Source organism: Vulpes vulpes, chromosome 6 (assembly GCF_048418805.1).
Source record: "Vulpes vulpes isolate BD-2025 chromosome 6, VulVul3, whole genome shotgun sequence".
NCBI classification, from domain to species: Eukaryota; Metazoa; Chordata; class Mammalia; order Carnivora; family Canidae; genus Vulpes; species Vulpes vulpes.
The window spans coordinates 74,586,543-74,730,721 of NC_132785.1; the positions used below are offsets into that span (position 1 = coordinate 74,586,543).

Genomic DNA, 144,179 nt, shown 5'->3' on the forward strand with positions numbered 1-144,179 from the left:
CGCGTTGGAAGAATGGGAGGGATCATCTTACAGACATCAGAAAAAGGAAAGTCAGGGGTATGCGCCTTAACTGCTCTCACATGCCTGCCTCCTGCTCCTGCATTGCTTCACCCTGGGTCAAGCTGTAGGGGAGCCAGAGCCTTATTTTGATCCTTCTGGGTCTCCAGCAGGCCCTTAGAATTAAATGGACAAAAAACAGAATAACAGGAGGAAAGCACACGGGGTTTTACGTGTACATAGAGGACCACATAGTAAAATGAAGACCCAAAGAAGTGGCTGGGTGGTTCTCCAAGGAGCCCTGGTCCCTTTTGCTTTTTATTTTATTTGTTTGAAGACCAAGATCTGGTGCTTAATGTTCACTGATAACTGGTGTGTCATTGCATCGCCAGTTTAACAAGGCTCCGCGCCTATGTTACATCCATTGTTATCATTGTCTTATCTTGCCTTGGCCGGTGGGAAGCCTTTCAAACTGGCTCTGGTGTGCTTGACACGCCCACATCAGTCATTGTACATTTCTTTACTTTTTGACACAGCTACACGTTCCGGGCTTGACGAGGCCCATCGAGACCCAGCCGTGGGGGCCCTTCTGGTGGCTTGGCTCCTTTGCCCCTCCTTTGGCCACCGACCTGGATTCCTTTGACAGAGGTGGCCACCACCTGGAATAGGTCAAGATTCTTTGGATCTCCTGGAGAGGCCCTGGACTCAAAGGAAGAAGAAGAGAACACCAGTGCCCAGATGGGACTCCTTGCCCCGCTCCATGTGTTTTAACACACGGTTCAGATCCCATCTAGTGTGTGCCACCCAAGACCACTCACCCACCCGACGCAGGTCCCACAGAGGCACAGCAGGCCGCATCTGCATAGCCTTCCCTTGACTGAGTGTGTTGCCACCCCTGCACCCTCAAGGACGGTGCGGGGGAGGGAGTACCTTGGAAGCCACCCACTGCTCTCCATGACTGCCAGACAGGAAGGACCGGCCATGCTTGGGGCCCACACCTGCAATGGCTGGTCACCAAAACCCGCCGGCCCCCCCCCCACACACACCTCTCATCCTACTTCCCCAAAGCACCAAAGCTAGGTCCCCGGGGCATTCCACACCTCTGCATCTCATCGGAGATGATGGGGGCCCCGTCCCACGAAGGTCTTAAGGTTTCCTCTTCGGTCCCTGTCTGCTGGTCTCTGTAGACGGTGACATTAGAGGCTGGGGTCTCTGGGCGACTTCCAAGCCGTACCATCTTCCTGAAGGTCCCCTGTTGGACTTCCGCGGCAGGGCCTCCTGAACCCGCAGAGGGTCCCCTTCAGTCCTTCTTGGTGAGCAGTGGGACTGGGACTGGGTTGGGGAGAGAACCAGGAGGAGCCTTCCGGGAGAGGAAGGCGTGTGGGGAAACGCAGTGTCCCGGCGGAGAGACAGAACCCAAACCAAAAAGGAGCCTGTGGGCTCAGAGGCCGGGGATGGCGGCGGCTGGGTCCCCGAGGCCTCAAGAGCCACATTCCCACTGCGGTTCCGCTGCCAGTCCCCCCCCTCCCCCCGGGCATGCACCCCAGCTGCACTGGAGCCTCTGGAGTTTCCTTCCCACAGGCAGGAAGAGAACACTCCCCCCACCACCCCCAACAGCCTGGCTCCGTCTGTCTCCACAGCGAACGAGGCCCACGTTCTCCCCGGGGCTCTCCGGCTGGGCCTCAGTGTCCTCCTCCTCAGGCCTTGTCAGTACAGCCTGAAGGGTCTGGCTCCAGGTCAGCCAGCTGGTCAGGGCCCAGCCGCCGGCGGCCCGTGCAAGGGGGTGAATTTGCGTGCGGGTCCAAGAGGGCAGCCGTCCAACCCGCACCCACCGCCACCCCCGCTCTCTGCGCCCTGCCTCCAGCCCCCATTGCCCGACTCCCCGGCTCTCCCTCAGCTCTAAGTCTGCGCTCTGGGGGCCAATCTCGCCTTCCTTCCCCCCTGCCCCTTTCTGCAGGTGGAGACCCCAGCGGTCGGAGGCCGGAGAGCGGACAAGGTGCAAGTATTGCGTCTGTCTTACCTCCCCGGGCCACACGCACACGTGCAGCGGGGGAATCGGCGCCCCGGCTGACTACCGAGGTGCGGGTGTGGCGCGGCGTGCGAGCCGTCCCTGCTCCCTCGGCGGGAACACTGCCCCCCCGCGGCTGCAGGGACAGGTGCAACGGCACGGGAAGCCTCGAGGGTCCTCGGGCCACCCCCGGGCCTCGCGTCGCCCAGAGACCTGAAGGCGCCTCCGAGGTTCTCGCTCATCACCACGGCCCGGCCCGTGGGGGCCCCCGCGGCATCTCGCTTCGGCCAACGTCCGCCTCGACGCGAGCGCGCGGTGGGCAATGGCTTGGGAACTAGCACCCTGAGGTGCTAGTCGCGTCCCACCAAGTAGATCAGACGGTCTTCTGTCTCCGTAAGTCTGTATCTTTCGGGACCATACGAGGGGCAGGAAAGAGGGCGACAGAGCCTGCAGCCGGGAGGGACGGAAGCAGGGACCGCCCCAGGAGGTGGGGCAGGAGGCCGAGACCGAGACCGAGACCGAGACCCAGGTGGAGAGGGGCAGTTTTCACGAACGCCCAGACGCCGGGCCGCCTCGGGGGCTGGCCGAGGGCACAAGCCCTTTGCCCACTGCTGTCTGTCTGGGGCGGGGGCGGGGGCGGGGGCGGGAAAGGAGTGGAAAGGGCGCGGGGACGCGCGTGTAGGTAGGCTGCGGGAAGAAGGCGCAGGCGTGTGCCCCTGGCGACGGCACGCGCGCGGCTGAGTAGGGGGCTGTCCCCTAAAGGTTTCCCCGACTTGGGCCTGGGGGAAGACGACGACGCAGGCTGCCAGGGCCGGCGCTGCGGGGCCGTGGCTTCCCGGAGGGCGCAAAAGCGTCAGGCACCTCCTTCGAGCCGGAATCGAACCAGCGACCTAAGGATGTCCGTGCCTAGCCAGCCTACAGTCCTCCGCTCTACCAGCTGAGCTACCGAAGGGTGCGCGCTCACACGCCTGGGTCGTTACTCCAAGTAACGTTTCTGCAAGTGACGGAGGCCACCGCCCTGGCGTGCCGCCGCCCCCGCCTGCCTCGGCGGCGCGGTGGGAACCGCCGCGGAAGGAGCGGAGCCCGCGCCGCCCGCCGCGCCGCTTTCCCCGCGGGGCGGCGAGTGCCTGCGCTCGGCAGCTGCCCGGCCGGGGCCGGCCTCCCGGGTCGACGACTGTCCGCGGCCTGGGCTCGGGCTCGGGCTCGGGCTCTCGCCCGCTGCCTCAGTCCCCCTCCCGTCCCCGGGTGGGGACGACCCGGTTCCGGGGGTGGGGGGGCGCGCTGGCGAGCCGGCGAGCTGGCGAGCCCCACGCGTGCGGTGGGGGAGGGAGGCCCCCCTCCCCGGACCCCACAAGGCGCGCACCAGGTAGGCGGCTGCGACCGCCTCACTACCTGCTGAGTGTTTAAATGCCTTTAGTTCAAAATGATCCTTAGGCCAAAACGACATTTCCTGGCTATGCCGCCCGCCCTTCAAAGCCAATAGCATCCTTTAAAAAAAAAAAAAAAAAAAAAAAAAAAGATTTTATTTACTTATCCATAGAGACACAGAGAGAGAGGGGCAGAGGCACAAGCCGGCTCCGTGCAGGGAGTCCGACGTGGGACTTGATCCACGGTCCCCAGGATCAGACTCTGGGCTGCAGGCGGCGCTAAACCGCTGCGCCACCGGGGCCGCCCGGCCAATAGCATCCTTGATTGATTTCTTTGCTTTCGCCCCTGCGGCGAGATTTCTTATTTTTATTTTATGTATTTACTATTCCTATTGTTTAAAAAATAATAATGGGGAGTGGGAAGTGGAGGATTCAGATCAAGCCACTCCTCTGCTCAAAACCTATCAGTTCAGGGGTGCCTGGCTGGATCAGTCTCTAGAGCAGGTAACTCTTGATCTTGGGGCGGTGAGATCGCCACTCCCCGCCCCCCACCCCCACTCCGCCCATTGGGTGTGGAGCTTACTTTTTTGGTGTGATTTTTATTTATAAGTAGTCTCTGCACCCTACATGGGGCTCTAACTCACCACCCGAGATCAAGATTCCATATTCAGGGGGATCCCTCGGTGGCTCAGCGGTTTGGCGCCTGCCCTTGGCCCAGGGCGCGATCCTGGAGTCCCGGGATCGGGTCCCACGTTGGGTTCCCTGCATGGAGCCTGCTTCTCCCTCCTCCTGTGTCTCTGCCTCTCTCTCTCTCTCTCTCTCTCTCTCTCTCTCTCTCTCTGTCTATCATAAATAAATAAATCTTAAAAAAAAACAAAGTCCCATATTCAGGTGACTGAGCAAGCCAGGCACCCCCATCTAGAGCTTACTTAAACAAAATAAACACATAAACCTTTTTGATTCACTCAGAAATAAAGTCTTAACAATGGCCTGCAAAGAGTGGAGAGGGCGCTTGAGATGCCTGATGGTCCGTTCTGGGGAAAGGCCAGGGGACCCCTTACACGGGGCTGGACTCCCGAAGGGCACTACCAGAGGTGGAAGTCCAAATCAAGAGTGTCCGCAGTCGGTGCCCAAGGGGATCTCCGCAGCAGCGAGCACCTGCGGTGGATTTCCAGGCGGAACTGAGAGACCAAGAGGTGAGGGGGTAATAAAAACACTATCCACGAAGGGGTGCCTGAGTGGCCCAGTGGGTAAAGCGTCCGACTCGATTTCGGCTTATGTTATGAGCTGAGAGTCATGAGATCGAGCCCTGTGACGGGCTCTGCGCTGAGCATGGAACTGCTTACGCTTCTCTCTCCTCCCTCTGCCCCTGCCCTTCCCCATTCTCTTTCCTGCTCACTCTCGCTCTCTCGCACTCTCTCAAAGAAGAAGGAAGGAAGGAAGGAAGGAAGGAAGGCCATAAGAAAACAGTCTGACGATGATCTACAAGACCCTCATGATCTTACCCCCACCTAGTCCCCTCTCTGACTTAATTTTGTACAATTCTTCAAGGCTGCTCTGGACCCGAGGCCTCCTTGCTAGTCACACACACTCCTACCCGGGCCTTTGCTCTAGCCCATCTCTGCGCTCTGGGTGCTTCTCCCCAGGGAGCCATGACGGATTGCCTCACCCCCTTCAAGCCTTTGCTCATACAGCACCGTCTCACTGTAACCTCTTCTGACCACCCCGCTTTTCCACAGCAACCTGCCCCCCACTCAACTCCTGATGCCCTCTCCCTCCTCAGCGTTGGCTTTTCACAGCTCCTAACCCCTCACAACGCCACTGAATTACCTAGTGTGTCCACTGGCGGTTTTCTCCCGCTCCCCCTGCCCCTTCTACAAAATATGAGCACCAAGAGGCCCTTCTGGCACCAATTCCCGAAGCATCTGGCACAGCCTATATACTCAACAGACAGTTGTCAAGTGGACAAACTCTCAGTGTCATCAAAGAGGAGATGAGAATGTAAAAGAGGGGGGAAAAGAGAGAGAATATAAAAGAGGGGGCCGGGGCCAAGAGCCAGGGTTCAGCCAGGGGGAGGTGTGGAGTTATCTTGTTGGATCACGAAGCAGGATCTCTTAGGTTGAGAACTGCAGAACTCTCTCAGCACAGAACAACCCCTCCAGACTGTGTCCTTCGCTGAGATTTGACCAGACTCCTTGTAGCAGCACAAGGTTCTGTCCCTAAGATGGACCGCCAGCCGGAGAGATTCGTGACACAGCTGACACAGGCCCCCAACCCCTCTTTCTGAGGGCATCTGGGGGGTGGTGGGGGAAGGACAGGGCCCATCTCCGTGTCCCCGAGGGAGGAGAGCATCCCCACTTCCGTAGCTGCCAGCTCACTGACACAGCCGCCTACCAGCAGTTATACTGACCTCCCCCATCGGGAGCTTTTCACTTCTCCGACTGGCCTGAGCCCCCTTTCCCGCGTTCTTGCTGCCAAACGGCCACATCACCTCTGCACGATTGGGAACGGAGCTCAGCTCTTTCCCCTCCTGTCACTTTAACTATTGTCTGCTGCGATTATCTTTGACAGGGTCCAAGTCAGAAAGCGCCAGAGGGCACCGGGTGGGGCCGCCCCGAGTGGGTGCTGGGGGGCAGGAGGAGGCTGAAGGGCGCCAGCCCCCGACTGCCCGCTGGGGCTCCCGGGAGACACGCCACCCGCCGCGGTGGAAGGGCACCGTTTAACGCTTGCCTTCCTTTTCTTGCTTGCAAACTTAGCATCGTGGCTTTCCTTCCAGCGTTTACTAGATCAGGCCACTACCGGGCGTTCTGAAGAAGCACTTTCACTCAGAGCCACGCCGTAAATGAACATCGCCGGGGATTCTCATTCGGGCGGCTTAGCACTGCGGGTGAGCCGGCGGAAAGGCCTTTCCTGAGTTTTCGATTGTATTTGCAAATGAGTTTCGAACACGCGAGGACACAAATGGGCTGAGACGTTCTTCGTGCCGAAAGGAAGGCGAGACCGAACCCCAGCCCTGAGCCGCCACCACCACTCCCGCGGGGCTCCAGCGGACCCCGCCTTCTCGGGTCTCCGATCCGGGTGCCGCCTCCCGGCCGCCCGACCCCCACCCCGGCCCCCTGCCCTCCAGGCGTCCGCCGCCGCCGCGGCCAAAGACTGGGACGTCCGCCGGCGTCCCAGAGCGGGGGACCGGACCGGGGGGGGAGGGGGGGGGATGGGAACGCCACGACGGGGGCGTGGCGTATGCAGATGAGCAGGCGCGCAGAGGCCGCTGGTCCGGCAGCGCCGGGGCCCGCGGGGCCCGCGTGGGGCGAGATAAAGGCGCCGGAGGCGGTGCGTGGGGTGGGCGCAGGTGTCAGCGGGGGTGGCGCGGGGAGGCGGGGTGCGGAGGCGGCGGGCGTGAAGTGACCGTGTGTAAGGAGTGGGGCGAGCGCGAGGGTGTGTGCGTCGGGGCGGGGAGCAACTCATACTTACCTGGCAGGGGAGATACCATGATCACGAAGGTGGTTTTCCCAGGGCGAGGCTTATCCATTGCACTCCGGATGTGCTGACCCCTGCGATTTCCCCAAATGTGGGAAACTCGACTGCATAATTTGTGGTAGTGGGGGACTGCGTTCGCGCTTTCCCCTGGCTTATTCCTGGTGGAAAGAAAGAGTTCCAGGTTTCTTGCGCGCTTCTCGCTGCCTGCCCGGCTTCCCCTCCACGGGGCTGTGCTATGTGTTCTTCTCGTTCGGTCGCGTTTCTCGTTCGCGGCAAGGCGTGGGCTTGGTCGCACGACGGCGCCTCCTTTCGCCGTTCTCCCGAGTAGCTCTTTCTTTTCGGGCTAAGCTGAGGACCGTGCTGCCGACGTGCGTACGTCGAGCTTGCGGGCTTCCGAGCGAGTGCCCAAGAGTTGCGAGGGCTTTGTGGGGTGGCGGGCGGTCACGCCTACTCCAGAGAAGGTGGTTCCTACGCCGGATCCGACAGCCAAGCTGGCCGGGTAACCGGTTGCTGGAGAAGAGTTGGAGTCCCTTGGCACGGAGGTCAATTTGCATTGCACGTGAGTCGCGGGGCTTTCTTTAAAGCGGTGGGAAGGGGGGCCCGGCGCCACACCGGGGGGACATACCCTGGGTTCCGGAATTGCATGCAGAATTAACAAATTTTTCCCAGTGGCTTTAGGAGGACCCGTGGGCCTGAGCCCCTCCACCGGAGGCCGCCGTAGAGTCAATCTCTACCGAGCTTTCCGGGAAGGTCTGGAACTCTGTCATTCTGCTCACTCCCAAGTGCGTCTATATGTGTGGAGGCAGCGTAGGCCCGTCGGATGGACGGGAGACCGGGCAAGACCAGCCGGCCATCTCAAAAAGACCTTTCAGGGACGCCCGGGTGGCTCAGCGCTTGAGCGCCTGCCTTCGGCCCAGGGCGCGATCCTGGAGACCGGGGATCGAGTCCCGCATCGGGCCCCCTGCCTGGAGCCTGCTTCGGTCTCCGCCTGTGTGTGTGTGCCTCTCGGCGTCTCTCCTGAACAAATAGCACAGCACATATACTGTGTCTCATGAATGAATAAATAAAAATCTTTTTAAAAGAATACCTGGGGGATAGATCCCAGGGTACGAATTGCATGCCTCGCCTGTCAAAAAGCCTAAAGTGTATTGTATCATCACGGGTTGTGCTGTAACTTTGCCATTATTATCTTTGCAGCAATTAATAGTTATATTGACTCAAACCAGTACCATTGTGAAGGTGAGAGGAAAAACTCACCAATGCGTTTACTTATTCCTAAGGTTCTTATAGTTAACGGGGATTCCTTTCTTTTATTCAAACCCCTCCAATCAAGTCGGTTTACAAAACATTTTTGGATCAAATGTAGGGCTGGAGTATCTCTGATACATACTAGTTTTACTTTAGTATTAAAAAAAAAAAAGGTTATCAAGGAAGATGACCCACATGTAACCTACCAGTAATCACTAATAGTTGAAGTGTTGAAGTTAAATCTGACCATACCTATATACTGTGTGGAGGCCGAGAAAATTAAGGCCATTCCACCTCAAGTTTAGCGTTAGCACAAGTACAGCCATCTCGGGCCCCTGTGAATAAGAGCTGAACTCTACAGGAAAAAACGCAGAATGCCCTTGACAGAGACGGAAAGTCCCATGTTGGAATGAAAACAGAAATTCCTCCAGCCCTTCTGAAAATCCCCTAGACCAGCCCATAAAAACCCAGCTGTAACCCACCTCGGGGTCCAAGTCCCTGCCCCACTGTGTCCGGTATACTTGGACCCAAGCTCGAGCTTGCTAATAAACCCTCGTGTACTTGCATAGGTGTCGGCTACTTGGTGGTTTTCTCGGATTCGCAGTCTTGGGCACAACAACTGAGAGTGGGGAGTGGGATTAGTTGGAAATCTGTAACTGTAGGGAATCAGTACCTTCTCAGTTGCATTCAGTAGCAATATGTTATTCTAGGAAACTCAGGTGTCAAGTCCTTGTGAAAACCATTGTCCAGTCCTCCTGAAGTCAGTGCTGGCTGTACTTGGAAAACTTGAATCCAACTGTTGTTTCCTTTCACTTTGACAGCAAATAAGTGACCTCGGTGAACCTTTTCAAAAAGTGTAGCGGCCACTGCCACAGCTTTCGAAGCACTAGCCCAGGAACCGGCATCCAGAACTGAGAAATAGACTATTGCTTTATAGCCGAATTCAATTTTTGAGCTGACTCCACTAGCAGCATCTTTTTTTTTTTATTTAATTTTTATTTTTAAAAAGATTTTATTTATTCATTCACAAGAGACACACACAGAGAGGCAGAGACACAGGCAGAGGGAGAAGCAGAGGTTCCCTGCAGGGAACCCGACGCGGGACTCGATCCCGGGACTCCAGGATCACGCCCTGGGCTGAGGGCAGGCGCCAAACGGCTGAGCCGCCCAGGCGTCCTAGCATCTTTATTTTTATGACAAAATAAGTGGAAAGGTTTTTCAAATTTTGGAAAAAGTGGAGGGAATGACTATAGCTGATTTCATTTCTTCAAAATATTTTTCTCGGGCAGCCCGGGTGGCTCAGCAGTTTGGCGCCGCCTTCAAGCCCGGGGTGTGATTCTGGAGTCCCGGGACCGAGTCCCACGTCGGGCTCCCTGCATGGAGCCTGCTTCTCCCTCCCTGCCTCTCTCTCTCTGTGTGTCTCATGAATAAATGAGTAAAAGCTTTAAAAAAAAATTTTTTTTTTTTCTCCTAAGGAACCCAACCACAGGATCTTGGGAATTTTCATGCAGTGTTTTCAGTGGTTTTGCCTGTTCTGTAAAACCTGAAGCCTACTGTCTGTCTATAAGACCCTAGTAGTCCACCAATTTTTAATTTTTTTTATTGTTTTGGTAGCATACCAAACTTTGAGTTTGGTGACTTTGAGACTGTAACTTTGTAACGCTTTGCAGGCCTTAGCTGACATGTCCTAGATGTTATACTTCAGTTTCACAGTTCTTGCAATGTGGAGGCCCTATGTCCCTTTGAAGCAAGGGATTGTAACAAAGCCCAAATGCCCATTTCACATTGGCTCACCCAGGGATTCCCCTAAATAAATAAAATCTTTACTTTTTTTTTTTTATTTATTTATGATAGTCACACACAGAGAGAGAGGGAGGCAGAGACATAGGCAGAGGGAGAAGCAGGCTCCATGCACCGGGAGCCCGACGTGGGATTCGATCCCGGGTCTCCAGGATCGCGCCCTGGGCCAAAGGCAGGCGCTAAACCGCTGCGCCACCCAGGGATCCCTAAATAAAATCTTTAAAAAAAGAATGAGCTACTTACAACTAGGCACAGTTACAAAAAAAAAGAAAAAAGAAAAGAAAAAAAGGAATTCCATACATTGCCAATACCTCCTCACTCTCCCTCTTTACGAACAGCTCCCACCCACTGCCCCCTTGCAGACAGCCTCTCCTCTGCTATCCTGCCGCTACTCCCTTGTGCTGTATTCCATAAACTTCTGTCTCCTTTGTTCTGTCTCAGGTGGATTCTATCACTGCCTGAGCCTCCTGTTTCCACCAAAATGCCACCCCATATTTGTGGGCCCCCATCTGATCTGAACAGACACCACAAGGGATGCTGTGAGTTATGCGGGTGGAGAAATATAGGAAGCCAGAAACATTGCAGGTGAGAGGCCTTTTTCTTCAATAACCTCTGTCTCATTTGGAATGGGTAAGTCTATGAGAATTCAGATGTGTAGACTGAAGAGGGTTCCTTTGACTTGAATAAGTTAATGCATTTGTAGAAGTCCTTAGAAGAGCCTCATCCCAAGTGAATGCATTATTGCATGTGTAGGATTAGTATCATTCTAAGAGGAAAGTTAAAAATTATTTGAATAGGGATGTCTGGGTGGCTCAGGGCGTGATCCCAGGATCCAGGATCGAGTCCCATATTGGGCTTCTTGCAGGGAGCCTACTTCTCCCTCTACCTATGTCTCTGCCTCTCTCTGTGTGTCTCTCATAAATAAATAAATAAATAAATAAATAAATAAATAAATAAATAAATAAAATCTCTTAAAAATTATTTGAATAGACAGAAAGAAAAATTGAGAACAATGGAAAAGGAACTGTGAGGATGGCAGTTTCTCTCTCACAAAACCATCTTCCTCTTTCCTCTGTTGCCCCTGCTCCCTCTGGTCCTCCAGCATCCCTTTATCCCTTACAGCTTCAAATCAACTCCTGGGGAGGGAGAAAAAGATGAAGGCACACTTCTTTACTGGTAATAAGTCACCTGCTCTGTTTGAGGGCACAGATTCGTGTGCCTCCAGTCCTAGCCATGTCATGTCGGATCCCAGAGTCCCAGAATCAAGTCCCACATCAGGTTCCCTGCACGGAGCCTGCTTCTCCCTCTCCCTGTGTTTTTGTCTCTCTCTCCGTGTCTCGCATGTATAAATAAATAGAATCGTTTGAAAAAAAAAAGAGCAAAGCTAAAAAGCATTGAGAAACAACTCAGCCTTCACCATCTCATCCTTCACATGCCCTTCTGACCAGCTAGTTATCATTCAAAAGCTGCTTTTTCTGTATCCCAGGAAGGCTGCCAAAGTTTACAGTGTGTTTCCACTTAACAGCTCCACTGGTGGGGATGTGCACGGGCTGCTCTCTGTGGAATTCTGCAACCAGGAGACTTGGCTCCTTGGATGGAGCAAGCACACTGGGGACTATGTGACTTACCAAACCAAGGAGTATTCAAGACCAAGGGAAGCCAACTCTCTGCCACGTCCCCTCCCACCCCCCAATGTGGAAGAACTGAGAGCTTTAGAGAACTATCCAGAAGCAAATTGAAGCCTTTACTGCTACAGGTAAGCTAGCAGAAATTACAGTAGTGTGCCACAAGACCTCAAGTTCCATACTAATTTCCATCAGCAATTTGCTGATTGAAAATTTTCAGAATGGGGCACCCCCGGTGGCTCAGCAGTTTAGCGCTGCCTTGGGCCCCCAGGGTGTGATGCTGGAGACCTGGGATCGAGTCCCACATCCGGCTCCCTGCATGGAGCCTGCTTCTCCCTCTGCCTGTCTGTGCCTCTCTCTCTCTGTGTCTCTCGTGAATGAATAACAATCTTTAAAAAAAAAAATTCTCAGAATATACAGGGGCAAGGATCCAGGTGCAAATCAGAAGTGCTATCAATCTAATCACCTTTCTCTCAGCTCTCATACTGACTATCCAAACTCAAGTCAGGGTGGTGGCAGGATGGCAAGGGCACACTGTTGTTCAGATCTCCTCAGCAGCTGTACAGTTTGGGGACAATTTTTTTAAGATTTTATTATTTATTCATGAGAGATACAAATAGAGAGACAGAGACATAGGCAGAGGGAGAAGCGGGAAGCCTGATCTGGGACTTGATCCTAGGACCCTGAGATCCCAACTTGAGCCTAAGGCAGATGCTCAAACACTGAGCCACTCAGGTGCCCATTTTGGGAACATCTAAAGGAAGAATGAAGGGCAGCCCAGGTGGCTCAGTGGTTTAGCGCTGCCTTCAGCCCAGGGCGTGATCCTGGAGACCCAAGATCGAGGCCCACGTCCAGCTCCCTGCGTTGAGCCTGCTTCTCCGTCTGCCTCTCTCTCTGTGCTGCTCATGAATAAATAAATAAAATATTTAAAAAAAATAAAGTAAGAATGAAGGAAGGGCTCCTGGTTGGCTCAGTGACTTGATTTCAGCTCAGGTCATGATCTCAGGGTTGTGGGAATTGAGCCCTGTGTCAGGCTCCATGATGAGAATGGAGCCTAGTTAAGATTCTCTCCCTCTCTCTCTGCTCCTCCAGCTTTAAAATAAACAAATAAATCTTAAAAAAGAAGAAGAAGAAGAAGAAGAAGAAGAAGAAGAAGAAGAAGAAGAAGAAGAAATAATGAAGGAATTTAAAACTGTTGTGGGATGCCTCGGTGGCTCAGCAGTTGAGTGTCTGCCTTCAGCTCAGGGCATGATCCTGGGGTCCAGGGATAGAGTCCCACATCAGGCTTCCTGTGGGAGCCTGCTTCTTCCTCGACCTATGTCTCTCATGAATAAATAAATAAAATTATTTAAATGAATGAATTTAAAAACTGCTGTTGTTACCTGCTCAGAAGAATAAGAGATTAATCCCTACTCTGGAAAACCTATGAAGAGAGCAAAAGAAGGAAAAGCTATATGTATGTTATTAGTGGGACAGGATGGACATAGGAAGAAGGATTGTAGAAAGAAACTCCAGAGGGACGCCTGGGTGGCTCAGCGGGTGAGCATCTGCCTTCAGCTCAGGGTGTGATCCCAGACCTGGGATTGAGTCTCTCATCAGGTTCCCTGCATTGAACCTGTTTTTCCCTCTGCCTGTGTCTCTGCCTCTGTGTGTGTGTGTGTGTCTCTCATGAATAAAACCTTTAAAAAAAATAGTAAATGGTTCAAAGTTGACTGAGAAAATCTCTGAGGTAGGAATGGTTAGCCAACTACATGCACCAAAAACTTTTCTTGGGGGTGCCTGGGTGGCTCAGTCGGTTGAGCCTCGGACTTTTGATTTTGGCTCAGTTCATGATCTCAGAACTGGTAGAATCGAGTCCCAAGACAGGTTCCATGCTGAGCATGGAGCCTGCTGAAGGTACTTTCCCCCTCTCTCTGCTCCCCCCAACTTCTTCTCTCTTGCTCTCTCTCTATAAATTAATTAATTAATTAATAATAAATAAAGTAAAAAATAAAAAAAGAAACAACTTTTCCTTGGCCTAATAGAGCCTTACCTTTTCTGCTAGATACTGGTACTACATATTCTGTAGTTTCCTGGAAATGTCTTACTTTCCAGCTGGTGAGAGATCAATATAGGTTGTTGGTTTTTCAGGTCACCTTTCTAGTTGTTCTTTCCTCTGCAGTTCCTATATAGATAGACCTTCTGAGGAACGTGTTTTTACTTTGTTCTGATTCTCCTGTTAACCTGTTGGGGAAGACTTGCTGTGCAAACTAAAGGCTACCATACCCTATATTACAGATGAAATATTTGTGAAGCTCCCTGGAGAAAAAAGTCCCTAATTTGCTATGTGCCTTCTGAAAGAAAAGAGGTATGGCAGAGAATGATAATTCAAGAGCACTGGAAAGGAACTCAGAGTTGAAAGAAACTGGTGTACAGAGTTGGGTTTAGGGAATAATGGTACTGATTTAATTAAAGATATAGACTAAATGAAAATAACTGAGGGATCCCTGGGTGGCGCAGCGGTTTAGCGCCTGCCTTTGGCCCAGGGCGCGATCCTGGAGACCCGGGATCGAATCCCACGTCGGGCTCCCGGTGCATGGAGCCTGCTTCTCCCTCTGCCTATGTCTCTGCCTCCCTCTCTCTCTGTGTGTGACTATCATAAATAAATAAAAAAAAAAAAGTAAAGATTTTATTTATTTAGGGGAATCCCTGGGTGAGCCAATGTGAAATGGGCATTTGGGCTTTGTTACAATCCCTTGCTTCAAAGGGACATAGGGCCTCCACATTGCAATAACTGTGAAACTGAAGTATGACATCTAGGACATGTCAGCTAAGGCCTGCAAAGCGTTACAAAGTTACAGTCTCAAAGTCACCAAACTCAAAGTTTGGTATGCTACCAAAACAATAAAAAAAATTAAAAATTGGTGGACTACTAGGGTCTTATAGACAGACAGTAGGCTTCAGGTTTTACAGAACAGGCAAAACCACTGAAAACACTGCATGAAAATTCCCAAGATCCTGTGGTTGGGTTCCTTAGGAGAAAAAAAAAAATTTTTTTTTTTAAAGCTTTTACTCATTTATTCATGAGACACACAGAGAGAGAGAGGCAGGGAGGGAGAAGCAGGCTCCATGCAGGGAGCCCGACGTGGGACTCGGTCCCGGGACTCCAGAATCACACCCCGGGCTTGAAGGCGGCGCCAAACTGCTGAGCCACCCGGGCTGCCCGAGAAAAATATTTTGAAGAAATGAAATCAGCTATAGTCATTCCCTCCACTTTTTCCAAAATTTGAAAAACCTTTCCACTTATTTTGTCATAAAAATAAAGATGCTAGGACGCCTGGGCGGCTCAGCCGTTTGGCGCCTGCCCTCAGCCCAGGGCCTGATCCTGGAGTCCCGGGATCGAGTCCCGCGTCGGGTTCCCTGCAGGGAACCTCTGCTTCTCCCTCTGCCTGTGTCTCTGCCTCTCTGTGTGTGTCTCTTGTGAATGAATAAAATCTTTTTAAAAATAAAAATTAAATAAAAAAAAAAAGATGCTGCTAGTGGAGTCAGCTCAAAAATTGAATTCGGCTATAAAGCAATAGTCTATTTCTCAGTTCTGGATGCCGGTTCCTGGGCTAGTGCTTCGAAAGCTGTGGCAGTGGCCGCTACACTTTTTGAAAAGGTTCACCGAGGTCACTTATTTGCTGTCAAAGTGAAAGGAAACAACAGTTGGATTCAAGTTTTCCAAGTACAGCCAGCACTGACTTCAGGAGGACTGGACAATGGTTTTCACAAGGACTTGACACCTGAGTTTCCTAGAATAACATATTGCTACTGAATGCAACTGAGAAGGTACTGATTCCCTCCAGTTACAGATTTCCAACTAATCCCACTCCCCACTCTCAGTTGTTGTGCCCAAGACTGCGAATCCGAGAAAACCACCAAGTAGCCGACACCTATGCAAGTACACGAGGGTTTATTAGCAAGCTCGAGCTTGGGTCCAAGTATACCGGACACAGTGGGGCAGGGACTTGGACCCCGAGGTGGGTTACAGCTGGGTTTTTATGGGCTGGTCTAGGGGATTTTCAGAAGGGCTGGAGGAATTTCTGTTTTCATTCCAACATGGGACTTTCCGTCTCTGTCAAGGGCATTCTGCGTTTTTTCCTGTAGAGTTCAGCTCTTATTCACAGGGGCCCGAGATGGCTGTACTTGTGCTAACGCTAAACTTGAGGTGGAATGGCCTTAATTTTCTCGGCCTCCACACAGTATATAGGTATGGTCAGATTTAACTTCAACACTTCAACTATTAGTGATTACTGGTAGGTTACATGTGGGTCATCTTCCTTGATAACCTTTTTTTTTTTTTAATACTAAAGTAAAACTAGTATGTATCAGAGATACTCCAGCCCTACATTTGATCCAAAAATGTTTTGTAAACCGACTTGATTGGAGGGGTTTGAATAAAAGAAAGGAATCCCCGTTAACTATAAGAACCTTAGGAATAAGTAAACGCATTGGTGAGTTTTTCCTCTCACCTTCACAATGGTACTGGTTTGAGTCAATATAACTATTAATTGCTGCAAAGATAATAATGGCAAAGTTACAGCACAACCCGTGATGATACAATACACTTTAGGCTTTTTGACAGGCGAGGCATGCAATTCGTACCCTGGGATCTATCCCCCAGGTATTCTTTTAAAAAGATTTTTATTTATTCATTCATGAGACACAGTATATGTGCTGTGCTATTTGTTCAGGAGAGACGCCGAGAGGCACACACACACAGGCGGAGACCGAAGCAGGCTCCAGGCAGGGGGCCCGATGCGGGACTCGATCCCCGGTCTCCAGGATCGCGCCCTGGGCCGAAGGCAGGCGCTCAAGCGCTGAGCCACCCGGGCGTCCCTGAAAGGTCTTTTTGAGATGGCCGGCTGGTCTTGCCCGGTCTCCCGTCCATCCGACGGGCCTACGCTGCCTCCACACATATAGACGTACTTGGGAGTGAGCAGAATGACAGAGTTCCAGACCTTCCCGGAAAGCTCGGTAGAGATTGACTCTACGGCGGCCTCCGGTGGAGGGGCTCAGGCCCACGGGTCCTCCTAAAGCCACTGGGAAAAATTTGTTAATTCTGCATGCAATTCCGGAACCCAGGGTATGTCCCCCCGGTGTGGCGCCGGGCCCCCCTTCCCACCGCTTTAAAGAAAGCCCCGCGACTCACGTGCAATGCAAATTGACCTCCGTGCCAAGGGACTCCAACTCTTCTCCAGCAACCGGTTACCCGGCCAGCTTGGCTGTCGGATCCGGCGTAGGAACCACCTTCTCTGGAGTAGGCGTGACCGCCCGCCACCCCACAAAGCCCTCGCAACTCTTGGGCACTCGCTCGGAAGCCCGCAAGCTCGACGTACGCACGTCGGCAGCACGGTCCTCAGCTTAGCCCGAAAAGAAAGAGCTACTCGGGAGAACAGCGAAAGGAGGCGCCGTCGTGCGACCAAGCCCACGCCTTGCCGCGAACGAGAAACGCGACCGAACGAGAAGAACATATAGCACAGCCCGGTGGAGGGGAAGCCGGGCAGGTAGCGAGAAGCGCGCAAGAAACCTGGAACTCTTTCTTTCCACCAGGAATAAGCCAGGGGAAAGCGCGAACGCAGTCCCCCACTACCACAAATTATGCAGTCGAGTTTCCCACATTTGGGGAAATCGCAGGGGTCAGCACATCCGGAGTGCAATGGATAAGCCTCGCCCTGGGAAAACCACCTTCGTGATCATGGTATCTCCCCTGCCAGGTAAGTATGAGTTGCTCCCCGCCCCGACGCACACACCCTCGCGCTCGCCCCACTCCTTACACACGGTCACTTCACGCCCGCCGCCTCCGCACCCCGCCTCCCCGCGCCACCCCCGCTGACACCTGCGCCCACCCCACGCACCGCCTCCGGCGCCTTTATCTCGCCCCACGCGGGCCCCGCGGGCCCCGGCGCTGCCGGACCAGCGGCCTCTGCGCGCCTGCTCATCTGCATACGCCACGCCCCCGTCGTGGCGTTCCCATCCCCCCCCCTCCCCCCCGGTCCGGTCCCCCGCTCTGGGACGCCGGCGGACGTCCCAGTCTTTGGCCGCGGCGGCGGCGGACGCCTGGAGGGCAGGGGGCCGGGGTGGGGGTCGGGCGGCCGGGAGGCGGCACCCGGATCGGAGACCCGAGAAGGCGGGGTCCGCTGGAGCCCCGCGGGAGTGGTGGTGGCGGCTCAGGGCTGGGGTTCGGTCTCGCCTTCCTTTCGGCACGAAGAACGTCTCAGCCCATTTGTGTCCTCGCGTGTTCGAAACTCATTTGCAAATACAATCGAAAACTCAGGAAAGGCCTTTCCGCCGGCTCACCCGCAGTGCTAAGCCGCCCGAATGAGAATCCCCGGCGATGTTCATTTACGGCGTGGCTCTGAGTGAAAGTGCTTCTTCAGAACGCCCGGTAGTGGCCTGATCTAGTAAACGCTGGAAGGAAAGCCACGATGCTAAGTTTGCAAGCAAGAAAAGGAAGGCAAGCGTTAAACGGTGCCCTTCCACCGCGGCGGGTGGCGTGTCTCCCGGGAGCCCCAGCGGGCAGTCGGGGGCTGGCGCCCTTCAGCCTCCTCCTGCCCCCCAGCACCCACTCGGGGCGGCCCCACCCGGTGCCCTCTGGCGCTTTCTGACTTGGACCCTGTCAAAGATAATCGCAGCAGACAATAGTTAAAGTGACAGGAGGGGAAAGAGCTGAGCTCCGTTCCCAATCGTGCAGAGGTGATGTGGCCGTTTGGCAGCAAGAACGCGGGAAAGGGGGCTCAGGCCAGTCGGAGAAGTGAAAAGCTCCCGATGGGGGAGGTCAGTATAACTGCTGGTAGGCGGCTGTGTCAGTGAGCTGGCAGCTACGGAAGTGGGGATGCTCTCCTCCCTCGGGGACACGGAGATGGGCCCTGTCCTTCCCCCACCACCCCCCAGATGCCCTCAGAAAGAGGGGTTGGGGGCCTGTGTCAGCTGTGTCACGAATCTCTCCGGCTGGCGGTCCATCTTAGGGACAGAACCTTGTGCTGCTACAAGGAGTCTGGTCAAATCTCAGCGAAGGACACAGTCTGGAGGGGTTGTTCTGTGCTGAGAGAGTTCTGCAGTTCTCAACCTAAGAGATCCTGCTTGGTGATCCAACAAGATAACTCCACACCTCCCCCTGGCTGAACCCTGGCTCTTGGCCCCGGCCCCCTCTTTTATATTCTCTCTCTTTTCCCCCCTCTTTTACATTCTCATCTCCTCTTTGATGACACTGAGAGTTTGTCCACTTGACAACTGTCTGTTGAGTATATAGGCTGTGCCAGATGCTTCGGGAATTGGTGCCAGAAGGGCCTCTTGGTGCTCATATTTTGTAGAAGGGGCAGGGGGAGCGGGAGAAAACCGCCAGTGGACACACTAGGTAATTCAGTGGCGTTGTGAGGGGTTAGGAGCTGTGAAAAGCCAACGCTGAGGAGGGAGAGGGCATCAGGAGTTGAGTGGGGGGCAGGTTGCTGTGGAAAAGCGGGGTGGTCAGAAGAGGTTACAGTGAGACGGTGCTGTATGAGCAAAGGCTTGAAGGGGGTGAGGCAATCCGTCATGGCTCCCTGGGGAGAAGCACCCAGAGCGCAGAGATGGGCTAGAGCAAAGGCCCGGGTAGGAGTGTGTGTGACTAGCAAGGAGGCCTCGGGTCCAGAGCAGCCTTGAAGAATTGTACAAAATTAAGTCAGAGAGGGGACTAGGTGGGGGTAAGATCATGAGGGTCTTGTAGATCATCGTCAGACTGTTTTCTTATGGCCTTCCTTCCTTCCTTCCTTCCTTCCTTCTTCTTTGAGAGAGTGCGAGAGAGCGAGAGTGAGCAAGAAAGAATGGGGAAGGGCAGGGGCAGAGGGAGGAGAGAGAAGCGTAAGCAGTTCCATGCTCAGCGCAGAGCCCGTCACAGGGCTCGATCTCATGACTCTCAGCTCATAACATAAGCCGAAATCGAGTCGGACGCTTTACCCACTGGGCCACTCAGGCACCCCTTCGTGGATAGTGTTTTTATTACCCCCTCACCTCTTGGGTCTCTCAGTTCCGCCTGGAAATCCACCGCAGGTGCTCGCTGCTGCGGAGATCCCCTTGGGCACCGACTGCGGACACTCTTGATTTGGACTTCCACCTCTGGTAGTGCCCTTCGGGAGTCCAGCCCCGTGTAAGGGGTCCCCTGGCCTTTCCCCAGAACGGACCATCAGGCATCTCAAGCGCCCTCTCCACTCTTTGCAGGCCATTGTTAAGACTTTATTTCTGAGTGAATCAAAAAGGTTTATGTGTTTATTTTGTTTAAGTAAGCTCTAGATGGGGGTGCCTGGCTTGCTCAGTCACCTGAATATGGGACTTTGTTTTTTTTTAAGATTTATTTATTTATGATAGACAGAGAGAGAGAGAGAGAGAGAGAGAGAGAGAGAGAGAGGCAGAGACACAGGAGGAGGGAGAAGCAGGCTCCATGCAGGGAACCCAACGTGGGACCCGATCCCGGGACTCCAGGATCGCGCCCTGGGCCAAGGGCAGGCGCCAAACCGCTGAGCCACCGAGGGATCCCCCTGAATATGGAATCTTGATCTCGGGTGGTGAGTTAGAGCCCCATGTAGGGTGCAGAGACTACTTATAAATAAAAATCACACCAAAAAAGTAAGCTCCACACCCAATGGGCGGAGTGGGGGTGGGGGGCGGGGAGTGGCGATCTCACCGCCCCAAGATCAAGAGTTACCTGCTCTAGAGACTGATCCAGCCAGGCACCCCTGAACTGATAGGTTTTGAGCAGAGGAGTGGCTTGATCTGAATCCTCCACTTCCCACTCCCCATTATTATTTTTTAAACAATAGGAATAGTAAATACATAAAATAAAAATAAGAAATCTCGCCGCAGGGGCGAAAGCAAAGAAATCAATCAAGGATGCTATTGGCCGGGCGGCCCCGGTGGCGCAGCGGTTTAGCGCCGCCTGCAGCCCAGGGTCTGATCCTGGGGACCGTGGATCAAGTCCCACGTCGGACTCCCTGCACGGAGCCGGCTTGTGCCTCTGCCCCTCTCTCTCTGTGTCTCTATGGATAAGTAAATAAAATCTTTTTTTTTTTTTTTTTTAAAGGATGCTATTGGCTTTGAAGGGCGGGCGGCATAGCCAGGAAATGTCGTTTTGGCCTAAGGATCATTTTGAACTAAAGGCATTTAAACACTCAGCAGGTAGTGAGGCGGTCGCAGCCGCCTACCTGGTGCGCGCCTTGTGGGGTCCGGGGAGGGGGGCCTCCCTCCCCCACCGCACGCGTGGGGCTCGCCAGCTCGCCGGCTCGCCAGCGCGCCCCCCCACCCCCGGAACCGGGTCGTCCCCACCCGTAGAAAGCGGAGCCGGGAGGGGGACTGAGGCAGCGGGCGATAGCCCGAGCCCGAGCCCGAGCCCAGGCCGCGGACAGTCGTCGACCCGGGAGGCCGGCCCCGGCCGGGCAGCTGCCGAGCGCAGGCACTCGCCGCCCCGCGGGGAAAGCGGCGCGGCGGGCGGCGCGGGCTCCGCTCCTTCCGCGGCGGTTCCCACCGGGCCGCCGAGGCAGGCGGGGGCGGCGGCACGCCAGGGCGGTGGCCTCCGTCACTTGCAGAAACGTTACTTGGAGTAACGACCCAGGCGTGTGAGCGCGCACCCTTCGGTAGCTCAGCTGGTAGAGCGGAGGACTGTAGGCTGGCTAGGCGCGGACATCCTTAGGTCGCTGGTTCGATTCCGGCTCGAAGGAGGTGCCTGACGCTTTTGCGCCCTCCGGGAAGCCACGGCCCCGCAGCGCCCGCCCGGCCTCTGCCCCGCGCCGGCCCTGGCAGCCTGCGTCGTCGTCTTCCCCCAGGCCCAAGTCGGGGAAACCTTTAGGGGACAGCCCCCTACTCAGCCGCGCGCGTGCCGTCGCCAGGGGCACACGCCTGCGCCTTCTTCCCGCAGCCTACCTACACGCGCGTCCCCGCGCCCTTTCCACTCCTTTCCCGCCCCCGCCCCCGCCCCCGCCCCAGACAGACAGCAGTGGGCAAAGGGCTTGTGCCCTCGGCCAGCCCCCGAGGCGGCCCGGCGTCTGGGCGTTCGTGAAAACTGCCCCTCTCCACCTGGGTCTCGGTCTCGGTCTCGGTCTCGGCCTCCTGCCCCACCTCCTGGGGCGGTCCCTGCTTCCGTCCCTCCCGGCTGCAGGCTCTGTCGCCCTCTTTCCTGCCCCTCGTATGGTCCCGAAAGATACAGACTTACGGAGACAGAAGACCGTCTGATCTACTTGGTGGGACGCGACTAGCACCTCAGGGTGCTAGTTCCCAAGCCATTGCCCACCGCGCGCTCGCGTCGAGGCGGACGTTGGCCGAAGCGAGATGCCGCGGGGGCCCCCACGGGCCGGGCCGTGGTGATGAGCGAGAACCTCGGAGGCGCCTTCAGGTCTCTGGGCGACGCGAGGCCCGGGGGTGGCCCGAGGACCCTCGAGGCTTCCCGTGCCGTTGCACCTGTCCCTGCAGCCGCGGGGGGGCAGTGTTCCCGCCGAGGGAGCAGGGACGGCTCGCACGCCGCGCCACACCCGCACCTCGGTAGTCAGCCGGGGCGCCGATTCCCCCGCTGCACGTGTGCGTGTGGCCCGGGGAGGTAAGACAGACGCAATACTTGCACCTTGTCCGCTCTCCGGCCTCCGACCGCTGGGGTCTCCACCTGCAGAAAGGGGCAGGGGGGAAGGAAGGCGAGACTGGCCCCCAGAGCGCAGACTTAGAGCTGAGGGAGAGCCGGGGAGTCGGGCAATGGGGGCTGGAGGCAGGGCGCAGAGAGCGGGGGTGGCGGTGGGTGCGGGTTGGACGGCTGCCCTCTTGGACCCGCACGCAAATTCACCCCCTTGCACGGGCCGCCGGCGGCTGGGCCCTGACCAGCTGGCTGACCTGGAGCCAGACCCTTCAGGCTGTACTGACAAGGCCTGAGGAGGAGGACACTGAGGCCCAGCCGGAGAGCCCCGGGGAGAACGTGGGCCTCGTTCGCTGTGGAGACAGACGGAGCCAGGCTGTTGGGGGTGGTGGGGGGAGTGTTCTCTTCCTGCCTGTGGGAAGGAAACTCCAGAGGCTCCAGTGCAGCTGGGGTGCATGCCCGGGGGGAGGGGGGGGACTGGCAGCGGAACCGCAGTGGGAATGTGGCTCTTGAGGCCTCGGGGACCCAGCCGCCGCCATCCCCGGCCTCTGAGCCCACAGGCTCCTTTTTGGTTTGGGTTCTGTCTCTCCGCCGGGACACTGCGTTTCCCCACACGCCTTCCTCTCCCGGAAGGCTCCTCCTGGTTCTCTCCCCAACCCAGTCCCAGTCCCACTGCTCACCAAGAAGGACTGAAGGGGACCCTCTGCGGGTTCAGGAGGCCCTGCCGCGGAAGTCCAACAGGGGACCTTCAGGAAGATGGTACGGCTTGGAAGTCGCCCAGAGACCCCAGCCTCTAATGTCACCGTCTACAGAGACCAGCAGACAGGGACCGAAGAGGAAACCTTAAGACCTTCGTGGGACGGGGCCCCCATCATCTCCGATGAGATGCAGAGGTGTGGAATGCCCCGGGGACCTAGCTTTGGTGCTTTGGGGAAGTAGGATGAGAGGTGTGTGTGGGGGGGGGGCCGGCGGGTTTTGGTGACCAGCCATTGCAGGTGTGGGCCCCAAGCATGGCCGGTCCTTCCTGTCTGGCAGTCATGGAGAGCAGTGGGTGGCTTCCAAGGTACTCCCTCCCCCGCACCGTCCTTGAGGGTGCAGGGGTGGCAACACACTCAGTCAAGGGAAGGCTATGCAGATGCGGCCTGCTGTGCCTCTGTGGGACCTGCGTCGGGTGGGTGAGTGGTCTTGGGTGGCACACACTAGATGGGATCTGAACCGTGTGTTAAAACACATGGAGCGGGGCAAGGAGTCCCATCTGGGCACTGGTGTTCTCTTCTTCTTCCTTTGAGTCCAGGGCCTCTCCAGGAGATCCAAAGAATCTTGACCTATTCCAGGTGGTGGCCACCTCTGTCAAAGGAATCCAGGTCGGTGGCCAAAGGAGGGGCAAAGGAGCCAAGCCACCAGAAGGGCCCCCACGGCTGGGTCTCGATGGGCCTCGTCAAGCCCGGAACGTGTAGCTGTGTCAAAAAGTAAAGAAATGTACAATGACTGATGTGGGCGTGTCAAGCACACCAGAGCCAGTTTGAAAGGCTTCCCACCGGCCAAGGCAAGATAAGACAATGATAACAATGGATGTAACATAGGCGCGGAGCCTTGTTAAACTGGCGATGCAATGACACACCAGTTATCAGTGAACATTAAGCACCAGATCTTGGTCTTCAAACAAATAAAATAAAAAGCAAAAGGGACCAGGGCTCCTTGGAGAACCACCCAGCCACTTCTTTGGGTCTTCATTTTACTATGTGGTCCTCTATGTACACGTAAAACCCCGTGTGCTTTCCTCCTGTTATTCTGTTTTTTGTCCATTTAATTCTAAGGGCCTGCTGGAGACCCAGAAGGATCAAAATAAGGCTCTGGCTCCCCTACAGCTTGACCCAGGGTGAAGCAATGCAGGAGCAGGAGGCAGGCATGTGAGAGCAGTTAAGGCGCATACCCCTGACTTTCCTTTTTCTGATGTCTGTAAGATGATCCCTCCCATTCTTCCAACGCGAGAAGGGGCTGAAGGAGACTAGGTTGGGGGCTCATGGTGTAGACCAGCGGATCCTCCCCCTGAGCTCATGGACTGTTTTTTCACAGCTCTCACGGAGGGGCCCAAGCGCCCAAGCAAATGACCTTCAGAGACACTACTGTTGAAAATGACCAAGGAGAGAGTGTTTCCAACTCTGTGATTTCTCTGTAGGAAGGATACAGTGTTAATAATCTTACCTGGACTCAGAGCTAGAATCTGGAACATGGTTGGAATCTACTTTTTTAAGCCTGAGATCAGTAAGTGAATTCATGAATTATATTAAAAGCCTATTACATAGCCATGCGCTATTCCAGCCAAGTATGAATGGAAGAGTCAACAAAATAAGCAAGAATGCCTGCCCTCAGGGAAGTTAGGTCCCAGTGGGTAAAGTTAGAAAACCCAAATATACACCGTGTTAGATCCGTGCTTCTCACACATCAATGTGTATAGAATCAACTGGGACTCTTGTTAAACTGGCGAGTATGATTTGGTAAGTTGTGCAAAGGGGAAGCCTAAGATGCCTCATCCTTTGGGGCAGAGGGAGCGGCAGAGGGTGAGGGAGAGGGAGAGGGAGAAAGTTACGCAGGTTCCACTGAGACCCTGAGATCACGACCTGAGCTGGTATCAAGAGTCTGAGGCTTAACCCAGCGTGACAGCTAGGAGTCCCTAAGATGCTGCATTCTTAAGCATGCCCCCAGGGTGGCAGGTGACGCTTCTGAGACTGCTGGTCACTGGACCACACTAATGAAGGTTTTGATAAAGCCTTGATAATAATTCTGCAGGAAAGAAGATGGGCAGGAAGAAGTGTTGAGTTGAAAAAGGGTTCTCAAATAAAAATCTTCAAAAAAGAAGAAGAAGAAAAGAAAGAAAGGAGGAGGAGGAGGAGGAGAAAAGAGGAAAAGAAAAGAAGAAAAGAGAAAAGAAGAGAAGAGAAGAAAAGAAAAGAAAGAAAAGAAAAGAAAAGGAAAGAAAAGAAAAAAAAAAAAAAAAAAAAAGAAAAGGTAGCTCGGGTGACTCAGTGGCTTAGCGCCTGCCTTCTGCCCAGGCGAGATCCTGGAGTCCCGGGATCGAGTCCCAAATCGGGCTCCCTGCACGGCGCCTGCTCCTTCCATTGCCTGTGTCTCTGTCTCTGTCTCTGAAGAATAAAAAAAAATCTTAGAAAGAAAACGCGTTCTCCTGGTTTGGGCAGCCCAGGTGGCTCAGGGCTCAGCGGTTTAGCGCCGCCTTCAGCCCATGGCTTGATCCAGGAGTCCTGGGATCGAGTCCCGCGTGGGGCTCCCGCCCGGCATGGAGCCCGCATTTCCCTCTGCCTGTGTCTCTGCCCTCTCTCTCTCATGAATAAGTAAGATCCTAACAAAGCAAACAAACCCACAGGAGATTTGCTGAAAGCGACTTGCGCCTCTCTAGGTGAGTCTTTTCAAAGATACCGAAAACACTGAAACAAAGGATACTACCTCTCCATTACTGAGGGATCCGGCCACCGCTCAACGTAAAGAAGTTGTTCCTCGCCACATAGAGACAACCGAAAGCGAGCACTTTCCGGGATGGTCACAAGGACAACAAGAAGAGAGAGAGGAGCGACCGAGGAGCCTCCCGGTGCGCCCTCGTGCAGAAGCGAGATCTGATCTTAGCCACCAAGACTGTCAGGGGAAAGCGCGAACGCAGTCCCCCACTACCACAAATTATGCAGTCGAGTTTCCCACATTTGGGGAAATCGCAGGGGTCAGCACATCCGGAGTGCAATGGATAAGCCTCGCCCTGGGAAAACCACCTTCGTGATCATGGTATCTCCCCTGCCAGGTAAGTATGAGTTGCTCCCCGCCCCGACGCACACACCCTCGCGCTCGCCCCACTCCTTACACACGGTCACTTCACGCCCGCCGCCTCCGCACCCCGTCTCCCCGCGCCACCCCCGCTGACACCTGCGCCCACCCCACGCACCGCCTCCGGCGCCTTTATCTCGCCCCACGCGGGCCCCGCGGGCCCCGGCGCTGCCGGACCAGCGGCCTCTGCGCGCCTGCTCATCTGCATACGCCACGCCCCCGTCGTGGCGTCCCCATTCCCCCCCGCCCCCCGTCCGGTCCCCGGCTCTGGGACGCCGCCGGACGTCCCAGTCTTTGGCCGCGGCGGCCGCGGACGCCTGGAGGGCAGGGGGCCGGGGTGGGGGTCGGGCGGCCGGGAGGCGGCACCCGGATCGGAGACCCGAGAAGGCGGGGTCCGCTGGAGCCCCGCGGGAGTGGTGGTGGCTCAGGGCTGGGGTTCGGTCTCGCCTTCCTTTCCGCAAAGATTACACGCAATACGCAACAGACAGTGGTCTAAACGTTACATACCAAGATGAGAGTTTTGTCACCGATTTAACATGACATTTTGTTTACCCGGGATGCCCGGTTGGCTCAGCAGTTTAGCGCCTGCCCTGGGCTCAGGGCGTGATCTCGGGGTCCCAGAATCTAGTCCAGCATCGGACTCCTCGTGGGGAGCCTGCTTCTGCCTCTGCCTCTGCGTCTCTGGTGAATGAGCAAATAAAATCTTTAAAAAAAAAAAAAAAATTCTTTTAACCCTGATTATGACCTTTCAGATTATGGAGTAACCTAATCTTGCAACAAGGAAAGGAACCTTTGAACAGGACCCCGGGCAGGGCAAGGAGTCCCTTCACAGAGTAGATGGTGGGCTGGGGAGGAGTGTTGAATGCTCTCCCGAAATCAAATGAACAGAAATGTCCCACTTCCATCCCGCCGGGTTAGGTTACCTCTCACGCTGCCCACACTTGTCCTTTCCTCTTGTATACAAGAAGATCCTTTCTGGGTATCCAGTGGAGGTAAATATGAAGATCCTCTCCCGATATGAGCAAGATCATTGAATTGTTTGTGTCCCTGGATAATTGCTGCTCCGGAGCAGAGCAAGGCAAGAGACGGTCAGCAAAGGCTTCCCTGAGGTTCTAGCAGCTTAAAGATCCGAGGAAATGTAGCATAGCATCCTGTTTGGTTGAAAAAAGGGAACATTTTCAAAATGAAGGAATTCACGTTGATACAATATTATTCCTCTACAGGCATGATTCCATTTCCATCAATTGTCCCAATAATGTCCTTTACAGCAGAGGAAAATTCAAAATCGTGCGTTGCATTCAGTTGTCACCTCTCTCTCTCTCTCTCTCTCTCTCTCTCTCTCTCAAGATTTTATTGATTTGAGGGGTGGCTCAGTCAGTTTAACATTTATTTGTATTCGGATCAGGTCATGGTCCCAGAGTCCTAGGATGGAGCCCCACATAGGGCTCCCTGCTCTGCAGGGAGTCTGCTTCTTCCTCCCTCCCTCTCCTCTCTCTCTCTCTCTGTCAAATAAATACTATCTAGTGCACATGCACAAGCGGGGATGGGGTAGGGGTGGGGGTGGGGGGGAGGAGCAGGGGGAGGGGGAGGAGTAGACTCCCTGCTGAGCAGGGAGCCCAGTTGTCAGGTCTCTTTAAGCGACTTTACTATGAGATGGCTCCCAGGTAATTCTTTACGTTTCATTTTGCAGGCATTTCTGAAGACTACAGGCCAGTTATTTTGTAGAATATCCTTCAATTTTTGAGTCGTCCTATGTTTCCTCCTAAGTATATCCGGGTATGTATTTTTGATACCCAGACTACATAAATGATGTTGTGTCTGTTATGGGTTGGCTCACGTCCTTCCCCCAAAAATGTTGAAGTCCTAAGACCCGGTACCTATGAATGTGACCTTATTTGGAAAAAGGATCTTTGCAAGCACCGTCAGGTTAAGGCGAGGTCACTAGAGTAGGCCCTAATCCAGTGTGACTGTTTTCCTTATGAGAGGAAAATGCCTGGTAAAGATACTTGCAAACGGAACACGATGTGATGACAGAAGCAGGGATTGTAGTGATGTAGCTGCAAGCCGAGGATTGACCGTGACCGCCAGAAGCTAGGGAGTAGCAAGGAAAGACTCTACTCAAAGACTCAGAGAGCATGGTCCTACTGGCACCTTGCCTTTGGACCTGTAGCTTCCAGAACCGTAGGAGGACACAGCTGTGTTCTTTGAAGCTACCCGCTTTGTGGTACTTTATGATGGCAGATCTAGCAAATTAATACGGGGTGTTCCTCTGGGCACCACCTTTGGAGGCCCAGGAAGCGAGTTTGTTCAATTATTGGTGGTATTAACGTTGATCACTTAGGGGCGTCTGGGTGGCTCCATGGGTTAAGTGTCTGTCTGACTCTTGGTTTCAGCTCAGGTCAGGATCTCACCGGTCCTAGGATCTGGCCCCCCATCAGACTCCGCACTCCGGCAGTCTGCTAGGGGGGGCCCAAGCAAGTGGAGGGAGGGGCAGAGAAAAAGCATCTTCAAGCCAACTTCCCTCTGAGTGACTGAGCCAGTGAGGGCGGGGGGGCTTGATCTCAGGACCCCCGAAATCATGACCTGAGCCGAAACAGAGTGGGAACGTTGAACCGACCAAGCCACCCAGGCACCCCTAACACAATAGCGTCCTTTGAGGACTCTTGCGTTCTAATTGACAAATGTTGATCTTCTAATTCCATCATTCATTCTCCATTTATTAGTTGGCGTTGTAGTGTACGGAGGAACTTTGCCTCCTTCCCTGTGTACCATCCATATGAACTCATGGTGGTTATTTTATTCAGTTGTTTGTAACCAATAACTGTTTTTAAATTTATTTTGATGTTCAGATGTTATCAGGTTGGGCCTATGAAAGTCGGTTCAGGGTGGCTACTGTGAATCACTTCTCCGCCTCTTGGCTAAGATCAAGTGCAGGGTGGCTGCTGCTGTCCTTTGACACGTCCATACGATTATTGGAGCATTTCTTTGTCTTCTGGCACGAGATGTTCCTGGGTCACTTTGTGCCTTTCTTGACTCCTGAAAAAAATCTACTTTTCCAAGAGGCCTGGTTCTTTTAATTTTTTATATACTTTTTTATTTTTTTTAAGATTTTATTTATTTATTCTTGAGACACACACACACACACATACACACACACCCAGAGAGGCAGAGACCCAGGCAGAGGGGGAAGCAGGCTCGTGCAGGGAGCCCGATGAGGGACTCGATCCCGGGACTCCAGATTCACGCCCTGGGCCGAAGGCAGGCGCTAAACCGCTGAGCCACCCAGGCTGCCCGGCCTGGTTCTTTTTAGTGGAGAACGGCATTTAGAAAGCAAGATCCTGGCAGGAGGTAAGCTGAATGCTGTCTTTCCTTCTAGTCCCCTTTGGTGGATAGAGGTAAAAAAGAAAGAAAGAAAAAAAAAAATATATATATATGTATGTATGTATGTATACGTATCCGTACCTGTTATATTAATTCTATTAAAAGTAATGAGCCCATCCCAATACCGTCAATTTCCACTTTCAGTTTTACACACATGGATTCCCCTTGCCTTCCACCACCTCCTATTTGTATCTGTTTTCTCTGGCAGTGAGAACCTTGACTCCCCAATCTCCATTTACTCATTAGCTTAAGCCTACCATACATGCAACATTGTTACAGAATCGTTCCACAGACATAGCTATGAACTACAAACCTACTATGGGACAGTTCAGAGTTTGTCCGCAGTTCTTGTCTTTGGACAAGGTGTTTATGAGATGTTTATAGTCAGTGTACTGTGTCCAAAAGTCATTTCACTAGGTTATTTTTTATTTTTTTCCTATTTCAGTGGGGTTTATACTACTCATCTGAGACAGTTTGTTTCAGCCGTGCTTATATGCAATTTTAGGGATTTCCCCCCTGCAGTTTAAAAATACAGGTAAAGCATTGATAGAGTTCCCAAAATCAGAATTACAAAGAAGGTACACTCAGTAAAGTATCACTCACTCATCACTCTTTCTATTCACCCCGCCCCAACTGTCATCAGTTCTGGTTTATTATTGTCTTTTTGAAAGACTGTATACTTTTCTTGTTTTCACATTTTCCCTAGACAAACGGTAGAATACTATATATGTTTTTGGAGTTTATATGTATATATATAATATATTTAAGATTTTATTTATTTATTCGTGAGAGGCAGAGACACAGGCAGAAGGAGAAGCAGTCTCCATGCAGGAAGCCGGATGAGGGATTTGATCCCAGGACTTGATCCCAGGACTCCAGGATCACGTCCTGGGCCGAAGGCAGGCGCCAAACCGCTGAGCCACCCAGGGATCCCGACATTTATTTATTTATTTATTTATTTATTTATTTATTTATTTATTACCTAACATAGTTAGCGTGTCATCCCCAGAGAAACTTACAGGTCAAGGAAACCTGCCCTCACCTGCTGGAAGCCGCAGGTCAGCCAAAGAAAAAGTAGACACCCATGGAGGGATGACTGTCCAAAAGACTATTTCTCAGTGGCAAAAGGTTAGAAAAAGATAAGGAGAGTGTCAAACGCCTCAGTCTGGCCTTAAACTACAACCTAGCGTGTGGGGAGCCTGGCTGGCTCAGAGTACAGCAGGCGACTAGGAGGCGGAGCTCAAGCCCCCACACTGGGAGTGGAGGTTACTTCAAAACAAAACAAAACAAACAAAACAAAACAAAACAAAACAAAACAAAACACCAAAAATCAAAAACCGGAACTATAAACTAACGCTTATTTTCGCTTAAAAAAAAAAAAAAATCAGAGCAGATCCCGCCTGGTCGTCTATTTTTATCTGCAGGGCGCGGAACACAAGCCGGAGAACGGCGGGACGGGGCGTGGCGTATGCAGATGAGCAGGCGCGCAGAGGCCGCTGGTCCGGCAGCGCCGGGGCCCGCGGAGCCCGCGTGGGGCGAGATAAAGGCGCCGGAGGCGGTGCGTGGGGTGGGCGCAGGTGTCAGCGGGGGTGGCGCGGGGAGGCGGGGTGCGGAGGCGGCGGGCGTGAAGTGACCGTGTGTAAGGAGTGGGGCGAGCGCGAGGGTGTGTGCGTCGGGGCGGGGAGCAACTCATACTTACCTGGCAGGGGAGATACCATGATCACGAAGGTGGTTTTCCCAGGGCGAGGCTTATCCATTGCACTCCGGATGTGCTGACCCCTGCGATTTCCCCAAATGTGGGAAACTCGACTGCATAATTTGTGGTAGTGGGGGACTGCGTTCGCGCTTTCCCCTGACATCTGGGTGTTTAACAGCAGTTTCAGTTATGCTTTTTGCGGGTCCAGCGTTCCTGTGGCTTCGTGGTTGGGGGCGCTTCGCGTTCTTATCTCGAGGCTGGCAGCGTCACTGCGGTTTATATTTGCGACTTCCCGCTGTGCGCACGGCCGGGACGCCGCGAGCCTGCGTCCGGTTTCAACGGCCTGCTTGCCCACGGCTGAACGCTGGAGTTTTCCTGTTTGGTCGGGCTTCCACAGTTCCCCCTCCTCTGCAGTTTCTTTATTTTTCCTTTCCCGCTCTCACCCGCGAACTGCGTTCCCCTGCTTCCCATCCCACCGTTCCCATCCCGGATTATTCCCAGTGCCTAGGTCGATCTTTTCCTCTCAGAGGGTCAGCAGTCACCCGCCGGAAACTCTATACTACCCGTGCAGGGTGGCCACCGGGCATCCTCCTGTTTCTCCTTCGTGTCCCCCAGGGGCACGGGGGCCAACAAACGTGTAATGAATGCCACGGCACGAGAGCCGTGAAACCTTGGTTTTCTGAAGTCAGCAACTAGCAGTGAAGTATGGAATGCTTCGGTCGTTCTGGAGGTACCAAGTAGAATCTTTCCTTAAGTAGGCCCTTGAGGGAGTAACCTTTGTTCTTATTTGTGTTTTGTGAGAAGGCCCTGGGACAGTGTGGTCAACTCATTTATATGTATTCATCAAGCCCCCCCCCCCCCCCCCCCGCCCCATGCTCTAATACGTACGTACTGCTGCTTCCAGTCTAACCCACCCCAACAAACACTGTAAAAATGTAACCCAGGGACCAAAGGATGTATGTTAACACTCTCCTACGCCTTTCCCCCAAAAAGACCTCCTTGGTACAGAGTAGCTGAGGGCTACGTGGAACGTCGTACGTTGCTTTCTGCCCTGTACTTGCTATTTCTTAGCATTTACACAGCATCTTCACATTTCCAAAGCACTGTACCAATGTTTATTCATCCTCACAACACCCCTGTGAGGTAGGTCAGTACGTCCTTTGTGGTAGAGAAAATGAGGCAGACACGGGTCAAGCCAACCCGCCTCAGGCCACAAGGGCAGCCGGTGAAAGGACCGCACCCGAATCCGGAGGCCAGGGCTCTCTGTCCCATGTTCACCCACCGGAGAGCATCGCAGGGGCCTATTTTCACCAGTGAAGGAGACGTGGGGGAGGAGAAAACACAGAGATTTCTCAGGCAACAGAAAAATCAGGCTCAAACGGCATCAGGGAACCACCTCAGTGAAAGAAACATTAAATGGCACACCAGTAAGGCAAGAGAACACGCGAGGCTGGAATCATGGTGACTACCCTTAAGACCCACAGACGGGGTCTGGGAAAATGTAAACGAGGAACCCACCCACCATACCTGTGGCTTCCAACTGGAGGAAAACTTAGACAGTGAAAAAGAAAAAAAAAAAAAAAACCATACAACCTAATTTTAAAGGAGAAATGACAGGATGTTAATTTACATCCAAAAGGCCAATAATATTCGTAATTACTGACAATTAGTATCCTTTTTATTCCAACTGTTCCCCCACCGACAAGTGCTGTTCCCTAGAGCACTCTTCCTCTCTACCTGCAGATTTACGCACCAGTATGACTATCAAGTGGCTCAATGGCACGTCGCATGGTTCCTTAGTTGAACTAGATGGAGACTGAATTCAGGAAACCGTAACAGACCATTTATTTTGTCTGCTCCCGTAGTTTAGAAATGGCTGTTTCTAACCTGCCTCTGCCCGATTCCATCTTCTATGAAATGCAAAAAAGCGCACACAGGAAAGCAGCTCATCCTTTTGTAGAGGGACTGGTGAACTTGGTTCAATATGCCATTTTAAGAAAAAGAAAAAAAGAAAACGTAGGACCTGTACTGTAAAGCATAACAAAGGAGTAGACGGGTTATAGCTACTCCAAATTTTAGAGTGATACAATGACCACAGAGTTAAAAAAAAAACTATCACTGTTATCACTTTTTATTTGATAATAGTTGGTTTAGTCTACAGTTTAAGGCAAACATACTAATGCATTTGCTTTTCATCAGAAATCATACTTATAAAGATTACATAAAGTCTGTCCCAAAACTTCTAAGAAATGTTCATTAATTAAAAAATAAGTCTGATTACGATGCTTTACCAGGATACATGAATGAACTAAGGTGGTACACAATGTCTTTTGAAAACAAAATTCAAAAGAAGGTGACGGCCGGCAATCTTTACCTTGTTTGAACAATGTATTTTGAAAAGGGTTAAACTTCAGAAAGTACTTAAACGTAAATGAGGCTGGCAGCCATAAGGAACACTACGCGTAAAATAAACACAGCTACGGAGGCTACTGAAGGAAAAGACTGAACTTTGGGCTTTGGAAGGGGAGGAGCGCGAGGTGACCCACGGCTGTCCCAGGGAGCGTTCGGGTACAGGAGGGCAGTGTCCCCCCACAGATCGGCAGAACCCACGGACGGCTCCGCTCCATTGTTTCTCAGAAAAAAGGAGAGTAGATGCACTTTGTCAGCTGTTTCTTTTCTTCCCGGTGAGCAGTAGATGCTTTAATATCATTCAGAAAACAAAAATAAAATCTGAAGGAAGGCAGCCCTTTTTAGCCGAAGGTGGAGTGCGGCTTATGTGTCTCCATTTAACACTGCCAAGCAGTTCTGCAGCAACTGTAGGTTACCCTAAACAGGAAAGGAGAGTAAGTTACGAAGCCCAGAAGAACCGGACCGGAAAGTCACAGCACGTGGAAAACAACTGCTTCCTTATACGGAAGTAACTGTTTAAAGACCTAAAACTATTCAACCTGTTTCACGTACAATATTTTCCACATAACCAGATGCTTCAGTAAATGTCCATGTACACCAATATTCCTGTTTTGGATTACCTGGCATGATCTACTGAGAGAGAAGAGGTGCTCTTTGTGTCCAAGTTAAACTACTGAACATTCTTTTCTTTTTTTCTTTTCTTTCTTTCTTTTCTTTTCCTTTTCTTTCTTTCTTTCTCTCTCTCTCTCTCTCTTCTCTCTCTCCCTCTCTCTCTCCCTTTTTCTTTCTTCTTTCTTTCTTTCTTTCTTTCTTTCTTTCCTTTCTTTCCTTCCTTCCTTCCTTCCTTCTTTCTTCTTTCTTTCTTTCTTTCTTTCTTTCTTTCTTTCTTTCTTTCTTTCTCTTTCTTTCTTTCTTTCTTTCTTTCTTTCTTTCTTTCTTTCTTTCTTTCTTTCTTTCTTTCTTTCTTTCTTTCTTTCTTTCTTTCTTTCTTTCTTTCTTTCTTTCTTTCTTTCTTTCTTTCTTTCTTTCTTTCTTTCTTTCTTTCTTTCTTTCTTTCTTTCTTTCTTTCTTTCTTTCTTTCTTTCTTTCTTTCTTTCTTTCTTTCTTTCTTTCTTTCCTCTTTCAGATTTATTGACTGGGGCCCCTGGATGGACAGTGGTTGAGCACCTGTCTTTGGCTCAGGTCGTGGTCCCGGGGTCCTGGGCTAGCGTCCCAGACCAGGAGCGTGCTTCTCCCTCTGCCTATGTCTCTGCCTCTCTGTGTCTCTCATGAATAAATAAATAAAATCTTTAAAAAAAAAAAAGTGATTTTTTTTTTAGCTAATCAAAACACGATACTGGTTTCCGTCCTAGGTACTAGAGTCTCGCAGAGCTGACCGTTTGGAGAAACTGTAGATATTCTTGTTTGAATTAGGTGCTCTGTAAAATCCCTCTCAATTTTCTCTCTCTGGCTCTTTTAAAAATTTTATTTATTTATTCACGAGAGACAGAGAGTAGGCAGGGACACAGGCAGAGGGAGAAGCAGGCTCCCCGTTGGGAGCCCGATATAGGACTCGATCCAAGGGCCCCGGGATGACGACCTGAGCCAAAGGCAGACGCTCGACCACTGAGCCACTCCGGCGCCCACATCCCTCTCAATTCTAAGATTCTTTAGTTTTAAAATCACTATAAGGTTTGGGCCAAACTTTATCCTTTTTAAAAAAATGGTTATTTGAGGGATCCCTGGGTGGTGCAGCGGTTTGGCACCTGCCTTTGGCCCAGGGCGCGATCCTGGAGACCCAGGAGTGAATCCCACATCAGGCTCCCGGTGCATGGAGCCTGCTTCTCCCTCTGCCTATGTCTCTGCCTCTCTCTCTCTCTCTCTCTCTCTCTCTCTCTCTCTGTGTGACTATCATAAATAAATAAAAATTAAAAAAAATGGTTATTTGAGAGAGAGAGAGAAAACGAGTGGGAGCGGTAGGAGGAGAGGGAGAAAGAATCTCAGGTGGACTCCATGCTGAGCCTGGAACCCACAACTCCAAGACCACCACCTGACCCCAAAGCAAGAGTTGGACGCTCAACCAACTGAACCACCCAGGTGTCCCCGAAGCTGTATCTTTATATTAACTACAAGAAAGGGCTTGATGTGAAGGAAGCAAACGCTACAGAAAAACCCCAGAAGAAGGATGTTTATTTTCTAAATCAGAATTATTTTGAAGTAGTAAAATAATCTTCAAAAAGTATAATTCCAATTATTATGAATTCTAATTCAGAAATACTTCTTTGTGTATGCCTGTAGGAAGAAGGAAAAGGTCATTAAAGAATTATTATCAATTCCACAATGAATTTCTTTCTTTCTTTCTTTCTTTCTTTCTTTCTTTCTTTCTTTCTTTCTTTCTTTCTCTTTCTTTCTTTCTTTCTTTGTTCCTTCTTTCTTCCTTTGTTCCTTCTTTCTTCCTTTCTTTCTTCCTTTCTTCCTAAAGTAACCTTTACACCCAACATGGGGCTCAAACTCAGGAGCCCAATGAGCTGGCCAGGCACCCTGTAACTGACTCATTCCTAAATTAGAAGTCATTTAAATTATTAAGCCTTCAATGTGACACTAACCTTTGCATGCTTCAGTTCTAACTCTGCCAATTCCACTAAGTTTTTTCTGAACGCAGCAACTCTTCTTGTCTTAAAATCTATAAGTTCTGTGAACAAAAGAAATGAGATTAATTTTATAGAATAGCTTGAAGTATACTTCAGGATCAAACGGTAAGCTAACAGTACCTTGTTTTGCAGATTCAGATATTTTTTCAAATTTCTGACAACATAACTGTTGGGATGTTTCAGCCTGCAGGACATCTTTATTTTTTGCTCTTGCTTTATCCAGTGCTTTATTCGCATTTTCATAATCCACTAGTGACCTAGATCTTCGATACAGGAGATCCTATAAAACAGAATGCTTCCTGGTAATACACGCTGCATGTTTCTTTTCTTTCTTTTTTTTTTTTTAAATATATTTTTTTAAAATTTTTCTTTATTTATGATAGTCACACACACACACAGAGAGAGAGAGAGAGAGAGAGAGAGAGAGAGAGGCAGAGACATAGGCCGAGGGAGAAGCAGGCTCCATGCACCGGGAGCCCGACGTGGGATTCGATCCGGGTCTCCAGGATGGTGCCCTGGGCCAAAGGCAGGCGCCAAACCGCTGCGCCACCCAGGGACCCCACGCTGCATGTTTCTAATAGTTACGCCGCCACCCCATCATCAGCAGAGGGAATACTTCAACTATGGATACAGCACATGCCAGTTACTCTTCTAGATGGTTTTTATAACAGCTTTACCGAGAGAAATTCACCTATGAGGCACCTGGGTGGCTCAGTGGTTGAGCGTCTTCCTTAGGCTCAGGTGGTGATCCCGGGATCGAGTCCCGCATGGGGCTCCCTCCACGGAGCCTGCTTCTCCCTTTGCCTATGTCTTTGCCCGCAGCGACCCCCCCGCCCCTGCCCCATCTCTCATGAATAAATAAAATTTGAAAATCTTTTAAAAAATATTTTATTTATGTATTCATGAGAGACACACAGGCAGAGGGACAAGCGGGCTCCATGCGGGGAGCCCGATGCGGGACTCGATCCCGGGACTCCAGGATCACGTCCTGGGCCGAGGCAGACGCTTAACCGCTCAGCCACCCAGGCGTCTCGTTATTTTTGAAATTTGAACATTTTATTTATTTGCGGAAGAGAATCCCGCATGAGCGCGCGTGGGGCCGGGAGCGCAGAGGGAGAAGGAGAAACAGACTCTACTGAGCAGGGAGCAACAAGTGGGGCTTGATCCCGGGTCTCTGGGATCATGACCCGAGCTAAAGGCAAACGCTTAACCGAATGAGCCACCCAGGCACCGCTCAACAGTTTTTAGTTGCACAACCAGAATTGCACATCCAACACTGCAATCAGTTTTAGAACAATTCTGTAACCCAAAGGGAAACCTATCCATCAGTAGTCATTCTTCATTTCCTCTCACACCACCGTCCCCCCCCACCCCACCGCCCCCCACAACCACTAATCTGCTTTCTTTGATTTGCCTATTGTGGACAGTTCATAAAAAAAAAAAAAAAAAAAAGGGAATCCTATAATATGGGGCCTTTTATGCCTGGCTTTCTTTACTTAGCATAAAGTTTCAAATTCGTTCACGTTATTGTGTGAACCAGTACTTCCTCCCTTTTTATTGCGAAATAATATTTCATTATATGGAAATACCACATTGATTTATCCACTTATGAGTTGACAGACATTTGGTTTGTTACCATGTTTTGCCTATTATGAATAATACTGTTATGAATACTTGCGCAAGTTTTTTGTGTGAACATGTTTTCCTTTCTCTTTCATATCTCATTACTTAGGAGTGGAATTGCTGGGTCATTTGGTAACTCTATGTTGAACCTCTTGAGAAGCTGCCAGACTGTTTTCTAAAGCAGCTGTACCATTTTATGGTGCACTCTTGCTTGCTTTGCTTGTTTTTTTTATAACATTTTATTTATTCATTTGAGGGGGGCGGGGAGAGAGCGAGCAAGCATGAGCGGGGGCAGGGGCGGAGAGGGGCAGAGGGAGAGGGAGAAGCAGACTATCCACGGAGCAGAGAGCCCAACACAGGCCTCCATCCCAGGATCCTGAGATCTGCCTTGAGCCAAAGGCAGACGCTTAACCCACTGAGCCAACCAGGCACTCCCCATTTTCTATTTCCACTGACCGCTGTATGAGGGTTCTAATTTCTCCACATCCTTGGCAACCCTTATCTGTCTTTTCGATTAAAGCCACCTAGTGGGTGTGAAGTGGTATCTTGCTGTGGTTTGGTTTTGTTTTTAAAGATTATATTTGTTAAGCGATCTGATCTCTAGAACTGACAATTCCAAGATCAAGAGTCGCATGCTCTACCCACTGACCCAGCAACCCTTGCCATGGTTTTGACTTGCATTTCCCTGACGAAGAAGCGTCTTTTAATGTATTCATTAGCCATTTGTATATTTTCTTTGGAGAGAGGTTGATTCAAGTCCTTTGCCTATTTGGTAACTGGGCTATTTGTCTTTTTATCGAGAAGATAAAATTAGTTCTCTACATTCTCTGGATCTCAGCTGCTTATTAGGGACTCGTATGACTTGTAAATATTTTCTCCCAGTCTACGGGTTGGCTTTCCACTTCTCTTCATAGTGTACCGTGACACACAGACGTTTTTAATTTTAATAAGGTTTGTCCAATTTATTTTTTTTTCCTTTGGTTACTGTGTTCCGGGTGTATCTGAGAAACCAACATCTAATCAAAGGTCACAAAGATTTACATTTGTTTTCTTCTAAAAATGTTAAAGTTTTAGCCGTTACAGTTAGGTCTTCGATTAATCTTGAGCAAATTTTTATGCACAGTGTGAGGAAGGGGTCTAACTTTATTTTCATGTGACTATGCAGCTGACACAGTACTACCATTTGTTGAAAAGTCTATTCCCCACTAAATTGTCTTAGCACTTTTGTTAAGAATCAACTGACTGGGGGGGCCTTGGTGGCTCAGTTGGTCTGCCTTCCGCTTAGGTCATGAACCTGGGGTCCTGCGATTAAGCCCCACATGGGGGGGGGGTCCCCTGCTCAGCAGGGGGTCTGCTTTTCCCCCCTTCCTCTGTTCCTTCCCCAGCTCGAACTCGTGCCTGAGCTCTCTCAAATAAATAAATAAATAAATAAATAAAATCTTTTTTTTTTTTTTTTTTTTAATGATAGTCACAGAGAGAGAGAGAGAGGCAGAGACACAGGCGGAGGAAGAAGCAGGCTCCATGCACCGGGAGCCCGATGTGGGATTCGATCCCGGGTCTCCAGGATCGCGCCCTGGGCCAAAGGCAGGCGCCAAACCGCTGCGCCACCCAGGGATCCCAATAAATAAAATCTTTTTTTTTTTTTTCCAATAAATAAAATCTTTTTTTTTTTTTTTTTTAATTTTTATTTATTTATGATAATCACAGAGAGAGAGAGAGAGAGAGGCAGAGACATAGGCAGAGGGAGAAGCAGGCTCCATGCACCGGGAGCCCGACGTGGGACTCGATCCCGTGTCTCCAGGATCGCGCCCTGGGCTAAAGGCAGGCGCCAAACCGCTGCGCCACCCAGGGATCCCTCCAATAAATAAAATCTTAATAAAAAAAAAAAAATCAATTGACAGCTGTCCTAAAAAAAAAAAAAAAAAAAAAAAGTTTCTGTCCTTTAAAGAAAAGCAACTGTTTCAGCGCACAAGGAATATAAAGTGTTTCCTCGACTGGATAAGGAACATCTACCAAAAACCCTATAGCTACCATCACACTGAATGGTGAGAAACTGGAGGCTTGCCCACTAATATCAGTAATAATGCATGTTCCCTCTCATCACTCCTTCTCAACATCATACTGGAAGCCCTAGCTAATGTGATAAGGAAATAGGAAGTATATAGATCGGGAAGGAAGAAATAAGACTGCATTTATTCACAGATAACATGACTTGTTTACGTAGAAATTTGTAAAAGGCAACAAAAAACCCTGGAACTAAGGAAGGAGTATGATAAGGTTGTAGAATACAACATTAATACACAAAAATCCATGGTTTTCTTATATACCACCAACGAACAAGTGGAATTTGAAATTAAAAACATGTTTACATTAGCACCCCAGAAATGAAACTCCTAGGGATTAATCTAACAAAAGAAATACAAAGTCAACTTGAGGAAAACTACAAAACTCAAGTGTAGGGGCAGGACCCATGGACAGAAGGAGTTGCATCTTCTGCTGCCTGCTGCCAAAACGACAAAACCCTGATAAAAGAAATCAAGGAAGAGCTAATAAGTAAGCAGAGAGCTATTCCATGATCATGAATATGCAGACTCAACACTGTCAACATCAGTTCTTCCCAACTTGATCTATTCCTTCTTCCCCCCTAGGGGATAGGTTTAACTAATCCCAATCAAAATCCCAGCAAATTATTTTGAGGATCTTGGCGAACAGATTCTCAAGTGTAGGGAGGCAAAAGGCAAACAATAATCATCAACATATTGAAGGAGAACAACAAAGTCAGAGGACCGACGTATGTACTTGAAGCCCGACTATACAGCTACCGTCTAGGCAGTGTGGGACTGGTGACAGAACAGACACGTAAGTCAACAGACAGGACGGAGAGCCCAGAACCAGATACAGTTACCTATTTGTTCTTTGGCAAAGGAACAGGAGCAATACCATGCAGATAATACAGTCTTCAACAAATGGTGCTGGGCAAGCTGGACATCCGCACACGGAGAAATGAATTTACACACAGACCTTACGCCCTTTACAAAAATTAACTCAAAACGGATTATAGCTCTAAATGTAAACCTATAAAACCCCTAAAAGGTAACATAAGAGAACATGTTGGGTTTGGTGAAGACTTTTTAGATATAATACTAAAGGCATGATGTATGAAAGAAATAATTATAAGGTAAGCTTCATTAAAATAAAAAACGTCTCCTCTACCAAAGACACTATCAAGATAATGAGAAGACAAGTCACAGACCAAGACAAAGTATTTACAAGAGATGTATCTGAGAAAGGACCGCTATCCCAAAAATAGAAAAAAAAAAAAAAAAAAAAAACCAGGGATCCCTGGGTGGCGCAGAGGTTTGGCGCCTGCCTTTGGCCCAGGGCGCGATCCTGGAGACCCGGGATTGAGTCCCACGTCGGGCTCCCGGTGCATGGAGCCTGCTTCTCCCTCTGCCTGTGTCTCTGCATCTCTCTCTCTCTCTCTATGTGTGACTATCATAAATAAATAAAAATAAAAAAAAAAGGAAAGGAATACAATAAATTCAATAGTAGGAAAATGAACAACCCAATTTAAAATGGGCCAGGGACAATTTATTTTATTTATTTTATTTTATTCTTATTTTTTAAGATTTTATTTATTGACTTGGGAGACAGAGAGCAGCGACAGAGCATGAGCAGGGGAGGGGGGAGAGGGGGAGGGACAGGGAGAAGCAGAGTCCTTGCTGAGCAGGGACCCTGATGTGGGGCTCAATCCCAGGACCCCGGGACCATGACCTGAGCCAAAGGCAGATGCTTAACCAACTAAGCCAACCCAGGCGCCCCTGAGCTGAGCCATTTTTAATTTTTATTTATTTTTCAAGATTCTCAAACTCTCAACTCTGAGATCAAGAGCTGCATGCTCCACTGACTGAACCAGCCAGGTGCCCTTATCTTTCTTTTCCCCACTAAAGACTCTTATTTGTTTGTTTAAGATTTATTTATTTGAGAGAAATAAGAGTGCATGAGGGGCGACGGCAGAGGGAGAGGGAGAGAGGATCTCAAGCAGACTCCACGTTGAGCTTGGAGCCCGAGGCAGGGCTCGATTTCATTATCCCGAGATCATGACCTAAGCTGAAACCATGAGTTACATACTTAACTTACTGCACCACCCATGCACCCCTAAAGACCCATTTTAATTTTTATTAGTTTTTAAAGATTTTATTTATTCATTTGACAGAGTGAGAGAAAGCACAAGTGGGAGGGAGGAGCAGGCTCCCCAGTGAGCAGAGAGCCCAATGCAGGGCTGGATCCCAGGACTGCAGCACCACATCCCAAGCCAAAGGCAGACACCCAACCAACCGAGTCACCCAGGTGCCCCTAAAGAGAGGGAGAAGCAGACTCCCCACCGAGCAGGGAGCCCGGCGTGGGGCTTGAACTCATGGACCCTGAGATCAAGAGTCGCATGCTCTATCAACCGTGACCTGAGCTGAAGGCAGACAGTCAGCTGACTGAGCCACGCAGGTGCCCCCTGAGGTGCCTTTTAAAAATGGGTCTTTAGAGTCTCTGTGCTCAGCATGGAATATGCTTGAGATTTTATTCACTCACTCATGTTCAAGTAGAGCTGACACGCAGTATTACATTAGTTTCAGGTGTGCAACAGTGATCTGACAACTCTGTATGTTATGCTATGCTCACCACAAGTACAGCTACCATCTGACACCATACAATGCTATCACAGTGCCATCGATTCCTATACTCTCTCTGCTGTACGTAGTTTTAATTTTTTTTTTAAGATTTTATTTGTTTATTCATGAGACACACAGAGAGGGGCAGAGACATAGAGCAAGAAGCAGTCTCCTCGCAGCGACCTGATGCGGGACTCGATCCCCCGACTGGGATCACACCCTGCTCTGAAGGCAGATGCCCAACTGCTGAGCCACCTAGGCGATGCTGTAGTTTTAATTATTGCAATTAAATTTCAATTATTTCTTGTGGTCACTAATAATTTGGATTTACTTTTATTTTTATTTTTAAAGATTTTATTTATTAATATCGTGAGAGAAACTGAGAGAGAGGGAGGCAGATGCTTAACTGCTGAGCCACCCTGGCGTCCCTGCATTTACGTCTAATTAGTCAATTAATTAATTAATCTTTATTTAAAAGATTTTATTTATTCATCACACACACACACACACACACACACACACACACAGGCAGAGACACAGGCAGAGAGAGAAGTAGGCTCCATGCAGGGAGCCCGATCGGGGACTGGATCCCGTGTCTTCGGGATTGTGCCCTGGGCTGAAGGCGCTAAACCGCTGAGCCACCAGGGCTGCCCTGCATTTATTTTTAAAGCCATGTTCTAAAAAGTATGCCTTAGCAACTGCGTACTATAATAAAATAATGAATTTAAAGTCCTCAAAGTAAGTAATTCATTTTATCCCTGCCCACACATGTGAATGGTTTTTTTTTTTTTTTTTATTTAATTTATTTATGATAGTCACAGAGAGACAGAGAGAGAGGCAGAGACACAGGCAGAGGGAGAAACAGGCTCTATGCACCGGGAGCCTGATGTGGGATTCGATCCCGGGTCTCCAGGATCGCGCCCTGGGCCAAAGGCAAGCGCCAAACCACTGCGCCACCCAGGGATCCCCCTGTGAATGGTTTATAATCTGATATGGACAGTATTTTTGCAAGTACCTAAGTCCTCAAAGTTGAAAGAGTTTTCAGGGACACCCGGGTGGCTCAGTGGTTGAGTGTCTGCCTTCAGCTCAGGGCGTGAAACTCGAGTCCCAGGATCGAGTCCTGCATTGGGCTCCCCACGGGGAGCCTGCTTCTCCCTCTGCCTGTGTGTCTGCCTGTCTCTGTGTTTCTCATGAACAGACACAATCTTAATAAACAAAAGGGTTATTTATCCTTTATGGTTATTTATTTAAGTAATCTCTACACTCAACATAGGGATTGAACTCATGACCCTGACATCAAGAATCATATGCTCTTCTGATTGAGCCAGCCTGGCACCCCTATAATATATATATATATTTTTAATAAGCTCTGTGGAGGCACCTGGTGGCTCACTGGTTTAGCATCTGCCTTTGGCTCTGGGTGTGATTCTGGCTGGGATGGAATCCTGTAGTAGGCTCCCTGCAGGGAGTCTGCTTCTCCCTCTGCCTATGTCTCTGTCTCTCACAAATAAATAAATAAAATCTTAAAAAAAAATAAAGTAAGCTCTGTGTTCAATGTGGGGCTTGAACTGAGGGATCCTGAGATCCCTCAAGAGTTGCATGCTCTACCAACTAAGCCAGCCAGGTCCCCAAGGGTTATTTATAATTTGATAAGGAATGAAAAACCGGTATAAAGCACCACTGATCACATGGGAATTTTCTGTACAATATATCGATTCATAAATTAACAATGAGTTTAGAATATCTTTTTTTTTTTTCCCCTAAAGATTTTATTTATTTATTTGTGAGAGAGCACAAGCTGGGGGAGAGGCAGAGGGAGAGGGAGAAGCAGGCTTCCCACTGAGCAGGGAGGGAGCCTGACATGTGGTTTGATCCAAGGACCTGGAATCATGACCTGAGCCAAAGGCAGACGCTTAATGGACTGAGCCACCCAGGTGCCCTGAACTTAGAATATCTGGGCCACTACATTTTCAGCGCTTTAAAGATGCTTCTGTGTAACATTGTTTTGATTAGTAAGAGTTTTAATCTTGCTCACAGACTTCCAAAGGGAAATGTGACTTGCCTTAAAATAAAACATATCCTGGTTTCATAGCTCTCTCACCTTCAATAGAGAGCTTAGGAATCCTTCAGCTATATAGACTGTTATTTGGAGGTTTACTTTTTGTTTTGTCGGCATTTTAACTGAATGAATATACCAAGTTAACAAAAACGAAAAAGTTCTAGATTATACCATGTGATAAGTTTATAGAGGAGACTTATGTGGGGTTCAATGACCAACAATTTATAAAAGGAGAACAAAAATTCACACTTGAAAATAAAATTTAAAAGATAATCATTAATAATCTTAAGTCTAACAACCTCTAAAGAGATGGATTTTTGTAAAACAATGAAGAATCAAATTACCTTAGCAGCTTGAGATTCTCTTAAGTAATATTTTAAAAGGTCGGAAAGCTTGAGGTCCTCATCGGCAGACACTCGTGCTTCTATTTTCTGACAAAGGGGGAAAAATTAGGCATTTAATTAGCACATGTTCTACAGCCAATGTTTTCTTTAACTACCATAAAAAATTTAAAGTAATAAATAACCAGAGTATCCATTCTTATTCCACCTGAGGTTCCCTGCCTTCCCCTTTCCGCTAGCCTATTCCTTTTCTTTGTGACTCTGACAAAAAATGAACAGAAAAAAGAACGAGATCAGATAAGATGACTGAAATTACGGAAGGACTCTATATTTGACTCAAGTTCTTGGCTATGACTTCTAATATCTTTCGGTATGACTTGTATTTCTCTCTTGTTACACTATTTCAATGATGTGGACACATGATTTTAAAGTGATGAAGGCTGGGACGCCTGGGTGGCTCAGTAGGTTAAACGTCCAACTCGATTTCAGCTCAGGTCATGATCTCAGGATTGTGAGATCAAGCCCGAGTTGGGCTCCATGCTGCGTGTGTAGCCCGCCTAAGATTCTCTCTACCCCTCCCTTTACCACTCCCCCTGCCCTTAAAAAAAATAAAGTGATAAAGGCTGACAATGGAAGACTAGGTCATTCAAAGCAGCCTTCCTACTGAGAACAACCAGAAACATAGTCAAAACATTAACAAAATGTGCCAGCAGCCACCAAGGAGTAATAAAAAGATGTGGATAGTTTGAGGCAGACTGAAATGATGAAACTAGTCAATTTAGTGTGGAGAGACAGACAAAAAAAAAAAAAAAAAAGTACTGTGTCAATCAAATACAATATAGGGACCTTGTTTGAATCCTAACTCAAACGAATTCCACTGTAAAAAGCCATCCTAGGCAACTGGGATCGTCTACATACTGAATATTTGATGATATTAAAGGGAATCATAGATAATTGTATTGAGTATATTAAAATTAATTCTTTTTAAAAATTCTTATCTTTTTAAAAAAGAGATATGCACAAAGGGCAGAAGAAATGAATATGGGCCTTTTGGGGGAAAAGTACTTTTTATTTTATTTTTTTGATTTTTTTAAAAACTTCTTTTTTTTTTTTTTTTTTATGATAGTAACAGAGAGAGAGAGAGAGAGGGGCAGAGACACAGGCAGAGGGAGAAGCAGGCTCCATGCACTGGGAGCCCGATATGGGATTTGATCCCGGGTCTCCAGGATCACGCCCTGGGCCAAAGACAGGCGCTAAACCACTGCACCACCCAGGGATCCCCGAGAAGTACTTTTTAAAAGAAATATTTTATTTACTTATTTTAGAGAGAGAGAGAGCTTGAGAAGGGGGAGAGGCAGAGAGAGAAAAAAATCTTAGGCAGACTCCATATTGAGTGCGGACCCAGACTCGGGCTCCAACTCACGACCCTGAGATCATGCCCTGAGCTGAAATCGGGAATCAGACGTTAAATGGCTGAGGTACCTAGTTGCCCCTTTGGGAAAAAGTACTTTAAGCAATGTAGAAAATGTTAACATTCAGGAAATCTGGGTGACACATAAACAGGGTTTCTTTGTACTTTTTTTTTTTTTTTTTTTAAGATTTTCTTCATTTGTGTGTGTGTGAGAGAGAAAGAGAGCATGGGAGTACAGGCAGAGGGGAGAAGCAGATTCCCCACGCAGCAGGGAGCCTGACATGGGGCTTGATCCCAGGACCCTGAGATATAATAGGAGTCGAAGGCAGATGCTTTACCACCTGAGCCACCCAGGCTCCCGTCTTTGTACTATTCTTGCAACTTTTTTGTAAGTCTGAAATTACTGTTGCAATAAAGTTATAATTTAAAAACCCTACGCATCCTGCAGAATAACTAAAACAAAAAAGATAGGGCAGCCCCCGTGGCACAGTGGTTTAGCGCCGCCTGCAGCTCAGGGCGTGATCCTGGAGACCCTGGATCGAGTCCTATGTCAGGCTCTCTGTATGATGCCTGCTTCTCCCACTGCCTGTGTCTCTGCCTCTCTGTCTCTATGAATAAATAAATAAAATCTTAAAAAAAAACTTAAAAAAATAAAACAAGAAAATAACAAATATTACAAGCCTGTTCAACAACCCAATGCTCACATTTCTTCTGGTGGGAATGTAAATTAGTAGAATCACTTTGGGAAACAGGGAAACGGTTTGGCACTATCTATGAAGGCTTTTCACATAGAGACTCTATGGCTCCTAGTTCTCCTGATTATACACACCCAACAGAAATACATATTTATTTTCAGCTGAAGATATGCAAGAATGGTCTTTGAGGAACTATTTTTTTAAAAAGATGTATTTATTTTTCATGACACACACACACACACACACACACACACACACACACACACACACAGAGGCAGAGACACAGGGAGAGGGAGAAGCAGGCTCCCCACGTGGAGCCCGATTGGGAACTTGATCCTAGATCCCAGGATCATGCCCTGAGCCAAAGGCAGAGGCTCAAGGGCTGAGCCACCCAGGCTTCCCAGAAGTACTATTTGTAAACAGCCACAAACTAGAAAGTATCCAAAATGCCTACCAACAGTAAAACAGAAGAATAAATTTACGTATGTTTTTGCAAAGGAAAGCTACATAGGAAGAATGAAGGAACTATATACACATGCAACAACATTGACGAATCTTATATAGGTAATGCTGAGTAATGAAATCAGACATAAAAGAATATATACCAGATAAAATACTTATATAAGATAGTGGTTACCCTTGCAGGAGGTGCTGACTCAGAAAGCAGCTCAAGGGATCCCTGGGTGGCCTGCCTTTGGCCCAGGGCGCGATCCTGGAGACCCAGGATCGAATCCCACATCAGGCTCCCGGTGCATGGAGCCTGCTTCTCCCTCTGCCTATGTCTCTGCCTCTCTCTCTCTCTCTCTGTGACTATCATAAATAAATAAAAAAAATTAAAAAAAAATAGAAAGCAGCTCAAGAGGAGCAAGGCATGTGAGTTGCTGGTAAATATTCTATTTTTTGATCTGAGTATTCATGATATGGGTGTGTTAAAATTTGTAAAATTTCACTGAGTTGTGTACTAGTACTACTTTTTTTTTAAAGATTTTATTTTTCATGAGAAATACACAGAGAGAGGCAGAGACATAGAGAGAGGGAGAAGCAGGCTCCTCACAGGGAGCCCGATGCGGTACTCAATCCCCAAACCTAGGATCACGCCCTGAACCCAAGACAGATCTCAATGCTGAGCCACTGAGGCGGTCCCGAGTTGTATACTTCTGATGTGTGCTCTTTCCTATATGTATAACATACTTCAATAAAAAGAAAAAACCTTGAAGCTTAAATTCCTTTATTTTTATTTTTTATGAAACATTCCTTTATAATACAGAAAAAACTTATTAAACTTCTTAATCTAACAGATAAATGCACAGACACAAAGTATATTCAAAACTGACTTAGATAAATCTAGGTAACATGTTAGATGGATGTTGTGTGCTTTAAATATGGTTCCTCTCCTTCCAATAAGATATGGGGTATATCTCCTTGAATCTGGGCTCTAAGATTGACCAATAAAGAAGTGATGCTGTCCCAGTTTCTAGGCCTTAATGAAAATAGCAATTTCTGCTTCCCATCTTTTGGGATGCTTGCTTTTGGAACCTACCCACCATATTGTGAGGAAACCTAAGCAGCAGTGTGGAAAGGCAACATGCAAATGTTGCAGCTAAGAGCCCTGGCTGAAGTCTCAGCTGATGGCCAGTATCACCCCCAACATCGGAGTAAAAGTCTTCAGAGGATCCCAGCCCCTGGCCTTCATATGTTCCCTGTTGAGGCCCCAAATATCATGCAGCAGAGGCAAGCCATCTTTGTTCTGTCTTTTCTGAATTCTTGACCCAAAGAACTCATTACCATAATAAAATGTTTTAAGCTACTGATTTTAGGATGGTTTGTTACACAGCAAATAAGACCACCACAAAAACACTAAAAAAGAAATGAAGATTGTGGTGGGTATGGCAATGTGCCACCTAGATATCCTTCAAGAGAAACTGCTTGCTGCAAGGAGCATAGATGGTTCAGAGTCCCAACCGCAATCTCTCTAGATTCAGAACAATATTCATTCCAAGGTTATGATGCATCCTCCCCTACCCACCTCAGCTGCAACCATGACAGAGCACAGGGGCAGTAATGTCAGCCCATTCTTGCCTGATGCAGTACTCCCTGTAATGATCAACTCTGGGTGACTTGGACAAAACTTTCTTGGGACTACGCTACAGTCTGAAACTCTTCCTACCCAGTCCCCTCTTCCTCTGCTCTCTCCTTTCACAATATAGACCTGCATTATGTATGGTCTGAAGGCTCTTCCTATCTATCTTGCTCCTTCCTCTTTGTTATTCTCAAGAAGTCTCTTGCACATCTAATTCCATTTGGTATCTGCTTGCACATCTACTGACATATAAAGCTATTTTGTGATAAATCCCTGTTCTTTTGATGTAAATGCATAGAAAAACAACTATATCTTCCCAGAAAATGCTCACTGGTACAAATACCAAAAGCAGAATAATGGACCCCAGTATAACAACATTTATGTATTTAATGACTCTTTCCTTTGTGAGAAAATATCTCCTTTCCTTTCCTTGTCTTCACCACACATTACTCAACTGACAAAGTCATGCTGAAATCTGATTTATACAATGGACTAGCCACCTCCACCTCAGTTTCGTACGCTTAAACATTTTCATTATTCCATCAACTTTATCAAAAGTGTTTAAATATTACTGTGTCTAAGACTGATCCCTGAAAAAATATGTCAACATTAAATTATTATTACTATGAATTAAACTTTTCTGCAGTTGTGTATTTGTCTTGTATTGGTACAACTCATTCTTATTTCTTAAAAGATTTTATTTAGGGCAGCCCGGGTGGCTCAGCGGTTTAGCGCCACCTTCAGCCCAGGGCGTGATCCTGGAGACCCAGGATCGAGTCCCACGTCTGGCTCCCTGCATGGAGCCTGTTTCTCCCTCTGCCTGTGTCTCTGCCTCCCTCTCTCTCTGTCATGAATAAATAAAATCTTAAAAAAAAAAAAAAAAAGATTTTATTTATTTGAGAGAGAGCGAGAGATTGAGAGGCAGAAGAGGAAGCAGGCTTCCTGATGAGTCCAAAGCTACAAGGAGCTGGATCCTGAGACTCTAGGATTGTGACCTGAGTTGAAGGCAGATGCTTAACTGACTGAGCCACCCAGGTGCCCCAATACAACTAATTTTTCAAAAAAGATTTATTTATTTGAGAGAGAGAGAGAGAGAGAGAGAGAGAGAACGAGTGGGGTGAGGGGCAGAGGAAGAAGTAGACTCCCACTGAGTAGGGAGCCTGATGCAGAACTTGATCCTGGAACTCTGGGATCATGACCTAAGCTGAAGGCAGACACTCAACCGACTGAGCCATCCAGGCATCCAATACAACTCATTTTTAAACCAGTGTCATGGGGAATCAAAAGCAGTATCATCTTGGTAAAATTAAAATGAATCTAAGACTTTCTTCTAGCTTACAAAGCCCCAGGAAAAGATCATTCTTCATAAAACTAAACACAGCTATAAAATGAACATGTTCTCTGATCAAGGATATGAATTTTTATACAAATACCAAAAGGCCGTAACAAAAAAAGAAATTGAAAGAAAAAAAAAGTCAAATTTTCAAATCTAAATCTGTCTCTTCATCCTTCTGAAGTATATCACTCATCTTTCTCAATAAAGTTAAACGCAACCACAACAGGTTACACACATGACTGTATGCAAAGATTTAGACTCTCAAAGGTTACTGATAGTACTTACTCTTGTTTTATCAAACAGTTCTGAAACTTTGAGAAAAAACCTGGAAGGGAAAAATATTTCATCAGAAGTCACCTTTGAAATGATTTTTCATTTCAAATGTTCAGAGCAATATGCCTCTAAAACCGTATTAATAATGAACTTTCTTATTTCATTATAGTATTATTTGATGATCTTGTTTACTGCAGACTTCATTTTAGTTCAACATCTCTGTACTTCCACCTAATGGGAAAATCTTCTCATTTCAGGTAACAGTCTAAACCATTTATTTATTTATTTAATATACATTAAAAAAAAAAAAATACATTTTCAAAGTAATCTCTACACCCAGCATGGGGCTCAAACTCACAACCTCGAGATCAAGAGTCACAGGATCCCCTGACTGAGCCAGCCAGGTACCCCTAAGCCATGCATTAAAATTAAAAAAAATTTTTCTTATATTCTTCAGCAGTATGCCACATAATACTAAATAAAGCCTGTATCTTCAAAATTACTACAGAAGTAAAGAACAATCAGATCCAAAGAGGCTGATATTCACTTTTAACTAAATAGCCTATCTCTCAAAGGCTGACACCAACTAAAAAATGTCCCAATGTAGAACTATTAAGAGGGTATTGTGTAAATTAATACATAATTTATTGGTGACTGGATTAGGGCAAGTACTACTGAAAGTTAAAATACTATTTTATTAACTTTGTTTTACTAAAAAGAACTTGCTCTGACAGGTTTATGTCCAATAACTCATGGCAACGTTGACTTTTTTCTCTTATCAAAGACTTAAGAACTAACTCTTTGGGAAGGTAGCATGTTAATCAATGTAAGCTACATATAGAATCTTGTTTTGCTGAAAAACTTGGATCTTACATATCTGCTAAGACAGAATATACCAGAAAAAAGTTCAAGGATGTGGTTTAGAAAAAGGCATAAACTATGAGAATAGTTTTGCCACTTAAAATTGAAAAAAAAAAAAAAAGTTTGGATTATTTTTCAGTGAAGAGTTGGGTTTAAACAATATTATAGGAACTAAAATTAACTGGTTAGATTAATATGAAAAACTAGTATAAAATAAATAAAGGACAGCTGCGTAAGCAAATATCCAAAGAGTGTTTCTATACTAACATGTGTAATACCTTCCCATCAGGTTACTCTAGGACTGCCCTAAGATTCATTAAACTTATTTATTTATTTTTTCATTAAACTTATAAACTAGAATAACCAGCCTCTTTAAAAAGTATAAACTGATAGCATATTTTACTTTAAAAGTCAATTTGGCCTCCAAAGAAATACATACATATATATCCTGTATATTCCAATTCTAAAACATTTATTTATAATAAACTTCAAAACCTAAGAACATTTTGATATGAATTCCCTTCCTGTTCCTTATACACATGTATCAGCAAATTTTCATCAAATAAAACTTTGTAAATGTTAAAATTACATATATTAAAGTCAATTTTTACTTTTCAGATTTAAAATAAAAGAAAGAAATGGTAGAGAAAAAAAAGACACTGATCCAAGTTTATAAGAAGCTCCTTATTACTGATGTATTTTGAAGAAGATATTCTAAATGCCTCTTGGGTCAAATATTGTGTGCCCAGGCTGCCAACAAAATTTTCACTTAATGTTTTAAATCAAAATCCTTACTTGCATATATCTGTAGAATCCTGAGTTCCTAAAGCATATAATGAAGAACCAATTCTATTGTAATCATCTGCAGCACCTATGGAAAAAAATTTTTAGACCGATTTATTCGATGATTCAAAAATACTTATTGAGCACCTACCTGCCAAAAAATGTGTATGTAGTATGAGATACCTCAAGTCTGGTGAAGGAAATGACAATAGCTATAATAAAATTTGATGAGTATTATTTATTTTAATTAAAGATTTTTATTTATTCATTTGACAGAGAGAGTGAGTACAAGCAAGGGGAGAAGCAGGTAGAGGGAGAGGGAGAAGCAGGCTCCTTACTGAGCAGGGAGCCCAATGTGGTGCTTGATTCCAGGACCCTGGGATCATGACCTGAGCTGAAGGCAGACTAAGCCACCCAGGTGCCCCAGATGAATATTATATTAGAAGTAGGAACAAACTACTTTGGGAGCAGGGGAAACAGATTCCACCTAAGTTAGGGAAAGATTTATAGACATTATTGAGTGAGTCAGAAATTATAGGAGAAGCAAATCTTTGCAGGCAAAAGGGAAGGGGAGAGCATGGACAAAGGCCAATGAGATATAAAAGAGCACAGTATATTTAGACAGCCTTCTAAGAAGAAGGCATTAGAGGGTACAAAGGGGAAAGGATAGAGTTGAAGATGGAAAAATAGGGATGCCTGGGTGGCTCGGCAGTTGAGTGTCTGTCTTTGGCTCAGGGCATGTTTCCGGGGTCCTGGGATCAAGTCCCACGTCGGGCTCCCTGCATGGAGCCTGCTTCTCCCTGTGCCTGTATCTCTGCCTCTCATGAATGAATAAATAAAATCTTAAAAAAAAAAAAGATGGAAAAATAAACGAATTGTCTTAGGGGGAGGAAAACGGGTTTTTGTAAGACACGATAAAGTTTGGATTTGATCTTATAGGAATGGGTGTCATTAAACATTTAAAAATAACAGTAGTGGTAAAATCAACTTGTTAAGGATTTTAGATAAAAAATTCTGCCGTCTGGAATAAAGTCTAGAAATGGAGGGACACAGAAGGCAACTGGAAATGTGTTGTGTCAGACACTGATGGTCAGGATCAAGATAGCAAAAACAGTGACAGCAGAGAGAAACAACAAATAGGTAGGATTTACAAACAGGAAACCTGAGGTAGGAAGGAAAATTATGGAGCTTGAAAAGCTAGATGAATGGTGGCAGCACCATTATCCTTGGGTACTAGGAAACAAAGTATTCAACTTCAGCACAATACTTTTCCTAGAGCTCACCCCAGAGGACAACTTGTTGAGAAAACAGCACTCATTTCAGAAAAAGGATAGGATAGTTCAATGGTTAAGAGCATGGACCTGGAACAAAACTGTTTAGGGTTCAATTCCAATTTACCGCAGTTCAATCCCAATCTACGCAACCTTGAGCTTTTCACTTAACCTGCATATGCCTCACTTTCCTCATCTGGAAATGGGGATAATGGTACCAGGTCCATGTAATTACTTGGACTAAATGAGTTAATAAATGTTACTATATACCTGGCACATAGCAAGTATAGTGTTATACAAATGTTGGCTATTTTTTTTTTTAAAGATTTTATTCATTTATTTACTCATGAGAGACAGAGAGAGAGAGGTAGACATAGGCAGAGGAAGAAGCAGGCTCCATGCAGGAAGCCCAGTGTGGGACTCGATCCCAGGACTCTGGGATCACGCCCTGATCCAAAGGCAGACACTCAACCGCTGAGCCACCCAGGCGTCCAATGTTTGCTATTATTAATGAAATCTGAGACATGTCTACTTTGTATGGAAATTTCCATTTATGCCAGTAGTATCTTTACAGGATTTTAATGTGTTTATTCTCTAACAAAACAGTAATCTTATGCTGTACAAAGTTACATTCAACAAATAAAGCTGAAATTTGGTGACTCTATTTACTCTTTTTAATTATTCAAAAACAGATCTATCTTGATATTTTTCAAAGAAAAAAAAATTTAAAGTAGGCGCTATACCCAAAACAGGGCTCAAACTCGCAACCCTGAGATCAAGAGTTTCATGCTCTACCCAAGTAAGCCAGCCAGTGCCTCAATAAAGAAACTGAATACAGGGATCCCTGGGTGGCGCAGCTGTTTAGCGCCTGCCTTTGGCCCAGGGCGCGATCCTGGAGACCCGGGATCAAATCCCACGTCGGGCTCCCGGTGCATGGAGCCTGCTTCTCCCTCTGCCTATGTCTCTGCCTCTCTCTCTCACTGTGTGCCTATCATAAATTAAAAAAAAAAAAAAAAAACTGAATACAAACTTCAGATCTGATTGGTAAACTGTATATGTAAGACTGTTCACTATAATCCTAAAAGTTAAAAAAAAACACTTAAAAAATCTCACAAAGGGTGAAAATTAATAAGACAGGAAACAACAAATGTTGGAGAGGATGTGGAGAAAGGGGAATCCTCTTGCACTGTTGGTGGGAATGTGAACTGGTACAGCCACCCTGGAAAACTGTGTGGAGGTTCCTCAAAGAGTTAAAAATAGAACTGACCTACAACCCAGCAATTGCACTGCTGGGGATTTATGCCAAAGATACAGAGGCAGTGAAAGGGCAGGACACCTGCACCCCAATGTTTACAGCAGCAATATCTACAATAGCCAAACTGTGGAAGGAGCTTCAGTGTCCATTGAAAGATGAATGGATAAAGATGTGGTGTACGTATACAATGGAATATTACTCAGCCATTAGAAATGACAAATACCCATCATTTGCTTCAATGTGGATGGAACTGGAGGGTATTATGCTGAGTGAAGTCAATCGGAGGAAGACAAACATTATATGGTCTCATTCATTTGGGGAATATAAAAAGTAGTGAAAGGGATTATAGGGGAAAGGAGAGAAAATGAGTGGGAAATATCAGTGAGGGTGAAAGAACATGAGAGACTCCTAACTCTGGGAAAGGAACAAGGGGTGGTGGAAAGGGAGTTGGGCAGAGGGTTGGGGTGACTGGGTGACGGGCACTGAGGGGGGCACTTGATGGGATGAGCACTGGGTGTTATGCTATATGTTAGCAAATTGAACTCCAATAAAAATTATACAAAAAAAGTATGCTAATAACCAGACTACCTAATAAATAGCCTAACAATATTTGCTAAAAAAAAAAAAAAAATCTCACAAAGGTTGGTTGAAGCAGCAATCAACAATGATTTGTGTTTCACATCAAATACATTAATATTTTATACTTAAACTGACCCTGAAATTATTTTTTAAAGCAAGAAATTAAAAAAAAAATAATAAAGCAAGAAATTCCTGGATCCTAATGCTATCTGGCTCTGGCCCTAGTACTATATAACCTCCTTAGCTGTTTCAGCACGTGATTACAGAAAATAAGCAAATTGCCCTGATTTTATACATCACAGTGATGCTGAAGGCTTAATTTTTCATAGTTCAGATAGCAAGTTCATGCATCATAAAGAAATAAATTACTTTATAACTTTGTAAAATTGTATGTAATGTACTTGTATGTAGTAATTATAATTTTCTAAATAGGTTCATAATAGTCTTTCTTAAAAGCATTGTTCCATTTGGCCAAATAAATAAAGAAGAATTACTAATATTTTCTTCAGTTTCTTTTTCTTTTTCTTTTTTTTTTTTTAAAGATTTTATTTTTTTATTCATAGAGATGCGGGGGGGGGGGGGGGCAGAGACACAGGCAGAGGGAGAAGCAGGCTCCTTGCAGAGAGCCCGACGTGGGACTCGATCCCGCGGCTCCAGGATCACGCCCTGGGCTGCAGGCGGCGCTAAACCGCTGCGCCACTGGGGCTGCCCTCTTCAGTTTCTTAACAGATGATTCTCCACCTTTACAGTTCTCTATGTTTCCATGACATGAATATACACCTCTATTACAGGACTGATTACTGTATACCGTAGTTTTTTGCTTATCATGATTATTTCATCTGCAAAACTGGTGAACAGTTAAAAAACTGGTTATTTTTAAGACTTTATTTATTTGAGCGAAAGAGAATGAGCAGGGGAAGGTGCAGAGGGAGCAGACTCTTCACCAAGCAGGGAGCCTGACACAGGGCTTGATCCCAGGATCCCGGGATTATGACCTGAGCTGAAAGCAGATGCTTAACTGATTTGATTGAGCTACCCAAGTGCCCCTTTCACCTGCAAAATTATTATTTAATTTAAATTCAATTAATTAACAAATAGTATATTATTAGTTTCAGAGTAGAGTTCAGTGCTTCATCAGCTTTATTTAATACCCAGTGCTCATTACATTATATGCCCTCCTTAATGTCCATCACACAATTAACCCCATCCTCCACCCCTCTCCCCTCTAGCAACCCTCAGCTTGTTTCCTATGATTGAAGAGTCTCTTATGGTTTGTCTCCCTCTCTGATTTAGTCTTACTTTTCCCCTTCTCCCCTATGATCCTGTTTTATTTCTTTTATTTTTTTTGTTTTCTTAAATTCCACATGTGAGATCATATAATTGCCTTTCTCTGATTGACTTATTTTGCTTAGAATACGCTCTAGTTATATCCACATCATTGCAAATGGCAATATTTCATTTTTTGAAGGCTGAGTAGTATTCCATTGTATATGTTACCATACTTTTTTTTTTTTTAAGATCTTATTTATTCAGAGACACAGAGAGAGAGGCAGAGACACAGGCAGAGGGAGAAGCAGGCTCCCCATGGGGAGCCCGATGTGGGACTCAATCCAGAAACTCCAGGATCACAACCTGAGCTGAAGGCAGAAGCTCAACCGCTGAGCCACCTAGGCACCCAATTACCACACCTTCTTAATCCATTTATCTGTCAATGGACATCTGGGCTCATTCCATAGTTTGGCTATTGTGGGCACTGCTGCTATAAACATTGGGGTGCACGTGCCCCTCCAGATCACTACATTTGTATTCTTTGGGTAAATATTTAGTAGCGCAACTGCTGGGTCATTTGGTACCTCTATTTTCAATTTTTTGAGGACCCTCCACATAGTGTGTTACTGACTGCACCAGTTAGCATTCCCACCAACCGTGTAAGACGGTTCCCCTTTCTCAGCATCCTCACCAACATCTGTTGTTTCCTGTCTTGTTAATTTTAGCCATTCTGACCTCAATGCAAAATTATTAACTCCTTAAGGGCAAAGACTGTACTTTCTTCATCTTGAAATTTGAGATATGCCAAAGTTTATGAGCTAAATAACTTTAAAGAATTTTTAAATTTTTTTTTTAATTTTATTTATTTATGATAGGCACACAGTGAGAGAGAGAGAGAGAGGCAGAGACACAGGCAGAGGGAGAAGCAGGCTCCATGCACCGGGAGCCTGATGTGGGATTCGATCCCGGGTCTCCAGGATCGCGCCCTGGGCCAAAGGCAGGCGCTAAACCGCTGCGCCACCCAGGGATCCCAAGAATTTTAATTTTTTTTTTTAAATTTTTTTTTAAATTTTTTATTTATTTATGATAGTCACAGAGAGAGAGAGAGGCAGAGACACAGGCGGAGGGAGAAGCAGGCTCCATGCACCGGGAGTCTGATGTGGGATTCGATCCCGGGTCTCCAGGATCGCGCCCTGGGCTAAAGGCAGGCGCTAAACCGCTGCGCCACCCAGGGATCCCAAGAATTTTAATTTTTTTTTAAAATTTTTTTTTTAAATTTTTTATTTATTTATGATAGTCACAGAGAGAGAGAGAGGCAGAGACACAGGCGGAGGGAGAAGCAGGCTCCATGCACCGGGAGCCTGATGTGGGATTCGATCCCGGGTCTCCAGGATCGCGCCCTGGGCCAAAGGCAGGCGCCAAACCGCTGCGCCACCCAGGGATCCCTCAAGAATTTTTAAATAATCAAATCTAAACTTGAGAATATTCCTAATTATTACAACTTACATTGTATATACCATTTCATATTTAGAAAGTTTTTCTTTCTTGAGAGGGTACAGGGGAGGCCTGTGGGCTTGGGCCTGGTCCAGCTGCTACAGTGTGGAGTTCTCCAGGAAGGTAAAGAGGATACAGCTGGAACCCTGCAGGGTACTACTCAGTGTGACTGGGTGTGTAGGGGACAAAGTGCAGGTCTTGATGGAGGGGCATGGAGATGATGGGCTGGGACAAAGTAGCTCTTAAGAGAGGAGTAAAAGTATGAGATACTTTATCCTTAATGTCATTTTATTTTTTTATTATTATTTAAATTATTTATTTATTTATTTGAGAAAGAGGAAGGAATTCAAGCTTCCCACACCTTTATAGTTCTTGATTACTGAACATGCAAGTATACATAACTAATTTATTAAAAGAAATCTGCAAAGTGCAAAGATATAAAAAAAACTCTGGGTGGCTCAATTGGTTCTGTGTCTGACTCTTGATTTTGGCTTGGGTCTTGATCCCGGGTTGTGAGATCAAGCCCTGTGACTAGCTCTGCACTGGGCAAGGAACTTGCTTAAGATTCTCTCTTTCCTAGAGACGCCTGGGTGGCTCAGTGGTTGAGCATCTGTCTTTGGCTCGGGGCATGATCTCCGGGTCCCGGGATCAAGTTCCACATTGGGCTCCCGGCATGGAGCCTGCTTCTCCCTGTCTGTGTCTTTGCCTCTCTGTGTCTTTCACGAATAAATAAATAAAAATCCCTAAAAAAAAAAAAGACTATCTCTTTCCCTTCCCCTTGCCCCTCCCCTTCTAAGATAAATAAATCTTTAAAATACTAATAAATCTTAATCCTCCCAAAAGAATGACACAAGAACAAAAGTTACCAAGCCAGAGGCTTTATTTCCTCCTTTCTGTGATAGCATGTAACAATACTCCAAGATGGAGGTTCTTACTTCTAGGTACCAACTGAATTGTCTCTGCATCAGAGGTTCTGAAACTTATATAGGGACGCCTGGGTGGCTCAGCAGTTGAGTGTCTATCTTCGGCTCAGCGTGTGATCCCGGGATCCAGGATCGAGTCCCACATCGGGCTCCTTGAAGGGATCCTGCTTCTTCCTCTCTCTGCCTATGTCTTTGCGTCTCTCTCTCTCTGTGTCTCTCATGAATAAATAAATAAAATCTCTTAGGGAGAGAGAGAAGCAGGCTCCACGCAAGGGGCCCAATGTGGGACTTGATCCTCAGACTGGGATCATGCCCTGAGCTGAACTCAACCACTGAGCCACCCAGGTGTCCCTACAAGTAATAGTTTAATAGTTGCACTGGGTAATCTAAAACCATTATCAATGAACTTTTGAACTCTATTACATTTATTATTTTTATTTATTTTTAATTTTTATTTTTTAAAAGTTTTATTTATTGGAGAAAGAGTGTGAGAGAGTGCACAAGCAGGGGGAAGGGGCAGGAGAGGGAGAAGCAGGCTCCCTGCTGAGCAGGGAGATTGATGCAGGGCTCTATCCCAGGACACTGGGATCATGACCAGAGCTGATGGCAGATGCTTAAATGACTGAGCCACCCAGGGGTGGGTATGTATGTATGTATGTATGTATGTATCTATCTATCATCTATCTAAAAGATTTTATTCATTTATTCATGAGAGACACAGAGAGAGAGAGAGAGAGAGAGAGAGAGAGACACACACACACACACACAGGGACACAGGCAGAGGGAGAAGCAGGCTCCATGCAAGGAGCCTGACGTGGAACTGGATCCCCGGACTCCAGGATCACGCCCTGGGCCAAAGGTAGGCGCCAAACCGCTGAGCCACCCAGGTATCCCCTATCCCTATTTATTTTTTAAAAGATTTCATTTATTTATCTGACAGAGGTCATGGCCGGGGGTGGGGGGGGGTGGGGAGGGCGGAGAGGAGAAGGTCAGAGGGAGAGCCCAATAAGGCTCCATCCCAGGACCCTGAGATTATGACCTGAGCTGAAATCAAGAGTTGGCCGCTTAACCAATTAAGCCACCCAGGTGCTCCTGAACTTTACTACATTTAAACTCCTTTGGTATAAGTAATATTTATCCTAAGAACATAAGGTTGGTTTAACATTTGAAAATCAATCAATACAATTAACCATACTGTAGACTAAAAAGGAAAAATGGTATGATTATCTCAACACTGTAGTTGCAAAAAGAGCGTATGATAAAAATCCAACATTTATTCCTAACTTAAAACAAAACAAAGCAAAACAAAACAAAAACCCTCTCAGAAAACTAGTAATTTATGAGAATTTTCTCAATTTGATAAAAAGCATCCAGGAAAAACCTATACCAAACGCTGCAATTAATGGTTTAAGAATGAATACCTTCCTTATAAGTTAAGAAACAAGGCAAAGATGCTTGCTCTTACCACTTCCATCCACACTGTACTGGAGCTACAGGTACAGCGTTAGTACAATGGGGCAAAGAAAAGAAATAAGTGGAATTTAAATTGGAAAGAAGTATAATTTTTAAAAAAGATTTTATTTATTTATTCATGAGAGACAGAGAGAGAGAGGCAGAGACACAAGCAGAGGGAGAAGTAGTCTCCATGCAGGAAGCCCGATGTGGGACTTGATCCAAGGACCCCAGGATCACGCCCAAACCAAAGGCAGACGCTTAAACGCTGAGCCAACCAGGGGTCCCTATAATTGTTTTTATTAGCAGATAATCATCTATGCAGAAAATCCTAAGGAATCTACAAAATAGGAATCTACTGGAACCAATTAGTGAGTTAATTTAGTAAGACTGCAAGATTTAAGATCAATATAGAAAATACACTTCATTTCTACATATTAGAAAAGAACAACTGGAAATCGAAATGCAAAAATTACATCATCTACAACAGCATCAAAAAAATAACTAGGGCCCAATCTAACTAAAAGTGTGTAAGATCTGTACAATGAAAGCTATAAAACATCGCTGAGAGAATTTAAGGAAGACCTAACTAAATGGAAAAATAAACTATATTAATGTATCAGAAGACTCAATATTGTTAAGATGTCAACCCTCCCCAAATCGAACTACTGATTCTACACAATCCAGATCAAAATCCCAGACACTGGGCACCTGGGTGGCTCAGTGGTTGAACATCTGCCTTTGGCTCAGGGTGTGATCCCAGGGTCCTGGGATCCAGTCACACATCAGCCTCCCTGCAGGAGCCTGCTTCTCCCTCTGCCTATGTCTCTGCCTCTCTCTGTGTCTCATGAATAAATAAATGAAATCTTAAAAAAAAAAAAAAAAAAATCCCAGACATCATTTTTGTAGAAAGTGACAAGTTGATTCTAAAATTCACATTTTAATGTAAATGTGAAAATGTAAAGAGCCTAGAGAGGCCAAAACAACTCTGCTAAAGAAGAATAAAGCTAGAGGACTTATATAAGAAAAGATGTTCAACATCGATAGTCACTAGGAAAATGCAAATTAAAACCACAATGATACACCATTACTGACCTAGAATGGCTAAAATGAAAAACAGTGAGTATCCTTCCTGGAAAAGATGTGGAGCAACTGAAACTCTCATGCATGGCTGGTAGGAATATACAATGGTACAATCATTTCATTCTGGGAAAAAAGTTTGGCAGTTTTTTCAAAAGTTGATTATACACTTATCACTTGACCCAGCCACTCTACTTTTAGGTATTACCCAAAGAAACGAAAGCACATGTCCATACAAAGACTTACATATAAACGGTTCATGTCAGCTTTATTTAGAACAGTCTAAAGCTAACAATGATCCAAATGTCCACCAACAGCTGAATGGATAAACAATGGTATATCCATACAATAGAATAATACTCAGCAATAAAAATGAATGACCTCTTGATACACACAACATGAATGAATCTCAAAATAACTTTGTTGAATTTTTTTTTTAAAGATTTTATTTATTTGTTTGACAGAGGGAAAGAGAGTGAACGCGTGAGAGCACAAGCAGGGGGAATGGGAGAAGAAGTAGAGTCCTTACTAAGCAGGGAGCCAGATGTCGGGCTTGATCCCAGGACACTGGGATCACGATCTGAGCTGAAGGCAGACATTTAAACCAATGGAGCCACCTAAGCGCTCTAATTTTGTTGAATTTCAAAGCCAAATAATAAAGAGTATGTATAATATGATTCCATTTTTATAAAATTCTAGAAAATGCAAACTAATCTATAGAAATAGAAAGCCCATCAGTGGTTGCCTGGATACAGGCAAAATGGAGGGAATGTAAAGGGCTATATGGAAACTTTTGGTGGTGATGGATATGTTCACCACCTTGATCATAGTGATGATTTTACACATATGCCAAAACTTATCAAATTGTATACTTTGAACACTGCAGCTTACCAATATCAATTTATACCTCAATAACGCTGCTAAAAAAAAAACCATTAGTCTATTTTAAACTTTGAATCAATCTTTTACATACATGATTTTGCAAATCTTCCAAATGTTGACACACTTTATTATACATAAATAATATCAAAATACCACATTCATATATTATCATCAATCTCTTCAGACAAGTCTTTAATTATTGGGAAGCAAGTTCATGAGGATAGATAAAAGTTTTCCAAAATTCTAATTACTGCTGGAAAGCTGGACTTTTCTCATTGCCAACAAATACTGTCAGCTGTTTTCCTTAAAAACTGACAGGTTCACTTCATTTTTAAAGAAAATGTCTACCAAATAGTCAAATCATAATAATCATAGTTATTCATATAAACTATGAATTCATATAAACTATGAATAATCATAGTTTGTCAGTTGTTCCCTCAAGTTCTCTCAAAAGAAAAAAAAAAGCAGCTAATTCAGCTGCAACTTAATCACTAAAATGCTTTTCTAAAGAGAACCATCATACTTTAGTATGCAATCAAAGTGCTTTTTGCATACCTCCTATTTTATCATTCAGTATACAAAAAAGTGAACTCAAGGGAAGTAATTTATTAAAATTAATAATTTTTACTGCTTTATCAATGACATTCTTTTTCATTTTTTATTTTATTTATTTTTAAAAAAGATTTATTCATTCATTCATTTATTTATGAGAGAGAGAGAGAGAGAGAGAGAGAGAGAGAGGCAGAGACACAGGAGGAGGGAGAAGCAGGCTCCATGCCGGAGTCTGACATGGGACTCGATCCCAGGACTCCAGGATCGTGCCCTGGGCCAAAGGCAGGTGGTAAACCGCTGAGCCACCCAGGGATCCCCATGACATTCTTTTTTAAAAATATATTTTATTTATTCATTTAGGAGAGACACAAAGAGAGAGGCAGAGAGACAGGCAGAGGGAGAAGCAGGCTCCATGCAGGGGGCCCAAAGTGGGGCTTGATCCTGGGACTCCGGGATCATGCCCTGAGCCAAAGGCAGATGCTCAACCGCTGAGCCACCCAGGCATCCCTATCAATGATACTCTTAATTGAGCAAATTTTTCCTAACTGCAAACACACTGCGGGAAAGAATATAGTGACTATTAACACAATTTGGTGCCACTGCCCTTGATTTTGTGCTAAGGTACCAGTAATTTTATCCACCATGGCTTCTGCATTATCAGTGTAAATGTCAACATGGTGAAAAATACAAAAAGCATCATGGGTTATTATGAAAATAGTTTTGACCTCTCAGACTTGCTAAAAATAAAAAGAACCTGAGGGTCAAGACTTCATAGACCACAGTTTGAAAACCACTGTTCTACATCAAGACTTTTATAAACTATAACATAATAATTTTATAATTATTCCATTAAAAAAATGTAAGCTTTAACCACAGAGAAAAACCTTACTTTTGTGGGATCTTGTCATCCTATCAGATTTAGCAGATGCATCCTTAACTCGGTTATGATATTCTAAAAGGAATGTTCGTTCATGCTCAAAGAAATCATCTACATCCTATAGGATCAAAAGAAAATATAGTTTTTCACTTATTTGCTTTAGTATAATACATAAATCAATTTACCATTATAATAAAAAATAAAAGATCAGTAAAACAGCACAGCTATCCTCTAATAATCAGATGTTCTAATGATTTTACCAACAAGTTCAGACTTTATACAGACATGCATTCTATTTATCCAGGGAAAATCTGCAATGGTTCTGCAGTTGAAAGCTTAGAGCTCCCCATATAGTTTGTGTTCACATGTTATAGTCTGAAATGTGTTCTATTTGTGCTCTGTGTCTACAGTCCTGCCTCTTCAATACATTACTGTCAGAGGAGTAATTAATCAATTGCTTTTGAGAAGAAAAAAATTCGATAGACAAGTCCAAATCCATTTCTCTTGGTCTACTGTGTATTCTGTGAGCCATTCCTGAAGGTTGCCAGGCCTTTGTCATTATAGCCCTCTCTGACTGCTTTGGGGAAACATGGCAAAACTAGCTTTCTGGGAGAAATTATTATATTAACCACTGTCTTTAACTTTTTCTGAAACAAAAGTATACATTAAAAATAAAAATTATGAAAAATACTTTCCTCCTCTCTAAAAGGGCAATCATTTTTTGAAAAAGCACCAGCTGAAACAATGTAATTCAAGATCCACATCAACAGAACACAATAAAGAAAAGTCAGTACTGGCAAAATGTCCTTTAAAATCTTTAATTAATGTATACTTATTTTCTTAACTGTTAAAATGGGGATAAAATTCTCCAATTGGTAGAACTGAAGAGTAAATAAAATGTGGATTAACGAACACCACATTGTAAATGTTCAAAAATGTTACTACTTTACCAAAATCATAATCCATACAGTGGTTTACAGTTAACGCTAAGAAAAATGTTCAATATTAATGCATAAGAAGCACCAAAATGGAAGTGGAGTCCTTATTAGAAAGTAGCCATGAAAAAAAAAAAAAAAAAAAAAAGCAAGTAGCCACGGCACATGCATTGTCAACACACCAACTGACCTGTCTCTGAAAAAACAAAGTATAAATCAAATAAATACTACTTCCCACCTAAGTTTTACTGTTGATGTATCTATAAAAACAGGCAATGAAGACAAAACAGCATTATTTATCTCTTTCTTAGTATGTTTGATAATGTAATATAAACATTTTTCTTTCAATGTAAGAGTCTTCAGATAAATCAGTTCTTGTACCATTTTTTAGAACATCATTAAGAACAACTTAGGTGTTATTTAATTATTTTTTAATTTTAAATATGCCTTTTTATTTATTTGTAAGCTCTATGTCCAATATGGAGCTTGAATTCATGACCCTGATATCAAGTCGCATGTTCTACCGACTGAGCCAGCCAGGTGCCCCACAACAAGACTAAAACCTCAAAGGAGCCCTTCTAACTCCAGATCTGAAACCAAGTCTGCACCTAACATTTGCAAGGCCAAGGACAAGTGTACAACTGGAGGTAGCCCCTCTTTGTGCTCTATCCTGCAAGCTCTATAAGGAACCCAGAGAAACCTCATGTGCATGTAAACAGATATTCTATCTTGCACACTGATCTTCTCCCCTGTGCCCTCCGTCTCCTTAGCTATCCATGGTCACCTTGACCACCTATGAGTGCACACACTAGAGGATGAACTCAGGGAACAGACCCACAGAAGAGAAAGACTCAGAAGTAGGCTTCAGATTTGGGCAAGAAAATATGGGGTTCCAGATTCCTAAAGCATGTCTAGTTTGGAGGGAAGGGGTATGTGCTTCAGGTGGGCAAATCCCCTTGGACCTACAGACCTCTCACCTCTGGGAGAAGGAGGTTCTCTAAAGAGTGGAATCCAGGGGAGGGGTCCCAGATTTACAAGCCTAACCATTCTACTGTCCAAACTTCTCTTTTACTCTAATAAAGTCATCTGCACATCTGAAATCTCAATCTATCTTCTTAAAAGATAGATTCTCAAACCAATACCTCTGTTAATCAAATAAAATCTTACCTTTACTCCTGAAACAATTACTCCATCTGCTGATTTAACCATGTTCTTAAAGAAATCTTCAAGTTTCTCTTTCTTATTTTTTCCTCTCACACTCAGCTGAAAGAAAGGTAAACTTAAGTTGGCAATTTTTTAAGATTACAAGTTGGAAAGTAATGCCTCTTTTATTCTCTGACATCAAAATGGCAACCTCAAAAGGATCCTGGTTTTTAAACTTTAATAAAGTGGCTATTTCATCATGTATATCAGTGACCTTCAAACTTTAGGGCATTAAAGAAGAGGCTGGCTTCACTCCCAAAGATTCAGATTCAGGTGATCTACAATAATGCCTGGATATCTCAAATTTTATATGTGATAATTCCATTGCAAGCAGCCTTCTCATCATATAAATAGTTTTATATAAAGACAATTAAAATTTTATTATTTATTTTTAAAGATTTTATTTATCTATTCATGAGAGACACAGAGGCAGAGACACAGGCAGAGAGAGAAGCAGGCTCCCTGTGAGGAGCCCAATGCGAGACTTGATCCCAGGACCCCAGATCACGACCTGGGCCGAAGGCAGATGCTCAACCACTGAGCCACCCAGGTGCCTCCCGCCAGGAGTTCTTTTAAAGATGTAAAATTTACTGGAGTATAATACACCATCATATGATTCTGTAAAAGCTTTGAAAATAAATTCTGCAAGTTCTTCACTCTGAACTCATCCAAATATCTTGTCTTGTCCTGTTTTGGGGATCAGCAACTTATAGTATAAGAGACACAAAAGATGACTCTAAATGGCATGAATAGTTATCTAAGGCAAAAGTGAGAAGCAGCTAACTCTTGACTTTACCACTTGTTGCATCAGGGTGTCCCATAAAGGAACATCCCATCTAATTTCCAAATCTACTGCCATGGCTTCAATGTTCACCATTAGGTAAGTGATTCACAAATCATGATCACTGCCCCTAAACCCTTTCCTGAGCCTCAGATCCTATTTCCAATTGCCTATATATCATATCCTTTATATGAAGATTCTACTAAACTCACAACAGACTAAGACAGTATTCATTATAAACTTTTTTTTTTTAAGATTCTATTTATTTATTCATGAGAGACAGACAGAGACAGGGACAGAGAGAGAGAGAGAGAGAGAGAGAGAGAGAGGAAGAGAGAGAAGCAGGCTCCATGCAGGGAGCCCGATGTGGGACTCGATCCAGGACTCGATCCTGGGTCTCCAGGATCACACCCTGGGCTGAAGGCGGCGCTAAACCACTGAGCCACCCGGGCTGCCCCTATTCATTATTATCTAATCTACAAATGTTTCCTTTTCTTGGTTCCCTATTCATGATCCCTTCATCTAACCAGTCTCTCAGAGTCCCACATATTCCCTAAAACCCCACACCTCTTATTAAAAATATTGAAATAGGGGAATCCCTGGGTGGCTCAGCAGTTTAGCGCCTGGCTTTGGCCCAGGTGTGATCCTGGGGTCCCGGGATGGAGTCCCACATCAGGCTCCCTGCATGGAGCCTGCTTCTCCTTCTGCCTGTGTCTCTGCCTCTCTCTCTCCTCTGTCTTTCATGAATAAATAAATAAAATCTAAATAAACAAATAAATAAAAAAATAAAAAAATAGAAATAACTTGATGGGATGAGCCCTGGGTGTTATACTATATGTTGGCAAACTGAATTTATTTATTTTTAATTTTTTTTGGCAAACTGAATTTAAATTAAAAAATTTTTAAAAAGAAAAGTCTTGAAATAATCTACAACTTCTTTTTGTCACTCACAGCTCAAATTCTACCATCCAATGCCTGAAATCTCTTTCTTTCCCACTGTCCTAGTAAAAAATCTCATTATCTTCTGCCTAATTACTACACTGGACTACTAGTTAACATCTCTCATTTCCTCAGTCTACGCCATTTTGTTGATGATTTCCAAAATCAAATTTTGAGCATCTTCTTTATTCAATAACTTTACAGAGTTTCATAACATTCAGAGATGGAAAGCCTTAGCATGATATTCAAGACTTTCAACAATCTGGTTCAACTTACTTTTCCAACCACCACCCTACCCAACAGAACCTTATGTTCCAAATAGTTCTCAAAAGAAGCCCTGAGCTTTTAGGTTCCTCTGTAACTGAAATGGTATCAATGGTATCTCTCCTCCCACTAAAAATTCTATTCAAACATCATTAAACATCCAAATTAAAACACATCTCTTCACAAAACCCTTCCAAACTGCTTTATCTTTACGCCCCCCCCCAATACACCTTGGGTGTTTTTTTTTTTTTTTTTCCCTTGGGTGTTTTTTTAAACTGCACACAAACATATATATATATATATATATATATTTTTTTTTAAATTCATTCATGAAAGACACACAGAGAGAGAGGCAGAGACACAGGCAGAGGGAGAAGCAGGTTTCACGCAGGGAGCCCGACCTGGGACTCGATCCCGAGACTCCAGGATCACGCCCCGGGCAGAAGGCAGGCGCTAAATCGCTGAGCCACCCAGGGATTCCCTGCACTTTTAATATTAATTAAATCATTAATTCACTCATTAAATGAACAATTGCCGAATGTATATTACAATCATACACTGTGCTAGGTGTTCAGGATATAAAGATGACTATAAGGTGGTCCTTATTGCTTTTTTTTTTTTTTTAAAGACTGATTTATTTGAGAGGGCAAGCACGAGTCGGGGAAGAGGCAGAAGGAGAGAGAATCCCAAGTAGACTTCCCACTGAGCATGGAGCCCAATGTAGGGTTCAATCTCATGACCCTGAGACCAAGACTCGAGCCAAAGTCAAGATTTGGACACTCAACTGACTGAGCCAGCAGTGCCCAAAGGTGGTCCCTACTCTTAGAATAATTTATCTTTCAGAAGAGAGTATGGAGAAACATATGATTAAACATAGGGTGAGTAGTACAATGTTAGAGGAATCCATAGGGCACGAGGAGAACACCAAGGGAACTCAATACAAACTTAGGAGATGAGAAAGATGACTGGAGGTTGAATGAGCAGACAGGGGCTGTTTTCAATAATTCGGGCACCTAGGTGCCTCAGTCAGTTAAGCATCTGACTCTTGATTTTTGGCTCAGGTCATGATCTCAGGGTCAGGAAATAAGCCCCATTTTGGGCTCTGCACTGAGTGTGGAAACTGCTTAATTAAGATTCTCTCTCTCTCTTGACTCTTTTAACTATAGGGAATAAACTGAGGGCTGCTGGAGGGCGGTGGGTGGGAAGATGGGGTAACTGAGTGATGTGCATAAAGGAGGGCACCTGAACTAATAAGCACTGGGTGTTGTATGCAACTGACGAATCACTAAATCCCACCTCTGAAACTAATCACAGAATATATGCTAATTAAATTGAATTTAAAATAAAAAATAAAAAAAAAATTTTCTCTCTCCTCCCTCCGCCCCTCTTTGTGCACCTGCCTGTTCTCTCTCAAAACAAAGAACAGATACCAAAAATACCTTTAAAATAATCCAGTCAATGATAAAAGTCAGAACTAATCTTTACGTCTGATCATAGAAAGAAGTGGACACATTCCTAATATAGTAAGGGAGTATATCAGACAGGATTTGGGGTTTCCCTATTAGGAATAGGGACCAGGAAGAGCAATCAGTAATTTTTAGGGTTTATTTGTTTTTTTAAAGATTTTATTTATTTGAGAGAGAGAAAGAGTGAACAGGTGGAGGAGCAGAGGGAGAACAACAAGCAGACTTGATGCTGAGCACAGAGCCTGACATGGGGATTCAATCCTACGACCCTGAGGTCACAATCTGAGCTGAAATCAACAGTTTGATTGAATCAATCAATCAAACATTTAGGGATCTCTGGGTGGCTCAGTGGTTTAGCGCCTGCCTTTGGCCCAGGACGTGATCCTGGAGTCCTGGGATTGAGTCCCATGTCAGGCTCCTGGCATGGAGCCTGCTTCTCCCTCCTCCTGTGTCTCTACCTCTCTCTCTCTGTGTGTGTCTATCATAAATAAAGAAATAAATCTTAAAAAAAAAAAAAAAAAAAAAAAAGGTCAAACATTTCATCGACTGCACCACTCAGGCGCCTCACTATTGATTAACTGTTATATAATATTTGCAAAACACCTTGTCTCTTTAGAGTTTCTCCAAAACACCATATACTGATATTAAAAGGGTTTATAATGCACTGCACCATTATCTCTATTAAGCATATATTAGTTTGGGAGGAAGAAAAATAAATCTATGTTGATGGGAAAAAACTTATGAAACCCTAAGATTTCTGAAAGCTCTTTAGATAAAGCTCATCTAAACAATTAATAATCATTTACTTATCACCTTAACAAATACTCATTTGACATCTTAATTGTCAGCCACTATTCTAACGTACTAAGAATATAATGTTGAAGAATTAAAGTCTTCTTAGAGCTTACGTTTTTGGGATAGGAAGACAAATAAATATGTAAATTTTAAAAATAGAGATATATATGGAGTGCATGGGTGGTTCAGTTGGTTTAGTGCCTACCTCCTGATTTTGGCTCAGATCATGATCTCAGGGTCCTGGGACTGAGCCCTGAGACAAGATCTGCCCTCAGTGGGGACTCTGATGGAGGATTCTCTCCCTTTCCTTCTGCCCCTCCCCCCTGCTCACATCCACATCCACTTATGCTCTCTAAAATAAATAAATAAATCTTTAAAAAATATAGACCTAGAATTTCATATAGCACGAAGGGATTTGTCAATGGGATAAAATATGTGGAACATGAAACTCCTCTAGCACATATAGCCTTGAAATGATAATACCATGCCTCCCTGTATACCAACATGGCTCTACCAATTATTATTATTATTTTTAAAGGTTTTATTTATTTATTCATGAGAGACACACAGAGAGAAAGAGGGAGAGACACAGGCAGAAGGAGAAGCAGGCTCCATGCAGGGAGCCCGACATGGGACTCGATCCCGGGTCTACAGGATCAGGCTCTGGGCTGAAGGCAGCACTAAACCGCTGAGCCACCAGGGCTGCCCCAACTGCTGAGCTACCTGGGCTGCCCCTCTACCAATTATTTATTATTATTATTACTACTTTAAAGAGTTATCTATCTATCTATCTATCTATCTATCTATCTATCTATCTATCATCTATTTATGATAGAGAGAGAGAGAGGCAGAGACACAGGAGGAGGGAGAAGCAGGCTCCACGCCGGGAACCCGACGTGGGACTCGATCCCAGGAATCCAGGATCGCGCCCTGGGCCAAAGGCAGGTGCCAAACCGCTGAGCCACCCAGGGATCCCCTCTACCAATTATTATTAAGGTCCTGACCAAGACCACAAATAAGGTTGAGCAAAAACAAACACATAAAGGTAAAAAACTGATGAGAGCATTCTGTACCATGTGTTTTTTGGCAACCCTACTCATGATTTTTAGCTTCTTCTTTTTTTTTTTTAAGCTTCTTATAATTCATGATATAGCCAGCATTCTTTCTAATTCCTAGTTACAAATGATCATGGGCCAGTATCACATACTACATTTATGCTCGTGAAAGTACCCATGCTTAAGTGCTATGTTTCTGTGATCTTGAGTTACTTCATACCCTTCAAAAAAATATGTTCTACTGCTAGACTTAGGACATTCTATTGTCATTGTCCTGTCTATTAAGACCAAACCAGAAGAGCAAATTTATATATACAAAATTCTTTGATCTTAATGTTGACTTGTAAGCAAACTAGCACTATGACACATCTGTTTTTTGCTAAAATCATGAGTTAATCTTGTCATTCAAATATAAATCCCAAGATCTGTATGACCCACCTTTAAAAATTTTTTTGCTAGTACTATGAATGAAGAAACCTTAAAAGATCAATAGCATCAATATTTCTATTTCCACTATAACAAACTTTTCAGGCAGGGCTGGAAGGGAGATTAGGAGCAATCCCACTGAAGGAAGTCAGTTTTATTTTGTTTTGAATAAAGATTGTATTTATTTATTCATGAGAGACACACACAGAGGCAGAGACACAGACAGAGGGAGAAGCAGGCTCCTCACAGGGAGTCCAATGCGGGACTCGATCCCAGGATCAGATCATGCTCTAAGCTAAAGGCAGATGCTCAACCACCGAGCTACTCAGGCATCACAGGAGGTCAGTTAAACAGATCAAAAGTCAATGATTAACCCAAAAATAATCCAGAATTTGGGCAGCCCAGGTGGTTCAGTGGTTTAGTGTTGCCTTCAGCCCAGGGTGTGATCCTGGAGACCCAGGATCAAGTCCCGTGTCGGGCTCCCTGCATGGAGCTTGCTTCTCCCTCTGCCTGTGTCTCTGCCTCTCTCTCTGTGTGTGTCTCTCATGAATAAATAAATAAATAATCTTAAAAAGAAAAAAAAAGGTAATCTGGAATTCTTTAGCTCAAATACCTCCCCCTGGGATTTCCCATAAGGCTTCAGAGGACTTCAAAACTCAAATTTAAGAAAACAATCAAGTTGATAACCCTATTTCTTAAGAAGTTCACAATTCAGCATGAAAACCCATGTCCCATGGTAGTGACATGATTTACTCTCATTTCTTCAATGAATCTACTCAAGTTCTATTGAAATACTGTATTACCATAACAAAAGTGTCATTTTAAACTGCCTTGAAAACTAAGAACATTAGAAAAAGGGTCATCTAGCTATTCCCTGCCTTTTCTAGTAACTCTAAAAATAAACCTTGATCACTACTTTAATTAATACTCACATCTTGATTATATTCCAAGAAGACGTGGAAATTTAAATCTTTTCTCAAAATAGGATGTGCTGCCACACGACATAGGAACACTTCATGCATTGCAACAGTCTTCTTGAATATTGCCAAATATTCACTAGAAACAATACACAAAATTACAGGTAAAACACTGCACCAACTAGAAAATCATCTGTAACAATTTTTTTTTCAACAGATGCTCTGAATTATTCTAAATGCAAAATTAAAGATACAAAGATATAATCCATGTAAACAAAGATTTTAGTTGAACTGTTAATAAAATATGTAAAACCCAGCTCTGAAAAGGCTTCATGCTAGTTAATAGTATTTATTATACTTAAATGTTAATATTTTTAGGTTTTATGAACCTTTCTTTTTATGCAAGTTGATGTTAAAGGTGACTACTGGGGTGTTCGTTTTCAGCTCCAGAGAAAGTACACTAAGAATTATTTGATACAATCTTTGTAACTCAATTTCTAAATAATTACTGCATTTAAACACCTTTACATAAGAAAAAATTAAAACTCAAACCTCAGTAAACATATTTTCAACATTAATAATTATTTTTATCTAATGACCCCAAACACACAAGAAAAAAGCATACCACAGAGAGACTAATTTTTGTCATTACATTGAAAAACTGTGTTTAAAATATTTTAATATCAGTGAATCACAGCGATCATATTGTAATACATGTCAGTTTGAAAAAAGAAACACTCAAGGAAAAGGCCCAATATTCTTGCTTCAACTACGTGCAAGGAGGATAAATTTTACATACCAGCAAACCAGCAGGACCAATGTTGGGAGAAGTTTGATCTCTGTGAGGGTAGTCATTCAGTGAAGACAAAAAAGAAGGATGCAGAGGATGGAGGTAGCAGTAGAATAAACCCAAGGTTCTCTGTTATCCAACCCCTAACCAGACCACAAAAGAATCATGATCAGGGCCACTGGAAAACCACAGATTCTTTAATATTAATGTGCTCTGCTAATTTCCAGTTTTCAGTCTTATAACTATAAAAAGTATGTATCTCTACTCTCAGACTACTGCTTGCACCCAGCATGGATAAAAATCTTAAAGTATCTGTCACCTTACACTTTTGACAAAAAATATATACTTTGCTAATTTATCTTGTCAAATGAGCTATTAGCATTCTGAAGAGGAGTCTAGTAGCCGTGTGGATATACGCTTAAAAGCTGAAACTAAGTTGAAGAGGAGAAAAAGAAATGCAAGAAGAGGAGAAATGACCACGGAAAGAATGATGGAGGTGACAATGATGCAAGGGAAGTATTTCCTTGTATAGCTCCCAAAATATAGAAAAACAATATACCACAATTCTAAAATTACTTCAAATGTCTAATAAAAGGGGGAAGATTTGGTATTTTTAGCAAGTATGCTAAAAATAAAATAGAAATTATCTCAAATTTTTTCAAGGACTTAATACATTTCTAGTATATGTGAAACTAATAATTATTTAATGAAAAACATTTAAAAACTATTTTCGTTACTTTGCTCCTATTCTTTTCCCTTCAGCCAGAAGCCAGAGGCAGAAAAAAAGGGCAAAAACAAACACACATACAAACTCATGTATTTAAGAAAAAAAAAAAAAAAAAGAAAACAATATATGCAGAGTTGCTCAATGTATATTTCTATGAGAAACCGCAGTTTCAGTAGTATGCACACACCGAAAAAAAGAAAATCAGGCTGGCAGTGACTAAGACCTTGTAAATAAAAAACAAAACAACTTACATTCTGCTTTAAAAAGTCATATTTCCCTTTCTACTATTTGTAAATAAAGTTTTGGATTCTCTGCTTTCAATTTACAAAGTCCATTTAAAACATAATTTAAAGAATTTTACAATGCAAACAATTATTCTATAATTTTCCTGTAGGCTCTGATCATGATCATTAAAACTGGTTGTTTGGCTTAAACCTGCATCTTTCAGAAAGGGTCACTGTGGTGAAATGATTAAAAGGACGGGATATCAGAGAGCACAGAAAAAAGGCATTAAAACAAGCACAATTAACAAAAACAACAACAAAAATCACATACGCTTCCAGTTCCTGTTTCATCTTTGTGAATTCTTCCTTTGTCATGGACCCTTCTCCTTCTCCAAGCTTCTGTAGTTTTTCCCTTGAAGCATCAAAATCGGGTCTTGGTGGTGCTGGTGGGATCTGTTTAAGAGAATCAAGTCACTAATTTTAAAGACTATTTTTTTTTCACAGCAGTTTTACTACTGCCACCATAAAAGATTGTATCTGGGAAAGCTAAGGACATCCTGAATGAGCATGACACCAGGAATATCAGATTAGAGAATCTGATTAGCTCCTTTGCATCAAGGAAGACATAAATACAACAGAGCACCATTTTCTAGTATTAGAACACTAGTTCCCAAACTTTAACCTGCAGATTCGGATGGGACAACTTGAGAGTCCTCAAACGTACATACACATTAAGCTCTGACTATACATTAAAAGATGTATACCATTTTTCAGAAGTATGTAAGTGGTTTGGTTAAATACAAATATGTATCTTTTTAATTAAGGAATTAATAGTAGCTTTATGCTATACTATCTTTTTAAAATTTACAAATGTCAATAGTATGATCCATCAAGGAATGTTAAAAAGGGTTCCTGAATCAGAGGGGTTTATCAGAAGCATAAAGCACTGACTTAAAACCAGGAGAATAAGACAGGGATTAATGACTAACATCATTCTACTCACTCACAGTAGGTAAGTAAACACTTACCTTAAATAAAAATGTACAATCTAGAAGAGTCATATCATTCAAGGGAAGGATAAAGAAAAAGTTTATCTTAAGGAGGGTCTACAAGTAACAACTGTTAAGGAGAAATGATGGGAAATAAAGAAAGCAAGGAGATGAAAGGAAGAAAAGATAGGAGAAAGTTAAAGAATGAATACAAGAAAAGGGTTACGCTTGAGGAAAGCAATAGGAAGGGAGCAGCACATACAGCTGAGCACACATTCATTGATGCTTGTACACCACATCTACTATGTGCTAGGAATGATGCTGAACAATGCGCATATAAAGATAAGTAAGACATGGTCTTGATCTTTGAGGAGTGTTTATTTAGTCTATAAGAGGACATGGTAGTAAGAAAATACCATTAGACAACTTGAAGAAAAAAAAAAGAAAGAAAAAAAAAGGGAAAAAAAAGAGAAAAAAAAAGAAGAAAAAAGGAGAGAAAAAAAAAAGACAAGATGAAGAAGAAAAGGTGGAAATAAGATGGGAAAAGAAGGAGCTTCCAGGTTGGTGAACACACTGACATGCTGGGAAGGTAGCAGGTGGTACACCTGGACAGGGCATGAAAGTTCTGCACCAACCCCATCTCCCCCTCTGTACCCTGTCCTATGTACACTTCTTCCTTTTGGCTGTTCCTGAGTTGATCCTTCATATAAACTGGTATTTTTTTTAAAGGAAAAGAAAAAAAGAAAGAAAAAAAAGAATGTACTGCCAGTTGTCCACCAAATTCTGAGTTATACAAAGAAAAAGCAAATGACAGAAGGAGTGGCCACAGGAGGGAGATAGAATCATCAGGATAATTTCAAGGAGATCAAAGGAAACTAAATTTCAGGAATCTGAGTGTGGTCAACAGCTGAGGTGCAACATCTGATGCATACTTGGGTAACATTTCTTTTTTAAGATTTTATTTATTTGAGAGACAGAGAGAAAGAGAGAGCACATGAGCACGCACACAAGCAGGGAGATGGACAGAGGGAGAGATAAGTTGACTCCCCTCTGAGCAAAGAGCCTTACTTGAGGCTGGATCCCAGGACTCTGGGATCATGACCTGAGCCAAAGGCAGACACTTAACCAGCTGAGCCATCCAAGTGCCCCAGATAAGATAATCTTTTTTTTTTCAAGGTTTTATTTATTTATTCATGATAGACACAGAAAGAGAAGTAGAGACATAGGCAGAAGGAGAAGCAGGCTCCTCGTAAGAAGCCTGATGCAGGACTGAATCCCCAGACCAGGATCACGCCCTGAGGTGAAGGCAGACGCTCAATCACTGAGCCATCCAGATTAAATAACTTCTTAAGGAACCCTCCAACTCTGAGTATGTCTACCTAAGGGTTCAAAACCAGAATGGTTTATAACATTCCCTTAATCTCTAGTTTGAAAAGCCCATTTCAATTCCAATAAAGAGTGAGAATTTAAGTTAATTAATTAATTTATTTATTCATGAGAGACAGAGAGAGAGAGAGAGAGGGAGAGGCAGAGACACAGGCAGAGGGAGAAGCAGGCCCCTTGCAGGGAGCCCGATGTGGGACTCGATCTCGGGACTCCAGCATACTGCCCTGGGCCAAAGGCAGGCACTAAACTGCTGAGCCACACAGGTGTCCCAAGAATTTAAGTTTAAATGAAGGAGCATAATATATCCATATCTCTACACTCTCAAACTAGGCAATTCAGGGTAAGAAGTGGTAGTCAATTGTGTTTTTCTGACAATTTAAAAAAAATCACACCAGCTCACTAAAATACTAAGTAAGATTTAATATAAAGTATCTAAAAAGCTTCTAGAAAATGGGATTAAAATGGAACCCCAACACTTACAATGTAACCAGCGTAGTCTTCATTTTCAACGAAGGAATCATGAAGCCAAATGAATTCCTCATGTTGTCGAACAACAGAAAACTCATTTTGTTTAAAATTTGGCAATGAACTCTGTAAAGACAGAGATACTCTTTAATAAAAATAAAAATTACACTAAAAGGCTTTTAATAAACATTTTAAATCTTATTTTCTTAAATTAGTCTTACAAGAATGATTATTAGTACTTTTAACCTCTATTATGAAAACTCTGAGACACCTCAACAAAATTATCCTGGGATCTTTAAGAAAGTAAGTTGACAGTCTCTTATTATTATATTGTACTGCTACCATTACTTATTAAGTTATCTTATTATTAATATATATTAGTATATATTATTTTTCACTTTTCACTTATTATTAATATATATTAAACTCAAGTACTCAAAGGAAAATAAATCTACGATCTGAAAATGTGCCGGAGAAGTGAGATCCAATAAGAAAATAATTTGTAAGACAGTAATTTATTTATTTATTTTTAAAGACGTTATTTATTTATTTTGGTGGGGGGAGCGTGGTTGGGGGAGGGGGGCAAGCTGAGATCTTGACCTAAGCTGAAATCAAGAGTGGGACGCTTATCCAACTGAAACACCCAGGTGCCCCATAAGACAGTAATATAATTAACTGAAAAAACAAAACAAAATTGAAAACAAAAATAGTGAAAGATGTTACTAAATATCTAGAGAAAATTAAATTTGCATTATATCTAGGTTCTGTGATTAATTCTTAAATGTTAACCTTTAAAAAAAAGTACACTTTTAAAAAACTGTTCAAATACAGTGAAATTATAAACTAAAATACTCTAATTTTGTTCAAAACCAAAGTTCCAGTTAATATATCATATGTAACATTAGCACAATAAATAGTTAAAATAATACAAGAACAAAATCACATTTACCTTTGTGTGAACAGTGAATTTTACTTTATCTCTCTCACTAAGAGCATCAGAAATGTCCACTTGCAGAGCAGCATCACTTTGAAGATCTACATTTATTGCTTTAAGCTAGAAAAAGATAATGAAAATTCTGTGGGCTTATACAGAATTTCATTCTTTTCTCAGATATTAAGACAATGCAAAAACAACAAAAATAAAAGAATCTTGAATCTCAAAAAGTACTCAAGTTCATTTTTAAACCTCATATATTTAGAGAGGCAGGGGCTTTGGGTAGGTTATTACTTTAATCAATTTTCATTCTATACCATTCAACTATGCTTTGTATGAGCCAATGGGCTAACCACAATTCATTATAATTTCACTCAAAAAGTAAACTATTTTTTCTCTCTCCTATTCTCTGCCATCATGGTGTGTGTGGTTGACTGATCCTCACCACGGACAACAGCAGGGAAGCCTGGAAGGCACCCTAACCTAGGGGCTTGGATGACGCTGGTTTGAATCCCATCTCTGCACATTAATATTCTGATTTGGGTCTTCTCACAAAACCTATCAAGTAATTCCTGGCCAAGAAACAAAAGCAGAATCGTTTCATTCGCCAGTGGATTCAGATGAAACTGGTAACAAAATCAGGTACAACTTCAAGGGGAGGTATTGGTACTGGAATTGGGAGAACCAAGCTGGTCTACATGAAATAGCACATGAGATGGCACACATATTTATGTTGCATGTAGGTCACATATTCCTATCCTATCACTCCTAACATCACTACTACCTGAGCAATAGATATGTTTTTCAGGGAAATTTTTCTTTTCTGTTACTAGGTTTCTGTGGTAGTTGGTTGGTTCAGTAATAAATATGTAAGACCTTTTGTTTGAAAAAATACATGTAATAAATTTCCAAGAAGATGGTCCTTTAAAGTTCAAGTGTTCTAAAATTAAGTATTTATCTTTTAGAACAAGAAAAATAATGAAAAGAATACTGGCTAATAGTTTTTTTTTTTTTTTAAAGAATTTGTTAGGTTTCTTTCTTTTTTTTTTTTTAATTTTTATTTATTTATGATAGTCACAGAGAGAGAGAGAGGCAGAGGGAGAAGCAGGCTCCATGCACCAGGAGCCCGATGTGGGATTTGATCCCGGGTCTCCAGGATCGCGCCCTGGGCCAAAGGCAGGCACCAAACCGCTGCGCCACCCAGGGATCCCGGCTAATAGTTTTAACTCTACTGATTATTTTAATAAACAATGAAACTACTAAAATAGTTAAATATATTACATATATGTAAAGTGCTAAGAAAAAAAATAGTAAATACCCAATAACTATCACCTGTGATATGAATTAAATCTCCTTTTACTCTCCAAGCTTTAATACATTCAAAGAATTAAATACATTCTCTATTTAGTGCTTTACTTATCTATGAGAAGATTTCTTTACTTATCCTTATTTATTTTTTTAAAAAGATTTTATTTATTCAAGAAAGACAGACAGAGAGAGAGAGAGAGAGAGAGAGAGAGGCAGAGACACAGGCAGAGGGAGAAGCAGGCTCCATGCAGGGAGCCTGATGTGGGATCTGACCCCGGGACTCCAGGATCATGCCCTGGGCCAAAGGCAGGTGCTAAACCACTGAGCCACCAGGGATCCCATAATCCTTTTTTTAAAAAAGTAAACTCTATACTCAATGTCGGGCTCAAACTCACAATCCCACCCCGAGATCAAGAGTTCCATGTTCCACTGTCTGAGCCAGCCAGATGCCCCTCTACTCATAAGGCTTACTATTAATTCTGGGCAGCCCGGTGGCTCAGCGGTTTAGCGTCACTTTCAGCCGAGGGCCTAATCCTGGAGACCTGGGATTGAATCCCACGTTGGGCTCCCTGCATGGAGCCTGCTTCTCCATCTGCCTGTGTCTCTGCCTCTCTGTGTCTCTCATAAATAAATAAAATCTTAAAAAAAAAAAGGCTTACTATTAATTCTATTTATAATTCTTAAATTTTCTCTATTTTTCTTCCTCGTTAGACAAATACACACTCTAAAATATTTGACTAATTTGAAGACTTATTAAAAAACCGAAATACACTAAAAAATGAAAATAAAGTCTTAGCCTGCTGCAAAGAAATATTTAGTCTTGTTTATTAACTACCTAGCTTTCTTCAAAAAAATAAATCTTTAAAAAATGAAAAAAATAAAAATGTATATATAAAAGGCTTAAAGAAAATACAACAAAGTGTGGATTTTCTTCTTTATATATTCCTTTATTCTCCCAATTGCCCACAAAATGCATACATTACTTTTATAAATGGGGGGGGGGGGGGGAGGGAAGCCTTCTTTATACAGAAATCCTGTAATCTATTAAAATATCTTATGAAACTTCATTAAATAGAGTTAACTTTCATTAGTAATGAAAAAATTAACAGTATTTCACTTTTGCACTACTGGTTCTGAGAAGATACGTTTGTTTGTTTGTTTATTTATTTATGATAGTCACACACAGAGAGAGAGAGAAGCAGAGACACAGGCAGAGGGAGAAGCAGGCTCCATGCACTGGGAGCCCGATGTGGGATTTGATCCCGGGTCTCCAGGATCGCGCCCTGGGCCAAAGGCAGGTGCCAAACTGCTGCGCCACCCAGGGATCCCGAAGATATGTTTTTAAAACATAAAAACCATTACATATATTACTTAAGATTCACAGAAAAAAATTAATCACTGTTTAAATTATGTGGTACTTTGATGACCCTTAGTAAAAATTTTATAGGTAACTTAAGTTTACATTAAGTTAAATTTCATCAGTAATCCTATTTTTAAAAGTTTATACTATAAACTTAATAAAACATTTTAAAATGTTAAAATATCTGTTACTGTACTCAGTGTTACACATAGCCTACTGTCTGATAAATGAAATTAAAAGTTGCCTTGAATTATGAAGTTTCCTTTTTCATTTTCCAACTATCTCATTGCCTCTGCAATACTGAAAACATTAGTCTTTTGGTTTTCTTCCATTGACTTAGTCTTATCAGGCCTTCATATGGTCTAGTCTACCTCTTCTCCAACCCCTTACCTTAATTCTATTTTAAGAAATGTTTCCTTTTGGAGCACCCAGGTAGCTCAGTCGGCAAAGTCTGACTTCAGGTCATGATCTCAGGGTCCTGGGATCCCAGTCCTGGGGGCTCCCATCTCAGGTTCTGTGCTCAGCAAGGAGTCTTCTTCTCCCTCCCCCACTCCCTAACTCATGTTCTCTCTCTCTCTCAAATAAATAAAATCTTAAAAAAAATCTTTCTTTTTTCCTCTTTACTCACAATCAGGCCACTTTTAAGATGATTACTGTGGTAGACTGAATAATGGCTCCCCCAAAATATCCACATCCTTGGAATTTGTGGACATTATCCTATATGGGAAAAAAAGGGCTCTGCAGGTGTGATTAGAGATGGGGAAATTATCCTGATTATCTAAATAGGCCTTAAATGCAGCTACATGTATCCTTATAAGAGGGAAGTGCCGGGAGATTAGACAGACAAAAAAGGAGATAACAGGACTATGGATGCAGAGATTAGAGTGACACAGCCACAAACCAAGGACTGCTGGCAGCCACCAAAAGCTAGAGGAGAAATTCTTCCCTAGAATCTCAGGGAGTGTGGTCCTGCTAATACCCTGATTTCAGCTCAAAGATACTGATGTTGGACTTTTGGACTACAGAACTACAAGAGAATAAATTTCTATTGTATTGTCATTAAATTTGTGGTAATTTGTTACAGCAGCCACAAGAAACGAATAAACTTATCATTATGATTTTGGGAACAATAACCTTGGCTTTTCTCCATTTCCTATGTTTTCATTGCCTACTTAAGCATTTCCCAAATGCAACTGGTAAGAATCAACCTAGGTGCTTGTTAAAAATACAGAACCCCAGTCCCTAACACAGACTTATCAAAACAATCTTCAGAGACTCTTAACTAGAGAAAATAAATGGAGGGTTGCTGGAGGGGAGGTGGTAGGGCGATGGGTAACTGGGTGATGGGCATTAAGAAAGACACCTGATGTAATGAGCACTGGGTGTTATATGCAACTGATGAATAACAGAACTCCACCTCTGAAACTAATCATTTACTTAATTATTGAATTTAAATAATTTTTTTAAATCTTTGGGGGAATAAGCCTTAAAAACTGTGTTTGGGAACCCTAGCCTAGATTTTCAGGGTTGTCTTTGCATTTACATTGTCAAAATTTCAGCTCAATTGCTAATCTTCTCTTTTAATGATTACATAAAACATTGTTGCTGGATTTTTTTTAAAAGATTTTTATTTACTCATGAAAGACACAGAAAGAGAGAGAGAGAGACAGGTAGAGGGAGAAGCAGGCTCCATGCAGGGAGCCCGATGTGGGACTCGATCCCAGGACTCCAGGATCATGCCCTGAGCCGAAGGCAAGGCATGTTAAACCATTGAGCCACCCAGGCATCCCTGTTGCTGGATTTCCTATGTATATATACATTTTCATTTTCAGACTTAATTTTACTTTAGCTGTTGTATTATCAATGTGGTAACATACTTCTCAGGTTTCTACATTTAAGTAACTTATTTATCTTCCAATTTAAGATTATTCCAAATTATTCTTTCTTGTATTTCCTTATCCCTATATATCAAACACTCCCTCCTTTTCTGATAGTGCAACACTTGGCTTTTTAAAATTGTAACTTTTATTGATAACAAACATTCCTATATTATATATTTACTGCTTTTTTTTTTAGTATACCTTACATACAATGAAATGCAGATTCTAAGTATATAGTTTGAAGAGTTTTGACAAATACACAGGTTACACCCTTGTGATCATGACCACAATAGTTCCCTCTTTTATTCTCATTTCTACTTCTTTACTTTCTAACTCTTCTGTAAATTCTTTTTTTTTTTTTTTTTTTTTATGATAGTCACAGAGAGAGAGAGAGGCAGAGACATAGGCAGAGGGAGAAGCAGGCTCCATGCACCGGGAGCCCGATGTGGGATTCGATCCCGGGTCTCCAGGATCGCGCCCTGGGCCAAAGGCAGGCGCCAAACCGCTGCGCCACCCAGGGATCCCTGTAAATTCTTTTACATGCATTATTAAAGCTTGTAGCCATTCATATATTGCCTCAATGGCCATTAATTCAATCATTTGTCTTTTTCATTCTTTTAGTAACTATGTTCTAGAACTGATCTCGGGAAAAGTGCATGAATCATAAATGTGGTCACAGCAAAATGATGGTGGTGAGATTGTGACTCCTCTAATTTACACTTCATAGTAAATTCAAAATATCAGCTGAAGTGTTCATTCTGATTACATCTTTCTACAGTCAGTTCCGGTGTACACTTCATACAATTTTTTTTTTCCCATTTCCTGAGCTTACAGAGAAAAGGAGACATAAAGGAATTACTTTGTTTGACAAGAAGATGTGCTTCACACACATTACGGTTTTTTTTTTTTTTTAAAGTCCTGTTTCTAATAACTAAGATGTGTAATGGAAAAGCTGGTCAATAAAATGAAATCATCCCCCACATAAATACGAAACTTCCACTGAAAGGTAATCTGCTATATTTCATCAATTCTAGATGCGTATTTTGCACATTTTAACATTTGAAATAGGAATGTCTTGCAACTGACCACAAATTACAGTTTAATTGACAGTAGTTTTTCTTTCTTGGTGGTACGTAAAAGTATACCTTCCAATCAATTGTGCCTTAGGTTTGCTAAGGTATCGTATTGTAAATCTAATGTTACATAAAATGTACACAAGATTTTTCAGATATATTTTCTTCTTTCTTTAAAGACAATAATGTTAGAATTTTTATTTAGGGAAAGAGTGAAAGCAAACAACTTGTGATTTGTCAACATTTAATTAACTGTCTGAAACTAGTGAGGAAATTCTCATTAGATAACATTCACTGGTTTAATCCTTACATGGGCTGATAAACTTTGTGTTTTGTCAGAGACTGACTAGGTTAAACATTTGTGTCAAGGTCAAGAGAAAGATTTGGCAGGGAAGATGGATTAAGTAACATAAATATAGTATTATTAGAAAGATAATTTAGGGGCGCCTGGTTGGTTAAACATCTGACTTCAGCTCAGTTCATGATCCCAGGGTCCTGGGATTGAGCATCAGTGGCAGGCTCCGTGTTCAGCAGGGAGTCTGCTTGTCCCTCTGCCACCCCCCTTCTGCTCTTTCTCTCTCAAAAAAATAGTATCTAAAAAAAAAAAAAAGATAATTTAAAGACACTGCCCTATTGCTGATTTTCCATATATAATTATTTAGTAAAGAAGACATTTGCTACTAGTTTACTATACTGACTCATTTACTATAGAGTATCTATCCTAGAACATTCTTAAAAAACTGGTTGTTCATCTTTTGTCAGAAAAGCAAATGTATAATAGGTAGATGGACAGAGGAAGGAAGAAAAGGAAAATAACTATTGCAATGGCTTCCAAACTGGTGTCTTGCTTCTGCCTTTTACCCTCTTCAATCTATTTCTTACAGAGCTACCAGAAATCTGATTAAACTAAAAATCATTTCTCTGCTCAAAACCTAAGAGTTCCCACTTGGAGAAAAGCCTTACAGGGGTCTCCCAGGCCCAAAAAAATCTCTATCTGACATCATTTCCCAGGCTAATCTACTATTCCTCTGGTTCACTGTAAACTTGTCATATAGCTTCCTTGTTCTTTAAACACTGGGGCATGCTACCACTTCAGGAGTCTGCACTTACTGTGCCCTCTCCCTGGAATATTCTGCCCCCAGATATCTATCTGCATGACTCACTCTTTCATTTCCTTCAAGTATTTACCAAAACGTCACCTTCTCAGGAAGGTCTTTCCTGGCAACCCTAAGACTACAGCTCAACTCCCCTCCATTCTCAAATAATCCCGATCTCTCCCTCATTTTTTTCCATATCACTTGTTTACCATCTACTATATCTTATTTTTTAATTAAAAAAATTTTTTTTAAGATTTTGTTCATTATTCATGAGAGACATACAGAGAGAGAGGCAGAGGGAGAAACAGGCTCTATGCAAGGAGCCCGATGCAGGACTTGATCCCGGATCCTGGGATCACGCCCTGAGCCGAAGGCAGACACTCAACCGCTGAGCCACCCAGGGATCCCTATATCTTATTTTTTAATAGTCTTCCCTAACTAGAATGTCAATTTTGTGAGGACATGGATTTTTGTTTTATTCACTGCTATATTCCCAGTGGTGACTTCAATAAACACATGCTGAGTGCAAAGGAGAGAAGAGTAGAAAGAAAGGTGGTAACCATAACCGGGCTAAGAACTGTAATTATAGTATAGTAAATGGAAAACCCCTAAGACAGACAGAAGTAAATTCCATTAGGCTCACTAATTCAGTCCAAATTTTAAATCTACTGAACTCCTAGCCCAGATATCATTTTGGAAGTCCTATAATATATCATTTCTATTATTACTGTATGTCTTCTACTGAGCAGTCAAATTAGTGGTTGATTATGTGTGTGTGTGTGTGTGTGTGTGTGTGTGTGTATATATATACATATATATATATATATATACACACACAGACACACTTTCTGGAAACTGGAATTTGCAATCAGATTTCCTCTCATATACTATACCAGAAACAACAACATTACTAGGGTCACATATGTCACTCCAATGCTTTTTTTTTTTTTTTTTTTAAGATTTATTTACTTTATATATAGAGAGTACATGTGAACGAGCTGTGGATAGGGCAGAGGGAGAGAGAAGGGGAGACAAGTGGGCTCCCCACGGAATGCAGAGCCCACTTTGGGGCTGGATCATGACCGGTGCCAAAATCAAGAGTCAGGTGGCTTAACCAATCGACTATGCCATCTAGGAGCCGCTTCCCTAGTACTTTTAACCAAATAATCGATTTTTCATCTTGTTTTAATAAATTTCAAACAACTGTCCTAGGTGTTGTGTAGCATATAAAGTGAACAAAAAGCCTTGCCTTCAAGAAATATGTAGTGAGGGAGACAATTTTATGTGATAAAACACAAAATTAAATATTTCCCATTCTTTTTCCTCACCAACTGTATTCTGTACAATTTAACCTTATAATACTTCCCCATCTTGTGATCTTTCCACATGTCTGCAGCCTGTTACGCTTTTCTACTTCCCTCCTCTTCCACTCCACTGCATATGTCACTCCAATACCTTTCTTGCTGGTCCCGTCAACTCTCATTACTTTTTGCCATACTTGGCTTGCAAATTCCCACTCAGGATCAATTCAACAATCACCTTTGCTTTCTTAGCTGCCTGTGTGGCTAGAGAAAAGTCACAACTGCTTATACTGGTCTACTGCAAATTAATGGTCTTCAAATTGCATTAGGCTCTTAAAACCATTCAACACTCCTGAGTAGATCTGCTCAGCTCCCCCTGATTCCCTTCAGCAACTACTCCAAACTTTTACTACTTCAACTCTATATTTCCGCCCCCTCTCTCAACAAGTGACCTTGTTTCCCACATTCTAAAGAAACAAACACTAGCAGCTGTTTTTTCCCCCTCAGATCCATCAATAAACTCTCCTACAAATAAATCTAGCCTCATCATATTCTCCACTTTTTCATAAGCAGTGTCCTCTGGAGGGATGAGCTATCTGTCCACCTGAGCATTTAATTGTGCTGTCTGCTTCACAATCTGCTCATACACTGCTCTTCTAGTTAGCCTTGATCTCACAAACCCTTCACACACAGGATCTAATTTTCAAATCCAGTATTTTTTAGTGTCCTTGACCTCTCTGCAGTATTTTGCCTTGGTGATCATTCTGTCCACTTTCTTTAAACTCTCAACTTATGGGAATTCTCTCATATCCTTCCTACCTCTCAGCCCTGTCAATCGATCCATTTCTTCCCTGTAACCCTTAAGGGTTGGTTTCCACAGGTGCTATCTAGCCTAGGCGATCTCAGCCATTCTCAACTATAACTCCTAAATATTTATCATAAACTCAGACCTTATTCTAAATTCCCAATTATACTTTCATGTTATCAACTAGACACATCTGCCTGGACGTATTCACTTTAATAAGTACTGAGTGTCTTCAATGTGCAAACCACTGTCCTAGGAGCTAGGGATGGAACAGTGAAAAGACACAAGCCCCACTCTTCCAGATCTTACACTCTAGTTTGGCAGAAAAGGGATTAGATACCTTCTAGGCACTTCAAATCCAACACATATGAAATCAAACATACTATCTACCTTCTAACTCTGTTCTTCTCTCCTGTATTCCTCATTTTCTCCTCCTTCTCTCCCATGTACTTATACAGTCATTATACCCTGTCAATTCTATCTCCTATACATCTCTTTGCTATGTTCCTTCCTTCATCCTCTCTTCCACTGCCATATACCTTCATCATTTTTACTTAGGATTTTTAAAAATTTATTCATGAGCAGAGACATAGGCAGAGAGAGGCAGGCTCCCTGCGGGGAGCCCAATGTGGGACTTGATCCCAAGACCCTGGGATCACACCCTGAGTCGAAGGCAGACACTCAAACAATGAGCCACCCAGGTGTCCCACCTTCAGCATTTTTCATCCGTATCGTTAAAGCAGCCTGTCAACTGGTTTCTCTGCCTTCACAGTAAGAATCAAACCACTCTCCACATCAGAGTAACCTAACCTACAATGCTATCTTCATCTACGTATAGGTCTTTCCCAGCTTATGATCCCTGAGGACTTCCCATCGCTTAGAATTTTAATTATTATGCCCTTTATACTTGATCTGTACTATCCATATCTACCCTTGCTTCCTATAAGAACAAGTGCTTCAGGTGGAACCAAATTACCTACCCATGCTATCCACTCTGCTGGCAAGCCTTCCTCTTCCCTGAGAGCCTACAAAATTCCTGGTCAATATTTAAGGCTTAGTTCATTTAAGTGATAAATAGCTGTTAATAGTGCCAGACCTGAAGCTAGACTGTCTGAGTCTGAATCCAGCTCATACTGGCTGTTATAACCTTGGGCAAGTTATTTAATCTCTCTGAACCTCAGTTCTCTTTCCAAAGTAGAATAGTAGCAGCCACTTAACAGAGATTTGAGAATTGAGTTAACACATGCAAAGTACCTGGCCCACAGTAAATGCTACATTGGTATGTAGCTATCATCATGTCTTTACTACTACTTCCCCTTCTCCCAAAGGCAAACACTCCTTCCTTTGTACTCCCATGGCACTCTATCATAAGACTGTCACTACCCTGTGATGATCTTAGGGCAGGAACTTTCTTAATTTCCTCTGTCAACATAATTGATGTCATATTTTTATCTAAAATAACATCAATAAATGTGGAATCTGTTCAAGCTACATGCTGTGTAGGTGCAAAAGAAAATGCAAACATCTGGCCAAGACTTCAAAGATAATCAAATTTCAAGTGGACAAAAAAAAGGTGAGAAAAAAAAGCATGCTACAAGATTAATAAGCATGCATAAAGCAGACACTAAAGTGCAGAGGTGGCTGGGCAATGACAAGCAGACTAGAATATGTCTAGTGCTAAGGATATACAGAAAAATGAAGCCAGCCTGAAAGTGTCACGAATTGTGTTTAATGCTAGCCTAAGGAGTTTGAACCTTACTGCAAGAACTGGGTCCAAGTAAATACTTTTGACTAGTGTCGTTATATGACTTGGTCATTTTAGGTTAGGTAACTTTAAATAATGTGAAGCCTGGATTGGAAGGTAGACAGACAGGAGACACAGATCAATGACAGGTACTGCTACAATCCATGCAAGTTATCTAAACATTAAGTGGGGCCATACAAATGAAAGATGGGATAAACATTTTTGAGATGAAATTAAATGGCTTCGGGCACCCCCAGTGGCGCAGCGGTTTAGCGCCGCCTGCAGCCCAGGGCATGATCCTGCAGACCCGGGATCGAGTCCCATGTCGGGCTCCCTGCATGGAGCCTGCTTCTCTCTGCCTGTGTCTCTGCCTCTCTCTCGCTCTGTATCTCTCATGAGTACATAAAATAAAAATAAAATATTTTTTTAAAAAAAGAAAGAAATTAAATGGCCTCAGTGACTATTCTGATATGGAGATGAAGGATAGGATTCAGAAGTTTCTTGCCAGCATGACCGGAAAATGATAACAGACAAAGATAAGGAACAGAGAGAGAGGAGCAAAGCTAGAATCCAGGAGAGGTGTCTTTACTCCACCTGAAGTAACTTTGAAAACAATGAATAATTTATTTAGAATTAAAATCAAATGCTAAGAGAATTATTCCATCACACTGGCACCCACTGCTCTTATTTAACAAGCACATCAGAGCAAAATGTGTCCAGTTCAAAGGGCTCATTTGTTTACTAAATAATATGTCACTGTCCTTCATTTTGGGGAAAAAATAGCCTATTATGTAGAGGTACGGCTGAGGAGTGGCCAGTAATTTTCAATACTGTGTATTTCTTAAAGCCTGCTTTTTAAAAAAGTTTTTCACATAACAATATTTTCTTGAGGCTGTAAGATTCTCTTCTCTGCCAAATATCCTGATGAAAATTGAAGGCTGCTTAAGAATGTATTTAAAAATGTTGCCTTTAGTTTTGCTTACTCGCTACTCTGTATGAAATGCTTGCATTATTTTGAATCTGTGATTTATATAAAAAAAATTTTTTTTAAAGATTTTATTTATTTATTCATTCATGAAAGACACACAGAGAGAGGCAGAGACACAGGCAGAGGGAGAAGCAGGCGCCATGCTGGGAGCCTGATATGGGACTGATCTTGATCCCAGGTCTCTAGGATCTCGCCCCTGGGCCAAAGGCAGGCGCTAAACCGCTGAGCCACCCAGGGATCCCTATATCAAAATTCTTATCAATATATGCACTTCATGCTTTTTCTCTATCAAGACTTTCTCAAAAGGCTGATCAAGATAACCTAAACTTTTAGTACAATGTCTAAAAGTTCTAATTATGGCAGTCTACTTCTATCAGAACAAACACAATATAAGGAAACTTAAACAGGCCAGATATTTCTGTATTGCTGTAAGCAAACTTCAGTGCACAACAGAATATTCCTGGTTGTTTGCTGAAAAAGTAGTGTATGGCAATTACACTGGATTTAAAAAAGAAAAAGAAAAAAATATTTTAAAAAGTAAAATGTCCTTCTCACTACTTCAGGAGATTCTGATTTACTATAGCAGGACCCAGAAACTTTTGTTTCGTTATCCAAACACCCCAGGTGATTCTGAAGCAAATGTTTCAAGGTTACTTTGAGAAACACTTGTATTAGCTCTGATATCAGAAACATGGTTTAGTTTCAAGTCTACCTTTCCCACTCATTGGTTGTGTGACCTTACACCGCTTACTTAGTTTCTTCAAGGTTCAGATTTCTTATCTGTAAAAGGTGAATACTAAAAGTTTCACAAGGATAATTAGAGGATATAATGAAACAATGCTTATACTTAAGACAATGCCCACCTATAATTATTACTATGATTCACCCAGTTCCACAGGACAAAAATAAGGAAGAACTGCACATAAATACATATTCACCATGACAGTCTAAATGCTTTGTAATTCATGGTAATGTTTTTTCACTTCCTCCTGGTCAGGCATGCTCTTTGTCTCCCTTTACCTTTAATTTTATAATACATGAAAAAAGTTTTTGGACACATTACATAAGTGCTTCGAGTTTCATAAACAAATTTTACCAAAGGCATAAAACAATCAACGTGAATGTTAACCAAAAAATATTTTCATATCAGCATAAATACTCCAAAAATTAACACTTCTACTGAATATTATTAGTCAGATTTTACCAGAGAGCAAATCCTGTTCGCTTTTGCTGGTAGACCACAAAATTAGAAACAAAGTTATCTAAAGAAAGAATGCCAACTGCTTTACAATTAGAAAAATCAGTTTAGGGGATCCCTGGGTGGCTCAGCGGTTTAGCGCCCCCTTCTGCCCAGGGCTGATCCTGGAGACCTGGAATCGAGTCCCATGTCGGGCTCCCTGCATGGAGCCTGCTTCTCCCTCTGCCTGTGTCTCTGCCTCTCTATCTCTCTGTGTCTCTCATGAATGAATGAATGAATGAATGAATGAATGAATAAATAAATAAAATCTTTTAAAAAAAGAATAATCAGTTTACTGTACTATAATCAATTCATCTCCTTTCATTAGGAAATGGCAAATCTACTGGCTTCCCTATTTTAAAATCCAAAATGTAATTTTTAAAGTGCCCATCTAACTTTAATGTATCTCAGAAGATGCAGATACACATCTACAGAGTTTTTATATATTTTTTTATTTTTATTTTTTAAAGATTTTATTTATTTATTAATGAGACAGAGAGAGAGAGAGAGAGAGAGAGAGAGGCAGAGCACAGGCAGAGGGAGAGGCAGAGGGCTCCATGCAGGGAGCCCGATGTGGGACTCGATCCCGGCTCACCGGACTTAAGGCGGCGCTAAACCGCTGAGCCACCTGGGCTGCCCTCCATAGAGTTTTTAAAAACTTATTAGAAACTAAACTTTTTAGAAATAACCAGAAAACCTATATGCTGCTTTCACACTAACTAGAAATTCTAAATGATGCTTTTGTGTAAACTGAGAAATTAAAACATCATTTATAAAAGAATGCAGCCCCCTCCTTATCCTTCTACTTGAAAGAGTTATAAAACTCATCAGTTAATGGGGATCCCTGGGTGGCTCAGCGGTTTAACGCCGCCTTCAGCCCAGGGTGTGATCCTGGAGACCCGGGATCAAGTCCCACATCAGGCTTCCTGCATGGAGCCTGCTTCTCCTCTGTGTCTCTGCCTCTCTGTGTATCTCTCCTGAATAAATAAAAATCTTAAAACAAAAACCCTCATCAGTTAATACTAAATACTTCATTTTTATTTAAAAAATAATATCCTACAATAATATTTTTATCAGCTGCCAAAAATCGACTGATGTATCTTTCACATTAACTAACATGAATAAGTAAAGGCAAAATGGAAAACTGAAGTGCAGGCTGTTAAACGTGATGGACCCAAGGAACCTTACTGAGCTGCAATCATATATCAGTATTTTTCAAGTGCTCACTTGTACAAGGCACTATATAGATTACCACCCTTCAGCCAGGGCAAATGAGGGGAGAGAGGGAGGGAGGAATCGGAGCCCTGGGGGCCCTTTCTTAAGTAGCATGCAATTGGCCTCAAACCACCAAGAGAACTCGGTAAAAGATGTATTTTTTGGGCATTAAGAAACGTTAAGGTTCCCTAAGCTTCCAGTACTTTGCACAATCTCGTAAGCTACTGGAGAAGAGTTAAGGTTCAGCAACTGCAAAATTCCTTGCAAAAGGGTAATTTAGAAAAAGCCTGTACTATATCCGTTTTAGAAGATAAGAGTGGGCGGCACGGGTTCGAGGTCCACAGCGGGAGAAAACTGAGGGTGCCGCCACGAAGGTCTGAAAATGGGTTTTCAGGGCCCCCGAAGTGTCGGGGGGCAGGGGTAAGGCTCCAGCTCCGGCCTCCACTTCTACTTCCCCCCTGCGCCCCGAGCCGGCCAGGGGAGGGGGTCCAACAGAGGGTCGGCGTCCGGGCGGCGGACAAGTAAGCGGCCGTGGGTCTCGGGGAAATCAGAACCGAGCGGCCCCGAGGGAGGAACGGCTGCAAGAGGGCGGGGCGCGGTGCAGCGAGGAAACCGAAAGGACGCCGGGGAGAAGGTGCCGCGCGACCGGGGACCCTGCCCGGTACCACACCCGGGGGCCAAGGCGGGGGGCCGAAGGGTCCCACGAGCGAGAAGGAGGCAGAACTTACTCCGCGGTCCTCCTCCGAGAGGAAGTCGGGGCCGTCGTCCAGGCCTTCCTGCGGGGTCGCCGGGCCCGGCGCACCAAGGAAAAGATGGGAGTTGGGGAGACACAAAGGGAGACATTAGTGCTCGGCCGGCGCGGCCCCCGCGCCCGCCCCGCGCCCGCCGCCCCCACCGCGCGCCCGGGGCTCGGCACCGCTGAGAACACCCACCATCATGGCTGCTCCGAGGCGAGGGTCAGCGCAGGCGCGCACCGCACCGCGGGGCCGGAGGGAGCCGGCTGTAGAGGGAGGGGCGGGGCTGGTGGCGGCAGGAGGGGGCGGGCTCTCGGAGCGGCCTGCCCCGCCCCGCCCTGTGCCGGGGCCCGGGGCCCGCTCGCCGCGGGAAGAAGGAAGGCTGGGCCCTCCGCCCGGGGTTGCAGCGCCGGGTCGGAAAGGGCCCGCAGGCCCAGGCCCACATGGCTGCCGGCAGGTCGCGGCCGGCCGGCTCTGACCCGGAAGGGCCGAGTCCACCTGGGGAGCCGTCCAGTTTCCTTTCCCTCAGGGCTGCAGCGGAAAAAAAAAAAAACAAGCAAGCGCTCTCCAGAAGCCACAATAAATCGTCTAGTTTTTGTATTATGCCAGGCGGTAATTAATCACAATTAATATTTTGCCCATAGAAATTGTGGGAACTGAGGGCCTCCGCACAGTCAGCTGTAATCAAGCTTTTACTGTTGGTGAGGTAATAACACCTCAGGGGTTGGGGCACTAATGGTTGTGGACTATAAAGATGAGCTGAGCTGTCCGCGTTATAAGAGTAGAACAAGTGCCTCCAGACCTACTCTAACTGTCCAGGGGGACAGCACCACAGGAGTGGCCACAGGCAATTTAAAAGATGCAACAAAGTCATTCCTTAACCTTTGCCCCATGTCACCTGCTATGCACTCACACACGCGCACGCGCATACACCATCCTTGTGCTTTCGGTCACTTATTGGCATCAGCATCTTTACATTTTTCAGGCCAGAAACCTCAAAATCCTATTCAGATCTCTCCTTCCCCTCCATCACTCGTCACACCTTTAGTAACAAATTCTATTTGGTCTATAATTGATTATCTGTCTTATCTCTTAAATTGGTCCCAGTCCACAACAATGGGTCTCTTCCCTTCCACAGCAATTACCCTCAGTATTTGTCTGGACTTTTGCAATACTCTCTTAACTTTCCTTTTTTCTTTTCTTTTTTTTTTTAATTTATGAGAGTCACAGAGAGAGAGAGAGAGAGAGGCAGAGACACAGGCGGAGGGAGAAGCAGGCTCCATGCACTGGGAGCCTGATGTGGGATTCGATCCCGGGTCTCCAGGATCGCGCCCTGGGCCAAAGGCAGGCGCCAAACCGCTGCGCCACCCAGGGATCCCAACTTTCCTTTTTTCTATCTCTCTCTCCTCCATTCTATATCCTGCTGCCAGTTTTCCTCCCTAAGACACAGATAACCATGATAAGGGTGCTAACTTGTTCAGTAATCTTTATGCATCTTTATCATATGAAGGTCCAACTCTTCCACCTAGCATTTAAGGCCCTCCACGCTTGATTCTCTCCCTATTTTGCCAGGCGCTTCGTCCTATCTTGTTGAGTCAAAGCTCTCAAAACAATAATGTTAAACTATTAATATTTTCATGAGAACTTCTTGTAGCTTTCGTTTTGTATGTAAGGAGAACTGAGGTATAGAAAAATTACGTTACTGCCCAAGCAAGGATTACTCTCCAATTTGATGGGGGCGGGGGGTGTCTTTATTTTTTGTCTTTTGTTTCTTGTTTTCCAGTGCATTGTAATAACGACTGGAGTAGTGTTTTTTTTTTTCACTGAGAGTCATGAGGCATCATGTGGTGCCAGTGTAGTGTGATGAAGTGTCAGGAGGAATGTTCTGGTAATTTGTTGCTGATGAAAAGTGCCAATATTTCCTAATGATTTGTTTTGGGATTGAAGGTAATGCCTGTAGAACTCTTCTTCCTAGATGGAGAGAGGAGTGGAGCTACAATTAATGGGTAGGCTTTGCATAGAACTAGGAGGAGGGGCAAGTGTCTCCTGTGAACAAAGGTTGAGAAGAGCCACCTAGGACCACCTAAATGTCTCTGATCATTAACCAAGAGTTTCAACACTTAAGCCAAGTCCAGAAACACTCAAATTATCAAATGTCAAAACTTTGAAATCACTAATTAGGGACACCTGGGTGGCTCAGCTGTTGAACATCTGCTTTTGGCTCAGGGTGTGATCCCGCTCCCGGGTTGAGTCCCACATCAGGCTCCCTTCAAGGGGCCTGCTTCTCCCCCTGCCTGTGTCTCTGCCCCTTGCTGTGTGTCCCTCATGAATAAATAAATAAAATAAAATCTAAAAAAAAAAAAAAAAAAAAGAATTCACTACTGAAAAACAAGATTTAAAATATAAGTAGCCAAATAAAATTATCAACAAGGACATTTAGTAATCACTGCAGTGAAAATCAATAGCTGAAAACTCACATGAATAGAGAACCCTACCGTGAAACAATAAAGTTATTCATTAATACCTGAGCCTACCTATCCGGGTAAAGGTCTCAAACTATATTTTGTAAATGATAAGAAGGAATTATCAGTAACTGATACTAGCAAGTATCAAAAAGGCAATTACAAAATTTAAGGCATATCAAAGGAAAAGAAAAAAAAAAAAAGTATCTTCAAGAAACCTAAAAAACCCCCAAAACAAAGGAAAAGAAATTAAAATCAGCTCACATAACAGATTTTTCTGCTACTTATAAAATAAATCTAAGTTCGCCTGGGTGGCTCAGCGGTTGGGCGTCTGCCTTCGGCTCAGGGTGTGATCCCGGTTCCCGGGATCAAGTCCTACATCGGGCTCACTGTAGGGGGCATGCTCCTCTCTCGGCCTATGCCTCTGCCTCTCTCTCTGTGTCTCTCCTGAATAAATAAATAAGATCTTAAAAAATAAAAATAAAGAAGATATTAAAGCTGAACCACTTGTCTAGTACTTTTTATTTTTAAAAGTTTTATTTATTTATTTTAGAGAGACAGCATGAGTGGGAGGGGCAGAGGGAAAGGGGGAGGAAATCCCAGAAAGGCTCACACCCAGCATAGAGCCTGACATGGGGCTCAATCCCAGGATACTGAGATGACTTGAGCTGAAATCAAGAGTCAGATGCTTAACTAACTGTGCCACCCAGGAGCCCCTTCCCTAGTACTTTTAACCAAATGATTTATTTTTCTTCTTGTTTTAATAGATTTTTATGAGATTGCCTACTTCTATATAAATTCCTTTTTTTCTATATAAATTTCATGAGCAAATTATGTTTTTGAGCAAAAATTGCAATCTGATTACTTTATATAGATTTAACTACATGAAAATAAAATATTACAAATGGGATTAGATACCCAATAGTGTGCTTCAAAATCAAATGTATTGGAAGATTTTAGAGAAGAATAAACTTTTAGAGAATAATAAAGTCACTTTTAAATATTGAAAATCAGGGATCCCTGGGTGGCGCAGCGGTTTGGCGCCTGCCTTTGGCCTAGGGCGCAATCCTGGAGACCTGGGATCGAATCCCACATCGGGCTCCCGGTGCATGGAGCCTGCTTCTCCCTCTGCCTGTGTCTCTGCCTCTCTCTCTCTCTCTCTCTGTGACTATCATAAATAAAAATAAAAAAATTTAAAAAAAATAAATATTGAAAATCAAAAAATGTATTTGCTTTGAACATTTTTGTCAAACAAAAAAATCAAGTATTAGGGCACCTGGGTGGCTTGGCGGTTTAGTGCCTGCCTTCAGCCCAGGGCGTGTTCCTGGAGTCCTGTGATCGAATCCCACATAGGGCTCCCTGCATCGAGACTGCTTCTCCCTCTGCCTATGTCTCTGCCTCTCTCTCTCTCTGTGTCTCTCATAAATAAATAAACAAAATCTTTAAAAACAAACGAAAAAAACCCCAAGTATTTTTCTAGAAGAAAACATTTTAAAATATGAAATAGTGATTATTTAATTAGATTTAGAAGAAAATTGTTTAATTCCTTTTATCATGTTCCAATCAAAGAAGGTTTCACCAGAATGTATTTTTACCAACTCCTCACTTCTTCAAATTCTAGATCATTTTTTGTTTTGGACAACCTTTGTATATGTGCTGCTGAAGCGAGCACATTTGGACAACCTTTGGATCTTAATTCTTGCCTCCTCCCTGAGAGTTATGCTACAACAGAATTAGGAAGATTGCTGAACTCTGTTTTTTCGAATTATATTAATTGGGGTGTGTTTACCTGCAAGTAACAGAAAACATCAATTCAAATAAACTGAGCAGTGTAGAAATTTATCTCACAACAAAAAAAAAATCAAGATATAAGGGGTCTCTAGGCATAATATAGATCTTCCTCAATTTATGATGGTGTTACCCTCTGATAAACCCATCATAAGTTGAAAATATCATAATTGAGCATATGTTTAATAAACCTAACCTATTCAACATCATAGCTTAGCCTAGCCCACCTTAAACATGCTCAGAACATTTATATGAGGCTACAGTTGGGCAAAATCATCCAACACAAAGTACAACAAGTGTACATTGTCTCATATATTCATTGAATTCTGTACTGAAAGTGAAAGACAGAATGGTTGCATGGGTACAGAATGGTTGTATGGCCTTGTGATTGTATGGCCAACTGGAAACTCTGGTTCATTGCCAATGTCCAGCAATGGTAGGTTTGACAAAACAAATCACTTATAATCCAGCACTTGGAGATAATCACTACTTATACTTTGGCAAATAAGCTTTTAAATGTTTTCCCATGCATATGCCTCATCTAGTATTTTTTTTATTGATTTATTTAGAGCAAGCATGAGAGAGAGATTGTGCATGAGTAGGGGGAGGGGAGCAGAGGCAGAGGAAAGAGAATCTCAAGCAGACTCCCCGCTGAGCCCTCAGTCCAACTCGGGGCTTGATCTCAAGACCCTAAGATTACAACCCAAGCTGAAACCAAGAGTTGGTCACTGAAGCAACTATGCCACCCAGGTGCTCCTCTCATCTAGTACTTTTTTGACATAATCAAGATTGTGTTTTATAGTGTTATGTCATATTATTATATATATATTTCTATTCTTCAGCTTGAATTTTAATAACTGTATAATATTCTATCAGCTAGATATATCAATGCATTTAACCAAACCCCATTGTTGAAATTGACATTGTTTATATTTTGGTTTGTTACTTGAAAACAAAAAAGCATAAAACACATTCTTTTTTTAAAAAAAATTATTTATTTATATATTTGAGAGAGAGAGTGAAGGAGAGAACATAAGCAGGGGGAGCAGCAGATGCAGAGGAAGAAGCAGGCTCCCCACTGAGAAGGGAGGCAGACTCGGGCTCTATCCCAGAACCCCAGGATCCTTATCTGAGCTAAAGGCAGATGCTGAACCAACTGAGCCATCCAGGTACCCGTTTGAAACATATCCTAATAGTTAAATCCTTGGAAATATCCTTGATTATTTTTAAGATGTGTGATTATCAGGTCAAAAGTTTTAAATACACATTCCCAAATTATGCTCTAGAAGTGTTGTACTAATTTACACTCCCACCAACATTGTATGAAGTATTCAATTTCCCTTATACCATTTTCCTACAGGGGTTGTAGGAATACAACATGGTTGTAAATGTATCAGTTATATCTTGTGCAGTACCTGCCACATAGTAGGCATGAAAGAAAACATTTATTGAATTTTTTATTTAACAGGTAAAAATGAAATCTCATTGTTTTAACATGTGTTTCTTGAAAGACCAATGACTTTGAACCTTGTTAATTTGATATTAGTAATTCTTCTTTTGTGAATTTCTGGTCTTAGCCTCTATTTTTTCTATTGCTTTTCAAAGCTATTTATTTATTTAGAGAGGGGCAGAGGGAGAGAATTCTAAGCAGGCTCCACACCTAGTATGGAGTCTGACATGGAGCTCAATCTCATGACCCTGAGATTGTGACCTGATCCAAAATCAAGAGTTGGGCACTGGGTAACTCAGTGGCTCAGTCGGTTGAGTGTCCAACTCTTGATTTTGGCTCAGGTCATGGTCTAAGAGTTGTGTAATTTAGCCCCACTAAATGCCCAGAGTTGCAGTTGGGCTCTACACTCAGCGGGGAGCCTGCTGCTTCTCTTCCTCTCTCTCCCTGTTCCTTTACCCTTCCCCATCATGTGCTCTCTCTAAAATAAATAAATGAATCTTAAAAAAAAAAAAAAAGAGTCGGACACTTAACCAACTGAGCCACCCAGAAAACTTGAAAGCTCTTTCTATATTAAGGATAAAAAGCCTTTTTTGGGTATAATAAAGATTCATGTCTTTTTTTTTTTTAAAGATTCATGTCTTAACTTGGCCTTTTAGTTTTACAGTATGATGTTTTTGACACCTTAAGTTTTAAAAATTATTTATTTATTTATTTTTAAAAATATTTTATTTATTTATTCATGAGAGACACACAGAGAGAGAGGGAGGCAGAGACACAGGCAGAGGGAGAAGCAGGCCCCATGCAGGGAGCCCGATGTGAGACTGGATCCCGGGTCTCCAGGACCACACTCTGGAGCTGAAGGCGGTGCTAAGCCACTGAGCCACCTGGGCTGCCCAAATTTTTAAATTTAATGTACTTAGATCTATCTCTCTTCTCCTTTAGCCTTCTATTTCAGTGATAATACTAATAATACTAATACTAAAAGATACTACCTATCCCAAGTACATAACTATCCACAAATATTTTTTTCTAGTAAGTTTTTAGATCGAATGTTACTGACTTAAGTTAATGGACTACATCAGATGAGCAAAAATCACTTTGTCAATCTCATTGCTCCTTGATCCTCCCCCATAACTTAGGGGTTAAAAAAGCAAACCACACCTTATTTAAATAAATCAATAAGCAAGTAAACAACACAGACATCATATATAGAAGATCAAAAAAAAAAAAAAGTCATATCTCAGGAGAATGAGGGTGGAAAAGTTAATGTTCCAGAGATGAAAATTACTCTTAGAGGAAAAAATCAACTCCCACTTTTCTGGGATTCGGACCTGGGAATCAGTACCAGTAGTGAATCTGCTGAATTAATCTTGACCATAGTGCCTGAGGGCCAAGAGAAAAAGTGACAAATCTCTACAGAACCCTGACCCCAGGGCACATGCAGATTTATTGATTAATGTCAGTACCTCTCTAATTCTATTTGGAAGAATCTCTATTTAGAAGCTGAGATTATTAAACTGAAGTCTAGCACACTTTCTTTTGCCTATTTTAAACATGAGTTGATAAAGATAGAGATGTAGAGAGCAGTTTAATGTTGCTTCATGCCTGGAAAAAAGTAGCACATATATTATGTTAAATAATTTCTAAGTTGTATTTCAAATTTTTTTTTTATTTTTTATTTTTTATTTTATTTATTTATGATAGTCATACAGAGAGAAAGAAAGAGAGGCAGAGACACAGGCAGAGGGAGAAGCAGGCTCCATGCGCCGGGAGCCTGATGTGGGATTCGATCCCGGGTCTCCAGGATCGCGCCCTGGGCCAAAGGCAGGCGCCAAACCGCTGAGCCACCCAGGGATCCCCTAAGTTGTATTTCAATATTGATGATTTGATGACCTCATTCCTCCACCATAGAGCTGCAGTAGAGGCAGAAGATATAAACCTGCAAGAAATATAGGGACTTGCCTAACATATGACACTCATAAGTAGTCAGAAAAATTAAAATAATAATATTAAAATAATTCAAGATTTCCTACCTCCCTAATCCCAGATGTGAAATGCTTTAGGAGAATGGAGTTATGTTTACATATATTTTCTTTCTTTTTTCTTCAGACAAAAAAAAAAAATCACATCTATTTCAATAGTTCAAAGTGCAAATACAGCAAGTCAGTTCACAATGTTTCAAGATACAGTTTTAAGTATAATGAAAACTTGATATACAAAAATGAAAGGGTAAATAGCAGAAATAAAGCTCAATTTTTTTAAAAAAAATTCAAGTAACCCTAAAACATTTAGACTAAAATATCCCATTTATGACAATTCAGAAACGCCTTAATTTATAGATACCAGTAGCACATTGCCATCCGAAAGGGCTTCTCAAAGAAGGAGAATCACCCCAAACCTGTCAGCTCAGGACCAAAGTGGAAGTTCTTGGGGCAGGTTATTCCGGATTTGGCCGCCTCACTCTCACTGTCGATCCATACGGTTTGACCCATGATACTTGGATGTTTAGGCAAATTCTAGAAAATGTTTAAAGTTCAATATGAGACCAACACCCTGCTAAGAGATACTGAAATGACCACTATATATTTACAAGATTTTAAAGACCATCTTAGCTTCAGGCCTCTGGTGTTACAGGGGAAAGACAGACTGATACTTCTTCCATTACTTAGAACCTTTCTGTAAGGTTAGCAACACGGCCTTTACAACCTCCTCACGAAAATCATACTTCGTTATAGATTTACTTATTTCTACACATACAGAACTTTTATGTAAAGTAGAAAAAGTTCCCGCTAGGAAGATAATTAAAGGTTATTAATGTTCTTTGTATCACTTAGCAGCCAAGACACATGTTTATTTCTGCTCCGCAGAAGCAAGGTTAGCTATTCGCTTCAATTCAGGAAGGTGTGTGCTTTCAGGATGGTAGAGATGAGATATTTATTGCATCTTTTTCTCAATCTTCTTCATCTTTTCATTATAGGCAGTGAATTGAGAGTCTGTTCTGAAAATTCTATCCCACCATGTAAATGTGGAAGCATAGTTTCCGATGAAGTTCATGTGGTGGAAATCATGATGCCGAGAACCAGCATAGAAAAGGATCAGATTTAGGGGATCCCTGGGTGGCTCAGCGGTTTAGCGCCTGCCTTTGGCCCAGGGCGCGATCCGGGATCAAGTCCCACGTTGGGCTCCCGGGATGGAGCCTGCTTCTCCCTCCTCCTGTGTCTCTGCCTCTCTCTCTCTCTCTCTCATGAATAAATAAATCTTAAAAAAAAAAAAAAAAAAGAAAGGGAACAGATTTAAAGGGTTCAGGGGACTGTCATAGTCACTATGGACATTAATAGTTTCTATCAACCGAATGGTCACCCATGCCCAAAGGAGAATGACATGATCACACAAAAGCATGATTCCAATGAAAAATCCAGTTCCAAGAATCAGAGTTTCCAAAGGATGTGCATATTCAGCTTCCATTCCAAATGGAGCCTGAAACTCATGATGAACTTTACGAATATATTTATATATTCTTTTGTGATGCAAGAGCCTATGCAGGAAATAGTGCCAGGTATCCTCAATCACCGCACAGCCAAAGCATCTTGCCAAAAGCATATACCATCTTGGCATTCTTTCCCAATCATAAGGTATATTAAAATACTCTGTAAAATAATAAGTTCCACAGATCAAAGGAAGCTGGATACAAAAGTGACTAAAGAGAAGTACTTTAAAACATTTCCATTGGTTTTCCCATGTTTCTGGTTTATCCTTTTGAATTTTGTACTTTTTCATAAAAGGTATAAATTGAAACAAAAATCCAGGTAAACAGAACAAGAAATAAAGAACTTCGTGAGCTATCAAGGATCCCCATGTTGCAATCTGGAACTTTGTATAATTATTCAACATAGAGTTCCAAGCATTTTTAAATGGTTCTTGTAGAGGGTTCTCAGGTAAAGTGAATCTACATACTCCACAGCCAAGGATGCTGAACTGAAGATGCTGATACTTTCATTTGGTGCCATTTTTCAAATCTCTGCAGAAAGCCTTGGAATTCTGGCCAAGCGGCAGGAACCATATATTTTCTTTCATCTTTTGTTATATTCCATTATTTTACCTGAGGATTCAGACCCTACAAGAAAATCAGAAATAAAGAGTGCAAATCTTTCAAAGAATTTTTGAAATAAAATATCTGAAAAAAAAAAAGAAATAAAATATCTGGTGTAATGACTTTATTTGCATTTTAGGCACAGTGGAGCAGGCTAAGAACCCTAATGTTTATTACCTGTCAGAAGAATTTTACCCAGACATCATTCTGATATATTTTTTAAAAGATTTTATTTATTTATTTGACAGAGAGAGAGAGAGAGAGGGAGAGAGAGCACAAGCAGGAGGAGTGGCAGAGGGAGATGGAGAAGCAGATTCCCTGCCGAGCAGAGAGCCTGATGTGGGGCTCAATCCCAGGACCCTGAGATCATGACCTGAGCCGAAGGCAGATGCTTAATTAACTGAGCCACCCAGGTGCCCCCTGATATTTTTTAAGTCAGAAAACTTCCAAATATCTAAAATATTTAATTTCTAAAAACTTCATTTTACTCAGATTTTCAAGAATATACCTATCATGCAACATAAGATAGAGCTGTGTTTTTTTAGATCATAGAAAAAAAGGATTTTAAAAGATTTAACAAAATTGTTGGACTCTGGCAGCCCAGGTGGCTCAGCGGTTTAGCGCTGCCTTCAGCCCAGGGCCTGATTCTGGAGACCCGGGATCGAGTCCCACGTTGGGTTCCCTGCATGGAGCCTGCTTCTCCCTCTGCCTGTGTCTCTGCCTCTCTCTCCTCTTTGTGTTTTTCATGAATAAATGAATAAAATCTTTAAAAAAATTGTTGGACTCTATGCCACAAACATTATGTTGTTTCTCTGTTAAGAATTTTTTTTTCTAGTTTTAGAATTTCTGCCTTCAGAATAAAAGCCACACTTCTAAGACATTCTACTACTTCTCTAGGGACTTTTCTCCTTTTTTCTTCATGTGCATGCAGCTATGTGTGTGTGAAGCATTTTCACTTCCACTTTTCCCTATATTTTGTAAGTTGGGATATTTTTTTAAAGTCTAATTGTTGCAAAAAATGTTGATGAACCAAGATGTCTCCTGAAAAAATGATTAATCCAAAAAACAAGATTTAGCAATTTCAAATCATTTTTGGATACTCCCTCTACTCACAATGACATCAATACTATATGTTTTCATTTTTTATTTTTTATTTTTTTTATCTTTTTTTAAAATTTTTATTTATTTATGATAGTCACACACACAGAGAGAGAGGCAGAGACATAGGCAGAGGGAGAAGCAAGCTCCATGCACCGGGAGCCCGACATGGGATTCGATCCTCGGTCTCCAGGATCACGCCCTGGGCCAAAGGCAGGCGCTAAACCACTGCGCCACCCAGGGATCCCTGTTTTCATTTTTTAAAGGTTGAATTCAGGAGCTTAGAAATTCCTTGTCTTCTCTCAGTCATATTACCTTAACTTTTAGAACTGGGTCCTTTCATTCTTCTGGTTGACTAATAGATAATTAACCTTAATGTTGACAATTACATTCACTATGCTGACATAAGTGGCTTCTATAATTTTTGAATACCAGATGAGGTTTCCTGGATGAAATTTCAATTTGGCAGTTGGATTGAGCACTTTTTTTTTTTTTTTAAAGATTTATCTATTTGAATTAAAAATTTTTTTTTTAATTTTTTTTATTTATTTATGATAGTCACAGAGAGAGAGAGAGGCAGAGACACAGGCAGAGGGAGAAGCAGGCTCCATGCGCCGGGAGCCCGACGTGGGATTCGATCCTGGGTCTCCAGGATCGCGCCCTGGGCCAAAGGCAGGCGCCAAACCGCTGCGCCACCCAGGGATCCCCAAAGATTTATCTATTTGAGAGAGAGAGAGAAAGCATGAGTAGGGGAAGGGGCAGCAGAAGCTTTCAAAAAAAGTTCCATGGGACTATCAACAGGTTTCTAAAACGTGCTTGATTTCTTCTTAAATTTTTATTTAATTTAAGTAATCGCTATCCCCAATATGGGGCTCAAACTCACAACCCCAAGATCAAGAGTTGTATGCTCTTCCAGCTGAGCCTGCTGGGTGCCCCTATAAAGATGCTTTATAAAGCATTTGTTACAAATGTGCTCTTCCGGTTCTTACCTGATGTGCTATTTAAGGAGAAAGGTCAGAATAAATTGAAATTGTTCCTTTACACACATACATCTCTGAAAGTAAATAGCAATTGCCAGATGCTGGGCAGGGTCAGGGGAGAAATAGAAGGTGACTGTTAATGGATATGTGGTTTCTTCTTACAATGATGAAAATGTTCTGGAATTGGATAGTAGTGATGATTGCACATGGTGAATATACTAAAAAGCACTGAATAATAAACTAAAAGAGGGCAGGTTATAGTATGTGGATTGTATCTCAATTAAAAAAAAAAAACAGGGGAACCTGGGTGACTCAGTCAGTTAAACATCTGCCTTTGGCTCAGGTCAGGATCCAGGGATCCTGGGATCAAGCCCCCTCGGACCCTGCTTCTCCCTCTCATCCCGGCTAGTGCTCTTTCTCACTCTCTCTGTTGCTATCTCTGACTCTCTCTCTCCTAAATCAATAAATAAAATCTTTTAAAAAGAGAATGAAGTGACTTTGGGGAATTTCTTTCTTAAGAGTTTACACACAGTTTTAAAGAAGATGTTTCAAAATGTCACTGCATTCTTTTCTGAAAAGATATCTGCATGTTTGCATAAAGTAGGATGAGTAATGTATACAGATCCTGTGCCTTGTTTGGAAAACCTGCTGTCTCACCCTCTTGCTTTAAAGTTTCTAGGAGTGGTTTATCCCTTTGTTTAGGATCTAAGAATACTTGGGTAAGAACCATTGTCCAGTAAAGATTAATGGGGTTAAGTCCTGGGAGGCCTGGGCGGGGGCCTCAACCTCTGCTATACGAGTCCCAAGAAAGGAAGTATACAGCGATCAGGGAATAATTCTAGCTCCCAGGGCAAAAGGCCTGGAAATACCCCATGGAGACTCAGTCATAGGCCCTGGGCATGTCTATCCCTTTGGGACTGTTGCTCAGAAATAACTGGGCCCAAGAGTTCAAGAAACATGAAGCTTTCCAAATTAGGAGTGGGTGCGAATAGTGTTTGGTCATTGTGTTCCACAGAGAATAAAATGGTGGGTCCAGGAGGCCCTTTGATTTGTGGCATTGAACTTTCCCTCTCAGTATGGTGAAAAGACTCAAAGCTCAGTCTGGTCTAGAAAGAGGAGCTGCCTAGATTTTGGTATGTATAGGTGGTATAAGTTTCTTTTCTGATCTCACTGCCTGAACCAACTTCTCATCTTTGCCTCTCCCAATCCTATTCATCCTTCAAGATTGGTCCTGGAGTTGCCTCCATCACCACTCTCTCTTCACCTGTAATAGGTAAAGATGGATATGGGTTCTGGGAATAGTCTCCAGTGGTCAGATGCTTACACTGCAACTAGTCACTATGGCCGAGCCATCTTCTCTCTCTGCACTACTTTCCTCATACGTAATATGACAACAGTAACATAGTCTCTGAAGTTAGACTTCCTGAGTGTGAATCTAAGCTTTGCATTAACTATTGTGAACCTTGAATATTTTCCTAAATGTTTTTATTTTTTGGTTTTCCTTAAAAAATTATTTATTTATTTGGGAGAGAGAGAACACAAGCAGGAGGCTCAGAGAGAGAAAGAGAGAGACAATCTCAAGCAGACTCCCCACTGAGTGCAGACCCTGACGTGGGACTCAATCTTATGACCATAAGATCATGACATGAACTGAAACAAGAGTTGGACACTGAACTGACTGAGTGACCCAGGGTCCCCAAGGTTTCTCATTCTCTAAAATGGGGATAAGAAGTACCCCTATTTCAAAGGGTTCAATAAGGTTTAAAATAATCCATGTACAGGGGCACCTGGGTGCCTCAGTGGTTGAGTGTCTGCTTTCAGCTCAGGTTGTGATCCCAGGGTTCTGGGATGGAGTTAGCTTCAGGATCCCTGCATGAAGCCTGCTTCTCTCTCTGCCTATGTCTCTGCCTCTCTCTCTGTGTCTCTCATGAATAAATAAATAAAATACTAAAAAAAATTCCTATACAGCATATAGAAGAAAATCTGAATATGGCAAAAGCTGAGATGTTTGTTATAATGATATTGTTACCATTTTCTTAGAGCTACTTATCCCACTGCAGATAAGTGGGTCTCCCAAAGCCCAGTTTCTATCATGGACGGTAAACCCATCTTACAACTGATTGGGTCAGTGGAAAATATTGGGCAGACTCAAGCTTGCTGGGCCAATCAGATTCCTCTACTTAAGAATTTTAGCAGGGGAGGGGCACCTGGATGGCTCAGTCAGTTAAGTGCAGGGCTCTTTTTTTTTTTTTTTTTTTAAGATTTTATTTATTTATTCACGAGAGACACACACAGAGAGGCAGAGACATAGGCAGAGGGAGAAGCAGGCTCCCTGCAAGGAGCCTGATGCAGGACTCAATCCTGGACCCGGGATCACGGCCTAAGCTGAAAGTAGATGCTTAACTGCTGAGCCACCCAGGCATCCCTAAGTGCCAGACTCTTGATTTTGGCTCAGGTCATAATCTTAGGGTCCTAGGATCGAGCCCTGAGTCAGGTTCTGAATTTAGCAGGGAGTCTGCTTGAGTATCTTCTCTCTCTCTCTCTCTCTCTCTCTCTCTCTCTCCCTTTGCCCGTTCTCCCACTCTCTCTCGCTAAAATAAAGAAATAAATCTTTTTTTTTTTTTTTTTTAAGAATTTTTAGCAGGGGCCAAAAGAGAATTTTAGAAGAGACATGCAGAGATAGACTTGGAAGCTGTGTTATGATAGGCCCATCCCTACTCATCACTATTTAAAAGTTATGATAGGGACACCTGGGTGGCTCAGTGGTTGAGGATCTGCCTTTGGTTCAGGTTGTGATCCGGGGTCCTGGGATCCAGTCCCACATCAGGATTCCTGTGAGGAGCCTGCTTCTCCCTCTGCCTATGTCTTTGCCTCTCTTTCTGTATCTCTTATGAATAAATAAATAAAATCTTTAAAAATAAGTTATGGCAGTTACTAGACTTTTACTACTAGATCTAATTATTTAATGTGTTAATAAAAATCCCATATATTATTGTATCACAATTTCTAAAAATTCCAATACCTATATTTCAATATGTTTTGTTTTCTTTATGATCCTATTTTATGCATTTAAAACATTATTCTGGAATTCTACAAAATACTTGACTGATACACCTCAAAAGTACCTGTTAAAGGTCGTGAAAAAAAGGGAATGCCCTAGGGGTGCCTAGGTTGGCTTTGTCAGAAGAGCATGTGACTCTTGACACTCAAGGTTGTGGGTTTGAGCCCCACATTGGGTGTAGAGATTACTAAAAAATAAATAAATAAATAAATAATAATAATAATAAACTAAAAAAAAAAAAAGAAAATATAGACACTGTTATAGACCAAAGGACACTGAGAAGATTTAATAGCTAAGTACAGGGATCCCTGGGTGGCGCAGAGGTTTAGCGCCCGCCTTTGGCCCAGGGCGCGATCCTGGAGACCCGGGATCGAGCCCCACGTCGGGCTCCCGGTGCATGGAGCCTGTGTCTCTGCCTCTCTCTCTCTCTCTCTCTCTGTGACTATCATAAATAAATTAAAAAAGAAAAAAAAATAGCTAAGTACAGTATGATACCTTGGATTAGATCCTGGAACAGAAAAAGGACATTAATGGAAAAAGGAGCTCAATCTGAATAAAGTCTGGAGTTTAGTTAATGATATACACTAATATTGATTTCTCGGTTTTGGCAAATGTACCTCAGTAATGTAAGATGATCAGATCAGAGGAAACCGAAGCTCAGTGAGGAGTATAAGGAAATTCTCTCTACTATTGCAGTAGACTGAATGTTTATGTCTCCCTCCTGCCCCAATCCATATGTTGAAATCTTAATGCCCCATGTGGTGGTATTAGGAAGTCCGTCCTTTGAGAGGTGATTTGCGCCTCCCATGAATGGGATAAGTGCTCCTATAGAAAGGGCCCCAGAGAGAACTCTCACCCCTTCTGCCACGTGAAGTTACAGTAAGAAGACAGCTGTCTATAAGGACAGATTCACTGGATACTGAATCTGCCAAAAGATACTTGGTCTTGGACTTCTCTCAGCCTCCAGAATTGTGAAACAAATTTCTGTTGTCTATAAGCCATCTAGTTTATGATATCTTGTTATAGTGGCCCAAATGGACTAAGATCCTATCTTTGCAAATGCTCTGTAAATCTAAAATTATTCCAAAATACAAAGTTTATTAAAAATGGGGGATGTGTGCCTGGGTGGTTCCATCAGTTAAGCTTCCGACTCTTGATTTCAGCTTAGGTGATGATCTCCGGGTTGTGAGATTGAGCCCTGAGTTGGACTCCGCATCTTTAAAAAGGGGGGCATGATTCTGAAAAGGGATTCAGGTATCCATGGCACAAAAAGATTAATGCCTGCCCTAGAGCCTCAGATGCTATTGAACAAGGGTAGGAAGATCACCAGGATCAAGTGAGAAGCTTCTGTGGGCCAGGCCCGGTGGTACATTCAGTCACATGGTACGTCCTAATAAATAAAGGTCTGGGAAGGGACAGTAACTCCAGGAATGGGCAGCATCTCTGTACCGTGGGAGGGCACACAACCCAGCTAGCCATCTCCCATGTGAGTTCTGGCAGTGGAGTTATGGGCTTCCTGTCTATCAGGCAGGATTCTAATAGGAAACAGATGTCACACTCAAATTAAGAGATTCAAGGAGGGTTCACTTACAGAGGGAAAAAGTTCAAATGTGGTAGCAATGATGCAGGACCAAGGCAAGCAGAACCCAGGCCAGTATAAGCCCCAAAGAATTGAAATCTTGAGGGCAGGAAGTCCACCATTATAGTAGCATAGGAAGGAGTCCTTAATGGATCCTTAACAAATAGTTTTTTTTTTTTTTCTCAACAAATAGTTTAAATTAAATTGCAGTAAAATGGAATGAAAAACCTGGGAAATATATTATAAAGCAAGGCTGACCTTGAGCAGAAAAGTTAAAGAATAACTTCTTTGAGTGCCAAGACTTGAATTAGACAGAACTCATTTGAGTTCTAGCTACTCCACTTCTTGATAAAATAGGACTTGCTACTATAAATATTAAAATATTGACTATAAATACATTCCTCAAGTTTATTCCCTGCTTTTCCCTCTCTGGCCTGAGCCTTAAAGCTTTCTGCCTCAGAGCAAGAGAGAGCAGTTACTTGCCCTTCATTGCAAGATACTTGGCTGGTGGAGTAGTTAGAACACAGAGCTCCCCTGACAGTGTAAACAAGAGATTCCTGCCTGCTTCTAAGTCCTTGCTGGGAGACTGGACTGGAAAGGGAGACAGTAGCTCCAGACCACATCAGCCCTGCTGGGGGGTGGGAGGGGAGACAAAGCGAGAGAAGAGGAGGGCATAGACGCAAAGGTCTTGATTTCCTCTCTTCAGACTTTAGGTCTGGAGGGAAGAGGGGCATCAGACACACTGATGGACATGCTGGTAATAGGGAAACACTCTTGTTCTCTTTCTTTCTTTTCTTTCTTTCTTTCTTTCTTTCTTTCTTTCTTTCTTTCTTTCTTTCTTTCTTCTTCTTTCTTTCTTTCTTTCTTTCTCTCTCTCTCTCTTTCTTTCTTTCTTCTTTCCTTTTTTTTCTTTCTTTCTTTCAAGTAGACTGGGTGTGGGGCCTGAGCCCAATGCAGAGCTTGAACTCATAACCTCAAGATCAAGATTTGATCAAGAGTCAGACACTTGGGGCACCTGGGTGGCTCAGTGGTTGAGCGTCTGCCTTTGGCTCAGGTTGTGATCCTGGGGTCCTTTGATCGAGTCCTGTATCAGGCTCAAGATCCCATGGGGATCTTGCTTCTCCTTCTGCCTATGTCTCTGCCTCTCTTTCTGTATCTTCATGAATAAGTAAAACTTTAAAAAAAAATAAAAGAGTTGGACACTTAACCAAATGAGCCCCCCAGGTGCTCCAAGCCACTCTTGTTATTGATCACTTTTAGGACTCTGAGCTGAGCTGTCTGGAGGGCTGCCCCAGTGTTAACCTGGCAGTTCAGTCTTACCAGGCAGAGGGAAGTCTTGAGATTTAGCTTTCCTTGCGATAGGGTTGAGGCCCAGAAGTTTCCCCAATCCTCAGCCCTCTCTCAAAGTCAGAAGCAGCTAAGTTGGGTGCCAGCAGGTCTTCCATGTCTAAGGCACCTAGCAGATACTGAGTAGGTTAGCTGCTGTAGAGATGTTCTGAGGACTCAGATGAAACTTTGAAATGGTCTATACAATGCCTTCTCTGTGCCTAGAAATCGTAGAACAGAACATACCCTACCCCTGGTCCCCTTTCTATCTCCATCCTTCCCCAGCCACCCAACCCCACCCCATCCCATCCCATCCTTGCCCCAGCTTGGATGATTTTGCTCTGAGCCTTCCCAGAAGCAGAGAGTTGGGCCAAACGACTTCTTGAGTTTTTTTTCTGCTTTTTGACTCAGCAATGTATTGAATTATTCACTCTTTTATATCCTACAACCACATTTTTTAGTCACTCCTCTGACCTTGCTATTTACACAATTTCCTTCGCCTTGCAGTTTCTAAAAAGGAAAGTCAGAACATGTGCATCCTCATTTTAAAGGCATATTGGCAGCATACCTTAAATTCTAACTTATCAAAGATAATTCCCTCTTGCATTTAACTGAACCTGTACCTTATATAAACTTGCTATGGGAAGGTCTCAGAAATTTAGGGGAAAACCACCATCATCTGCCACAGGATTCACCACAAGATGGAGATTGCAGTAGTTGTAAAGGTCTGGTCTGGGGCAGGAGGGTGGTGGCCTCGAGGAGGTGAAAGATGTTCAGTCTGGCTGGTGGATCCATGAGGGGCTGTGGAGAAGATAGTCATCAAATCCTCTTCTTTTTTTGCCCCTGGCCACTCAAAGACACTACATTACCCAGATCCCATAGAAATAGGAGCAGCTGTGTGATTAAGTCAAATAGGATGCGAGTGAAAAAGATGTGCACAGGGCTGCCTTGAAAAACCTCTTTTATGATCAGAGTAGTTTTCCTCCTGCTTCTGTGACAGATTACCACAAATTTAGTTACTTAAAACAACACAGTTTTATTCTTTTAGTTCCAGTGGTCATGAATCTGAAATCAGTTCCACTGAGCTTAAGAGTCAGGGTGTTAGTGGAGCTGGTTCCTCCTGGGGGATCTAGTGGGGAATCCATTTCCTCACCTTTTTTTTTTTTTTTTTTTTTTTTAGCTTCCAGAGGTTGCCTGCTTGCCCTGGCTCACGGCCCCTTCCTGACTCCAACATTTCTAATCTTCACATCTCCTCTTTCCTCCTTCCTCCTTCGACCTTCTTGCCTCCCTCTTATAAGGACTTTAGTGATTACATTTAGGGGCCCCCAAAGAATCCAGGATAATCTCCCCATCTTAAGACGCTTAATTTAATAACATCCATAAATTCCCTTTTGCAATATAAGATAACAGTCACAGTATCTAGAGATTAGGATGTGGACATCCTTGGGGACTCATATTCAGCCTACTGTGCTGATCCTGTACACTTTGTCTTTCCATACCTGCAGAGAACGATGAAGTCAAAAGAGATGGGAAAGTCCCCCATATCAGAAGGCCGGGTGGCTGATTGGGTGGAACACAGTTCCCTTGCTGACTACACTGGACTGTGAAAGAAAAATCTTTTGTTGTGGTTAGCCACTGTGGTTGACTGAATTATTGGCCCCAATGCTTTAACTCACCTCCCGCGGCCTTTCCAAAGTGGGTAGACTGTACTTCCTAGCCCTTTGACTTTGAGCTTGACAGTATGGCTTGCTTCGGCCAATAGCATGTGAGTGGAGGTGGCTGATGGCATGCTCGGGCCTTAAAGATCACTCATGCATCTACTTGCAATGGTTGTTGTTTCACACCAACACATTAGGATGGCTTGCTAGATAGCAAAGGTTAACTAATATAACTACTGAGATTTTAATTTGTTTGTTTCAGGCAGTTAGACTAAAGCAGGAGCTGGGAAACTAACTGAGTGAGAGAGATGGAGGAATAGAATGCCGTGGCCAGGGAGTGGGGAGTTGGAATCTATTATTCCAGCCGGGTAGCAGTTCCCAGTGACAGCAAGATCCAGGTATAACCATAAAGGGAGTGGCTAAAACTAAATGGAGCCATTGTCACTGCCGATGAGCAGATCAAAGATAATGACAGAACTTGAGTTGGAATGGAAGACTGACATGAGCCAAGGGCCTGAGCCACCACTGAATCAAGGGGGCTGGTCTTGAGACTGGGAAGCTAAACATCAGGTAACTCTGGAAAGAAGAAAATTCAGAAATTGCTAGAATGACCCTATGAAGAGTACTAGGAGTGGGAGACCATCTCCAAACCTTGGTTATATGGAACCAGGGAAAGGTGAAGCAATTGGGAGGTGACATCTTACTTGGAAAGATAAACTGTGCTTGATCTCAGTTGTCTGTTTAGTCCCACAGAAGAAGAAAGGCAATGGGAATGGGAAGGCTTCATTAAACCACAAATGTTATGAGATTATACTGAAGCTTCTGCTGAGTGAACCAAAGAACAATGGCACTGGCTGAGTACCTCAACAAGGCCTGAATTAGGTGCAAATGCAAAAGTATCTCGCACTGGCACTTGATAACTGCTTTTGTATCAATTGGCTCATTATTTCACAAAATTTAGGATAAGACATAATGTATGTTAACTATAATTCAATAATAAATATTAAAAAATAAAAAGGGCAAGTGGGGCACCTTGCTAGCTCAGTTGATAGAGCATGTGACTACTGATCTTAAGGTCTTGAGTTCAAGCCCCACACTGGGTGTGGAGCCTACTCAAAAAATTAAAAAAAAAAAAAAAAAAGTTTTTTCAGGGCACCTGGCTGGCTCAGTTGGTGGAGCATACAATTCTTGATCTTAGGGTTGTGAGTTTGAGCTCCATGTTGGGTGTAGAAATTATTTAAAAATAAAATCTTTAAACATAAATAATAATAATAAGGCAAGGAATGAGAGTATTTTGGATGTCCTTCATAGAAATTAAGTGTACTAATAATACAATAATAAGCAGGTTTACTATTTGAGTGATCCTAAAAAGGATCTGGAAGTGCTCAAAAACTTCCTCCTGCAGCTCTAAAGACAGCCTGATGATATGAAGTTCATTTTCCAGTGAAGTTGCAAAAGCTACCCTCTGAAACAGCCTACAGCTTCCTGTCCTTCTCACAGATGGCACTATGGTGGTACAATTGGTACAATTCTAATTCCAAGTAGTGTACATGGTGTGGTAGGCGGAGTAATGGCCTCTGCAGAGATCTGTGTCCTAATCGCTAGACCCTCGGAATGTGTTACCTTACAAGGCAAAGGCGAATTAAACTTGCAGATGGAATTAAGTTTGTTAAGCAGCTGGCCCTGAGAAGTGGAGATTACCCTGGATGATATTAGGTGAGCCCAGTATAATCACAAGTGTTCTTGTAAGTGAAAGTACGAAGCAGAAGAGGAGACCCAGAGGTGTTGGCATGAGAAAAATCTGGCCCAATGTTGCTGGAAGGGGGCCACGAGCCAAGGAATGCAGCCTTGGCCAGGGAAAAGGCAAGGAAACAGATTGTCCCCTGGAGCCACCAGAAGGAATACGGCTGTGCTGACACCTTGATTTCAGTTCCATGAGACTCTTTTCACTTCTGAGCTCCCCAACTGTAAGACAGTACAGCACCTTATATGTACTTATCATTACTCAGCTGAAGACTTGATGAGAACCCTCTTCAGATCTTTGGAACTCTTTCTGTGCAGCCAGTCTCTGTGGGGCTCTGCCCTGCAAATTCTAGCCACCCGAGTCTTCTCAAATTCTTCACCCTGTCTCCTTCACGTGGGGAGACTGCAGGGCTCTACCTAGTTTCCCCCTCCCTGTGCCACTGCCTGGAAATTTCCCAAAGGCAGTAAGCTGGAGCGATCATGGACTTCAGCTTTTTATTTCCTTTCAGAGATCACTGTTCTCTGCTGCTTATTGTCCAATGTCTGAAACTGCTGTTTCAAACATTTGGCCCAGTTAAAAAAAAAATGTCTAAGGCAGGCAGCAAATTTGGTTCCTCTTACCTCTTCATGGCAGAAAGCGGAAGTCCCGGGAGCCATATTTCAATCACAGATGGGCTCTTTTATCCTGAACAAGTTTGTTAATCTCTCAGACCTCGCTTCTTCAAGTGATTTTTGAAAAAAATTTTGAAAAAAAAATCAAGTGATTAAGAAAAAATGTAGACTACTTTTAAGCAGTTTTAGGTTTATAACAAAGTTGAGTGGAAGTTACAGAGATTCCCCATATACTCCCTGCTCCTATACATGCACAGCCTCCCGGATTATCAATATCCCCTACCAGAGAGGTACATTTGATACAACTGGTGAACCTGCATGGACGCATCATTACCACATGGGTTCCACAGTGTACAGTAGGGTTCACTTTTTGTGTTGAATATGCTATGGTTTGGACAAATATATAATGACAAGTACCCACTATTTATGGTATGCCACAGAGTAGTCTCACTGCCCTAAAAACCCTCTGTGCTCCCCCTAGTCATCTTTCTCTACCCTCCCCCACCCCCAACCCCTGGCAACCACTGATCTTTTTACTGCCTCCATAGTTTTGCCTTTTTCAGACTATCATATAGATCAAATCATACAACCTTTTCAAATTGGTTTCTTTCATTTAGTAATACACACTTAAGGTTCCTCCATGTCTTTTCATGGCTTAATACTCCATTGTCTAAATGTCTCATGATTTATCCATTCACCCACTGCAGAATGTCTTGGTCCCTTACAGGTTTGGGGAAGTATGAATAAGCTACCATAAATATCTGTGTGTAGGTTTTTGTGTGTGCATAGCTTTCATGTCCTTCGGGTAAATACCAAGGAGCATGGCTGCTGAATCATATGGTAAGGGTATGTTTAGTTTTGTGAGAAACTGCCAAATGTCTTCTAAAGTGGCATTCCCATTTCCACCAGCAATGAATGGGAGTTCTTTTTGCTCCATATCCTCACCACTACTTGGTGTGGTAAATGTTCTGGATTTTGCCATTCTAGTAAGTCTGTAGTGATATCTCATTGTTGTTTTAATTTGCACTTCCCTGATGACATATGATGTGGAGCATACAGATTATATGCCCTTTGTGTATCTTCTTTGGTGAGGTATCTGTTAAGGGCTTTGGCTCATTTTTTGACCAGGTTTTCTGTTTTCTTATTGTTGAGTTTTAAATGTTCTTTGTATATTTTGGATAACAGTTTTTTTTTTTTTTTTTTTTTTTTTTTAAGAGAAATGTCTTTTGCAAATAGTTTTTCTTAGTCTGGTGCTTGTCTTTTCATTTTCTTGATAGTAGTTTTCACACAGCAGAAAATTTTAACTTTAATGAAGTCTAACTTATCCATTTTTTCTTTCATGGATTGTGCCTTTGGAATTGTATCTAAAAAGTCATCAGCAAATTCAAGGGCATTTGGGTTTTCTCCTATGTTATCCTGTAGGAGTTTTATAGTTTTGTATATTACATGTAGGTCTATGATCATTTTGAGTTATTTTTTTGTGAAGAGTGTAAGGTCTGTGTCTAGATTGATTTTTTTTTTTTGCATGAGGATGTCTAGCTGTCCCAGTACCATTTGTTGAAAACTCAAATGATCTTAAATGATATTTATATATGTATAATATAAACGTCAGCTGCATGGATGTCCTCAAGCTCTTTGAAATTCAAATGGCAATTAGTTCAAATACTCAATGTTTCTGAGGATTCTCTGGAGTTTAGTCTCTTCTTGGTGTCCTCTGGTTGAGGTCTTGTTTCCAGCGACACTACAGCCCCTCAAGTCAGTGTTTCTTCTGTCTTTTCCTCATCTCGTCTCCTCACTAGAGAGTGCTTCATCTATTCTCTCTGAAGCACTACTCATCTACAATGTACGTAAGCGAATATTATCAAAAGAAGAGAGGCATGGAGGAGGTGATATTTTAGGGCAGAATGACCTAAATTGGATCTTAACACTTCTGAACCTAAAAATCCCTGGTCCATTCTTTCTTATAGTGAAATCATTCTGTATCTCTTCCTTTCAGGTCGTAGTCTTTTTGCATTATGCCGGGTCCCTCTGGGGGTCACTGCTAATCCATATGACATCTTTGTGTACATTTAGAAAAAAGCAGGCCTCCTTTAGCAGGCTTTGCAATTCGCAGCTTGACAGCAGAAAGTGGGCCAGATTTCACTCAAGTGTCCCCTCATCTTGCTTTAGCCTTCATCCTTCCCTAACTTATTTGCCCTTAATCCCTCAAATTCTTGTTCATTTTTTATAGAGCATTTTAGCTCTTTCTTTATTGGCTCTAGGCCATCCAAGTTATTCCCCACAGTCTCATCTTCATAATTAATTTAAAAATGTGCTCTTAGCGTCGGGCTCCCGGCATGGAGCCTGCTTTTCCCTCCTCCTGTGTCTCTGTCTCTCTCTCTTTCTCTATGTCTATCATAAATAAATGAATAAATAAATCTTAAAAAAATGTGTTCTTAGGTTCCTCAAAAGTTAAAAACAGAACTACCCTACAATCTAGCAATTGCAGTACAAAGGATACAAAAATACTGATTCAAAGACAGACATGTACCCGATGTTTATAGCAGCATTCTTAACAATATCAAATTATGGAAAGAGCCCAAATGTCCATCAACTTATGAATGGATAAAGAAGAGTTGGTATACACACACACACACACACACACACAATGGGATATTACTCAGCCATAAAAAATATGAAATCTTGCCATTTACAATGATATGGATGGATATAGAGTGTATTATGCTAGGTGAAATAAATTAGAGAAAGAAAAATACCATATGATTTCACTCAAATATGAAATTTAAGAAGCAAAACAGATGAACATAGGGGGGAAAGGAGAGGCAAAATATAAAACAGACTTTTTAAAACAGACTCTTAATTATAAAGAACAAACTGAGGGTTGCTAGAGGGGAAGTGGGTGGGGGGATGGGCTAAATGGGTGATGGGCATTAAGGAGAGCATTTGTTTTTTATTTATTTATTTTAAAGATTTTATTTATTTATTCATGAGAGACACACAGGAAGAGAGAGAGAGAGAGGCAGAGACACAGGCAAAGGGAGAAGCAGGCTCCATGCAGGGAGCCCAACGTGGGACTTGATCTCGGGTCCCCAGGATCAGGTCCTGGGCGGAAGGCAGCATTAAACCGCTGAGCCACCTGTGCTGCCCAAGGAGAGCACTTGTGATGAGCACTGGGTGTTGTATGTAAGTGATGAATCACTAAATTGTATACCTGAAGCTAATATTACGCTGTACATTAATTAACTGGAAATCAAAGATTTATTTTATTTATTTGAGAGAGAGCATGAGCGGGAGAGGCAGAGAGAGAGAAAAATCTCAAGCAGATGCCCTGCTGAGTGTGGAGCCCAACTGGGGCTCAATCTCAGGACCCTGAAATCATGATCTGAGCCCAAATCAAGAGTAGTTGCTTAACTGACTGAACCATCCAGGCGCCCCTTACCTAACTGAAATTTAAACAAAAATTTGAAAAAAATAAAGAAGAAAAAAAATTAAAATGCTCTCCTAACTCTAACAGTTTTAACTCTAGAAGGAACACTGGGGTGTTGAATTTTTTCCCTTCACTGCACATACATTGTAATGATGGTAATGGTGATGATGATGATAATGACAAAGATAAGTAAATATGCTTAGGTTCTTATATGAAGAGAAAAGTATTTTTCCAGGAAAGTCAATGGTCTTTTCTTTAACATGTAAGAGATTGCATATTATACCCATTTGTTACAGAATAGAAACCAAAGTCTCTAAAGTGCTTTATGCTCTCAAGATTAAAAATGCTTAATGATGCAGATGCATTTTGCAAATGTATATATAGGGCAGAAAGCCAGGAAGTTCCTGGAAGACAACAGGATGTTAGCCCAGCTTTATAAAGCATATATACTGGCATAGTCATCACTATACTTGAACAGACCACAGAGAAGCAAGAGACAGGGCCACATCTTTAATACAATGTATTTCTGCAATTGTAGGATATACTGACAGCATATGGGGGAGTGTATTAAATGTTCACACCAACAATAACCCTCATCCTGATTTCAAAACTTAATTTTTTTAGCTTTTATTTATTTATTTTAACATACTACAATTATTTGCTTTGATGGTTTGGCTTTAATTTGAAAATTTTTTAGGGACACTTGTGTGACTCAGCGGTTGAGCGTTTGCCTTTGGCTCAGGGCGTGATCCCAGGGTCCCGGGATTGAGTCCCACAAAGGGCTTCCTGCATGCAACCTGCTTCTCCCTCTGCCTGTGTCTGGCTCTCTCTCTGTGTCTCTTGTGAATAAATAAATAAATAAATAAATAAATAAATAAAGTCTTAAATTTTTTTTTTTTTAAATTCCAGTATAGTTATCATAGCATGTTATCTTGGTTTCAAGTGTACACTAAACTGATTCAACAATTCTATACGTCACTCAAAGCTTATTATAAAGCATGTGTTCTTAATCCCTTCATCGATTTCACCCATTTCCCCCCACCCCACCTTCCTTCTGGTAGCCATCAGTTTATTCTCTATAGCTAAGAGTCTATTTTTTGGTTTGTCTCTTTTTTTCCTTTGTTCTTTGTTAGCATAGTATGTAGAACAGAAGAGTGTTCACTGCTCTACAGAAATTCAGAAAGACCTGCAAAGGAAAGGCTGGAGATTATTTACTCCCTGTATTATTCAATCTAACTCAACAAATATTTAATGACAATCTACTTTATACCAAGAATTGGGCTGGGAGCTGTTATAGGAGCAAATAAAGAAGAATGTTGTGGTTATCTTAAGAAAAGAGAGCAGATGAGAAATATTTAGCAAATTTAATTTTATTAGCTGAAATTTGGGTTTAAACATTGATTATGTTATATTCAAATTATCAAATACATTAAATGAATTAAACAAATTAAATATGGTAAATATGCTATGTTGCTCCAATATACCTATTTAGTTTAATATAGTCTGTTTTTATACACGACTTAGAGATAATGCTTTACTTTTAAATTAAATTTTATTTTTTAAAGTAATCTCCATGCCCAATGTGGGGCTCAAACTCAAAACACCGAGATCAAGAGTTGCATGCTTCACTGACTGAGCCAGCCAGCTGCTCCAAGAATGCTTTATTTTTAAGTGGCACTAACCCAGTTTCCCCAAGAAAATTAAAATTTGTGAATCAACCTGGGTAGACACCTTACCTCTAATTCCTGGGCCTGAGGAGTAAGTGAATAAATTAAGAAATATCTCTTACTTCTAAAATAGCAAACCTGAGATGTACTAGGACATGTTCTTGATGACAAGAGTGAATGGCTCTGTAGGACACTTTAGGATTAGATGGTATCCTAGGTATGTGTCATAGCCAGTCTCCAAGATGGCCTCCAGAGATTCTTACCTCTAATTACTGCAGGCCTGGCCAAAATCTGATTGCATCTTCATGAAAGACTCCAAGGAAGAACTTTCTGGCCACGCCCTTTCCAAATCCCTGACTCATAGAAACAATGAGAGAATACAGGATTATTATTGCTTTAAGCCACTGCATTTTAAGATAGATTATTACTGATACAGAATGTATTGAGGTGATGTCAAGTCAATCAAGGATATGAAGGAGAGAAGTACATAGGCTTGCATCTTAGAAATAATACCATTTGTGGTGTGGAAGTTGGGAAACTAAAGGCAGGACACTAGTTAGGAAGCTATAATACTATCCAGGTATTATGTGGTGGGGACCTAAACTAAGTGACTGGCAATCAAGCTGGAGGTTACAGAAATGGATCAAGAAGTGTTTATAAAAGACAGGATGACCTCCATTAAGTGACTGACTGGCTGTGGCAGGAAAGGTAGAGACTAAAATGATTTTTGGGTTTTTTTTTCTTTTAGAATCTTGGTGTAAGTAATATCCAGCTCTTTAATTGCTAAATTAAACTACTTGCTAAATTGTATAACTTTGTAGAAAGGATATCTATTTGCCCTCCAGATCTACTTTTCACCCTTCTTCACCCTGCTCTGTGGAGTGACTGACCCAATGAACAATATGGGCTCAATGTGTTTGACTTCCAGTGAGGTTCAACCAATGAAGATCTCCAGGAGAGATGAGAGGAAGAAAAGACAGTGAAGGTGGTGTTATAATTGTCCAACTTCATCCTTGAAAGGTAACCTTTGGGCTGCTTAGGTCCCTTGACCAAAGGTCACATTCCTCTTCTGGCAGGTTCCACATCTCTCTGTAGAGTGTGCTCCCTCTCTGGCCAACAGGTAGGATTAAGCCTGATACATTAACCTTGGTAGTCTCCTTATAGGAGACATACACTGCACACACTTATGTAAATTGTATCTTTATTAAACCCACCTTGAATTATCCTAATTTGAATATGCTGTTTGTTTCCTCCTGACTTAGATACATCTTGATAGAAGCAATTTACCAAGCTATTATTAGCCATAAACATCCAATTATAAATAAACTTACGAGATTGCTTTTCAAGGTATAACTACCTAAGGTCACACTTGGAGGGAATGAGACATAAAACAAATAAATCTTCATAGAGGTAAAAGAGAAACAATACAACACAACCAAAAGAGCAAGGAGTGTGAAACCAAGAGATCTCCAGCTTGAGTTCTAGATCAGCAGTTTATAACACTTTGGGTCTCATTTTTCTCATCTGTAAAATAAGACTTTTATAATAGATTAGTGTCTTTCTTTCTCTCTTTCTTTTTCTCTTTATTTCTCTCTCCTTTTTTAAAGATTTTATTTATTTATTCATAGACACACACAGAGAGAGAGGCAGAGACACAGGCAGAGGGAGAAACAGGCTCCATGCAGGGAGCCTGATGTGGGACTCAATCCCAGGGCTCCAGGATCACACCCCAGGCTGCAGGCGGTGCCAAACCTCTGCGCCACCGGAGCTGCCCTATTTCTCTTTTTCTTTCTTTGATTTTAAGTAGTCTCTATACCCAATGTGGGGTATAGAGATCAAGACCTCACAAACCCAAGATCAAGTCGCATGCTCTTCTAACTGAGCCAGTCAGGTGCCCCTAGATTAGTGGCTTTCAATTTGTATTTCACAAAATGTCGCAGTTCCACAGCGGTACCTCAGTGTCCACCAACCTGGGAAGGTAGAGATACAGAGAAAGGCCTGGAGGAGACAAAGCCCATCCTTACTTCAACTGGGGCAGCTCTGCTGTCTGTTTCACCTGGAACAAACTAACCAAGGATGTGACTGAGGATTCCAGATCAAAGACAGGCTACTTTATTTTAGATACTTCTGAGGTCATGGATGCAAGACTGGGTATTCTATCTGCCAGTCTTCTAGGGAAAGGTGGGCTTTGGTGTGTGTGTGTGTGTGTGTGTGTGTGTGTGTGTGTGTGTTTAAAGAGCAGTTTAGGATATCTGCCTTTTGTATGCATTAAACTGGATGGGGAAGGACATCCTTCTTAGCTCCTCTAGGACTCATTGCAGGTGTCTGTGGTGTGGGACAATCCAGGGCAATGCTGGGGGCGATAGAAACTAATCCAGGGATCCCTGGGTGGCGCAGCGGTTTAGCGCCTGACTTTGGCCCAGGGCGCGATCCTGGAGACCCAGGATCGAATCCCACGTCGGGCTCCCGGTGCATGGAGCCTGCTTCTCCCTCTGCCTGTGTCTCTGCCTCTCTCTCTTTCTCTGTGTGTGTGTGACTATCATAAATAAATAAAAAAAAATTAAAAAAAAAAGAAACTAATCCAAATCTGAGTCTGCACATTCCCAGCAGAGACCAGTAGGCAAGCAAGAGGAAGACTGGGTCCCAACCCAAGTCTGCACTCTGGAGTTCATAGATTACAGAGAGGAAATCTGGGAAAGGAAAAAGACATGTTCCTGGGATTGGCATACACATGTGTGCATGTGGCAGAGTTGCTTAGTTTTAATGTTAAAAGGAATTAAAAAAAAAAAGATTTTATTCATTTTTTCAGGGGAGAGATACAGGCAGAGGGAGAAGCAGGCTCCCTGGCAGGGAGCCCGATGCAGGCACTTGATCCTGAGAGTCTAGGATCACGGCCTGAGCCTAAGGCAGACACTCGACCGCTGAGCTACCCAGGGTCCCTGTTAAAAGGAATTTGATGATATTTGGACCCCTATCTTGTAGAAGTGACACATACTCATGACATATCGACAGTGCATTGGCTCAGAATAGGTGCTCAATAACTGGGGACAAATAAATGTATGGATGAATTCTGAATTACACTGCACTAGAAGATAAGGATTCTGCTTTTAAATGCAGGTGTGAAAAGCAATGAGCTAGTTCACATTAGAAGTCTGGTTAGCTGTGATGGCCAGTGAGTATGGGCACACCTGTTCTTGCTGGACCCTTGCAGGTCCTTTACGACATGGAGAAGGGCTATTGGCTTCTAGCCAAAGGAGAAGCAAGGAAAGAAAAATCATAGAGAATACAAATCTCACATGCACATTTTTCTAACTCTGTCACTGGCATTTTTTTTCTTTTATGATTCAACAAGTTCAAAGAAAGATTTCAATGACTCAAAGCTTCAAAATAGTCGCTAGATTTTTTTCAACTTTTAATCTTGCAATAATTATGGTTCACAGGAAGTTGAAAAACTATTATGGAGAGACGAGTGTACATTAGAAACTATGTACCTTACTACAAATATATATATATATATATATATATATATATATTTATGTGTATTATGCATATATGTATATGTGTGTGTATGTGTGTGTGTATTTATATATATATAAAGATTTAATTTATTTATTTGACAGCACAAGCAGGAAGAATGGCAGGTAGAGGGAGAGGGAGCAAGAGCTGAGCAATTGCCTGATGTGGGACTTGATTCCAGGACCCTGAGATCATAACCTGAGCTGAAGGCAGACACTTAACTGACTGAGCTATCCAGGAGCCCCACAAAATAGATTTTTATTTTTTTAATTTATTTTTATTTTTTTTATTTTTTATTTTTTCAAAATAAATTTTTAAAATGTAAAATCCAGTTAAATATTTTGGGATCACTTTATTGCATTTAGTTATTCTTCTGATGTGTTGATTATTTTATAATCAGGATCTAACAGATATTTAAAAAAAATATTTTATTTATTTATTCATGAGAGACACATAGAGAGAAGCAGAGACACAGGTAGGGGGAGAAGCAGGCTCACCTCATGAAGCCCGATGCGGAATGCGGAACTCGATCCTGGGACTCGGATCAGGGACTCGATCAGGGACTCCAGGATCACGCCCTGAGCCAAAGGCAGACGCTCAACCGCTGAGCCACCCATGTGTCCCAGGACCTAACAGATATTGATCACATTTAAATGGCATCTCAGACACACTTCTTTTTTTTTTCTTTCCAGACACACTTCTGATTAAGGAATCAAGTTAGCTCCCCCCCAAAAAGTTACTGTTCTCTCTTACAGAGAATAAGACTTCAGAAAAAAAGTCACTCAATAGGGCAAGTTATAGAGAGAAAGGCGTATATTTAGGATGTTTTAAAAATTGAGTCCTCTGTGAAACCATTAGGGGCCTGGCTCTCTGGAAGGTAACCAGTAGAGGGCACTCCAGGCTTCATAGATGCCGAACACGCTCCGGGCATCAGTCCAGAAGCCTTAATCTTTTTCTTCACCTCATTATGAACTTGCCTTTTGGATGATTGCAGAGTAATTTTCTTGGTGACAAAACCCAAAACTTCTGAACTGCCAAATAGCTATGTCAATATTACACGAATAATTTAAAAATAACCAATGTTCTTGCATCAATGTTGCTCCATTATTCAACTTCTTTGAATCGGCTGCTTAATACAGGATTCCAGGAGATAACATACCCATGATTATCAGGATTTTTAAATTCTGAACACTCTTGCCTGAATCCACATACATTGCGTGAACCCAAATGCAATGCAGATCTATTTCTACATTAGTCTTTAAATAACTTGTAAAACACGAACGTGCTTTGAGCAGTTTGGCAGAAGAGCAAAGCATGCTTTTTCACCTTTTATAAACAGTGTACAAAATACGGTTATAATTTTCCCCATAAACGTGCAGACATAACTAGAACTTCAGCAGAAGTAAACCAATGCATGCTTTATTTTTTTAAAAGATTTTATTTATTTGAGAGAGAGAAAATGAGCCAGAGAGAGGGAGAGGGAGAGAGAGAGAGAGAGAGAGAGAGAGAGAGAAGAGCGGGAGGAGGAGCAAGGAGCAAGAGGGAGAGTGGGAAGCAGATACCCTGCTGAGCAGGGAGCCCAACTTGGGGCTCCTTCCCGGGCCCTCTGGGATCATGACCTGAGCTGAAGGCAGCTGCTTAACCAACTAAGCCACCCAGGCGCCCCTAATGTATGCTTTAGATGCAGCAAAGTCCCTCTGGAAGTGGGAGGAAAACTAATATTTGCCAAAAATTTAGCACTCGTCAGGCACTTGCTGGGTGTTTTACACAGAATCTCATTTCATGCTCCTACTGACATGCCTACCGGGGAAACAAAAGTTGCTCAAGGACATACAGCTAGTTCAAGGACATCCAGAAGCAAACCCAGATGTTTCTGGCTCCGTGGGCCTGTTTTTCCGGGAAGCTCCCTCATCTGTACTGAGTCACTCTGCCATGACTTGTCCTGGCACTTTCTGGGAATGTGTTCCACTGTGAGGTTCATGTTCAGTGATTTCTGATTGCTTTCATTTTGGAATCTGCCTGTTGCTTACAATATGCCATCTGTTGTTATGAAAATGCTCCCAACTGTAAGAGAGGTTTTTTTAAAAAAGAGAGAGAGAGAGGGCTTTTTTGTGGGGGCTGAATGGTGGGAGAGGAGGGCTGGGCGAGGGCAATGAAGGGAGACCTTTGTTTTTCACCCTGTATGCTTTTGTAATGTTTGAATGTTTTATGATTAGCACATATGCATGTACTCCTTTTTCTTAATAAAAAAGGAAGAAAGAAACTTTTCAGGAAAATACAAAAAAAATGTAGAAAGAACCACAGTGCAGTATTTTTTATGATGTATTTATGATATATTTATAGTAATTTGAAGATAAAGACCTCTTTTGAGAGGACCAAGATTTCATTATATGGCTAGTTTCTTCTCTTCATCCCTCACACCCTACACACAGAAACACAAACAAAAGCCTTTTATTGTTTCCCCTCATGGAACAACGATGACTAAGTGAATAAATCATCCAGTCACCAAAACTTCATCCCCAGTCATTTGACACCATGTAGGGAATACTATGTTGGAAATGTGCAGCTGTTTGAATCCGAGCAGCACCACCCCTGGAGGTTAGAGGGCTCGAAGACCAGGAAAGAACTAGTCAATACTGCTGGTCTCTAAGTGAACTAGGGCTGGCTCATTAAACAGTAGTGCCGCTAATTTGAGGGTGAGGGGGTGAAAATATGCATGCCCTTTTCTTCTCCGTGACTCCAGCAGAAGCTATCTTCATAACAAGTTGAAGGAAATGAGTTTAAACATTTTTGGGTTGAACTTGCAAACTGGAGCCTGTTAGATCCATTTCATGGTCCTGTAAAGTAAAACCTGTACCAGTAAATTGAAGTACTCTGGGGATCCCTGGGTGGCTCAATGGTTTAGTGCCTGCCTTTGGCCCAGGCGCGATCCTGGAGTCCTGGGATCGAGTCCCATGTCGGGCTCCCTCCATGGAGCCTGCTTCTCCCTCCTCCTGTGTCTCTGCCTCTCTCTCTCTCTCTATCATGAATAAATAAATAAATCTTTAAAAAAAATTGAAGTACTCTGGGGTTAACTGTTAGACATGAAAAGGGCTTAATAATCTTCTGTGATGATTCAGTATCTGCTGAGAAGAGTTACCGCAGAGGAGCCTGACAATGGGAACAGTGTCACGACACTCCCCCCCCCACCCCCATTACTCACACTGCTTTGAAACCTTATTAAAATGGAAGGCTTGTGAAAGTTCTATTTATTCTAGTTATTCTGTCAAAAATCCCCTTGTTAGGTGGCAGGAGCACCTTAAACTTATTTTCAACCTTCAGCAGCTGGCACCCTGCTTTCCCTGTCACCCCCTGAATAATCAGAACTGCTTAGGTATTCCTCAGTGCCTCTGTGCAGGGCAAATTTTGTGTGTATATGCATATATACTGTATTACCCACACATATATGTGTATATGTATGTGTTGTGTACGTCTCAGTGTACACACACATATATGTAGTTATATACACAATAAAGACATTTATGTATACATATACATACATCTATATGGATATTAATGTATTTTGTCTTAAGAAACTGAGGGCTTCTAGAGCAGAGTTTCCTTTTGCTGGCCTTTTGTCTCTGGTCCTTTAAAAATCACTGAGGGGCATTGGCTCAGTCAGTGGAGCATGGGATGCTTGATGTTGGGGTTGTGAGTTCGAGCCCCACATTGGGTGTAGAGATGACTTAAATATAGAAATATTTTTAAAAAATAAATAAAAATGAAAATCACCAAATTACTGCCCTACAGGCAATAATTAAATGTAATGAGATGTATAAGAGAGTTCACAAGCAGAGTGGATCTGCTGCAGTCATTGTGACTATGTTCTGCTCACCTATTTGATATTTTTACTTCCTTGTATTGGTTCTTATGACTTTTTGGTAAATATGCTCTTTTGGGGAGTTTCTTAATTCATCTATTTAGATTACCTCATGTTTTTTGCTAGTACGGAAACATATTATTTTACCTAACAAGAAGTTCAGAGGTGAGGAAGATTTGGAGTTGGTTAATTTGGTGTCTCAATGTTGTCAAGGACACAGATTCTTTCCATTTGTTCTCTGGCCATCCTAACTGAATTGGCTTTTCTCCCCAGCGTGTCCCTTCCCAGTCTCTGCAAGTTCTGTTCCTCTGCAAGTTCTGTTCTTGTTGATTATTCTTGGTTCTTTTTCTGGTTTCCTTACCTAAAGGAGTTTTGCTCCAGGAGATCTGAGGCTCTGCACCTTCAGGCGAACTTCCACCCTGTCCTCAGGCTACCTAATCAGACTCCAGCTGACATAGCTCTGAAGCCTTCCCCCCCACCCCACCCCTGGCCGCTCTCCCAGATGGTCTTGAGAATTAATTTAATTTGCACCCCCCCTTTTAAAAGATATTATTCATTCATTCATTCATTCATTCACTCACGAGAGACACACACACAGAGAGAGAGAGGCAGAGACATAGGCAGAGGGAGAAGCAGGCTCCCTGCTGGGAGCCTGAAGTGGGACTCAATCCCAGGATCCTGGTATCGTGCCCTGAGATGAAGGCAGACTCAACCACTGAGCCACCCAGGCACACCAAGCCCTAATTTGCACCTTGAATTAAAGAACCATAAGCAGCTCAGGGGTGGGATCCATTGTTTGTTCCTCATTACCTCTGCACCCCTTCCCCCTGACTCTGCTGGGTGTCCAGCATACCCCACTGCTTTGCTGCTGGCCTGGAACTCTCCAAGGTTCAGACTAGCCTCCTTAAGAATACTCCCTCTCCTGGGAAAGTCACCCATTCCATGGCTTTTCTTTCCACTTCTCTGTAAGTGACTTTCTTCACCTTACCGAGGAAGAGAATCAGGTTCCCATCTCCAGCCACAACCTATTGGGCTTGTCACGTGAATGTTCTGGCATTACTTTGACTTGAACATGCCCCAAGCTAAATGCCCCATCCCCTCCCTCTTCAGCATTGTGTAGATGCTGTTGATATTTATTATTCCACTTAAATATGCTAAGAACTGAAAAAGCTAAGAACTGGAAAATAGTGGAATTGTTTTTAGTATAAGCCACCTTTTTTAAAAAGTACAAGGATCAGAAATGAAGATGAAAAATTGCTGGGGCCCCCACTGAGTTATGAGGCCCATTATGTAAATAAAAATTGAGAGGGAAACAACAGGTTTAGCACAAAAGGGGGAAGTGCTAAATTTCAGAATGACTGGATGAGATGTGACAATTAAGTGGAATGTATGATTTTTTTTTTCCTTTTTTCTTTTTGAAGTCTAGATTTTTTTAAACCTATGGAGGAGGACATTATTAGGATAATCGGAAATATTTGAATATGGACCATATATTAGATAATACTAGTGTATTTATGTTCAATTTCCAGAGTGAGTACTAATTCTGCAGTTATGTAGGTAGAATGTCCTTCATCGTAGGAAATACACACTGAAGTATTCGCGGTTGAAGTGTCACAGCGTCTATAATGAACTCTTAAGTGGTTCAGCAAAAAGTTAAAAATTAAAAAGCAGAATGAGGGAAAACAAATGCAGGGAAATTCCACTGGTAAATCTAACTGAACAGCATATGACATTCAATGTACTACTTATAACTTACGTGTTTGAAAATTTTCAATATTAAAAGTTGGGAAAAAGCTGTGCCTGGTAATGAAAATCACTCTTGTGATTCAATGACTCTGTGTGTGTGTGTGTGTGTGTGTGTAAGGGTTTTCATGGTTTAAGTTTATATTTAGAAATTTTGGAGGTATAATCATTCAAGAAAGCAGATGTGATCATTGACTATTTAAAACTAATAACAGTTTGAACTGTTCTAATGGGTGGAAGGGCTGCTTAGGAATGTTGCTTCCTGAAGGCAGGGGTTGCGTCAATCCCTTCTCTGAAGGCCTTCACCACTTGGCAGCAAGCCCTGTTCACTGGACATATGCCCCATGAAGCAATTGGGCCACAAGTCTCACTGTGTTCAGATACAGGCATGATGCACTTGGTTCTGGCCCACAGACTGGGGCACCACCACAGGTGGGAAGCAACACGTGGTTCCTGCCAGTTGTCAAGCTCTGTTCTAAGCTTTCACATACATCATCTCTCTCCCTCTATACAGCCTCCTGGTGAAGTAGGAGTTATCATTCCCAGCCACAGAGAAGAAAGCAAAGCTCATGAGTGATTATGTTTTAGCCCAAAGTCATAAAAGTAGGGAAGTGTGGGAGCTGTGATTTCAAACCAAGTCTTTCCATAGAGAAAACCTACCAATTGTTACAAAATTGGTCTCTTTCTCCACACTGCCCTGACTGGACTGTGATGCACACATCTTGAATAGCTTACATATTATCAACCTGGTTGTGGAGTCAAACTGCCATTTGCTATAGAGAGGCTGGAGGTTGTGTAAGTCTGTCCCCATCGAGTAGGGGGTTATCCAGCTCCCAGAGCTGGCCACGAAGTTGCTGACACAAGTGAAGTCAAATAGTTTGGCCAAATTCTTCCCTGCTTGAGAGCACAGTATTAACAGCTTGGAGGGGCTCTGCTGTAGCCGCTGTATTTCAGTAGATGAATCCATTCCAAGCCGACTTTCTCACCTTTCTTTAAGTTGGCAACATCAGGGTTTTGTTTTTGCTTTTCAGAAAATGGCTCAGGACTTAATTTCCTGAATTTCAATGATCATGCTTCCTACTGCTGATCTTCCAGGTCCAGTACTCCCTTACTTTTGCAATGTTCATTCTTTTCTTTTTAAAAATATAATTGAAACTAAATGTGGGTTTTGTTTTTCATTTTTTCTTTTCCAAGGAAAAGGATTTTTAACTTTAAAAATAACATTTTTGGGGATCTCTGGGTAGCTCAGTGGTTTAGTGCCTGCCTTCAGCCCAGGGTGTGGTCCTGGGATCCCGGGATCGAGTCCCATGTTGGGATCCCGGGATCGAGTCCCATGTTGGGCTCCCTGCATGGAGCCTGCTTCTCCCTCTGCCTGTGTCTCTGCCTCTCTCTCTGTGTTTCTCATGAATAAATAAAATCTTTTAAAAAATAAATAAAAATAACATTTTCATCAGATCAAAATCTGTAACAAGAGCTGTTATTTATTGATGTGATATAAATTGTACTAGGGGATTTGTAAATATTATATTATTTGCTCCCTGCAACAACCTCCTGGGTAGGTATTCTTCTGAGGGGAAGTTAAGTAACTTGCCCAGGTCACTCAACTTCTAGGTGGCAGAGATAGAGCTGGGGCTGGAACTCATATCTAGCTAACAGCAGAGTCCATGTCCTTAATTACAGCTGCCTCCTATTATAAAAACTTAGTGTGTATCATAAAAATACTTGGAAAATACAGAAAGTCTGAAGAAATAAATTCCCCTGAAATCCTGTCTACTGAAATAAACCACCAGTAACACTATCCTCAGCCTTTTTCTCTGCATATACATCTTTTGCATATATACAATATGTACTTTCATACAATGTTAAGTGAAAAGCAGGAAACAAAGCTACACTGAATAATTCTACTTTAAAAAATATCAATAGAAAAAAAATCAGTAGGAACGCCTGGGTGGCTCAGTCGGTTAAGCATCTGCCTTTGGCTCAGGTCATGATCCCAGGGTCCTGGGACTGAGTCCTTTGTTGGGCTGCTTCTCCCTCTGCCTGTTGCTCCCCCTACTTGTGCTCTCTCTCTGACAAAACAAAACAAAACAAAACAAAACAATAAATAGAGCTCTTACTTCACATTCATCGTGTATTTTTTCTTTTTTTTTTCTTTCAAGATTTTACTTATTTATTTGAGAGAAAGAGAAAGAGGGAGCAGGAGCATGAGAAAGGGAAGGGGCAGAGGGAGAAGCAGATTCACTGTGGAGCAGGGAGCTCCAGGGGAGGCTCTATCCCAGGTTCCCAGGATGGATCATGACCTGAGCAGAAGGCAGATGCTTAACCAACTGAGCCACCCAGCCGCCTCTATTTATTTGAGAGAGAGGGAGAGAAAGTCCATGTGCAAGCATAAGTTGGGGGGGAGCTGAGGGAAAGAATCTCAAGCAGAAACAGACTCCCTGCTGAGCATGGAGCCCACTGAGGGGCTCATGACCCTGGGCTCATGACCCTGGGATCATGACATGAGCTGAGATCAAGTCGGCTGCTTAGCTGACTGAACCACTCAGACATCCCTCATTGAAGATCTTGATATTTATCCTAAAATGTAAAGAGATTGAAGGATTGTAGACAGGATGAACTCTGAACTGGGAAAAATTCCTCTGCTTGCAGTATGAAGGACATGCAGGAGATACAAGACTGTGAGAAAGCTTCCAGTAATCCGGTGAGAGATGATGGCTGCCTGGCCACTGGAAAAGGTGATCAAATCTGAGATCTTCTAGAAGATAAGGTTTGGAGGACTGGGGATGGATTGGTTAAGGAAGTGTGAGGGAGAAGGAAGTGTTGGCCTGCTGCCTGGCTTCTGACTTGCAAAACTAGAGGACACTGTCCTTCAATCAGCAATATCGGCAAAAAAAAAAAAAAAAAAAAAAAAAAAAAGCAAGTTTGTGGGAGGTAGTAGTCATGAAGCTGGGTTAGGAAATGTTTTTCTTCTTCTGTAAAGAACCAATTTTTATAGTCTTGGTTTAATTAGTTAATTTTTAAAAAGATTTTATTTATTTATTCATGAGAATAATATTCATGACAGAGAGAGAGAGAGAGAGAGAGAGAGAGAGGCAGAGACACAGGCAGAGGGAGAAGCAGGCTCCACGCAGGCAGCCTGATGTGGGACTGGATCCCTGGTCTCCAGGATCACGCCCTGGGCTGACGGCAGCGCTAAACTGCTGAGCCACCCAGGCTGCCCTAATCTTAAACCTAGTCTTGGTTTAATATAAAATTTTAAATTTAGGAGTTTAATGTCCACATATTTGGGAATTTCCTAAATTACTTGTCATTATTAACTTCTAATTTCACTCCATTGTGATCAGACAATATATTTTGTTTCAATCCACTGACTCAAACCAGAAAGGCAAAGACAAAATTTTTCCTTTTGTCTTCCTTTTAATTTTTAGGACTCATCATGGCACATGGTGCCAGTTAATAAAAGAACCAGAGTATCACCCCACAGATTAGTTTCCTGGTCACAGGGGGAAGCACAGCTTGGTAATGGGAGGGATCAGACTGTGACCAGCAGACCACAGCCATCAGTCACAGCCTCACTATCAGTGGGACAGCTGGATAACGTGTGCACCTGATGTGAGGCAGTACGAAGGACACAGAATCACCCAGGAAGTGTTCCTACCAAAACGTTTAGCCTGAGTCTAGCCAACTTTTAGATCTAACTGCCAGCTTACAGGAAATGCTAGGAAAGGGAAACAAGGGAAATGACATCACAGGAAACCATCGGACAAATCCAGAAGGTGGGACATTCTACAAGACATACTGAGTTTCTTCAAGTCAGTAGCATTAAAAAAAAGGTTGTTGGAGACTATTCTGGATTATCAGAGGCTTAAGAAGAACAAAACCCAAATGTAATATTTGAACTTTGTTGGATGGTGGTCAAATACATGAGCTGTAAAAAGACATTTTGGGGACAACTAGGAAAATTTGAATACATATCAGGTATTAGATTATATTAAGAAACCATCAGTTTGTTAGGCATGATAATGATCTCTCTTTGATACACAGCTAGGGCTCAGAATCTCAGGGCTAGGCCTAGTGGGACTCAAGCAGCAGACCTGGTATCTGCAAGACCAAGAGTAGTCATAATCTCCCTGGATTTATCTCAGCAGTGAGAAGAAAACCTCTGCTCCAGAAATAGAGCTGGATAAGAAGTGGTTGCTAAGGGTCTTATGTCTAAAAATTATGGATGGTAGATCTGGGATTCATAAAAATTCCAGTAAGCCCAATAGTTTCTTGGAAAGCAGGTGAATTTCACTGGCATGAAGATTGTTCTGGAGTCCCCAAGGATCCAATGTTATGACTGATTCTTCTAAATAAATCAATAACAAGTAGGTCAGATGCTGCCTAGTTTTCATCTGTTCCGTGTCACTGTCTAGGAAGAAATTGACCGTTCCTGTTAGCATTCTTGGTAAAATTTCAGCTTTGGTCAGTTCTCTTTTGCAGCTCCTTCTTCATGTTCACACATGAAATGTGGAGACATGAAAAAGCATGCACTAGTAAATGGGATTTCTTTTTTGCTTTAGAATAGGCTTAGGTTTCATATGAGCTGAATTTCCTGCTACCTTAAAAAAACACGGGATGCCTGGGTGGCTCAGTGGTTGAGTGTCTGCCTTTGGCTCAGGTCACGATCCCAGGGTCCTGGGATCGAGTCCTGTTTCAGGCTCCCTACAGGGAACCTGCTTCTCCCTCTGCCTGTGACTCTGTCTCTGTGTCTCTCATGAATAAATAAATAAAATCTTAAAAAAAAAACCAAAACAACCCAAGCATTGTGATGGTTTGGATTTTGTTTATTTTGTTGTCTATTAATGTAACTATTTGTAGAATTTATCTTGCTATTTATATAACTATCATTTTAAAAAAAGATTTATTTATTTATTCATGAGAGACACAGAGAGAAAGAGAGAGAGAGAGAGGTAGAGACACAGGCAGAGGGAGAAGCAAGCTCCCCGCAGGGAGCCTGATGTAGGACTTAATATTCTTTTTTTTTTTTTTTTTATGATAGGCACACAGTGAGAGAGAGAGAGAGAGAGAGAGGCAGAGACACAGGCAGAGGGAGAAGCAGGCTCCATGCACCGGGAGCCCGACGTGGGATTCGATCCCGGGTCTCCAGGATCGCGCCCAGAGCCAAAGGCAGGCGCTAAACCACTGCGCCACCCAGGGATCCCAGCCTGATGTAGGACTTGATCCCGGATCCTGGGATCATGCCCTTGAGCCCTGAGCAAAAGGCAGCCGCTCAACCACTGAGCCACCCAGGTGGCCCTCTAATAATCATCTTAATGAAATCAACTAGAAATTGAACGGCTAGATCACCACAGTTTGGATGGCCACCTACCTAGTTCAACTGACCTTGGTCCAGGAAATGCTGTGCAAAGAAAGTCCATGAGTCTCTATTTAGATCTCACTTCTCATCTTGATGTAGCGCTTGCAGCCCAGATTTCTAAGTACTGGGGAAAAGAGGAAAGGAGGGAATTTACGTTTATCGAGTAGCTATTATTGGCCAGGAATTACACTATTTCACCTATGTTCATTCACTTAACTGGGGATAAATATAAAATAGTTAAGTCTGGCTCTAACTGACCTGGCTCTGATTTTTAATGAAATCAGAGAAAGAGAGGAAGGGAGGGAAGGAGGAAGGGAGGGAGATATTTGTGGGGGGAAGCAGGGATATAAAATTGGCAAAATGTTTTTTTTCTTTTTTTTTAAGAATTTATTTATTTATTCATGAGAGACACATAGAGAGAGAGGTGGGTGGGGCAGAGACACAGACCGAGGAGAAGCAGGCTCCATGCAGGGAGCCCAATGTGGAACTCGATCCCAGGACCCCAGGGTCACGCCCTGGGCTGAAGGTGGCACTAAACCGCTGAGCCACCTGGGCTGCCCAAAATTGGCAAAATGTCAACAATTATGGAATCCAAATGGAGGGTGTCCATGTACTCTGTACTATTATTCAACTTAAAAAGTTTTCTCTATTATGGGGTGCCTGGCTGGCTCAGTTGGTGGGGTATGTGACTCTTGATCTCAGGGTTGTGAGTTCAAACCCCACATCGGGTGTAGAGATCACTTAAAAAAATAAAATCTTCAAAAAGATTATTTTTTTCACAATTTAAAAGAATTCCTCAAAACCTTAAATATAATTATCATATGACCTAGCATATAGCTACTAGATATATAACCAAGAAATGTAAACTTCTATCTGTACACAAGAAAACTTGTACAGAAATGTTCATAGCTCCATTCATTATTTATAATAGCCAGAAAGTGGAAACAACCCAAGAGCCCATCAACTGATAAACACATAAACCAAAGTGGTATATCCATACAAAGGAATATTATTTTATTTGTTAATAAAAAGGAATGAAGTTCTGACATATGCAATGAAAGGGATAAACTTTGAAAGAATCATGCTAAATGAAAGAAACTAATCACAGAAAACACATATTTTATGGTTCCATATATATGAAGTGTCCAAAATAGGCAAATCTCTAGAAACAGAAAGTAAATCAGGGGATCCCTCGGTGGCTCAGTGGTTTAACGCCTGCCTTTGGCCCAGGGCACGATCCTGGAGTCCCAGGATCGAGTCCCGCGTCGGACTCCCTGCCTGGAGCCTGCTTCTCCTCCTCCTGTGTCTCTTGCCTCTCTATGTCTATCATAAATAAATAAATCTTTAAAAAAAAAAAAAAAGAAAGAAAGAAAGTAGATCAGCAGCTGCCTAGTGCTGAGATTCGGTGGTTAGGTAGAGTGATTGTTAATGGGTATGGGGTTTCTTTTGTGGGGCATGGGGGATGTTCTAAAATTAGATCGTGGTGATGGTTATATAACTGTGACTATACTAAAATACTACACTTTAAATGGGTAAATTGTATGACATAAGAATTATATCTCAATAAAGCTGTTTAAAAAAAGGATGACAGGTCAAGATTACCTGGGTTTGGATTCTGTCTCTACCACTTTCTGTGTCATATATCCTTGGGCAAGTTATTTAAACTCTAGGGTACAGTTTCTAAACTAAATAGTGGAGTAATAGCACTACTACTAGCCTTGTTTGGAGAAATAAACTGTGAGGTAATCTATGTGAAGTGCTCATATTAAGTTCTCAATAAATGTTAGCTATTATTATTATTATTGTGGATTATCCAACAACCCTAGAGTTTGGTACTATTCCCATTTTTCAGATAAGGATTCTGAGGCCCACTAAAGTTGGTACTTTGCCTGAGGTCATGCACCTAATAAATAATAGGAGCAGGTATTCTGCTGACACATGACTGTAAAAGCCAGGCTTTTCCCCAGTGTAATTTAACCTGCCAGAATCGATATATCTTTTGTGGTATAATATGCATTTATAGAAGGTGCTTTAAGAATTATTTAACTGGGGGGATCCCTGGGTGGTGCAGCGGTTTAGCGCCTGCCTTTGGCCCAGGGCGTGATCCTGGAGACTGGGGATCGAGTCCCACATCGGGCTCCCGGTGCATGGAGCCTGCTTCTCCCTCTGCCTGTGTCTCTACCTCTCTCTCTCTCTCTCTGTGACTATAATACATAAATAAATAAAAATTAAAAAAAAAAAAAAGAATTATTTAACTGGGGGGATCCCTGGGTGGCGCAGCGGTTTGGCGCCTGCCTTTGGCCCAGGGCGCGATCCTGGAGACCCGGGATCGAATCCCACATCGGGCTCCTGGTGCATGGAGCCTGCTTCTTCCTCTGCCTGTGTCTCTGCCTCTCTCTCTCTCTCTCTGTGACTATCATAAATAAATAAAAATTAAAAAAACAAAAATGGATAAAGTTTGGAGAAAAAAACAGTTTGCAATAAAAAGCAAGACTTAAGGAGAACGTTTCATTAAAAAAAAAAGAATTATTTAACTGCATGTGAGAAATTAATATGCTAAAAAACATCTAATTTTGACATAGCCTTTTATACCAAAGTGATATTATTTATTTCATATTCCCCAAACTGGGGTGCCTGGGTGGGTCAGTCAGTTAAGTGTCTGCCTTCAGCTCAAGTCATGATCCCAAGGTCCTGGGATCGAGCCCCGCGTGAGGCTCCCTGCTCAGGCGGGGTCAGCTTCTCCCTCTGCCTCTCCCCTCATTTATGCTCACTCTCTCTGTCTCTCAAGTAAATAAAATCTTTACAGAATATTAATAATATTCCCCAAACTGCTCTAGCTCAATCATCTGACATAAACCACTTTAGATAAACCATCTTATATCAATAGGATGACAATTTGTCACTGCAAAACACGCAGACTTTCCCTCTATCCATGTAGTAGATCTGAATGGCCCTGGGCTATTTTTACAGCCAGGTTAATGGAATTAATAATGTATTATCTAGGTCCAGCACAGAACACTTCCTACATTGTGTGATAGCTATTTACATATGTCTTCTTTTCTCAGCCCAGTTCCTTCAGGGCAGTGACGGATGCTAAATGTAGAATGTATTCACTAAATTGTTTCTTCTTTTTTTTTTTTTTAAGATTTTATTTATCTACTTGAGAAGGAGTGAGAATGAGAGAGTGCGAGAGCACAAAGGGAGAGGGAGAAGCAGACTCCCCGCTGAGCAGAGCCTGATGCAGGGCTCCATCCCAGGACCCTGGGATCATGACCTGGGCTGAAGGCAGTCACTTATTCAACTGAGCCATCCAGGCGCCCCTTCTAAATTGTTTTTGTTTTTGTTTTTGTTTTTTAAATTTTATTTATTTATGATAGTCACACACACACATAGAGAGAGAGAGAGAGAGAGAGAGAGAGAGAGAGAGAGGCAGAGACATAGGCAGAGGGAGAAGCAGGCTCCATGCAGGGAGCCTGATGTGGGATTCGATCCCGGGTCTCCAGGAACGTGCCCTGGGCCAAAGGCAGGTGCTAAACCACTGCGCCACCCAGGGATCCCCTAAATTGTTTTTGAATAAGTGAGTGAAGGAACAAAAAAGATGAACAAATACACGCGAGTCACACACATCCAACAGTCATTGGCTCTAATACTGGCAATATATTTTCCTACAGGTTGTGTACTTCATTCTAAGAGCCAGCTGGAGATTAAGATTTACAACTAAAGAGTTAAGGTACTCCTCCATCCCTTTTTGCCCTTTTTTGGGCAAAAAGTCCCAGTAACTCTTATTAAGCTATAAATTACCCACACATTTCCAAAAAGTATTGAAAGTTCCCATTTGATCACCTTCCTCTTTACTTGACTCCCAAAACCATACACACGTACATAGCTGGGATTTTCATGCTTCTTCCTTAAATTTGTTAAACAATGCCTGATTAAAGTTAATCTAGTAGAATGAACTAGAGCTGTATTTAGGTGGTACACACTGTGAAAAGCCTTCCGGCTACCATAAGAAACGAGTCTAGCTGAATATTCAAAATAAGTCTAGCCTAGTACACCCAACTGGACCTGGGTTTGGATGGCAATTTCGTGCCTGGCCCTCAGTGCTGTGTCTGGTACATATTAAGCATTTAGAAAATGCTTGCTGCATGAATAACTGAAATTGCTTTTCCATGGCTCCTATTCATATTGCCCACATTTTGTATTAGAATTCTCATTTTCCCAGGTACAGATTTGAGTTCCACCGTGAGGACCAGGGACAACGTTTTAGATGGAAAAAATAAGAGGGATATTTGAAAATCAGTTCAGTTAGAGAAAGAGGAAATGAAGGGATTTTTTATTTTTATTTTTTTATTTTTTTTTTGAAGGGATTTTTTTAAAAAAAGATTTTATTTATTCAAGAGAGACACACAGAGAGAGGCAGAGACAGAGGGAGAAGCAGGTGCCCACAAGGAGCCTGATGCAAGACCTGATCCCAGGACCCCAGGATCACGACCTGAGCCAAAGGCAGACACTCAACCACTGAGCTACCCAGGCGCCCCAGTGAAGGGATTTATAAAAGACCAGAGTTCTTTTTTTTTTTTTTTTTTCAGAGTTCTTTTATGCAAAATATTATCTTAGGGTTTGCACTCTGTGCAAGTCAATTTAATTCTCTTTGTTCTGTGGCAATGGTAGGTCCCAAACTTGTCATCTTCTTTTAAGGTATGCCTTTAAAGAGGGAAGGGAATGCAAGGCAAAAAGGAAATCCAATACCAATTTTGAGGGGGGAGAAAAGTCTCTCAAGACACAGGTCCTACTAAGAAAAGTCAGTGATATCATCTTTGAAAATGAGTTAATGTTTTAATGCACTCAAAGACTATGAAGATTATGAGCCTCCCTGATAATTCCCTGACCATAGGCAAAATAAACATCCAGAGATTAAATGAGGCAGGATATACTACTCTAAAATGTGGAAGCACAGGACTGCTTGGATTCTCCACAGTTCACATGAAAGTTCATTTACTCGTTCAACAATCTTTTCATTTAAGTGCTTTTTCACATTCTTTTTAGCCCCTAATTTGGATTTCTTTTTTTTTTTTTTTTAAGATTTTACTTATTTATTCATGAGACACACACACACACACAGAGGCAGAAACACAGGCAGAGGGAGAAGCAGGCTCCATGCAGGGAGCCCGATGTGGGACTCGATCCCGAGACCCCAGGATCACGCCCTGGGCTGAAGGGAGGCACTAAACCACTGAGCCACCCAGGGATCCCCCTAATTTGGATTTCCAGCACCTAAAATAGTTCTTGGTATAGAGAATGTAAGAGATAATACTGGCAGAAACCTCCTCCCAATCCTATAGGTCTCACAGAGTACTGACTAGTCTTTCTCTTCCTTGACAGACGAGTTTCTTGAAAGAATAATCTATACACCTCTGCTGCTGTACATAATTAAGAATGAACATTTAGAAACTTCTATAGCAATTTGACATGGCCATGATCTCCAAGCCTGTCATCAGTGGGCTTGTCTTGTTCAACAGAGTATAGACCCGTTAGCTGGTTATCCAACATACTGGTCACACACAGCAGGACTGCTGTCAGTCCGTGACAGACTGGGAATCACAGACACTGTGCTTCACCACAGACCTTCGAAAAGCACTGGTCTATACCACACCGTTTCCACTTCATCACTTGTTCAGTCTTTTCAGACTGGCATCAGTCCTCCCCACCCTGCTGAAAACGCCACAGGAAATTTCACTGACTTCCTTACGGCCAAGTTTGGTGGATTGATTCATTTTGTCCTCATGCTACGTGACATCTCCAGCATTTGACACCCTTTGCTTCTGTAACATTATGGAAGCTGTGTGCTCCCACCTCCTGACAACTCCTCCGTTCTCTCCAGGCTTCTCTTCTGCCTACCCGTTGGCCTGCTCCTCTTCTCATGTTACACTCACGCAGATTACTGCCGGGCAATCTTACTGATGTTCCATGGTTTCAACTATACACTGTTGACTTCTGAATCTCTATTTCCAGGGTCATAAACTGGATGGTACACTCACGTGCTTAGAATATTTACAAAAGAAATCAGTTTAAGTTAAAAGAGCAAGATAAACAGAGAATTTTTCATTTACAATTATTTTAAAAAATTATACAGTATTTAGCCCCCCAAAACATTTTTATTACAAATGAAATCTTATATGAATTCTGATATATAAAACAAAATAAAAGCAACTTCTTTGAAGTGGATGTGAGCCCTATCTACTTAGTCCTTTACTTCCTGGGGCTCTCAGGTAATTCCTAAGCCGTGGGGTTTCTTTTCTTTCTTTTATTTTTATTTTTTTAAAGTAGGTTCCACACCCAACAGGAGTTTGAATTCATAACCCTCAGATCCAGAGTAACATGCTCTACTGACTGAGCCAGCAAGGAATCCCTACTATAGGGTTCCTTAACCTGGGGTCTTTGAATGTCCAAGCGATCCATGGAAAGAATTCAGGGGACCTATGAAAAATTACATTAAAAAAAGATTTTATTTATTTATTTGAGAGAGAGAGTGCTCATGTTCAAGAGAGCATGAGCATGGTGGAGGGGTAAAGGGAGAGAATGCAGCAGGCTCCCTGCTGAGCCAGCCGCAGGGCTCGATTCCAGGACCTTGGTTTCATGACCTGAGCCAAAGGCAGATGCTTAACTGACTGAGCCACCCAGGTGCCCTGAAAGTTAAAACATCTTTATTTTAACTAACCGCCACTGAAATCTATTACTTCCTTAAACTATGAATACAGACCCCCCAAAATAGGAATATAGACCATAAACCACAGTACAATCAGCAGTACTTATGGGTTCGTCACCAATAGAAATCATATATTCAAGTAATATTATGTTACTGCAGATCAGAAAGTATTATTTACATTCATCACTACATATTATGGTATTTATTATATTGCCACTAGACACCGTCATGTGTTATTAAAGAAGCATGTTAAGATATCACTTTTGACTGATATATTTTATATATATAAATAAAATACATACATATAAATTTTAAAATATTATTCTAAGAAGGGATCTATGGTACAAGAGGTTAAGAACCCCTGTAGGAACTCAGGATTCTGTGACAATTACCCACATGGAAAACAAAGCTCCCAAAGTAAGGTCTCTATTTTGGCCTTAGTCCTTCTCCAAAAGAATTTAATGTTAGTGGTGATAAAAAGACCCTTTTTGTTCTTAATTTTAAAGAGATATTCAGTGAAGAAAAAGGCTGTTGGATCCTTGTTTCAAATAGTTCTCTATTTGAAGGGAAAATGTCTTGATTTAAAAAAAAATTATATTCCCTAAATGCTATTTAAAACTCACTTCTACAAAATCTTTTCTCTTTCTATTCTTTTTTCTGCACCCCCTCAATGCTTATTCAATTGCTTATCTCTGAATACTTATTAGTTCACAGGTCTATTTTGTTTCGCCAACTGGATTAAAGAAGTGCCCTTGAGAAGTTTATTTCTCAGGATGGCCAGAGTAGTGTTCTACAAATAGACACTAAATAAATGTTTCCTGATGTGTATAAGGCCTTTCAAAAAAGTGAGCTTATTTACCATAAAAGCAGTATTAAAAACCAATATGGTTAAGCAATGTTTATTACAAGCTGCTGAAAACAGAGGAATCTTTGAAAGTATTTTATGAAAGGAATTAAGATGTATGTTTATAAATAGCTTTTATTTACAAGTAAGGATTAAAAATCTTCCTTAATAGAAAGTGACCTTTCAGATGACCTGAAAATTCCATTTTCTATCACTAGCACAGTGGGACAGGCTTTCTCTAATGAGCAGAGTATATGAATATTGCTAAATTCTAAAATTTTTGATCCAGGAGTTTAGCGTGTCTTGTATGTGATCAAATAAGAGTTTTACAATAAAAGCTCAAGCACGGAATAATAGAAAAATTCAACAATGATTTTTAAAACTATAGGATATATTCCATTTCAAAGATGTTATAGCTATGGTTGTTTTAATTTTTCTTATTTAATGAAACCATTGTTTTATGAACATTACTGCAAATCAGGTTTATAAATCTAAATTCAAGTAGCAGAACTACAACTTTTTAGCCAATGGTTTATTTCAAAATGCTACTTTCATTAAAAAGGTGTTAGTATTTAATATTTTTTCCACATTTACAAATTTTTTCCACATTACAAATATTCTCTTCTTAGCCAATCTGATGTTTAAATGATCCTAAATATCAACAATACTAAAAATGTAGCTAACATTTCCCAAATAACGGTTAAAGCATTGTATCCTTTAATTCTGAAATCAAGTCCTGTCAATTCTCCTACATACTTTTTTTTTTTTTTTTTAAGGATTTATTTATTCACAGAGACACAGACAGAGAGAGGCAGAGACATAAGCAGAGGGAGAAGCAGGCTCCCTGCAGGGAGCCCGATGCGGGACTTGATCCCAGGACCCCAGGATCATGACTTGGGCCGAAGGCAGGCGCTAAACCGCTGAGCCACCCAGGCGTCCCCTCCTACATACTTCTTAAATACACTCATCCTAAGCACATTTGCCACTGTCTTAATTCAGGCCTAACTGCTTCCAATTTCCTCACCCTCCTGTACATTCTCAACATGGTCATAAAGTGATCAGACTTGTGTTTCAGAAAGATCATGGCACTCCTCTGCTTAAAACCCTGCACTGGCTCTTCATCAGGCACAGGTTTCATGTTCATTAGCACGGTATCCATGGCCCTTGACGATAGGGCTCATACCTCTCCCACACTTCTCTCATCACAGTGCTTCACACTAAACTAAGCAGCTGTGATGAACTATTTGCAGGGGCTCTGCATGGTTTTTCCTTTCTCCAGGGCCATCCTCTCATACTGCATTCTGGTTAACTCTACCACTCTTCACAGCCCAGCTCAAACATTACTTCTTCTATGAGGCCTTTTTGAAGCCCATCCAACTTCAGTGTTAATCATTCCCTCTTCTATTTCTTGTAACATATCATCGTACTTATCACATTGCATTGGAATTGTTCATATGCTTGCCTTTCCTGTATCACTGTAGACTTTGAGATCATGAAAGGTGCTTCATGTTTGTTGAACTGAACTAAATTTGATCTAATGATCTGAGTAATTGGGAAACAGAGATGGAATGTTTCCAGAATGATTCATAGTGGCCAGGAAGATCATGTTTCTTCACAGCAAACATAAATCTTATGTCTCTTTAATCACAGGGATTACCAGACCCTCTTGGAATAGCACACAGAACACAAATGCTTAAATATAGATAACTTCTGGCTTAGTGCAAAATATATACATTGTTTTATCTTAAATCTTTTAGCAGGTACAAAGTAGATTGAAGGATGGTTTCTTTACACTGCATACAAGGAACTAGTATTTATTCACCTTTATCACACACACACCAGGATAAAAGTAGACTCCTGATATATTGGAAACTATTTTGTAAAATAATTTCTTTGGGGGTGCCCATTATCAAGTCCCAATGAAACCAAAGTAGATGGCATAAAAAATACAGGGAAATTTTGTGGCTTCAAATATTTATGGTAGATGGTACCAAGTCATCTAGCAAGCATTCAGATAGATGGGATGCATAGTTTTCAAGATCCAAATCTGCTCCTCTGTGACTAAGCCACAATAAAGTTCTCTTTCTGGGATAAAAAATACTAAGGAATTTGTACAAACAATATTTAAGGATGAAGTCCTCCTTTTTACCAGCATGCATAAATGACTTAAAAACTAGTTTTAACTACAGGTATCTCCATATAATTCATAATAGCTTAACAGATACTTTGCAATATTTAAAATTAACTCATGACTTATCTTTATTTGCTCTTTCCTGTATTTTGCAGATTCCACACTAAACACATTATTTTTTAAATAAAAGTGTAATCATTTAAA

At 43.0% G+C, this 144,179-nt stretch overlaps 1 protein-coding gene, 1 long non-coding RNA gene, 6 other non-coding genes and 1 pseudogene across 8 annotated transcripts; 3 read left to right on the forward strand and 6 right to left on the reverse strand.

Moving 5' to 3' along the window:
* Positions 1 to 2,867: 2,867 nt before the first annotated feature.
* Positions 2,868 to 2,957, reverse strand: TRNAY-GUA (transfer RNA tyrosine (anticodon GUA)). The gene is given in 2 exon segments: positions 2,868 to 2,903; positions 2,921 to 2,957. It is a non-coding gene; the product is annotated as a tRNA-Tyr (tRNA).
* A 3,878-nt stretch (positions 2,958 to 6,835) lies between these two features.
* LOC140599467 (U1 spliceosomal RNA) lies at positions 6,836 to 6,999 on the forward strand. Its single transcript, XR_012002360.1, has one exon. It is a non-coding gene; the product is annotated as a U1 spliceosomal RNA (small nuclear RNA).
* Positions 7,000 to 16,184: 9,185 nt separating this feature from the next.
* On the reverse strand, positions 16,185 to 17,264 carry LOC140599225 (uncharacterized). The gene is made up of 2 exons (XR_012001910.1): positions 16,696 to 17,264; positions 16,185 to 16,585 (listed from the first exon to the last, which is right to left on the reverse strand). It is a non-coding gene; the product is annotated as an uncharacterized lncRNA (long non-coding RNA).
* On the reverse strand, positions 17,105 to 17,268 carry LOC140599469 (U1 spliceosomal RNA). Its single transcript, XR_012002362.1, has one exon. It is a non-coding gene; the product is annotated as a U1 spliceosomal RNA (small nuclear RNA).
* Positions 17,269 to 21,142: 3,874 nt separating this feature from the next.
* On the forward strand, positions 21,143 to 21,232 carry TRNAY-GUA (transfer RNA tyrosine (anticodon GUA)). The gene is given in 2 exon segments: positions 21,143 to 21,179; positions 21,197 to 21,232. It is a non-coding gene; the product is annotated as a tRNA-Tyr (tRNA).
* A 4,551-nt stretch (positions 21,233 to 25,783) lies between these two features.
* Positions 25,784 to 25,947, reverse strand: LOC140599470 (U1 spliceosomal RNA). Its single transcript, XR_012002363.1, has one exon. It is a non-coding gene; the product is annotated as a U1 spliceosomal RNA (small nuclear RNA).
* A 5,087-nt stretch (positions 25,948 to 31,034) lies between these two features.
* Positions 31,035 to 31,198, forward strand: LOC112926608 (U1 spliceosomal RNA). The gene has a single exon (XR_003236362.1). It is a non-coding gene; the product is annotated as a U1 spliceosomal RNA (small nuclear RNA).
* A 933-nt stretch (positions 31,199 to 32,131) lies between these two features.
* SNX6 (sorting nexin 6) lies at positions 32,132 to 93,203 on the reverse strand. Its single transcript, XM_072761411.1, has 14 exons — positions 93,075 to 93,203; positions 92,871 to 92,918; positions 78,150 to 78,254; positions 77,216 to 77,326; positions 74,692 to 74,813; positions 72,635 to 72,758; positions 65,941 to 66,036; positions 63,851 to 63,956; positions 52,217 to 52,292; positions 50,573 to 50,612; positions 44,769 to 44,855; positions 36,199 to 36,358; positions 36,034 to 36,119; positions 32,132 to 33,865 (listed from the first exon to the last, which is right to left on the reverse strand). The coding sequence occupies exons 1-14, from the start codon at positions 93,078 to 93,080 to the stop codon at positions 33,812 to 33,814; spliced, it is 1,221 nt and encodes a 406-aa protein (XP_072617512.1). The 5' UTR covers positions 93,081 to 93,203; the 3' UTR covers positions 32,132 to 33,811.
* Positions 93,204 to 101,237: 8,034 nt separating this feature from the next.
* Positions 101,238 to 102,583, reverse strand: LOC112935343 (methylsterol monooxygenase 1 pseudogene; annotated as a pseudogene).
* Between the last annotated feature and the right edge of the window lie 41,596 nt (positions 102,584 to 144,179).

Bases quoted from the DNA above. Each gene is read 5' to 3' on its own strand.
- SNX6 (XM_072761411.1), bottom strand. The intron at 77,327-78,149 runs GTAAATGTGATT...CTGTCTTTACAG, and splicing joins AATTCACTGTTCACACAAAG to AGTTCATTGCCAAATTTTAA. The intron at 63,957-65,940 runs GTAAGATTTTAT...TTGATCCTATAG, and splicing joins TAATTGTTTCAGGAGTAAAG to GATGTAGATGATTTCTTTGA.